The sequence below is a fragment of the Sarcophilus harrisii genome, chromosome 2, assembly GCF_902635505.1.
Source record: "Sarcophilus harrisii chromosome 2, mSarHar1.11, whole genome shotgun sequence".
NCBI classification, from domain to species: domain Eukaryota; kingdom Metazoa; phylum Chordata; class Mammalia; order Dasyuromorphia; family Dasyuridae; genus Sarcophilus; species Sarcophilus harrisii.
The window spans coordinates 475,570,541-475,714,719 of record NC_045427.1 but is presented as its reverse complement, the minus strand read 5'-3'; the positions used below and the strand labels follow the sequence as shown (position 1 = coordinate 475,714,719).

At 41.1% G+C, this 144,179-nt stretch overlaps 4 protein-coding genes across 9 annotated transcripts; 1 reads left to right on the top strand and 3 right to left on the bottom strand.

The window, feature by feature from the left end:
• Positions 1 to 2,588: 2,588 nt before the first annotated feature.
• CD40 (CD40 molecule) lies at positions 2,589 to 16,546 on the bottom strand. The gene is made up of 9 exons (XM_031954590.1): positions 16,017 to 16,546; positions 10,222 to 10,300; positions 9,765 to 9,890; positions 9,478 to 9,624; positions 8,089 to 8,182; positions 5,036 to 5,100; positions 4,512 to 4,598; positions 4,358 to 4,386; positions 2,589 to 3,547 (listed from the first exon to the last, which is right to left on the bottom strand). Exons 1-9 carry the CDS (start codon positions 16,056 to 16,058, stop codon positions 3,416 to 3,418), a joined length of 801 nt encoding a protein of 266 aa, XP_031810450.1. The 5' UTR covers positions 16,059 to 16,546; the 3' UTR covers positions 2,589 to 3,415.
• Positions 16,547 to 62,477: 45,931 nt separating this feature from the next.
• On the top strand, positions 62,478 to 95,529 carry NCOA5 (nuclear receptor coactivator 5). Of its 5 annotated transcripts, none has more exons than XM_031954589.1 (8): positions 62,478 to 63,104; positions 73,989 to 74,055; positions 83,566 to 83,997; positions 85,847 to 85,902; positions 86,468 to 86,594; positions 87,756 to 87,955; positions 90,485 to 90,814; positions 91,678 to 95,529. In XM_031954589.1, the coding sequence occupies exons 2-8, from the start codon at positions 74,018 to 74,020 to the stop codon at positions 92,295 to 92,297; spliced, it is 1,803 nt and encodes a 600-aa protein (XP_031810449.1). In that variant the 5' UTR covers positions 62,478 to 63,104; positions 73,989 to 74,017; the 3' UTR covers positions 92,298 to 95,529. The 5 variants fall into 5 exon arrangements, with proteins under 5 accessions (XP_031810449.1, XP_012409329.1, XP_023350015.1 ...); XM_012553875.3 differs by having other exon boundaries at positions 62,481 to 63,104; positions 85,766 to 85,902; positions 91,678 to 92,297; XM_023494246.2 differs by lacking the exon at positions 62,478 to 63,104 and adding an exon at positions 70,264 to 71,813 and having other exon boundaries at positions 85,766 to 85,902; positions 91,678 to 92,297.
• Positions 95,098 to 136,515, bottom strand: SLC12A5 (solute carrier family 12 member 5). 2 transcript variants are annotated; one of them, XM_031954585.1, is made up of 26 exons: positions 136,362 to 136,515; positions 119,886 to 119,980; positions 119,265 to 119,396; positions 118,826 to 118,972; positions 117,690 to 117,744; positions 117,062 to 117,192; positions 115,001 to 115,242; positions 113,515 to 113,726; positions 112,071 to 112,241; positions 111,839 to 111,937; positions 111,354 to 111,411; positions 110,405 to 110,579; positions 109,427 to 109,545; positions 108,188 to 108,286; positions 107,064 to 107,183; positions 106,451 to 106,555; positions 105,266 to 105,434; positions 104,378 to 104,573; positions 103,231 to 103,400; positions 102,402 to 102,533; positions 99,814 to 99,921; positions 99,083 to 99,205; positions 98,807 to 99,003; positions 98,341 to 98,355; positions 97,946 to 98,079; positions 95,098 to 97,619 (listed from the first exon to the last, which is right to left on the bottom strand). In XM_031954585.1, exons 1-26 carry the CDS (start codon positions 136,498 to 136,500, stop codon positions 97,528 to 97,530), a joined length of 3,435 nt encoding a protein of 1,144 aa, XP_031810445.1. In that variant the 5' UTR covers positions 136,501 to 136,515; the 3' UTR covers positions 95,098 to 97,527. The 2 variants fall into 2 exon arrangements, with proteins under 2 accessions (XP_031810445.1, XP_031810444.1); XM_031954584.1 differs by lacking the exon at positions 136,362 to 136,515 and adding an exon at positions 128,598 to 128,932.
• A 421-nt stretch (positions 136,516 to 136,936) lies between these two features.
• On the bottom strand, positions 136,937 to 143,201 carry MMP9 (matrix metallopeptidase 9). The gene is made up of 13 exons (XM_031954587.1): positions 143,037 to 143,201; positions 142,524 to 142,756; positions 142,029 to 142,177; positions 141,777 to 141,905; positions 141,466 to 141,639; positions 141,088 to 141,261; positions 140,806 to 140,979; positions 140,472 to 140,627; positions 139,974 to 140,259; positions 139,726 to 139,865; positions 138,882 to 139,032; positions 138,691 to 138,794; positions 136,937 to 137,256 (listed from the first exon to the last, which is right to left on the bottom strand). Exons 1-13 carry the CDS (start codon positions 143,184 to 143,186, stop codon positions 137,138 to 137,140), a joined length of 2,139 nt encoding a protein of 712 aa, XP_031810447.1. The 5' UTR covers positions 143,187 to 143,201; the 3' UTR covers positions 136,937 to 137,137.
• Between the last annotated feature and the right edge of the window lie 978 nt (positions 143,202 to 144,179).

Here is a 144,179-nt window from a genome sequence, read left to right as displayed (position 1 = left end):
GACAGAGGCAGAGAGACAAAGAGACAGAGACGGAGAGACAGACAGAAAGACAAAGAGACAGAGAGAGAGAGAGAGAGATACAGAGAGGAGAGAGAGAAAGAAGAGGGAGATAGATAAAAGAGGAAAGAAAGCGAGGGAAGAAAAAGGAGAGAGGAGAGAAATATAGAGTATAGTGAGGAAGGAACTAGCAAAAGAAAAGGAGAGGGAAGAAAGAGATAGTGACAGAAAGATAGAAAAAGAAACATAGAGAAATCTCTTAATATGTATATTTATCTGTGTGTATATCTTGAGCCAGGTAGGTGGTATAGTGGTTAGAGTGTCAAACTGTGTTTCAGACATTTACTTAGCTGTGTGACCCCTAGCAAGTAACTAAGCTTCAGTTTCCTCAACTGAAAAATATAAAGATAGAACCTCTATGAATTGTCATGAGAATAAAAAAAAAGATATACATAAAGCATTTTGCAAATTTAGGGATACTGACCTTTTTCATTTTTGAAGGCACAAGCAAGTTATTTTCCACCAGAGGCCCTTCCTGGTCTCCCTCAGTATTAGTACTTTCCCTCTGAGATTGTCTTGACTTTACCCTGTAATATATCTTCTGAATACATAGCTGTTTCCATGTTGTCTTCTCCAGTAGACTGTGAGCCCCTTGAGTCAAGGACTGTTTTTATCAGACTCTTTGTATCCACAGTGCTTAGCACAACGCCTTACACTTAGTAAGTACCTACTAAATGCTTGTAGACTTGACTTTTTCATTTACTATTTATTATGTACCTTCCATCTCAATAAATGGAGAGTACCGAGGGAGAGAAGGAAGACAGATGTCAATCAATGAAGAAAAAGATACTAACTGAAGGATGTAGGAAGATGAGCAGAGAGATAGGGGGACGAACAGGGAATCTGAGCAGGTCTAAAAGAGTAAAGAGACAACTGATAAAGAGGCCTGGAAGTTAGGTAGGATCATAGAAAGTGTTCTGGGGAAGTACTATAAAAAGAGAGTAGGAAACAGAGGAGAAGGATCAGGACAAGACTATTGTCCTCTCAAACACCCTTAATGGTCCAGTCCATCCCTGTTCTTTCTGAGGGGAGAGTGGAGTGATTTTATTCTGAACCTAGAATAGTAGAGCACTTTGGCTGAGGCCCTATGAGTATTGCCAGAACAGATGGTGGTATCTGACCTGAGCTAGCCTCTGTTTTGGTAAAGCTAACCAAGCAGAATGAGGGAAGCTGGAGGTCTGCCCTCTGGGTTTGAACCCCAGACTGGCTGTTATTCAGCTGCTTCTCCCTCTTGCCCCTCCCTCTTTCCTGCTTCCAGGTTTCTCCATTCCAGTTCCCAAGCTGCTAACCTCCCTCATATCACTCTCTTCTCCACATAGCTTTGCTTTTTTAGATTAAAATTGCATTTCTCTCCCCCATCCCTGCCCTCAGCAAGCAAATTCATAATTTTCTGTGTCTGGGCTGCTTGGGCAGACAGATTCCCTGGGGGCAGAGTCTTTAATAACAGAGGCTGCCCTAGGAAACCAGTTATAGTGCCAGAGGGCCCAGGTGTGACACATATTTTAGAAGGGAAAGATTCCTGAGATAGTGTAGGGAAATAATCAGAAGTTAGTTCCTGACCCTCCATGGACTCCAGTTCATCCAACCTCATACCCACTTGAGCAAACTTCTCCCATCAGTTTTTGTTGTTATTGTTGTTTATTTGTGGTTTGGGGGCCAGAGAGAGTAGAAGGTAGTGGGAAGGTAGAAAGAGAAAGTAGAAAATGAGTTGTAGGGGGAGGACCATGGGATGAGAATAACTAAGGGAAGAGGAGGATCAGTGGGACATAGGACAGAACTTTAAGACCCCAAAGAGATTATCTAATCAACTTCTTCATTTTACAGAGAAGGAAACTGAGGCCCAAGGCCCAAGGTCAGACTGATAGTAAGAAAGTTGAATTTGAACTTATATAATCTGATTCGGATAGAGATGAGCTCAAATGAACACAAATGATAGGCTACTTGAGATCAAAGAGGAATTAAATTATTGAATGGCAAGAGATGTACATATTTCCTATGTAGTCAAATAAGATTTAGAGTCAGAAGTCCTTGTCTTAAATATTGGTTCTGTCACCGATCCCTTTGTAACCTTAAGCAAGTCATTCTTCTCTGGGACAGTTTCCTCCACTGCTCAAAGAAGCGGAGCTAGGAGGTCTGCAAGGGCCCCGCCGGGTCTGAAGCTAAAATGCTAAGGAACATGGGGAGAATGAAAGGAGGCCATGGGAAGCACAATTGACATGGATGTGACCTCAGTGCCACCTTCTGGCTGCTGTTTGCTTTACAGCCACTGCCTCCAGGATATAGTCCAAGGCCCAGAGGCAGGGAAGAGACTTCTGGGGGGAGTCAGTGGCCCTCGTTTTACATCAAGGTCTTCACCAAGAGAAGGAGGAGCCCCGCTGTGAGCCGGCTCATCACCCCTCCCCACCCAGTGCCCACTGCACACCCCTCCCCTTTCACTTTCCTTCTCCAAACACAGCCTGTAATTTCAAATCTGTAAAAACATACCTTGAGCTACCTCCTTTATATATAAACCAAAAATTTCCAATTAGTAGACCAAGACTTCTGATTGGAGCCCAAAGTTTTATTTGATTGACCTCCAAAGCACTTACAGATGCCAACACTAATACCAATCCAGGCAACATGTACATACCCCAGCCTCAATCCCACCTTTTGGTGATCATGAATAACACGTAAGAGAGACAGCCTGGCTCTGGCCTGCCTATCACCTCTATGCCGTTCTTGCATCTGTACCCCAGCCAGGATGGGTCCTGGCAGTCTTCCCAGTGCTCTCCTCTGCTCCCTTCCCTCGCCTCTGGTTCCATCTTCACCTCCGTGAGCTCGCAGGAAGCCAATAGGATATTATGTCCCGATGTTCTCCATGAAGGTGGGGAGCAGGGGATACACAGCCAGCAGTGTCAGCCCCAGGCGCTCACACTGTGACGAAGGAGGGGAGGGAAGGTGGGAAGACCTGGGGCCTTGAGGTAGATGCTTCCCCTGCTCTACGTGGAAGGGGTCAGAAGGACCAGTTTTAGGAATAAGAGTGCTTTGTGGGCAATGTGTACTCATATGTCAGGAATTCCCTCTTGTGGCTTCTGGTGAGGGGTGGAGGTACTCTGACAATGGAAATTCCTTTTCTAATAACCCGACCATTTTTTCTGTTCTTCTCTGCGAAGGGCCAAGAGGGGAAGTCTGGGGCCTGGAAATGTCAAAGTCATTCCTGAGGGAGAAAACTCTCAGGACCCTCTGCAACAGGCGCTTCTAGGGTCGGCCAGGAAGCAGGCGGTCCCCCACTCCTTCCTGACCCCTCCCTCCGCCTCAGAACCAGCGGCTGCTGGTGACGCTGCTCGCAGCTTCTGGAGACGCCCCAGGCCCTCGGCCCTCACTGCCCCTCTTGCTCTGAAATGCGGCTCTCCTTGCCGTCCTCCTGCGTGACCGGCTGGCCCCGAAGTAAGGTCTCCTGCACAGGGAGGGGCTCCTCTTCCATCTCTATGGGCTCCATTTTCTGGAGAACCTGTTCAGGACAGAGTCATGTTGAGGGCAGCAGCCTTTGCAGGCAGAGTGCTCCCTCCGGTAAGGCGCAGCAAGGGGAGCTGTGAGGGCCGAGCCTTCCGAGGGAGGAAGGCGGAGAGGGGGGGACGGGCGTCCTCCCCTCTGGCTGTCCCCGGTCTGCTGTGGCAGCTGAAGCCTAGGCTCCTTTCCACGGGCACCTCCTGCCCCCTGCTGGCCACACCATGAAGCACGACAGCCTTTAACCCTCAGAGGAGGGGGATGGAGTCCTGGGTCAGTGCTTCGGGGGAGGGAGAGAGAAGGGAGGCCCCAGAGGGGACGTGGCCGAGTCACACAAGCGGGACCAGCAGAGCCGGGGCGGTGGCCGAGGTCTCTGCCTCCCGCTGCAGCCCCGGCCTCGGGCCTCTCTCCTCTCCTCCTCTCCCAGCTTCTGCCCTCGCTACCCCCCTAAGGCCTGGGAGAAAGCCACGGGCACCTGCTACCCCCACACCCGGCTGTGTGGGGAGCTCCGATGCGAGGCCCCGGAGGAAGACAAAGCTCAGGGTCACGGAGGAGGAAGGGCGGCCTCTCGGGTCACAGGGGGGCCCGGCTCCCCACTCCGTGGGGGCCGCTAACAGCCAGGGTCTGAGGCACAAGGACAAACAGCCTGGCCTCCATGGGTGGCCCCTGTCCAAGTCATGACTGGCCATGACGCCCGAGGGACGCCAGCTCTTGCTGCCCAAAGGAGGATGCCAGTGACTCACTGTCTCTTCTTCCAGGCTGCTGAACTCCGTCTAGATCTCAGGAAATAATATTAGTGCAGGAAATGACCTACCTTGTTCTTGGGCGCCTTGAAACACAGACCTGAATGGAAAATGGGGAGGAGAGAAGGATTAAGGTCAAGAAAAGGAGACTGAGCTCTGCAACTTTCCTGTCCTTCCCCTCTCCCCGGGAGAACTTCCCATCCCTCAGTCCAATCCCGGACTCACCTCTCCAGTGCAGCAAGCCCATGATAATGAAGAAAAGTCCTAGGACAATGGGGATCAGCACCAAGAGACCCACTCGAGATTTGTCACCTGGGGAAAACTGGGCTTTAGCAAAACTCCACCAAGTAGCTCCCATCCTCCTGGAAGCTTTGGTTCCTCCCTTCTGCCCTCCACAGTCCACTGCCCTCTCCCTCCCTGCCCCCTACTCAGAATCTTCTCTTTCAGAAAAAGTGCTAGAGCATCCAATCTGGGAAGACACTTAGAGAGCCTTTCATCCAGCTCCTCCTATTGCTGATGAAGAATCCATGATGGAGAGAGGTACAATGACTTTTCACAGTCCCACAGCCACAAATTGGCAGAGTACCTGCCAGTTAGGAGTAGCAGCAGTCTGTGACTTTTAAGTCAGATGTTCTTTCCACCATCTCCATCTTTCTGCTCTTTGCTGATGTATAACGTCAATATCTGTCTCGTCCCTTTCACTACGCCCCCATCCAACTAGTCTTCTGCCATTGCCCATCCATACTTACCTTGGCAGAGCACATCCGTTTTATCCGTCCCCTCCTGAATTTTCGACAATCCTGTGTCTTTGCAGCTGGGTAGACACACACACACACACACACACACACACACACACACACACACACAGAGAGATTAAGTTTTTCTAGCTCATAGAACTTCAAGGCCAGAATTGGGGGACTCATATCAATCAAGAAAACCTTGCCCCTCTAAGCAAGGGACTATGGGAGATGGAAAAAAGACAAGCTATAGTCCCTGTGCTCAAAGAGATTAAAACGAAGTAGAAAAAAGTAATCTTAATCAATGCATGATTCAATTCATAAACAATGATAATGCTACTTTTAAAGGTTGCTCAGCATTTCCCTCACAACAACCCTGTGAGGTAAGTGATACTGAAATTAGTGTCCCCATTTTGCAGGTGAGGAAGCAGAGTCACAGAGACTTTAAGTGACTTGCCCAGAGAGCAGGTAAGTGTGAGAGACAGAATTCATACACAAATTCCAGGTCTCTTGGCTGACTCCCAAGTTGAGTTCCTCCCACTATACTCAATATAATGCATGATCTAAGTGCTAATGTATGGACCACGAGCACCAGAAAGGAGAGAGGAAAAAGAAGGATATAATCAGGGAAGACTTCAGGAGGAAGGTGAGATCTGGCCTTCATCTGAAAGGATCGACAAAATGTGGTTAGGTTTAGGGGGAAAAGTATGTTCTGGGCCAGGATATTACATTATTTCATAGAATCGTACATTAAGAACCAGAAAGGATCTCAGAAGACATCTAGTCCAAACACCTTGTTCTACAAATAAAGGAACAGACCCAGAGAAGAAGTGAATAGCATAAATAGGACTTTTATCCTCCCTTTCAAATTGAGTGCTCCTCTCACTGCACCATAAACAATATTAATAAAAGCTGGCTCATGTCCACAGGACAATGCTGCAGCAGGCTTCAAGCAACTGTGTGGAGAAAAGACAGGAAAGAACGCCAGACTGGCATTGATATTTGTGATATTTTGACTCTCCTTTCATCCTCTGTGAAATGGGTAGAATCATATTTGCACACCATGTCTCCCAGATTTTGTGGAAGGAAAAATAAATTGCAGATCTTGCAGGAATGATAAAAATGTGAGCTAATGTCAGGAGACATTAGTTCAGGAGAGTTATGAGAAATAAAGTATTGGGCAGTATTATTTTAAAGGGCCACACAGAACAATGCAGACTTGATTCATTATACAACAAGGAGCCCCTGGCAGTGTTTGATTAGTTTCATGATAAAAATGAGTGTTTTTCGAAGATGAATCTGGGGCTTGTCCAGAACAGATGGGAAGAACTGAAGGCAGGAATACCAGTCAGGAAACTGCTCTGGTAGTCCATCTGTTGTTTGTCCTTCATTCTGAAGAGGATCATGATGTCAGAGAGGTGATGCTGTGACATACAAGTGAGCTGGCTTTCAGTGAGAGAGGGCTGTGCAAGGCTACCAGCCTCACTGTCTCCTCAAAGTCATCTGGGCCAGATATGGATCAGGATGACTGGAGATGGCCCTGGAGGCACCTTGGCCTTTTTAAGCTAAGGTCTTTATAGGTCTTAGTTGACTGAGGTATCACCTATTCAGTGATTCAGGTTACCCTGATGAGAACCTGATCATGAGAGGGAAGAGGAAGAGAGAAACATCTACAGGGAATAACCAGAAGCTTTGAGATTGACTGAGCTTGGGGGATGGAGGCGAAGGAGGAATAGGACAGAGAACTCTGATGCTGTAGAGCAAGTACTGCATTTAGTACATTTGAGTGAAGACCTGAGTTTGAATCCCAACTTTTCCACCACATGTGTAGCATATGGTGAGTTGTGTGGCCTCCTCAGAACTCAAACTTCTGCATCCATGAAATGAAAGAGTCGGATAAAACGGGACGGGCTCCGCGATTCTCCCCCAGGAAAGGTCATAGATAATCATAGAGTATGAAAGAGAGAACTGAGACCCAGTCAGGTTAAAGCAGGGTCCCCGACTCCAAAACCAGGGTTCTTTCCACTTAATGATTCTGCTCTGAGTGAGATGTTGGGAGGGAAGACAGTTGGACTGGACCAACAACTCCAGAAGACTTTGTAGGACTGGGGCCTGCTGCTGTTTTCTGGACCATCATTTCTTAGTCAGGGCACTAGAATATACAGGTGTGTCATGAAGATGTGCTGGGTATATCCTGAATGTCTGAGTTCCTCTCAAAATGAAAGGTAAGCAATAGGGTAATCATTGTGGGGAGAAGAGGGAAGGAAAGGAAAGGAGGAAAGAAAAGAAAGAAGAAAGAAGGGAGGAGGAGAGAGGGAGGAAAAGAAGGAAGAAAAGCAAGGAAGCAAAGGAGAAAAAGAGAAGGGAAGGAAAAGAAAGGAATGAAGGAAAGGAAGGATAGAAGAAAGAAGAAAAGGAGGAAAAAAGAAGGAAGAAAGTATGTAAAAAGGCAGAGTAGGAAGTTAGTATGAAAAAAAAGCAATATGGTATAACTGGACTTTGAGTAAAAAGACATGGGTCTGAGTCCCAACTCCAATGCTTACTAGATTGACCTTGAGCAATTAAGTCATTTAATTTCAGCATCCCCATCTATCATTCTCAGATAGATACTAACTGCAAGACACTGGGTAAGTCACTTAAGTTTTCCCTGCCTCTATTTTCCCATTTGTAAAAATAGAGATAATAATAACACCTTCATGATTATTGTGAGGATCAGATGAAAGAATATGTAAAATGTTTAGTAAACCTTAAAGTGCCACAGAAATTAGCTGTTATTCTTCATATTACCGTTACTATTATCCTTGTACTGCCTGCTTCACAAGGGAAAGTTCTTTATAAACCTTGAAAAATGAAGATGACCTGTTATTCTTTTTTTTCTAGTTCAATGCAAAGAACATGCCTGCACTAGTAGAAGGCTGGGAAGGACGGAAGAGCAAGTTTTTCACACATAGTAATGTGTCTTTTCATTTCTCAAGGATGCGTAGGAATATGGCCTAGGAAGCACAGCCCCAAGTGAACAAATACTCATGGGCCCAGGAAACCGGAGAGTCAGGAATCCCTAGTACCTGGTCCAGGGAAGGCATTTTTCGAAAGCAGAGGATACGTTGGAGAAAAAGCCTTCCTTGCAAGGTTCACAGATGGTGTCAGTGGAATTTGTGCCTGGGAGAAGAGAAAAGAGCAGACTGGCTGTCATAGACAACACTAACTTGGTTATATGAACACTTATTAAGTGTCTTCTATGTAGCAGGCACTGTACTAAGCATTAACCCTCAAAGGGCTTATAATCTAATAGAGATAAAACATAAAAAGGAAGCCGAAACATGGAGGAGAGAGCAGTTCTATACTGAGAACAGGTATAGTGTTCCTGGAGTCAAACTAAGTCTGAGTCCTTTATATAAGAAGGCCTTGGGAAGAGTTCATTTCTCTGCCCTTTTGCCCTTCAGAGGAGAAAGGCCCCTGAGACTGCCATCTTCAGGTAGGTCTGAAAGGTAATTAATTCATGCTCCCAGGGGCTATGGAAGCAATGGCAATCCAGGAGAAAAGGTCAGGAATAAAAATGACACCAGCTGATCTGCCCCTGTTCTCCAGCGGCATCCTGTAGCTTCTTAAACTTCTTAAACTGTGGGTCTCAACTCCATATAGGATTATGTAACTGAATATGAAGGTGGCAAAAAATTTGATAACAGTAAAAGGTATCAAATATTCTGCCAAGATCCAATTTTTTATGTAAAAATAAACAAGCATATCCATCTCATTAGCATGTAAATTTGCTTCATCTTTAATAAATGGTAAAATTATATATATCAAAGAATTATTTTAAAATAAAATATTATTTACTATAAATAAATAAAATTTATTGTAAATGTATTATAAATATATTATTTATTTATTCTAAAAATAAAAAATGATTTATCATCAATAAATGTTTAAGTTGTATAACTTATATACACAGGTTTGTGTAAAAATTTCTCTGCCAAAAAAGGGTTGAATGTGAAAAAAGTTTAAGAAACCCTGGTGTAAGAGAACCTCTAATCCCTCCTTCCTCCCACTTTCCCTTCTGGAGCTGGAGGGACTGGAACCTCTGCCAAGGTAGACAATGGAAGACATCTAGTCCCTGCTGAAAGGTGCCAATTTAAGGCCTGAGCCTTCCCTTCCCTGGTCCAATTCCTTTGCCTTCTTTGGAGATGGTGAGTGGGACTTGCCCAGCTAATGCAGATAGCAGAAATGAAGAATAACTTCTCTCCTCAGTTTTGGCTCTGTTCTCCCTCACTCCCTCCCATGCCTCTTAGACTAGAATCTTAAATATAAAAGAGGCCTTGGAACACAGACTGTCAGCTCTGGAAGAGACATTAGAACACAGAGGGCAGAACTGGAAGGGTTTAGAAACTACCTGGTCTGGACCCCCTTACTTCATGAAGGGGAAAACCGAGGCACTTCCTGTGCAGGCTACTCACCAGCATGTTTGACACCAAAGCCGGGCTGGCAGAGGCTGTGGCTGCTGCAGCTCTCACACTCCGGGCTGGTGCAGTGAAAACCATCTATACAAACACAGGCCGTGTCCTTTTCCAAGGAGCCCTCGTTTTGAATCTTGAGGTGCAAATCTGAGCAGAGAGGTCAGGGGGAAGGGTTGGACTTCCCGGCCCCACCTTCCCTGCTCCCAGCACAGGTAGAGCAGGGCCAGGCCCTCCCCTTTCCCTTCTCCCTAGCATCCCCACCAGCACCGGCCTTTCCGCAAACCTACTGGGATCACAGTACTTGTGCTGGTGGCAGTATTTATCGTGGTTCCAGGAAGACTGGAACTCTCCCTCCTGGCAAGGCTCGCACTGGGTTTCGCTGCCCTCGCTGCAGTCAGTAACCAGCTTTGTTCCTGGAAGATGCCAAGAGAAGAGAGGGCTCTAGCTGGGTCGGAACCTTGGGGTTTCTGCAGCACGCTAAGCTTGACGAAGCACTTTTCTCACAAGGAGCCAACTAGTGCAGGCCCTCAATGAGTCCCAAGCATTAGGCGCCTACTATGAGCCAAGCATGGCGCCAAACAATACCTCTTTGTGGATGAGGAATGGGGAGGGGTACAGGGGGGTGGGAGGCGGTTGTGGTCAGTACATGTTACTACACGCGCATACGTGTGCCCAAAGTCACATGGCTAGTAGGTTTCAGAGCCAGGATTCTCTGAATTCTAACCGGGGCAGCTTTTCACATACCTGGAGAGCACTTCTCACAGCAGAGCCCATTCACTAAATACTGGTTTTTCTCACAAGAAATAGCTGGTTTCATATGGACCTGAAGAAAAAAAAAGAAATCACAAGATTCCCAAATTTATCTCTTAAGAGATCAGCTGCCAGCCTCCAGTTTAAGTGAATAACAATTATCTCTGTCCTGGAGAGTTTAGATCAGAGGTGTCAGAAACACTGAGAGCCACCACAACCAGATTAAAATGCAATTGGGAAATATGTAACAAAATAAATTAAAAATACAGTAAAACAGATAATGTTACTGGGTGGTTTTCTAAATCAATAAATACCTGTGATGATCTTTATGTATTATTTATTGATCTTCACACCACTAGAACCATTCAAGAGACTTAAATGAGTCTAAACCATGAAGTTAAACATGAGAGTTACTCTCCTGATTCAGCCTCTGATGCATCCTGGCAAAGTGACCCTGGCCTAATCTCTAAACCCCAGAGTGGCGCAGTAGAAAGAGAGGAGTATTGCTGACAAAGTTAAATTTTCAGTGTAATCACTGATATATCCAAAATCAGTAAATTCTACAATTTGAGACTTGACCGATCGTTTTAATGTTTGTCTAGGCTTAACAAAATGACTCAGATGAAACTAAAAAGTACATCCTGGGTTTTTTGGAAAGCTGGTTGTTAAATATTTACAAGCATATACCCTAGAGTTTTGTTTTTTGAAGTTGTGTAAGCCAATGAAATCACTGATCCTGGCCTCAAAACACACACACACACACACACACACACACACACACACACACACACACTGAACCATATTGCAGCTTCAACCAACTATAATCGTAAGAGTTCAAGGACCTAGGTTCACATTCTGATTGGTCTATCCATGTGACCATACAAAGCCACTTAATATTTCTGGGCCTCAGTATTTTCATCTGCAAAGTGGGAGAGATTGGATTAGTTAATCTCTTAATCATCTAAGACATTTTGATCTCTTAATCCTAAATTGTATTGTCCTAAAAATGCCAAATGAATTGATCTAAATTGGAACTGACAACTAGAGTGGAAAAGCTGTGGGTATGGAGTTTGGGGACTTGAGATCCTGGCCCAGCTTTGCCACTTATTCAAAGTCTTGCTTGCCTATAGCTAAACCCAATTCTCCTGATTGCTGGTCTAGTAGCCTTTCTTTCCCCTGCACCACATGGAATGGTTTCCAGCATCTACTTAGATACTTCCAAGGACAGAAAAATCACAACTTTATGAGGCAATCTGTTCCTACTCTACCCCTACACTATATTGCCTCCCAAATGACCTTTCTCTTCTCTCCATTTATTATTTTCTTTAAGACATATCTTCCACATAAACTGTCATCCATTTTCATTAAATATGATTTTCCCCTATTGTCTCTCCATTTCTGTCTCTGTCTCTGTGTGTCTGTCCCTGTCTTTGTCTCTGTGCCTCTGACAGTGTCCCTGTCTCTGTTTCTCTGCTCTGTCTCTTTGTCTCTGTGTCTCTTATTCTGTCTCTGTGTGTCTGTCCCTGTCTTTGTCTCTGTGCCTCTGACAGTGTCCCTGTCTCTGTTTCTCTGTCTCTGTCTCTTTGTCTCTGATTCTGTCTCTGTGTGTCTGTCCCTGTCTTTGTCTTTGTGCCTCTGACAGTGTCCGTCTTTGTCTCTCTCTGTCTCGTTGTCTCTGTGTCTCTTATTCTGTCTCTGTGTGTCTGTCTGTCCCTGTCTTTCTGTCTTTGTCTCTGTGCCTCTGACAGTGTCTCTGTCTCTGTGTCTCTGTCTCTGTATCTCTTATTCTGTCTCTGTGTATCTCTGGATCTCTTATTCTGGGTCTGTCTTTGTGTGTCTCTGTCTCTGCCCCCTCCCCCCGCCATGCTACCACATTCTTTTATAGGATCTAAATAAAATGGGTCGAGTCTGTGGAAGAAGAGCTCTGGCCTTCAGAAAAGCTAGCAAGACAATACATATGTATGTCAATGAATTACATTTTCCAGTTGGTAGCAGAGCCCCCAGTGACTTACACAGAAAACTCGAGAGGCTCGCCTCAGTAACAGCTTACAAAGCAGATGAGTGCACAGCAGATGTTTGTCCCCCTAGCAACGTCAGCCATCTCACAGTGCAGACAGTCCTGAAGGGGGCTGGCTAAGAATGTGGGTGGCTAAGTACAGCCATCAGAGGCTCCCTGAGCTAGAAGGAAGCTCGGAGCTCATCTGGTTTAACTCTTTCACTGCACTCCGCCCTTTATTCTTCAGTCTAGCAGCCAAAGGTAGAGAGCCCCTCGGAAGCATCCCCACAAATACCAATCACTTTCTGCTTAAACACAGCCAGTGACAGGAGGCCATCCATTCCATTGTGGGACAGCTTTTATGCCAGGGAGTTTTTCCTTACATGGAACAAAAATATGATAAGAACAATAATACTAACTAGCATTTATAAAGAGCTTTAAGATTTATTAAACACTTTATAAATATTATCTTATTTTTATCCTCACACCAACCCTGCGAGGCAAATGCTATTATTATCCCCATTTTACAGATGAGAACAGAGTCTCATGCTGTAACCATTGTGCAATCTCTACGATCCTGATAAAATCCATCTTTCATCCAAGACTCTGTCACTAGTTCTTTCACCCTCAAGAGCCAGTTGGCAGCTCAGCAGGCCTGAATCAGGAAAACTTGAGTTCAAATTCAACCTTAGACAGTTACTAGCTTCGTGACCCTGGGTCACATGGCTTCTGTTTCCCTCAATGGTAAAATGGGGGGAATAGCAGGACCTACCCCTGCTGCCTGGCACATATAAATGCCAATTTCCCATTAGCACAGTTTTGAGTCTTTGTGTGTTGGTTGCCTTTCTCTAGACACACTCAAATTTGCCAACATTGCCCCTAAAATATGGCATAAGAGCCTTAGGGGTCAAAATGCAATGTTCCAAATGACGTCTGACCAGGCAAACAAGTGGGATTGATACTGCTTCCCTGTTTCAGAATTATATAATTGACTCATATTGAGCTTTCAGTTAATTAAAACCTGCAGATAACTTTATGAACAAGTGTCTGGCCCCTAAACACAGAAGTTTACATCTACCTCATGAAACTGAAAATAAAAATTAAAATAAATTCAAGATATATTATAATTAATATTATATAAACCTTCCAGCCTAACTAGATCCCCTAAAATACAACAGCCTGTGGATCTTACCATACAATAGTCATTTCAGCTACACACACACACACACACACACACACACACGTACATACACTGTTAAATTCAGTTAGGGGATGATTTAATTCAACTCCCTCATTCACAGAGGAGGAAACTGAGCCAAAATAAAGAAGCTGAGGTCCAAAGAAATTTAGTACACAGAAGCCAGGTACAAGGTCACACAGAAATTAAGTAGCAAAAGCAGAATGGGGACCCCTGTTTTCTAACTCTAAATCAAGTGTTCTTTATATTGTAAGTGAAAAGAATTACTGCTGGAATAATAGATCACAGTTTAGAGTTTTACAAAGCCCTTTAGCACCAGTATTAGCATTCCTATTTTACCGATGAACAAATTGAGGCCTAAAATGGAGACTTGAGGAACTGAAGGTAATATAGCTAACAAATTTTGGATCTGAGCCCAGAATCTGGAGCTTCTAACTCCAAGTCTAGTGCTCTTCAACCCAGCAATCGATATCATTAACTCCATCATAAAACAAATCAATCTATGATGAACTCATGACGAACTATGAGTTCTTAGCTCTGTTTCTCCAGTCACAAAATATTCTCAAAGGGAGTACAAGTAGCTAAAGAAGAATTCCTATTTTGGGGAGCTCAGCCCTTGCCCTATAACTGAACTTAGAATGAGGGGCTAGGGAGCCTGACCCTACAGTTCACCTCTTTTCTATTGGCCTCTTCCTCCCATGTGGTCCCTTCCATAAAAGTTCTTTCCTCCATATCCGGCTCCACCTTCCCTTCTCTCTGTCTCTGTTGGCCCTCTTAAATTTTGTTCTCAATGAAAATGAAAGCAGAGGAGCAGAAGTGGCTTTTTCCCTTCCCCTCCCACCAGAAACCCAATTCTTTCCCAGAAATCCTTTGAGGCTTGTTTATTCCTGTATGCTCACTACTCTAGAATTTTACAATTTCACTGAAATGGGGTGGAGAAAATGGGGGAAGTTAGTAGGGAGTGGACACAGAAAACCAGGTACAAGGGGAAATCCCAACCTCCAAAATGAGGAACTATCCAAAAACTGAAAGGGGTGTGGGTCCTTAATGAATTCCCCAACGAAATGCTTGGGCAATTCTGAGTCCGTGTGATCGATTCAGAGACACCATCATCCCTGGGGAGAACTCTAGCCCCCTCTGAGAGACAAAATGGTGGAGGGGAAAGCCTATGGGTATTTCATCTCACTGAGTCTCAGTTTCTTCTTATGTCAATTGAACCATCTCTATGTTCTCTTCCAACTCTAACATTTCACAACTTTTAGATCCCTTTCCTTTTGTCATGATGTAGTCTAAGAATTAGGAAGTTCTCATATTATAGGTCCTACCAGCTCTGATATTCTAAGTTCTTAAGATCATAGATATTTGACACAGATTTTAGAAATCTTTCTAGTCTAACTCTTTCATTCTTATTGATGAAGAAATTGGGGCTTAGAGAGGTGAAATGCTTTGTTCAAGGTTCCACGGTTTCTAAGTGACAAAGCAGGGAGCTGAATTTGGGTGTCTGATTCAAAATTTATATCCCTTCCACTGATTTTATATTTCCCTCTAAAATCCCATCCAGTTCTGATATTCTCTGATCTACTCTTTCTCCCCAATTTTGGCATTCTATACTGTCCCTGAAATTGTGTCCATTTCTTTGAGGTAGGGAGTCAGGGGGGTATTTCCCTGGGCATTTCCCTTGAGATCAGACCAGTGGTCCTATAAAAATGTGGTGGCCTTGCCTACTATGTCTCCCTCTCCCCCTTCTTTAAAGTGTTTCAACCCTTCACTTATCTTTCCCTCTATCCACAAAAAGGGAACAGAAGGGAAGCACTGATAAGACTCCCCCTGGTTGGCAAAAATCCCATGATCATATAAAGGGGTTGTTACCAGATGCAACAGCATCCTGTAATATAGGAAAAGAACAGGAAACTGGGCTTATCCACCTCTTCCTATTCCATTGCCTATTCTTTCTGGCCTAGAGACCAGCAACCTATCGGTAACCTAACCTCTTCAATTCTTTAGCCAGCCATTCTCAGGGGCTTAAGACTGAACACAGATTCCTGGGGCTTACCTCTTTGCCAAAAGAAGGCAGTCTCACCTCTTTCTTCTTTTGGACGGGAGTGGACATAAAAACGGAAGGAATGTGGGAGGAATTGAATCAGATCTACTAAGACACTTGTTGCCTCAGACCCTTAAAGTTGGCTGCAAGGAGCAGCCCATCAACGAATGACCTGGTCACCTGGCAGTTAGGGAGGTGATCCACAGCTCACTAACTTTAAACTGGCAATAAGTAGAGTTGTCCCCCAGGTTATTTTCCCCGCCCTACTCCATCTCCCTCTACTTTTTGTTCACCTTTTAGCATCTCCCCAACTTCCATTGCCTGGTTTCTTCAAGAAAGTCGGTCAAATGTTGCTGGGAAAGAAGGAAAGTAACTGAAACCTTAAAGAGGCCACCTTTTGGGTTTCCCTAGGAGCCAGACCACAACCAGGTGGGTAAAACCTTTCCAAAAAGCCGGCTTTTCTTTCCATGCCAAGTTTTAGACCCCAAGCTGGCCTCCCCAAGCTGGCCTCCCCGCAAGGAGAGAGAAAATGAAGGGATAGGAAGTCAACTCACAGCAGTGAAAACGCAGGCCCACAGCAGACAGAACGGGATCATGGCTGGTCTGGATGAGGCTCTGAGGGAGGTGAGAATGGCCCAGAGCCGGCGTCTAATAACCCCCTGCACACCGCAGGGAAGCCCCACCCACAACACGGGAGGGACGCGGCGGGCGAATCGCAGCTAACCGAGGCGGGAGACTAGAACAGGAGAGCTCTCAGGTCGCATCTCCGTCAGGCTTTCCACGGAAAGCTTTCCGTAGATATGCCAGTTGGGACAATTTTCCGAGATCCACCCGAGAGAACTCTTTTCCTAGCACTCCAAGCTTCTCTCCTCCTTAATTCCAACCATTGTAGTAGAATGCCAAAGCGCAGGAAAGGCAGGAAAGAGGCATCCACTCTGTCCTCTAGAATTATGGGAGCGGTGAAGTGGGTCGCGCTCCTGGGGCTGGAGACCCGTTATGGGGATAGGGGCGCAACCCTGCTCCACCTCCACCCCATCCACCATCCCGACAGAACCGAAAGTCTGTCCCCCGCCTTCTCTGGGCTCTCTGCCAGCTTGTTATAGGAAGTCCCCTGGGAGAACTGCAGCTGGGAGAGGAGAGCGGGGGTGTTTGCAAGGAAAGGAGTTTCCCAAGCTGCTGCTTTTTCATTCCTAAGGAAATTCCAGATTATGTGAGGGGCCTGGGAGGGGAGAGGCTCTTCTCCGTCTGGGCTCTAAGATCGAAAATGACAGGAAGAATAACCGTAGTTCACACGATTTCTGTAGCGCTTAACCATCCAAGTGTAAAGGACATTGCTTCCGTTTTACAAAGGGAGAAAAAAAAATTGTCACGTCTAAGGTCACAGGAGCAATCCTAAGGCAGAATTTGGATCCCAGATCCCGACAGCCAGTTGGGTCTTCTTGTAAGAATACCGAGTTCCTACACTATTTTGAAACCACAGATTTCGGGCGTCTGGGATTTGTGCAACTCCGTGTATAATTAAAAGATCACTGGATTTAAAATTAAATTTTCTGGCTTTGATTTATTGCCCTTAGGCAAAATCCCTTCCCTTTTGGGCTTCCTTTTTCTCCTTAAAATGAAGGTGGTAAATAAACTTTGCTTGTTCACTGCCATAGAAATATAAACTATGGTTATATTCTTGATTGTTAAAAGAAAGTCTGGAGATGAAACAGGGAAGGGAGTCACTAGATCAAGTCCTTTAAAACACTCATAATCCTAGGAAGAAGGAGTGGTTAAATCTATTCTTCATAGCCTCTGAATCTTTCAGTAAGTGTGTAGTAAGTAGGCATCATGTGGCAGACACAGTGCTAGTAGCTGAGAATACAAGGATAAAAATGAAACTGCCCTGGAGGAGTTTACATTATGGGGGAGACGGAAGTACATGTACACAAGCTTTAAAAAATTTAATTGAATCTATGATGCCATTGGTGTAGAGAGTTATCAATAACTTTATTAATTGGTATCTTTTTTGCTGATCATAGACTTACTTGTCTAGGAGTACAGAGAAATTAAGTGACTTACCTAGGGTCACCTATGTGAGAAGCAGAATTTGAACCCCAGCTTTCTGCCTAAGAAGTTAACTCTGTATTACATATTTATATTGCAAATCCTACACAGTATATTCCAAAAGTTTTACTGCAGTTTTCAGTTTGAATACTTTCAGATGTATAAATTCTACAAATTTACCACAAAATATCTGAAAATTTAATGTCAAAATTTGAAATAGTTTTTCTTATTAAAATTCAATGTACCCGCCATTTTCTGTTTTATATTGTGAAATGACAATGTCAGAATGAAGTCTGATTCTATCAGTGGGAATAAAGTTAAAAAAGCATCATCAGCTACTTTGCTCTCTAAGGATTACTAACTTTTCTTACCCAACTTGCTGCTGAAATCTCCTACATGTATTATTTCTCCCTATCCTTTCAGTCACTGAGCAGCAGATGATGAAACTTTGTACAAAGTTTGTCATATGTCAAGGATTTGGTGGTGAGAACTTTCTTAAGTTCTTTATTTCCTTTCTTACTTTTTAAAAAGCCTGGTCAAAGAGGAGATGAGGCAGAGACACCTGCAGAAGCCAGGTCCATCTTTAGAAGGCTTGATTTTCTAGACAACAGCTGCAGGAGCTGGACTGGAAGCAAAGCTGGCAGTGCTGCTATTCCCAGTAATCTTGGTCTGAGGTGCTAGGGGGAAATGGTAGTGGTAGCTTGATTCCACTCTCCTTTCTCTCCCTCAGAGGGTTTTATTACTTCAGCTGGGTAGCTTGCCTGACTAGTGGGTTGCATTTGGTCAGGATGGCTGGCCCCTTCACAAGAGTTACTCCCATGAATGATGTCTTCAGGAATTTGTTGGGAAGCAGTGTCAGTAGTCTGAGACTGGAAGTGATACTGCTCTTTCCAAAGCTTTTAGGATCAAGATTTGGGTTGTCTGGTACTGATGGTCTGACTTGTCTGAAAAGGGTCCTTCAAGAACTGCAAAATGTCACTGCTGAATATCAGTAATCTTTGAGTAACTATAGAGAAAGGAGAAATGCCAGAAAAGTAGAGAAAGATAAATGTTCCATTTTTTCACAGAAAAAAGTAAAAGGCTAGTAGTGTGTGAAGATCGTGTATTTTTAAATCAGCAGGAGTCAGGAATTCAGGTTAGGGGAAAATCGTCAGTCTTTATTCTCAGTGAAGAAGGATCGGAGGTGGAAGAGAATCGGCAATAGCAATGTGTCACTGAGTCAAAAGCTAGCTGACAGCAGCCACACAACCAGCAGCTTCGAGTCTCGAACCCAGGCCCAATCTCTCCGGCTTCTTTCCTGTCTCTCTCTGCCTCCACCCACCAAAATCGTCATTTCCTATACAAACATCAGGACTTGACGGAGGTGGGCAGAACCATTCTTTATCCAATCATGTAATTAATAGAGTTAGCCCAATTACTATTTAGCCTCCGATTACTTGGGACCCAGTGCATCAACTCAAACCTCAGCCCATTACATTTCCCGCTTTCTTTTATTTTAGAACACAGGTGGTCATGCCATCCCTGACTCCTCCAGGGAGGTCAGAGCCCCAAGGGGAGGTCATCAAGCCTTCCAACTTCCTCAGGAAGGAGGTGAAAGCACTAAAAAGGAGATGATCACGCCCCTACCTGACATCTCAGGAAGGAAGATGAAAAGCACCAAAGGGAAATGGGGTTGCTAGCGGGTTTCTGGGCTGAAGGGTCGTCTTATGCACAAACCCATCAGCATGGGAGGTATTACACAAGCAATAGCAATAAGCGAGGTTATTAGGGATGACCCTCCCCCAGTCAGTGCAGGCTCATGTGGTGTTAACAAATATGAATTGTAGCGCAAGTGGGAATAGCAAACAAATAAATCAACATGGTGTTGGAAAAAATCACCAGAAGTCCTAGAGGGAGGTATGTAAACAACAGTCACACATACACCTTCAGCAGCCAAGAGATAGTCCAAAACCAATTATTGTCCATTGTTCACATGTCAGGGAATCCAATGATCCCTGAGTTTTTGAAGTCCTGCAAAGTCTTTTTATGTGTTAGGGAACCAATGATTCCAGCAGATTTTGGAAGTCCTGTAAAAGTCTTATCATTTCAGAGAATCCAATGATTCCTGAGAGTTTTCAAATCCTATGTCTAGAAATCCAATGAATTCCTAAGGTTTTCGAAAGTCTATGTCTCAGAGAATCCAATGATTCCTGGAGGTTTTGAAGTCCTACAAAATCTTATGTCTCAGAGAATCCAATGATTCCTGGGGTTTTGAAGTCCAACAATCTTTGATGTCCATGAGTCAAACGCCATACTGCCACGTCTTTCAATGGTGAGCACAATCAGCAACAGAACCAATTTGATATTTCTTGGGTCTTCCTTTGTTTCAAGGGTCTGTCCGTCTCTCTGTGATGGACAAGGCGAATATGGCTCGTTGGCACCCATCTGATTCCTTTCCACCTGTAGATATACAAGCAAACCCTCTCCAAAGCAGTTAGCCTATCTGGTCCTTTCCATTCACCACTTTCTGGGTCTCTCCACATCACCTGGCAATTATCTAAAGATAGTGGAGCTGCTCACACTGGACACTGACCTTCTGGTGAGTTATAAAACCTGTCTGCTGGAGCCAGTGCATCTTTGTCAAAAATCAAGAAGTTAATAGTATAAAGAGCCAGATTTAGAAGTTCTCTAGGGTTACCTGTGGCTCCCCCTTTCTTTTGTTTTGGAGGAGCGTCTTAATATCTCTTGTTTCTCCTCTCCACTATTGCCTGTCCTTGAGGATTAAAAGGTATGCCCGTGGTGTTAAAATCTTATACTGTGCACAAAAGTGTGCAAAACGTTTTGAAGTATAAGCAGGACCATTGTCTGTTTTTATTGCTTGTGGACACCATAATGGAAATGCTTGTATGAGGGAATTCAGTGACCACTGCTGTCTCTTTGCTGCTGGTATGCAAAAGTGAATCCGAAAAGGTGTCTACCACAACATGGATGAAAGACAGACGACCAAAGATTTATAATGGGTCACATCCATTTTGCCAGATTTCACTGGGTCTCAAACCAGAGGGTTCTTCCTGGAGGCAGTGTAGGAGCGTGGAAAGGAAGGGCCGTACAGGCTTTACTATGCTCCTAGCTTCTCTCTGTTATTCCAAATTGTAACGTAAAGCTCGAAGCAGCCTGATGATATTTAGAATGAGATGCCTGAGCTCTTGGAATTAAAGGGTATTGACCAAATGTTAGAAGGCTATCTGCCTTTGATTATCAAATATGGGACCTGGAAGTCCACTATGAGAATGGACTGTAATATATAGATCTTACCTGGATGCTTTCTCACTTGCTCTTGGTTTCTTAAAGAGCTGATATATATTAGAGGCTGCAAATTTTATTTGGGCTGTGGCAATTCTTTGTACCACACCTATTGAAAAGCCAATCAGATATTATATTTATGTCTCCTGGATAATAAGTAAGAGCTAGAATGATTGCATCAATTCATTCTGCTGAGTGGACTGAAAAGGAGTTCTGACTACTCTCTTTATAGTTAGATCTGAAGTACACACCAAATATTATGTTTGATGCATCCGTGAAGATTGTTGGTCCTTGAAGAGGAACTTTAGAAACTTTTTCTTCAAGAGTCATTGCCAATTATGTAATAGTCTAATATCTTTATGGAGACCATGTAAAATTTGGGCATGGCCTTTTGCCACTCTGGGATGGTCTCACAACAACATTAATTTGTGTATTGGTATAAAAGGTGTATATCTTTATCAGGTCTTATCCCAGATAATTGCTGCTTGTTAATGGCCTTTAATAAATTTAGCCACAAGACTGAGTAAGGTGTAAGGCTTTGTTCTGGTTGTGCGGAGGTTCACCCACTTATCACATGTGTCCTTGATGAAGGACTGCTGTGGTGCCTCTTGTGTGGAAACTGATATCAAGGGTTTTGAGTGACTCTTTCAACACATTGGATAAAGCAGTTCAACTTCTCTCAAAGCCTCTTGACTTCGAAGCTTGGGTGGTGGAATTTAAAGCACTGTCTCCCCTTAAAATGTCTTATAACGGTTGTAACTGATAGGTAGTCAAACCTAAGACTGGTCATCCATTGGATATTCCTATCAATTTCTGAAAATCATTCAATTGTTTTAGCTTTTCTGTTCTTAAGAGAGTTTTGAACTTAAGCCTTAGGGTATACTTATATCCTAAAATTGAAAAGGAGCATGTCTTTGAATTTTCTGGTGCTATGTATAATTTGTAATTCCTTAGTGTTTCTATGGTCTTTTGTAGACATGCCTCTAACATTTGTTCCTCAGGTGCACATCCAAAATGTCATCCATGTAATGTAATAACATAACTTTTTGGGAATGCTTTCTTACTGGAGCACAGCAACATACATTTGACAATAGTAGGGTGTTTTTCATTCCTGTGGCAAAACTGTCCATTATATCTTTTATGGCTAGCTGTTAACGCTGGGCACTGAAAAGGCAAATCTTTTCATATCTCTTATCCAAAGGGATAGAATAGAAAAATCTTAATATCTATGACCCAAAAGGCCATTCTCTAGGCAATGAGTAGGAGATGGAAGTCAGGCTGAAGAGTTCCCATGTTTTCTGTTCATTCACTTTTCTTAAATCCTTAACATCCTCCACTTTCAGATTTTCTTTTCACAACAAAACTGGGGAATTCCAAGGACTTAGAGAAGGTTTTAAGTGTCCTTGGTCAAGTGCTCCTGTACTATATCTAATAAGGCCTGAATTTTATCTTTACTTAGGGCCACTGCTTTATCCACACTGGTGTATCGTTTTCCATTGATAGGAAAGGTGAAAGTGTTGGCAGGCCTTTTCAACAGCAGCCCTGCTTAAAAATGAAGTATCATTTTTAACCTAATTGTTGTAAAACATCTCTTCCCACAGATTGATGGGAATTTTTTCAATATAAAGAGTAAAACTCCTGTTTTTTCAAAAGTCCATTCATAGGGGCCTAACTTCAGCTGCTTTGATCCTCCTACACCAGACATGTAGGTGTCTGCTTCAATCTTTGGCCAGTGACTGGGCCAGCTGGCACTCTAATGGACGTCCGATCTGCACAATGTCACCAATCCTTCCAATGGAAGGCCATTTATATAGATTGTGAGCATAGGTCGTCAGTCGTTACAACTGCTGTCAGTAAATTGTTGGATTTTGTGATTGGAATGAATCTGGGTGATTGCCAGGCTGCTTATTAAGATTCTGTATGAGTAAACCTGATGCTACTATTTCTCCTGGTGATAAGTCACACATTGTCCTGTTGGTGATTGGGATATTTCTACATTCCCAGTTTCCCATGTATGTGGATGGACACTGTTTTGTACGTACTCTCAGGAGGTAAATGATCAAGCCTACTGTGCCTAGAGGCAAGGGATCCATAGGCTGGAGAGGAACAGATTTCACCTCTCCAGGGGGTATCTCTGGAGAGGAACAGATTTCACCTCTCCAGGGGGTATCTCAGTTGTCTCAGCTGTATACAACTCTATTCTCCCTAATTGTAATCCCTTTCTCCCATCAGGTTGCTTCCTGGCTGATTGATTGTGTAATCCTTTCTGCCATCATATGGTTTCTGGCTGATTGGTCATATTGGGGTATTGCGTCTAGGCTCTCTGGGTGCACCATGGGCTGCCATCATGCCCCAAGTGTTTTGCTGGGGCCCTGGGGCTGGGCCCTCATCCCGTTTCCTGAGCCTGTCTACATTCTGAGGCCCAATGGAAGCCTCTGTTGCATTTTGGACATGGGATATTAGGTCTTGTTCTCCCACCCTGTTTTCTCACTCTGCCTCTATACCAACATTGAGCTTTCAGATGCCCTACTTTACCACACTGAAAGCATTGACATGTCTCTCTAGAAGTCCCTTGCCGGAAGGGACCCTGTCTACCATGTTGGGATCTTGGAAGTCTGCATCATAGTCTGGCTATAAAGGCATTTGTGCCCACTGTGGCAGCATCTATGAACTCCTCTAAAGGAGCATCCTTGTGCAGTCCTAGTATAATCCTTTCTGACACCTCATTAGCATTTTCCTTAGAAGTTGCCTTATTAAAACATCTGTTGATGGATTTTCCCCATTAGTTCTTGTGATAGCAGTCTGCAAAGTCCCAAAAGTCAGCAAAGGGCTCATCTGGCCCTTGATTATTTTTTGAAGGCCTCACCTTTGTTATTTTATTGTGAATTGAAGCCCACGCTTGATAGCATTAGCAACAATTTGCTCATATGTGCTACTGAATAATAATCTGTGCTGTGACGTCTGCATTGGACCTATACCTTGTAGTAGGTCATAGGTGATCGCAATGAACAGCCTTTGACTATTTTGTTGGGCTTGTATCCTAAGAACTCACTATATTCAGAAAGCCACATGTAATTTTGTCCAGGTTCTAGGCATACTCTTGCTATAGATTTAGTCACCAGAGTCAAGATTTAAAAGCCAAATTTGGAACAGCATCTTAACATAAGCTGATGTGGCCATAAAGAGTGCAGGCCTTTTTAAGATCTTTAATGATTTCACGTTAAAAGGGTATCTTTACTTTGTTGACCTGAGGGATTAGACTGGGAAATTACAGGAAACATAATGGCTGGACCGGATGTCCCCCTTTCTTTTGGCCTTCATTAAGCCCTCTTGCAGTCTGCTCATGATTGGTACTGTCACTGCCCCCCGGAGGGTGGAGTTGGTGGAGGAGAGTCAATCACTTGCTCCTGGGGTGGGGATGAAGCTGCCTCTTGAGGTGGAAAGTCACCACACCCTTGCTCACTTAAGTCTCCATGCCCTGTGGGGATATGGTCATTAATCTCTTCATTGTCTTCCTCCTTAATATCATGGCTCCTTTGAGAAGGAGTAGAAGGAGCCAGGGTTTTTTCTTTCTTCTAGGGATAGGGTTTCTTAGTGCTAACTGAATTATATTGTATAAATAAAATGCCTCCATGGAAATTGAATGAGGACCATTTTCTCTGAAATACCTGGACATCTCTTGTCCAACCAGGGACCAGTTATCTCGAGAGATCTGTTCCTCCTCTACAAACCAAGGGGAGATGCAGTTTAATGTACCCAGAAGTCTAGCTACCTGTTCCCAAGTTATAAGTAGCCCTTGTCCTTCTATCAGCTTCAGCATGCTTTCTATAGCACCACTCTTGGGTGGGGTTGGGGCCGGATGGAGAGTCTTTAGCTAGCATTTGTCCCATTTTAGCCAAAAAAAGATTACTGGTTTAGTTTTTAAGAAAATAAGTTCCTGATGCTGAGCGAAATGAGCAGAACCAGGAAATCATTATATACCTCAACAGCGATACTGTATGAGGATGTATTCTGATGGAAATGGATTTCTTCAACAAAGACAAGATCCAACTGAGTTTCAATTGATCAAGGATGGACAGAAGCAGCTACACCCAAAGAAAGAACACTAGGAAATGAATGTAAACTGCTTGCATTTTTGTTCTTCTTCCCAGGTTATTTATACCTTCTAAATCCAATTCTCCTTGAGCAACAAGAAAACTGTTCAGTTCTGCACATATATATTATATCCAAGATCCACTGCAATCTATTTAACATGTATAGGACTGCTTGCCATCTTTGGGGAGAGGGTGGAGGGAGGGAGGGGAAAAATCGGAACAGAAGTGAGTGCAAGGGATAATGTTGTAAAAAACTACCCTGGCATGGGTTCTGTAATAAAAAGTTATTTAAAAAAAAAAAGAAAGAAAATAAGTTCCTTATTTGTCTATTAACAATACTCACCCAAGTTCCTGGTCACCAGAGACTTCTTCAGTCCTTGGTTCCCACCGTTGCCCAAATGTGAAGATCGTGTATTTTTAAATCAGCAGGAGTCAGGAATTCAGGTTAGGGGAAAATTGTCACTTTATTCTCAGTGAAGAAGAATCGGAGGTGGAAGAGAATTGGCGATAGCAATGTGTGCAGCTGAGTCAAGAAGCTAGCTCGACCAGCAGCCACACAACCAGCAGCTCGGAGTCTCGAACCCAGGCCCAATCTCTCCCGGCTTCTCTTCCTGTCTCTCTGTCTCACCCACCAAAATTGTCATTTCCTATACAACACATCAGGACTTGCACAGAGAGTGGGCAGGGACCATTCTTTATCCAATCATGTATATTAATAGAGTATAGCCCAATTACTATTTAGCCTCACTTATTTGGGACCTCAGTGCATCAACTCAAACCTCAGCCCATTACACTAGTGGATTTGGCTTTGGGTCCATTCCCTGATCACTTAACTATTTTGCTTATTTTTCCCAGGTTGGTAATTTAGAAGAACTGGCAGAGAAAGTCTCATGATCACTTTCCTTTTCCCCTCAATGAAATAAATAAAGTACTCAAAATGAGCATGGTGTTGCAAAATAGGACAAAAGAGATGAGATCTGGACACTAGCATCTGAGATTGGCTACTTTTCTCTTTTACCTGCTGCCCTTAAAATTCATACTTTTTTATCACTATTGGCTACTTTTCTCTTTTACCTGCTGCCCTTAAAATTCAGATTTTTTTTTATCACTATCTAGGCCATGAAGATCAGGGGGTTGTTGCCATTACACTGAGAAATATTAGGCCTCCATTAAATGATGGGAGGACCTTGGGCAGTTTTTGCTGTATTCAGAAGCTCAAGCTGCCCACTGAGGGTACTGAAAACTAGGGCTGTAGAGATTCAGATCAATCCCAAATCCCAAGATTGACACTTACTGTGGTTTCCACCAAGCTGGTGTGCTGGAGAAGACTTCCTGTTCCACTACTCTTACTTTGATTTTGCCTGGTATAGTCTCTGTTCTAGAGAAGAGAGCCTGGACATATCCTTTATTTCCTTCCCATTATTTCCAGGTAGGAGTGATTTGGGAATTTTCTTAGGCACATATGGTAGAGCTGAAGAACAATTGGAAGGAGATTTTGGTAAATGATTGGTAAATGATTTGATAAATGATTGGGCAGCTAGTTGGTACAGTGGATAGAACACTAGCCCTGACGTCAGGAGGACCTGAGTTCAAATCTGGCCTCAGACACTTAACACTTCCTAGCTGTGTGATCCTGGTCAAGTCACTTAATCCCAATTGCCTCAGCAAAAAAAAAAAAAATTTTATATATATATATATATATATATATATATATATATATATATATATATATATACATATAATAAAAACAAATAATTGGAGGCAGGCAGCTACATATTGGATGATTTAACATATTTCCTTTCATTTCTGCATTATTCATTAAACAGTCTGATCATATGTTGAGTGCTTTACTTCTATGACTGTGGGAAAGTCATAACCAGAGAAGGAAGGATCTAGATACAACCTGGGGCTCCAGAACTTTATATTTCATATTATTGAAATGTTAAGTAATGTATTCTTTCATTCCCAGAGTCAATTAAAAAACCAACCAGAGCTGCTGCTTGAAATTATAAACTGTGATAGTGGGATAGTGATCTAGGGTTCTGTTGGCCGATTATCCTCTGGTGGCCAGGCAAGGCACTGCTTTCTCTTGTAAGGCTGTACAGGATATATCAGAAAGAAACTGAGGAGAATTTGTGAGCTGGCTTCTCAAGAATACTGTTCAGATATTGTATTTTCATGCTAGATAATTTTTCTATAAGCTTTGGAAAAGTGACACATTCTTAATTACAATGCCATTATTGTCACACAGGTGTCACACATTAAAAGGAAGGTTTCTGAGGATTTAGAAAGAAAAATAATTATCACTAAAAGACAACAGATCAAAGAAAGATTTATATCAAACTAATCTCATTTCCTTTTTAATAGGGTTACTATAATGATACCATGGTATAGATATAGTATATCTAGATGGAGAAAGATCTCTTAAATTAGGTAGAATTAGAACAAACTAAGTGATTAGACCCAGATAAGATAAGATTAGATAAGATAATCATAAAATTGGTTGACATTCATTTGAAAGGTAATCTCTTGAAGAGATCAAGAGATCTCAAGAAGAACCTCAAGAAGAAAAGATTTAGAGGTGCTAAAGTAGCTATCTTCAAATATTTGAAAGACTGTCACACAAAAGAGGGATTAGCATCCCTGCTTGGCAGCAGGGGCTAGAACTCAGAGCCATGCTGTTGCATGATAAAGGTAGATTTTAGCCGATAATTAATGTCATCCCAAAGTATAATGGACTTACTTGGAAGGTAGAAGGATTTTATGGGGATTTGTATGACCACTGATTGGGAAAGGGAAGGGGATTCCCATTTAGGTAGGAGGTGAGCTGGACAATTGGAACATTCAGGTCCATTCAAACTCTAAGACTCTGAGATTCTGTGAAGATGGTCTTTATAACACCTCTCTAACTTGAGGATTTGAGGGTTCATTTTAAAGAGGAGAAAACTGTATGTAGCTCAGGAAAAACATATAATTTCCTCAAGGTCAAATAACTAGCAAGTGGCACAGCTAGGGCTAAAATTCAGGTCATTTGACTCCAGGTCCAATCTTTTTTTTTTTTTCCATTATATGATCCTTGACTGAACACATCATTTCTTCTTTCTTGACCTCATTTTTCTTGTCTTTAAAATGTGGAAGATATATTAGTCTCTGAAGGCTCTTTCAGAACTCATGTCCTATGTTCTGAGACTCCTTCCAGTTGGAATCAAGTTATGAATGCCAGAAGAATTTGTATTGTTTTGTGAGTAAGAAAGTGATATGATCAGACTTGTGCTTTAATTTTAAAAAATTAATTATTTAACATTCTCCCTAATTACATGTAAAAACAATTTTGACATTCATTTTTTTTTAAATTTTGAGTTTCAAATTCTCTTCCTCACACTCTCTCTTTCCCCCTCATTGAGAGGGCAAGCAATTTGGTATAGAAATTACATGTGCAGTCACCCAAAGCATATTTCCAAGTTAGTCATGTTGTGAAAGAAAGCACATACCCCCAAAAAAAACTTTCAAGAAAAATAAAGAAAAAGTTTTAAAGTATGTTTTGATCTTCATTCAGATACCATTCATTCTTTCTCTGAAGGTGGATAGCATTTTTTTTTTCATCTTAAATCCTCTGGAATTATCTTGAATCATTGTAATTCTGAGAATAGCTAAATCATTCACAGTTGATCATTATACAATATTGCTGTTACTGTATGCAATATTCTCTTGATTCTGCTAATTTTACTTGGCATCATTTCATTTAAGTCTTTCCATGTTTTTCTGAGATCATTCTGCTTATCATACAATTAAGAAAATTACTTGGAAAACTGTGGGGAGCATGAGAAAGGGAAAATACTTGAAGCAAGAAGACTAATTAGTAAGTTATAGCAACATTCCAAGAGAAAAGTGATAAAGGATCTGAAACAGGGTAGTGGCAATGTGATGTAATGTCAGAAACATTATGGAGATAAACTTAATTTTGATAACTGATTAAATATGAGAGGTGGGGGAAAATGAGAAGGCAAAAATACTTCAGAGTTAGAAAAAGGAGTGACTAGAAGGCTAGAGGCAGAAATGGGGAAATTGGGAAGAGAGAATGGATTTAACAGAAAAGATAAAGTTCTGTTTGGATGTATGAAGCTCGACATACTTATAATATATCCATTTTGAAATATCTAGTAGATAGTTAGTGATATGAGACTGAAGCTCAGAGAAGAGTTAAAGAGATAATTTTAGATCTGAGATGAGAAAAGACCTCATGTAGAAGGTGGAATCTGAACAGAGCCTTGAAAGAAGCTAAGAATTTTAAGAGGAAAAAGAAGAAAGTGTCCCAGACTTGATCAACCATCTCTATAAAAGCTGACTGATGGGATTTAATTTACTGGGCAAAGGTATTCGGGAAAGAGGAAAATGTAATTGCTGCATTGAGTCTGAGAGTATAGAGGCTTTTTAAATCCCCAGAAAGACTTCTTGGATTAGTTATACACTTCAGTTGTTCCTTAAGGCACCAGTGTAATTAACTGGGATTGCCCATTTTAATTCAAAGGAAGATGCATATGATGCATCTAAGATAATCCTGTTCTTGATTAATTCTTTATTAATCTGAACAACAAAATTTAAAAAATAAGACCTCTCTTCTGGCATTAAAGATGTCTCCTCAATGGGTGTGAATTCCCGTGGCCTTAAGTATTTGTTGATCTCCTGAGGCTACATTAAAAGTGATTGCTAACTAAAGACCAATTCATACATGTTGAACTCTGCTCTTAGATTTGGGCTTTAAAATGAGGGAACCCCCTGGAGAATCAACTAAAAAACTATTAGAAGCAATCCACAACTTCAGCAAAGTTGCAGGATATAAAATAAATCCATATAAATCTTCAGCATTCTAATATATCACTAACAAAATCCAACAGAAAGATCTACAAAGAGAAATTCCATTTAAAATAACTGTTGATAGTATAAAATATTTGGGAATCTATCGGCCAAGGGAAAGTCAGGAACTATATAAGCAAAACTATAAAACACTTTCCACAAAAATAAAGTCAGATCTTTGCAATTAGAAAAATATCAAGTGCTCATGGATAGGTTGAGCACATATAATAAATATGACAATAATCCCTAAACTAATCTATTTATTTAGTGCTATACCAATCAAACTCCCAAGAAATTATTTTACTGACCTAGAAAAAATAACAACAATATTCATCTGGAAGAACAAAAGGTCAAGAATGTCAAAGGAATTAATGAAGAGAAAAGCAAATGAAAATGGCCTAGCTGCACCAGATCTAAGACTATATATTATAAAGCAGTGGTCATCAAAACCATTTGGTACTGGCTAAGAAACAGAGAAGTTGATCAGTGGAATAGATTAGGTTCACAGAACAAAACAGCCAATGACTATAACAATCTAGTATTTGACAAACCCAAGGGCCCCAGCTTTGGGAATAAGAATTCACTATGTGACAAAAACTGCTGGGAAAATTGAAAATTAGTATGGCAGAAAGTAGGCATAGACCCACATCTAACAGCATATAACAAGATAAGGTCAATATAGGTTCATGATCTAAACATAAAGAATGATATTATAAACAAATTAAAAGAATATAGGATAGTTTACCTCTTGGGATTTGTGGAGAAGGAAGGAATTTGTGACCAAAAAAGAAGTAGAAATCATTATTGATCACAAAATTGATAAATTTGATTATATTAAGTTAAAAAGTTTTTGTACAAACAAAACTAATGCAGACAAGATTAGAAGGGAAACAAAATAAACTGGGAAAACATTTTTACATACAAAGGTTCTGATAAAGGCCTCATTTCTAAAATATATAGAGAATTGACTCAAATTTACAATAGTTCAAGCCATTCTCCAATTGATAAATGGTCAAATGATATAAACAGACAATTTTCAGATGAAGAAATTGAAACTATTTATAGTCACATGAAAAGATGCTCCAAATCACTACTGATCAGAGAAATGCAAATTAAGACAACTCTGAGATACCATTCACACCTGTCAGATTGGCTAAGATGACAGGAAAAGATAATGACAAATGTGGGAAGGGATGTGGGAAAACTGGGACATTGATGTATTGTTGGTGTAACTGTAAACGGATCCAACTATTCTGAAGAGCAATTTGGAACTATACTCAAAAAGTTATCAAATTGTACATACCCTTTGATCCAGCAGTGTTTCTGTTAGGGTTATATCCCAAAGAGAGATAAAAGAAGGAAAGGGACTCACGTGCAAAAATGTTTGTAGCAGTCCTTTTTGTAGCGGCAAGAAACTGGAAACTGAGTGAATGTCCATCAGTTGGAGAATGACTGAATAATTTATGGTATATGAATGTTATGTAATATTATTGTTCTGTAAGAAACAACCAGCAGGATGATTTCAGAGAGGCCTGGAGAGACTTAACATGAACTGATCCTAAGTGAAGTGAGTAGAACCAGAAGATAATTATACACAGCAACAATAAGATTATAGGACAATCAATTCTGATGGACGTGGCTCTCTTCAGCATTAAGATGATTTAAATCAGTTCCACTTGTTCAGTGATGAAGAGAGCCATCTACACCCAGAGAGAGAACCATGCTAACAGAGTGTGGAACACAACATAGCATTCTCACTCTCTCTGTTACTTGCTTGCATTTTGTTTTCTTTCTCAGTTTTTTCTTCCTTTTTGATCTGTTTTTTTTTATGCTACAAGATAACTGTATAAATATGTATACATATATTGGATTTAACATATATTTCAACATATTTAACATATATTGGACCTAACCTGCCAGTTAGGGGTGGGAGTAAGGGAAAAGAGGGGAAAATTTGGAACAAAAGGTTTGTAAGGGTCAATGTTGGAAAAATTATCCATGCATATGCTTTGTAAATAAAAAGCTTTAATCGAAAAATAAATAAATAAAATGAAGGAAACACTTCCAAGCTGTGTGACCCTGGGCAAGTCACTTAACCCCAATTGCCTCAGCAAAAAATAAATAAAATAAAACGAGGGAAACACATAGAAAGATTAGAGTTAAGAGAGAGTCAAAAAGTAGAAAGTTTCCAGAGACAACTCAGGTCCCTGTAAAGGAAGCTCCAATATCTACAAGGCCCCTCCAAGGAGCCAGATGACCACAGAGATGGCAATAAATAAACAGTGATTGAGTTCCTGGGCAGACAGAGAAATTCTAGGACCAAGCCTCCTCAAAAGAAGATATGAGTTCCTAGCTAATCCTGAATTTGTAATAATCAACTTGGAAAGAAAAGGATGTGTTCTTGGACAAAATGAATTTTTGAACCACATCAATAAGTTCCAGAATTGTAAACTCCCTTCTTTTATAAAGGAATAAGGAGAAAGTTTCTCATATCCCTTTTTTAGGACAAGGTTGTATTTTTGTGATTATTTTTGGGTTTTGTTTATCTTATTCTAATCATCATATATGTTGTTTTCCTGGCTCTTCTTACTTGATTTTGTATCAGTTTGTGTAAGTCTTTACATGCTTCTCCATATTCATCATATTTGTCAGTTGATAAACCCTGTCAGTTCTGTCCCCTTCTCTCTATTCATGTGTCCCACAATAAAGTAATATTCAGTATATTCATGTACCAGTTAGTTTAGCTATTTCTCAATTATTGGGCATCTATTGGTTTCCAATTCTTTGCTACTAAGAATACGTCTATAAATGTTTGTTATTTAGTAATTTCAGTTCTGTCCAGTTCGTTGTGACCCCATGTGGGGTTTTCTTGGCAAAGACATGGGAATGGCTTGCCATGGCAAACAGGGTTAAGTGACTTTCCCAGGGTCACACAGCTAGTGAGAGTCTGAAAGCCAGATTTGAATTCAGGAAGAGGAGTCTTCCTGACTCCAGGCCCCCACCTCTATGTACTATGATGCTGTCTAGCTGTTTTACTTCCAGATATATATATATGTAACCTTTCTTGTTATCAATGATGAGGAGCGTTACTTTGACTCTTTATGGGTTCGAGAATTGTTTTATGTTTTCTATCTTTTCTGTGATATTTGATATATTCACCAAAGTACTTGTTTGGATGCTGAGTGCTCTTTTACTTTTTCAGCCTACATCTAAAACAAGCCATGCTTCCTTTGGGGGAAGTCCCAATTGGGGGTCAAGAGCCAAAGAAAGAGATGGTAGACTAACATCTTCAAGACCCAACCAGATCTTTGTAAACCTAGAACTCTGGCTCTAAGCCATGGGTAACATTTCAGCTTTCTAAGATCCTTTCCACTTCAGACATTTTCTTTTTCTCCTAACTAAACTAACCTACCTCCTAACTACCTCTGGCCGCTTGAGTGTGCCACAATGTATATATGGGCAACTAGGTGGCAAAGTGCACCTGGAGTCAGGCTTCCTGACTTCCTGACTTCATATCTGGCCTCAGACACTTCCTAGCTGTGTGACTCTGGGGGGTCACTCACCCCCATTTGCCTCAGTTTTCTCATCTGTAAAGTGAGCTGGAGAAGGAACAGCAAACTACTCTGGTGTCTTTGCCCAAAACAACCACCACCACCATCACCAAATGGAGTTATAAAGAATTGTATTAAACAACTGAACAACAACAACACAGGAGCAGGCTGAGTTGATTCTTCAGTCGGCATTCTGTATTCTGGATACAGTTGGCATGCAACAATCTTAATTCACTTAGCTCATGCTTCAGAGTTCTCTGGCATCTCGTCAGCAGTATTGAGGGCAGCACTATTAAGACAAGAAAAAAATATCCTCTTTAAAGCAGAATTGAGAGCATACATCATAAATCATGGGTCATAAACTATTTCTACTCATATGAAAGAGTGCTCCAAATCACTATTGATCAGAGAAATGTAAATTAAGACAACTCTGAGATACCACTACACACCTGTCAGATTGGCTAAGATAACAGGAAAAAATAGTGATGAATGTTGGAGGGGAAGTGGGAAAACTGGGACACTGATGAATTGTTGCTGGAGTTGTGAAGTGATCCAACCATTCTGGAGAGCAATTTGGAACTATACTCAAAAGGTTATCAAACTGTGCATACCCTTTGACCTAGCAGTGCTACTACTGGGCTTATACCCCAAAGAGATACTAAAGAAGGGAAAGGGACCTGTATGTGCTAAAATGTTTGTGGCAGCCCTGTTTGTAGTGGCTAGAAACTGGAAACTGAGTGAATGCCCATTGATTTATGGTTGAATAAATTGTGGTATATGAATATTATGGAATATTATTGTTCTGTAAGAAATGACCAACAGGAGGATTTCAGAGAGACCTGGAGAGACTTACATGAACTAATGCTGAGTGAAAAGAGCAGGACCAGAAGATCATTATAGACTTCAACAACGATACTGCATGAGGATGTATTCTGATGGATGGGGATTTCTTCGACAAAGAGAAGATCTAATTCAGTTCCAATTGATCAAGGATGGACAGAATTGGCTACAGTCAGAGAAGGAACACTGGGAAATGATTGTGAACTGTTCACATTTTTGTTTTTCTTTCCGGGTTATTTCTACTTTCTGAATCCAATTCTCCCTGTGCAACAAGAGACATGTCTGGTTCTGCACACATATATTGTATCTAGGATATACTATAACATATTTAACATGTATAAGACTGCCTGACATCTGAGGGAGGGGGTAGAAGGAGGGAAGGGAAAAGTCGGAACAGAAGTGAGTGCAAGGGATAATGTAAAAAAAAATTACCCATGCATGTGTACTGTCGATAAAGTTATTTTAAAACAATTACTCATTCATATGTTCTGTCAATAAAAAGTTATAATAATAAAAAAATCATGGGTCATGGCATCATAGAGTTTACAAGGAATCTTTGGCATTTTTAATACAGTCTACCCATTTTGGAGATGAGAAGCCTAAGGCTCTGTGACAAAAGGTATTTGCCCAGGTAGTAAGGTAGTATTTCTTTAGGTAGTAAGCTTTCCATCATTAGGGGTCTTCAGCTTGAGGCTGGATGCTAACTTACTTAAGACCACTGACATCATAGATCACTGAAGATTTAGAACTAGAATTTTAGAGGTCCTAATCCAATCTCTTCCTTTTAACATGTGAGGAAACTGAGACCAAGAGAAATGAAATGCCTCTAGGTGAAACCAGTAGTTTGGTAGGTAGATTTGAACCCAAGGCTATATATTTCAAATATAAGCTCTTTCAACAATACCATAGTGGGATTCCTGCTCAGTGTGTGTTTGGGGATTGTGTAGATGACTCTGAGGTCCCTTCCAACTCAGAAATTTTATAATTAAGTTTAAAAATGGGAGTTTCCTGACTTCTTGTCCAATGCCCTTTGAACTACATTGTACTGACTTCTTAACAATTTTTTTGCATCAATTACAGCATGACCTAAATCAGAAAAATAATGGTACTTTTTTAAACTGCTGTGAAATATGCAATTTTAATTCTGCTGGGAGAGGGTGTAGTTATAATAACCTCAGCTATTATTTATTCTTTATTTGTTTGATTTCAAAATTGTGGGCTTTGCAAAATTGCCTTGGGAAGCTGGTGCACAGAATTAAAACACTAATTATATTATCTAAAACCTAGCATAGCAATTAAAGCAGCTTAAATTAACACATTATAAAATAAATAGTAGCCTTAGGGTTGCCCCATGGGGGAAAGACCAGATAAAAGAAATAAAAGTTATTTTTGTACACTTATACAGAGGGTACATATGCAGGGGAACACCCATCTCTGCCAGATGAAATCTTTTCCTACTCTGTGACTGTAGGACCAGAGTAGCAACCAGCTCAAGATGAATAGTGCTTACTCCAGAGCAGGGGTGGCAAACTCAACTAGAAATAATGTCATTAAACCATATATAAGCAAGCATAGCGACTTAGGAAACCATCCTAACATTGTTTTATAGTATTTTTATTTATTTTATTAAATATTTCTCAGCTTAGTTTTAATCTCATTTAGATCATACTTGGCTATGTTCCAGGTAAGTGTTTACACCTCTGCCCCAGAGCAGCTACATCCAGTAGGACACACTTGCCTCTCCCCGCTCACGTTTTACTACTTTCCTTCTGGTTTGCCTTATATTCCTCTGTTGGCCCCTGTTGTGCTGGGATATAAGTCCTCCTTAGGCCCCCATTTCTCTATGACCCCATTGCCATAATATCCTTTTTCTATAGCTTGCCATCTCCCTATCTCTTGTGAATAGGAAGATTGATTTTCCTAAAGGCTGCACCACTCTCTCTTATGATAGAGCTTCTGAGCTTCTGCCAGTGTATTTTCTCTCCTCTGCATTCTCCCCCCAATTTATTTTTGCCAAAGTGGGAAGAATTGGGAGAATGGCTAAACAAACTGCAGTATATAAATGTAATGGAATGTTATTATTCTATAAAAAATGGTGAGCAAGCAGATTTCAGAAAAACCTGGAAAGATTTACATGAACTGATACTGTTTTAAGTGAGCCATACTAGGAGAACATTGTACACAAAATGGCAATATTGTTTGATGACCAACTTTGATAGACTTAACTCTTCTTGGAAATATATTGATCTAAGATAATTCCAAAAGATTCATGATGGAAGTTGCTATCCACATCCAGAGAAAGAACTATAAAGTCTAAATGCATATTAAAGTATACCACTTTCACTTTACTTGCTTTTTTTCTTTCTCATGGTTATTCCTTTTGTTCTGATTTTTCTTTTACAATATGATTAATATGGAAATATGTTTAATATGATTGTACATGTACAACCTATATCAAATTGCTTGTTGTCTTGAGGAGGGGAAAGGTAAGAAAGAGAAGAAAAAATGGAAATCAAAATCTTATAAATGTTCAAAAATATCTTTAAATGTAATTGGAAAAAATAAAAATAATAAGGGGGCAAGAGAATTCCTGTCATGGCTCTGGTAAATACTGTATTTTATTTTTATCCTTGTAGGAAGAATTTAAATCGAATAGGCCTCAAAGGTCACCAAGTCCATCTTCCTCATTTTACAAAGGTAGAAACTGAAAGCTAAAGAGATTAAGTAAATTACCCAATGTCGTGTGGGTAGCAAATGACAGAGATGGAAATAAAGCACCCTGATGCCAAACAGAGGGAGAAGAAATGGAAGCAGGATCAGATCTTATATTCTTGGGCTCAACGATCTCTGTAGACAGCAACTGAAGCTATGAAATGAAAAGAGGCTGGCTCCTTGTAAGGAAAACAATGGCACATCTGGACAGCATGCTAAAAAGCAGACATCCCTTGCCAACAAAGGTCCATATAGTCAAAGCTATGGTCCCTCCAGTAGCAATGGATGGTTACAAGAGTTGGTACTATAAGGAGTACTGAGCGCCACAGAATCAACACATTCCATTTGTGATGCTTGAGAAGACATTTGAGAATCCCGTGGATAGCAAGGTGGTCAAATCAGTCAATATTTAAATTATTCAAAGATATGGTATAGGAATATAATGGAATATTATTGTTCTGTAAGAAACGATAAGCAGCATGATTTCAGAGAGGTCTGGAGTGACTTACATGAACTGATGCTGAGTGAAAGGAGCAGGACCAGGAGATCATTATACATGGCAACAACAAGATTATATGAAGATTAATTCTGATGGACATGGCTCTCTTCAACAATGAGGTGATTCAGACCAGCTCCAATGATCTTGTGAAGAAGAGAGCCTTCTCCTGGAGAGACTTACATGAACTGATGCTGAGTGAAATGAGCAGGACCAGGAGATCATTATATACTTCAACAAAATTACTATATGAGGATCAATTCTGATGGACGTGGCCCTCTTCAACAATGAGGTGATTCAGGCTGGTTTCAATGACCTTGTGATGAAAAGAGCCATCTGCACCCAGAGAGAGGATTTTGGGAACTGAGGGTAGATAGCAACATAGCATTTTCATTTTTGTTGTTGTTTGCTTGCATTTTATTTTATTTATATCATAAGGACTGAACAACATCAACAACAACACCTGATGCCAGATCTGTCTGGTGCTTTTTCTTCTGTACCATACTATTCCTCAACACTCACTTGTGTGTAGTAGGCATTTATTTGTATTAGCTTTTTTATTCTGAACTTAACAAGCATGAAATCAAAGTACGTATCCATATACAAAGTAGAACAGAAAAAGAGGATTGTATATGAAACCACAAATCTTTTCTATATACAGCTTGCTTTTCCTTTTAAGTATATAGTAAACTCATCTATAATTTTCAAAGATGTCCTACTTGTGTTTCTGTCTGTTCTTTTCTATACATTAGAAAATGCTTGAATGACCTTTTCTTCCTTTCTTTTTCTTTCTTGAAACCTTATCAATAGTCCTCTACTCCCATCCAACTCCCCATGTTTAATGTTTTGTTTTGTTTTTTTCTTTTTCTGCTGAGGCAATTGGGGTTAAGTGACTTGCCCAAAGTCACACACAGCTAGGAAGTGTTAAGTGTCTGAGGCCAGAATTGAACTGAGGTCCTCCTGACTTCAGGACTGGTGCTCTCTCCACTGTGCCACCTAGCTGCCCCCAACTCCTCATGTTTAAAAAAAGAAAATAGAAATAAAGTCTTTGTTAAAAAAAAAAATTAAAATCTTTATAGTTAAGCAAAATAAATTCATACCCTGCCCATTCCCCTGAAAAATCTCATTCTGTATCTTGAGTTCATTATCTTTTCAGGAGTGGAAAGCTTTCTTTTTTTTTTTATTAAAGCTTTTTATTTTCAAAACATATGCATGGATAATTTTTCAATATTGACCCTTGTAAAATCTTGTATTCCAAATTTTCCCCTTCTTCCCCCCACCCCTTTCCCTAGATGGCAAATAATCCAATATATGTTAAATCCAATATGTGTATACATATTTATACAATTATCTTTCTACACAAGAAAAATCAGACCAAAAAAAAAAAGAAAGAAGAAAACAAAATGCAAGCAAAAAAAATCAAATACAATGAGAATGTTATGTTGTGATCCACACTCAGTTCCCACAGTCCTCTTTCTGGATGTAGATGGCTCTCTTCATCACAAGATCACTGGAGCTGGCATCAATCATCTCCTTGTTAGGAGTCACATTCATCAGAAATGATCATCATATAATATTGCTGTGACCTTGTACAATAATCTCCTGGTTCTGCTCATTTCACTTTATATCAGTTCGTGTAAATCTCTCCAGACCTCTCTAAAATACATTTAAGGATTCTGGTAAAGGTTTCATTTCTAAAATATATAGAGAATTGTCTCAAATTTATATAAATATATTTTTATATAATATTTTATATAAAAATGTTTTCCCAATTTATTGCTTTCCTTCTGATCTCTGCATTAGTTTTGTTTGTACAAACCCTTTTTAATTTAATATAATCAAAATTATCTGTCTGGTGTTCAATTATGAGTTCCACTTCTTTGGACACAAATTCCTTCTTTCTCCACAAATCTAAGAGGTAAACTATCCTATGTTCTTCTAAATTTGCTTATAATATCACTCTTTATGTCTAAATCATGAACCCATTTTGACCTTATCTTGGCATATGGTGTTAGGTATGGGTCAATGCCTAGTTTCTTCCATACTAATTTCCAATTCTCCTAGTAGTTTCTGTCAAATAGTGAGTTCTTATCCCAAAAGTTGGTATCTTTGGGTTTGTTGAACATTAAATTACCATAATTATTGTACTGTTTTGTCCTGTGATCCTAACCTATTCCACTGATCAACTACTCTATTTCTTAAACAGTACCAAATGGTTTTGATGACCACTGCTTTATAATATAGTTTTAGGTTTGGCACAGCTAGGCTGACCACATAAATTTTTTAAAAATTAGAATCATATGATTATATCAATAGATGTAAAGAAAGTTGTTGTTGTTGTTGTTTGTTTGTTTACAAAATACAATGCCAACACTAGAAAGCATAACAATAAATGGAGATTTTTGTGAAATAATAAGTAATATTTCTCTAAAACCAAAAGCTAACATTATCTGTAATGGGAAAAAATTAGAAAACTATCCAGTAATATCAGGTGTGAAGCAAGAATGACTGTTATGACCATTATTCAATATTGTATTACAAATGCTAGCTATAGAAATAAAATAAGAAAGAAATTGAAGAATTTAGCATAGGTAACAAGGAAATGAAAACTATCACTATTTTTACAGATGATATGATGGTATATTCAGAAAAACCCAGAAAGCCAATTAAAAAGCAAGTCAACATAATTTACATCTTTAACAAAACTGTAGAATATAAAACAAAGCCAACAAATCATCAGCATTTCTATATATTACCAACAAAACTCAGCAAGAAGAAAAAGAGAAATTCCACTTAAAATAACTATAGACAGGATAAAATTCTTGGAAGTTAACTGCCAAGACCTTCATAGGAATTATATGAATACAAATATAAAATACTCTTTACACAAATAAAGACAAATCTAAATGATTAGAGAAATAACAATTACTTTGGGAAGGCTAAACCAATGTAATAATAATGACAATGTTACCTAAATTAATTTATTTATTCAGTGACATACTAATAAGTCTACCAAAGAATTACTTTATAAGGCTAGAAAAAATAATTTTAAAAATCACCTGCAGAAACAAAACAAGAAAATCAATGAAAAAATATGAAGGCAGGGCAATATCAGAAAATTATATTACAAAGTAGTAATATAAGAAATAGAGTGACTGAACAGTGAAATAGGTCAAGTACATAATATATAGAAGTAAAAGAGCACAGCAGTCTAGTGTTTGAGTAACCTAAAGATCCATGTTTGGGGGACAAAAACTCACTACTTGACAAAATCTGCAGTTTGGAAGAAACTAGATATAGATCAACATCTTATAATATATATCAAGGTAATAGTCAAAATACATGAAGGGTAATATCATAAACAAACTAGGGAGCATGGAATAGTTTACCCATCAGATCTATGTGTAAGGAAAGAAATTATAACCAAATAAGAGATAAAGAGTGTTATAGAATGTAAAATGGATAATTTTGCTTACATAAACAAAACTAAATTAGAAGGAAAGGAGAAAACTAGTGAAATTTTTATAGCAAGTTTCTCTGATAAAGACCTTATTTATCAAACATATTGAGAACGAAGTCAAATTTATATGAATACAAGTCATTCTCTAATTGATAAATGGTCAAGGATATAAATAGGCAGTTTTAAGATAAAGAAATCAAAATCATCTATAGTTATATGAAAAAATTCTCTTAGTCACTATTCATTAAAGAAATGCAAATTAAAACAACTTTGAGAAGGCTAATTCAATATAAGGAAAATATATGGTCAGCATAATTGACCATATCAACAACAAAATTAACAGATACATGATTATCTCAATAGAGGCAGAGGAAGCATTTGATAAAACACCTATTCTTAATTAAAAACACTAGAGAGCACAGTAATGGTGTTTTCCTTAAAATGGTAAGTAGCATCTATCTAAAGCCATTAGCAAGCATTATATGTAATGGGGATAACCTAGATGCATTCCAAGTAAGATCAGAAGTGAAACAAGGATGTCTGTTACAATAACTGTTATTCAATACTGTATTAGAAATGTTAGCTTTAGCAATAAGAGAATAAGACACTAAGATACCACTTCATACCACCTGTCAAATTGGCTAAATCAAAAAATGCAGTCTACCTCTAGAGAAAAAACCAATGTAGTCTGAATGAAAATCAAAATTATGCTTTGTGTTTTTTCATAACATGACTAATATAGAAGTATATTTTACATGACTATACATATATAACCTATTTCAAATTGCTTGCTTTTTCAATGAGGAAAGAGGAAGAGAATTTGGATTTTTAATTTTTAAAAAAAATTATTTTGTTATTTTTTTAAAAAGGAAATGTTAAAAAAATTTTATGTGATAATAAAAATAAAATATTTTTATAATAGCTTTTTATTTTTCAAAATACATGCAGACAGTTTTCCCTACTTTATTTTATAAAATGCTTTTTAAAAGGAGTAATTAAGAATGAAATGAACAGAGCTAAGAGAATGTTGTACACAGTAACAGCAATATTGTTCTAAGAACAACTTTTAATGACTAAGTCATTTTGAATGTTTTAAATACTCAAATCAATTACAAAGGTGCTCTACTTCCAGAGAGGGAATTAATATAAATAGATATAATATGGTTTTACATATATATATATATATATATATACATACATATACATATTTGTGTCCCATGGTGACCTTTAGGGCAAGGTGGGTAGGGAGGGAAGAAAAAAAGTGCACAGCAGAGAACAAAAGAAAACTTAAAAGGAAGCACAAAAAAGCAGGGTAGTTTTGAAATTATAGAGTACTTTTTAGTCGTGAATAGAAACTGTGAAATGGAAATTCATGGTTTTAAATTGAATCTTCGTTTTATTTTGTGTTGTGTACATGGAAATGTTCTCTTTTTGTCTTTTTGTATTTAATTTCAAAGTGAATTTTAAAAAGATAAAAGGTGGCGCAGTAAATAGAGCACTAGCCCTGAAGTTGGGAGGACCTGAGTTCAAATTGAGTCTCAGATACTTAACACTTCCTAACTGTGTGACCCTGGGCAAGTCACTTAATCCTAATTGCCTCAGGGGGAAAAAAAATAAAAGAAACAGCAACTAAAAAAACTGAGGTTTGTCATATACCAATCAGATAATAAGAAAGAGCTAACCTCTTATTTGATAAATTATTTTTGGCTTATCTCTTCTGAATTTTTCATATGCAATCAAATCATTCAAAGCCTCAGACTCCTAAACTTATGGAATGTTGCATTTATAACTCTTTTATTTTATCTGTCTTTGATTCTTATAAGCTTCTCTCATGAAATCTCTCATGAAATGGCACAAACACACATACACATATATATATGTTTTGCCACGTGTGTGTGTGTGTGTGTGTGTATAAAATAAAACAAAAGAGCACTAAAACTCTGGAGAACTAAAAGATTCATTTACAGCTAAGGAGATTGGAGCTCATTGTGGGGGAAAACTAAGCAAAATTATAGAGCATATAAATATTGGCTTTGGCTTCTCTCCCATGTTTTTGATTTCTTCCTTGTAAAATGTTAAGTTGATGAAAGCTAAATCTGTTATTCTTCCCAGAGAAACTTGAATTTTATTAGAGCATAAGATTTAGAACTAGAAGGTATCTCTGGACAGGCCTTGGTCTTAGCAGGAGAGTCACCACAAGGATGGTCAGGGATAGAGTCTGGAGTCTGGAGTCTGGGATCAAGCTCGAGCACACCCTCACTCAAGTCTGCTTATTTAAAGTCCTCTTGAATACCTTAAATACCTTAGTACAATTACATCACTACAGCATCCTGAGCATGTGCCAACTGTAGAACCATTACATCACATTAAGTACTAAGTATATGTGAACTAGAGAACCTCTGACTAGAGAGGTTAAAGATCTCATCAATCACATTGAGTAAACACCCTTTGTAAGTATTCTTTTTTCAAATATACTTTTCCAGAGTTTCCCAGTATCTGTGGTCCTCTACATTCAAAACCCTCACTTTACAAATAATTGATGAGGAAACAAGTTTAGAGAGGGTAAGGGATTTATCATAGAAGATTTCGAAGCTTTGATTTCCATCAAAGTCCTCTCATTCCAAATAATGATAAAGCTTGAGTGCTACATGATTTACAAAATCTTTACCACAATAATTCATGGGTTACTCTTCTACCTACTATGTGTGTGAGCTAAGCAAGTTATTTCATCCCTCTAGGTCAGGGGTGGGGAACATCCGGTATACAGGCCATATAAGGCCCACAAAATCATTTGCCACCACAGGTGGTGATGAGCTGAAAGTTAGGTACAGCCACTCCCACGGCTTAAGTCCTATAGGTTGATCATTTTGCATGGCCTGCAAATGATGTATTCAAATAGCGCTTGACCAAAAAAAATTGACCCAGCTCTAGTCATTGGGTTTCCATATCTCTAAAAATGACTTGATTGGGTTAAATGATTTCTAAGGTCCTTTCTCATTCATAATATATGTTACAAAAGCATTATTATCCCAAATTAAGGTTTACTTAGAAAGATGCAGTGATTTGCCCATGATCACAGAGCTAATAAGTGTCAGAAGTGACATTTGAACCTTGGTCTCCTGACAGTAAGAGGCAACCATGGGTAGAGTGCCAGACCTGGAATCAGGAACACTTGAGTTCAGATACTAGCTGTGTGACCTTGGGCATGTTACTTAACCTCTATTTGCCTCATCTGTAAAATGGGGATACACTGCAAAAAGAAAGGGCAAACTACTTCATAGGGTTATATAGTTGAACATGACTAAACAACTGAATCAAATCTAATATGCATTTTACTATATCATGTTGAACTCTGTCCAACTTTTCAAAAAAAGTTGCTAGTGATGGAATTTAAAGAACCATGACAGGGATTAGAGAAGATATGGGAGATTGGGGGGGGTCTATCTTCCTATGACTTGAAATCATAGCTTGAAGAATTCCCTTGCCATGAGTGGAGAGGAATACTGGGTTATATAAAAGGATTCTTTTTTTCTATTATTACTCTTTACACCATGACATTCATGTGGAGATCATTTTCAACTTCACAATTCTTCAGTGGTTATAAAACACATCATTACCTCATTCTCATTGTACTAAATTTACAGATCATAAGACTAGTTTGATATTTACCAAGTTCGTTAAGAGTTTCAAAGGAATCATTTTTTCAGAATCATCATCATGCCCTTACATAGTATTTTTATTTGTATATCTGTCTTTTAACTATTGCTTCAGACATATCTTTACTGTATAACTGCCAATGACTTTACAAATATTAATTCAAATTTTCAATTTGCAATTAGATCCAACAAATGTTAAATATGTACTGTATGCAGATAAATGTGGGAGCAATCCAAATCTAGTATCCACTCCCTGTGTGACTCAGGACAAGTTACTTAACATTGATGAATTTCCATCATTAAAAACTTAAAAAAAAAACCCTGGAAAACAGAAGAAAACACCTATAATGCCCATGGCTAAAGGGGAGTTTTTAAAGCAAATATAGATTAGAAATATTATAAAAGATAAAACAGACAATTTTGATTATATAAAAAATTAATAGATAAGTATCAATTAATGCTCTCTTCTAGACTCTCTTCTAGAACTAGACCAGCTACTTCTCTTTGGGGCAGCTGGGTGGCACAGTGGATAGAGCCTTGGGTTTGGAATCAGGAAGATTCATCTTCCTAAACTCAAATCTGGCCTCAGACACTTACTAGCTGTGAGACTCTAAACAAGTCTTTTAACCCTGTTTGCCTCAGTTTCCTCATCTGGAAAATGAGCTAGAAAAGGAATGGCAAACCCTTCCAGGATCTCTGCCAAAAAAAAAAACCCAACTGGGGTCATAGTTACACATGATTGAACATCAACTACAAAGGTTTTACATAGAGATAATTATCTTGAAGATACAGCAAGAATTAAAAATATAAATATCCACTCTCCACCTAGGAGGAAACTCCCATATGGCCCCTGGAGAGAATAGACTCAAACCTAAATTGTTCCCTACATTGTATTTGTCTTACAATATTCACACTCAAATGGGACATAGTCAATGGGTGATTCCCTGCCACTGCCAGAATGGAATAGAAAGGTCACTCAGGGTATTGTGCTGCATCATCTGGCTTTTGCAAATCTTAGCATTTCCGCCAGCTACCAGATTCTAGTGACTCACTCTTCTGACTTTTCAAAGTTTACAAAATCACAGTTATCTCCATTCTTCTTTACCTAGAAGCAAGACAGAACAGACAACAGAGAGAGAAGAGGAGGGCCATACACTTGTGGCTTCAAACAAAGTCCAGGAAGGAACAAAAGACATTCTAGACAAAAAGAATAGCAAAACTCCAAGGATGGAAGAGGAAAACCACAGGGTATGTTTGATGTAACTTCAACATAAGAGTTTATTGAGATGGAATGGTAGAGTGGAAAGAGTGTTAAATTAAAGGAAATAAATCTGAATACTACTCATTAGATTTTGGATTAAACACTTCGATCCCTGGGGCCTCAGTTTTCTTTTCTGTAAAAGGACAACGAATAACTGTAAAAATTCAATTTTAATATTATCAACAGTGTAATATGGCAGCCTAAAAATCTAATATTTTAGATTTAATTGAAGAAGTAGGGATTCCAGGGATAATACTATGTTCAGTTTTAAGGAAAGATATTGATAAAAGGGAGGATATCTAGAGAAAGGCAATCAAAATAAGTGAAGGGTCTCAAGACCATACCATTGGAGAACTGGTTGGTGTATTAAATACGTATAGATTAGAAAAGAAGCTGCTCTTTAGAGAGATGACAGTTGGCTTCAAGTACTTAAAATGTCACATAAAGGAGAGAGATGTGTTCTGTTTGATGCCAGAAAGCAGAGCTAAGAGCAGTGAGCAGAAATTGCAAAGAAGTAAATTTAGATTTGAGATAGGAAAAGACTTCCTAAAACTTAGATCTATTTCAAAGTCTGCCTTGTGAAGTGTTGGATTTATCCTCATTGGAGGTCTTCAGGAAAAGACTGGATGACCTCTTGTCTGGTAGATTATAGTGAATATTCCTATATTCTTTGTCAAAAATGGGTTGGATCAGTTAGCCCCCCTTCCAAATGAAGGTCTGTGTTTCTGTGATTAGGTAATCCCTAAAGTCCTAAAATCCTTGGAATACTATTGAGATTAGGCTAGAAAGAGGTAAAATGGTATCAAATCATGGAGAACTATTAATGCCAGGTAAAGAAGTTGGAGCTTTATCTAACATATATTTCAACACATTTAACATGTATTGGATTACCTGCCAACTAGGGGAGGGGTGGGGGGAAGGAGGGGAAAATTTGGAACAAAAGATTATGCAAGGGTCAATGTTGGGAAAATTACCTGTGCATATGCTTTGTAAATAAAAATTTTAATAAAAATTTTTTAAAAAGAAGTTGGAGCTTTACTTTTTAAAAAATATTAAAAATACAAAATAAGAAAAAACAAAATAGAAAAAGACAGAAAAGGAAAATAAAAATCACAAAACAAAACATCATTAATGACAGAACATCAGGGAGGATTCAAAATATGTAACAAATTTCCCTTTCAAGAAAGAACATATAGTAATAGAAGAGATTATATTCATGACTGTCCATCTTTTCTTTGCTTCCTTGTAAGCTATTCTTTTATTCTCTGCTATGCAGTTTTTACTTTATTCTTTTTTCTCAATAGGATTTTCTTTTTCCAAATACATGTAAAGATAGTTTTCAATTTTTTTGTAGGATTTTGTGCTCCAAATTTTTCTCTTTCCCTCCTCCCCAACACAGCAAACAATCTGATATAGGTTAAATATGTGCAATCATTTTAAATATATGTCCATACTTGTCATGTTATGCAAGAAAAGTCAAACGAAAAGGAAAAAAATAACAAAAAAGAAAAACAAAAAAAGGTAAAAGTGCTATGCTTCAACACTCAAATCTCCACAGTTCTCTCTAAGGATGCAGATGGCTTTCTCCATCCTAAATCCATTGGAATTGTCTTGAATAACCGCACTGTTGAAAAGAGCACATCCGTCACAATTGATCATCATATAATCTTGCTGTTACTGTGTGCAATGATATCCTGATCCAATTGAGCTTTAATTAAAAGAAAACAGGGAGGGAGCCCAATAGTTTTGAGAAGAGAAGTGACATGCCTAGATTTTTGCATATGGGAAAATCAGTCTGGTAGTGACATGCCAAATTAGCAGGGGTAGAAGACTGGAAGCAGGCCTGCTAGAAGTGTATTTATTGCAATAGCCCAGGTGAATAGTAATGAGGACCTACACTAGACTGGTAACAGTGATAATAGATTTTGTCACTGAAATATAGTTGATCTTTTTCTTTCCTTAATAATCTGACCCTGAAAGCTGATATAGGTCTGTTTGGTATATAATTATAAAATTATACACATACATGATGACATTTCTGCTATCCAATATTTCTATGGTCATTTTAAAATGATCAAGTCAGATTTTGCCTCCGAATTCTCAACTTAAAATTCAATCTCCTCTGATTGCTACCAGCTACTTGACTGAATACATTTGTACTTTTGAAAATATGGTGAGGTGAGGTAATACCTGTAACTGTGAATTAGTTGCCTCACCATGATGTCTCTGAGAATTAAATGAGATGATATATGTAAAATGTTTGCAAATTATAGAACATTGTATAAATTCCTATTATTATTAGGAAAAATCATTTACTACCAGCAAATATTATTTAGCTTACCCACCCCAATGTAGCCCCTTAAAGGGAGATGTTTTTCATCTTGCCTTTGTATCCCCAGTGCCTAGTTCCAATGTCTTGAACATAATAGGTACTTCATCCTTATCGAATTAATGAATACATTGAAACAGTGGTTGAAGATTCGCAAATATAAATATTTCCTATGAACGAACACAGAATGGTAAAAAAGCTAATAAAAGGATTCATCTTTCCAGGAACAACCTATAGTCAACATGGAAAAATAGGCAAAACAAAAATAAAAAACCTTCACAGAACATAATGCTATGTAGTTAATAATACATTTAATGCTTAAAGGGACTGTTATCTCATTAGTTCAAGTACTCCTTCTACTGATATATATCATGGACCCTGTACATGCTTGTGTGCTATTTTTATACACATGTTTCTATAAATACTTGTTAGAAAATCTTATTGACATACTGGCAGCTTTCCTCTATTTTAATATTTCATGGATGCCAATGTAGTACAGGAATTGATCATTTGTTGTCCCTCCTCCTAACTACATGACTGGCTCATTTTTTTGGTAATCATGCATTTCTTTGATGACTTCTTTTTTAAGAGTGCTTTTAGTAGAGGTTGAAATTTATTAATTTTTTTTATTACTAGTTTGATGATGTTTTATTATATCATGTTTCATGTTCAAATCATGATTCAATATGGCTGAAGATTGACCTAGATACTTGAAAAATATTATAGTAGTGAAGTATAAGTGCACAAAGAATAGTGTGCTGGACTTTGAGTCAGGAAAACTCATCTTCATGAGTTCAAATCTGGCCTTGACTGTAAGGACCTTGGACAACTCACTTAACCTGTTTGCCTCAGTTTTTCATTTGGAAAATGAACTGGAAAAGGAAATAGCAAAATTTTCCAAGAAAATCTCAAATGGGATCATGAAGAGTTGGACCCAACTGAAAAATGCTGAACAACAACAATGAAATACAAGGTCTGGCTGATTTTGTGTGTGTGCGTGTGTGCGTGTGTGTGTGTGTGTGTGTGTGCGCATGCATGTGTATATGTGCGCATGAATACCATCAGACTGGAAAAACTTTACTTATGGCTCCACTGGCAAACAAGTGCTTGTAATACTCTGACCAGTCTAAGTTCAGAAAGGCTCTGGTTGCTATGGTAATCCTTGAAAGAATAATAATTGATAACTAATAATAAAAGCTAGTAGTTATATAGTACTTTGAATTTTGTAAAATGCTTATATGCAATATACACATATACATATATATGTATTTCATTTTATCTTTCAAATAACCATAAAAAGTAGGTATCTCCATTTTACAGATGAGGAAACTGAGGCAGACAGAGATTATATGTTGTCCAGTCCCACAAGTATTAAGTGTCTGAAACAAGCCTTGAATTCAAGTCTAACTTCAGGTTCCCCTTTACTGTCCCAGAGTATTATATAATAATGGAGAAGAAAAGAGGGAGGGAATTCGGAACTGAAAATAAGAATTTTTTTAAAAAGATTTGGAAAGAATTGTTGGGCAGTGTCAAGCCAAAATAATATGAAAAAAATTTGGAAATCATACAAACTGGGTTTTTTAAGCATCAATCTCACAAGAGAGCACTATCAAAGAAGGTTACTGACAATTTGGGCAGCAGAGAAAGATGACAAGGAATGGGATCAAAACCATATTATATGAGGATAAGTCATAGGAATTTATGTTTAACTTAGGAAAAAGACAACTTGGGGTTGTAATTATTATATTTAAATATGTGAAGGACTATGCTTCTCTGAAGAGACATTAGATTTGCTCTGCTTAGCACCTGAAGGCAAAACCAGCACCAGTGGGGTGGAAGGGAGGGAAATTTCAGTACCATTACATAATTAGAACTCTGTGGAAGTAGAATGGACAACTTTGGGAAGTAACTCAGTCTCTAAAAATGCTCAGAGCATAAGTGATCACTTGAAAATACTGCAGAGAAGGGTCAAATTGGGTTCTAGGTTATTCAAAGAAATTAGGATTTGACTGGACTCTTAGAATCCAATCCTCTTATTTTACAAATAAAGAAACTGAGGTTCACAGAAGTTAATAATGTAATAAGAGAGTTTACCCTTTAACTATGAGCTTTTCAAGCAGTGGAATGGTTCAGTGTTGAAGGACTACAAATTTAAGATTTGAGTTGGTACCTAGCCCCTCCCTGAGAGGAGAGAAGTTCCTTTTTCTCTCTTCCCCCACCTCCACCCTAACATTGACCATGTCAATAGTAAGACTGGATGAACTGCAGAGAGCACATATATCTGGGATTTAAGAGGGACAGTCTACCTATTTGATGTGAAGGTCATCCAACTAAAAACAATTTCAGGGAATATGATCCTTCTTGGCAGAAAGAAGTGCTGGCTAAGGACACAGGGTTTCCAGAATGATTTTTTCCTGTCTAGGTTAAAAAAAGGCCATTCTCTTCCTTATTTCTTACCTAACCATAATCACTGAATGGGTATTGCCTTAGTTAGCTTAAAAAGGCCAAGGTCTCCCACTCTTGGGGCCATTTCCAGTCATCCTGGCTTGTATCTTCCCCAGGCTCCAGAGAAAAAAAAATGAGGCAGATGACCTTGCATATCCCTCCCTCACTTAAATCCAATTCACTTTCATGTCATGATATCATCTCTTCATGGTCCTCTTCAAGAATGCCAAACAACACCAAAAACAATCTGTACATGGGTACCTCTCTATTTTTGTACTTTGTGTGTGCCCCTATGGATGCTGTATTTGTTGGAAAACTGTGACTCAGAATTTGGGAGGAAGGTTTGACATCAATTGTTCTTATTATGCTTAGTAAATGCCTTTTTGAAAAGCTACTTAAACCTAACCATCAATGAGAAACAAACCCAAGTGGTAGCTTGTGAGCACCAGTACAAGAAATCCAAGTCCTCAGAAAGCCAAGAGGAGGATCTAAGCCCCAATGCAGCTCTAAGAGATCTAAGAGCTCTAAGAGGTCAAACACCCAGACTGGGACTCCCAACATGACCCTATCTAGCAAATGAGTAGATTCTAGTGCCAAGGACCTACCATGTCCCTCTGAATAGTGCCTGGCAAATGGGCAGATGCCAGCATCCAGAAACCTCACAGGCCTCAACTCAGCACCAATGGAATTGCTAGATCCCTGTAACACTAGCCATCTCCCAACCTCATTCCAACCTCTGTGCTGCAACAAGTGAGCAGCAATATCCCCATAAGTTTGGCATAGCACAGAGGTTCCCTATGTGCCCATATGCAGCATCAGGCCACATCCCTATAGCTTCTAGAAGCACCAGCCACTCCTCTAGCATAGCACCAGGTACAAGGGTCCCCCATGGGCCTCAGGGCAGCACCAATGTAGCCAGACAAACAAAAAGGGCCTGCAACTCTTGGCACAAAAAGCATGAAACAGTGCCCTTTCTACACCGAGCAGAGCTCAAATTTAAAAGGAAAAAGCTAGAAAAGATAAGCAAAAAACAAAAACAAAAAAAGAATCTAACCACAGAAAGTTATTACAGTGACAAGGAAGATCAAGACACAAAATCATTAGAGGATAACGTCAAAATGTCTACATGAAAAGCCCTGAAAAAAAATGGGAATTGGACTGAAGCCCAGAAAGAACTTTTATTCTTTAAAAGGTAGAACTGGCCAAATGTAGGTACAAAAACTAACTGAAGAAAATAATTTCTTAAAAATTATATTTGGGCAAAGGGAAGCTAATAACTCTATATAACATCAAGAATCAACTAAACAAAAAAAATTAAATTGACCTAGAAAATAGATCCAGGAGAGATAATTTAAGAATCAATGAAAAACCATAGTCAAAAGGAGGGCTTACACATTTTACTTCAAGAAATTGTCAGAGAAAACTGTCTTTATATCCTAGAACTAGAAAGTAAAACAGACATTGAAAGACTTCACCAATCAACTCTGGAAAGAGATTCCAAAAAAAAAAAAATAAAAATAAAAAAACTCTTAAGAACATCATTGCCAAATTCCAAAACTCCCAGGTCAAGGGGAAAATATTGCAAGCAGTCAGAAACAATTCATAAGTTGAGAAGCCACAGTTAGGATTACACAGGACTTAGCAGCTACAATATTAAAGGATTAGATGTCATGGAAGATGATATTTCAGAAGATAAAGGAGCTAGGACTACCACCAAAAATCACCTACCTGGCAAAATTGAGTAAAACCTTCAAAGGGGAAAATGGTAGTTCAATGAGATAGAAGGCTTTCAAGATTTTCTGAAGAAAAGACCAGAATTGAGAAAAAAGATTTTTTCAATATCAAGAATCTCTGGGGTTCTCTAAGTATACCACCATATCATCTGCAAAGAGTGATAATTTGGTTTCCTCATTACCTATTCTAATTCCTTTAATCTGTTTTTCATCTCTTATTTCCAAAGCTTACATGCAAATTCTTAAAGGAAAAAAATGCATTATAAGAGGAAATATATTACAAATCTGTACTAGGGGGAGGGAACCTCAACTATCCTCTTTCAAAACTGGATAAATCCAATCAAAAAGTAAGACAAAAAAGAAGTTGAGGTGGTGAATAAAGCAAGAGTGGTTATCCCAGAATCCAAGGTGACTAGCCTTTGGTATTATAGAAACTGAAGTAAACAAATGCATAATAATACATGCATATTAATACTATATGGCCTTTTACAGAGGGTCACATGGGAGAATACTAGTAACATATACATAGGGCATAATAACACACACATTTTGAAAGTATATTCACATCCATAGTACATAGTAATTAAACAAAAGTAAACAATAAAGCAAAACTAGCTAGCTGTAACATCATTATCAATAAGTCTACATATAAAATATAGCTCTTATAAGTCTCTATACAGTCTTCATGGATGGTTGAAGTGTACAAGTATTGGGTTCCCAACTTCCATTCCTGCTGGAATTTTGAAAAGACGAATTAGTTTTAATCAGTGCTGACACTCCTTAGGGACCAGATTATCCTTATTCCCTGGTTCTGCTCTGGTTCTCTGAAGCTAGGCCAGAAAATTTTAACTCTTTTGCTATCAAAGCTGCATTCTCTTTGCTAGTACATTCAACATAATTGTGATTAATCCACAATAATAAAATTAGGTTCTGCTACTCTGATAATTACCTTGTGAAAGTATTCTTATGTCAGGCCTTCATGCTTTCTATTCTATTGGTCTTCTAACTCTCCAAGGAGAGAATTGTGCACTGTTTCATGTCACCTGACTGTCTCAAGTTCTGTGATTGCAACTCAGTCCTGATGGTGCTTGTCTTTTGCTTCTGTGGCCACATTTGAGAAAGCTTGGAGTCTATTGAAGCTGAGACCTGTGGATTATATTGACTTCAAAAATACTTGTCTTTCCTCAGATACTTGGCAATGGTTTCTATGTCTCAGCTCTGCTGAGAGTCATGTATGAGCTCTGGCTCAGTCTCTGCACTATAATTTTTCTGCATTCTCAGGATCTATAGCACCTATCTAAATTGGTCTCTGCACTTATTGATTCACCATCAGGCTTTTCTTCTTTGAAGAAGTGGAGACAAAATGATCATAAGAGTTTTCCAATCTACCATCTTCAGTTAAAATTGATATTCATGATAAGTAACATCTGGCCTCAATTCTATGAAATTATTCACTAGGCTTTCAGTCTAATTTTGTTTGGTTCAGAGGAACTTCTGTCACAGGTAAAATCTTGCCTTATACAAGTCTCAGAATTGTTCTCCTAAGGGACATGGTTCACGTCCAGAGAAAATGCTAATTTGAGGCCTATCCCATCTCAGTACTAGAGGAAATATATCAGTCTGCTGATGAGGAAAGTGTGTTCTCCAGATCCAACCATTCTGAAGAGCAATTTGGAACTATGTTCAAAAATTTATCAAACTGTGCATACCCTTTGACCCAGCAGTGTTTCTACTGGACTTATATCCCAAAGAGATCTTAAAGGAAGGAAAAGGACCCATACGTGCAAAAGTATTTATGGCAGCCTTCTTTGTAGTGGCAAGAAACTAGAAATTGAGTGGATGCCCATTAACTGGAGAATGGCTAAATAAATTATGGTATATGAATGTTATAGAATATTATTTTTCTGTAAGAAATGATCAGGAAGATGAGTTTAGAAAGGCCTGGAGAGACTTACATGATGCTAAGTGAAATGAGTAGAATCAGGAGCTTATTGTACACGACAACATCAATATTACAATGATCAATTCTAATGAATGTAACTCTTTGCAACAATGAGATGATTGAGGGCAGTTCCAATGATCTTGTGATGAAGAGAGCCATCTACACCCAGAGAGGACTATAGAAACAATGTGGATCACAACATAACATTCTCACTCTTTTTGTTATTTGCTTACATTTTGTTTTCTTACTCATTTATCTGATTTCTCTTGTGCAGCAAGAGACTTGTATAAATATGTTTATACATATTGGATTTAGCATATATTTTTAACATGTTTAACATATATTGAATTACTTGCCATCTAGGGAAGGGGATGGAGGAAAGGAAGAGAAAATCTGAAACAAAAGGTTATGTAAGGGTCAATATTAAATTATCCATGCCTATGTTTTGAAAATAAAAACCTTCATTAAAAAAAGAGTGTTCTCTGGGACAAAGAGTGGTTATTACAATTAATATGAATTAGACTGCCATATTTTTGTAAATATGTTATTGTAAATCTTTTGTTCTCCTGCTTATACTTGCTTCATTATATGAGTTCATATTATTCTTTCCATGTTTTTCTGAATTGCTCACATTCCTTATTTTTTATAGTACAAAAATATTCAATTACATTTATATTTAATGTATTCATATACATTATATGAATGTTCCAAATCATGGAAATTCATTTTTCTAATGTTATGCTATTAAAGTGATTATTTTGGTACATATAAGATCCTTCTTTCCTCCTTCTTCCTCTCTTACTACTTTCCTCCTTTTCTTTTCTTTTTCCTCTTCTACTTAAAGAGGTATTTCCCCAGTACTGACATCTCTGGGTCAAAGGGTATGCATAGTTTAATGACATTTTTCACGTAATTTTGCAAGGAGACACTGAGTTTTTGAGTTGGCTAGAATACTGAATGAAATCCAGGTTTTGTGGCTATTTTATTGTAAGCAAATATAAATAAAAGAACACAGAACAGTAGGACAGGTAGGTTAACAGACACTGCAAGATTATCTTCTTTAACTTTGGTTCTTTCTCACCATTATTTGCAAAGATTTGGAGAACAGAATAAGCTTTGTAGCCCTAACCTCTGTATGTTTTTTTTGGCAGAGTTCATGAAATAGGTTTTTGGGGACACAGAATCTGGAAGTATCAACAGGGGAAGGCTCTGCTAGAAAGCCTTAAGGTGATTGGAAACCTATAACAGAGACCTTGGAAAGCATCAATGATTTCTCTAGCACTATGGCTAGTGAGAGTATAGCACCCAGATTAGGACAACTCCCACCCCCTACCCTAACTCTGAGGACCCAAGCACTCCTGTTTGAGATTCTACAGAGAGTCCTGAGGATTTATCTCTGTAAACTTCAAAGATCCAGTGGGGACCATGTTCAGGAGGTGAAGATCAGTATAGTAACCCAGGAGCAGAAGTCAGATCCTGGTTCTGACATAAAATCCTAGATCAGGAACTAAAGCTGGAGAGATGAATAAAATGAAAAAAAAAAATGTGGTAAGAAATAAAAGAGAAAGTTTCAGAGAAATATGAGGAAGATTCGTACAAACAGATTCAGAGCAAAGTGAACAGAACCTGGAAAACAATATAACAACTTTGTAATCACTTTAGGTTTCTTACCTGGTTTCTGGTCTCTTTCAGCAATAAAACACCATTCAAGCACCAGACTCCTTCCAAAAGGAGGAGAAAAGCCATTCAATCAAGTCTCCAAACTAATCCATTGTACAGGGGGATCTGGTATTTAATAGAATTCCTTCAGCTCCTAGCACTTGTCCTCTCACCTGAACTGCCTATGACCCCTAAGTGAACTCCAACCTGAAGCCAGATCCCTATAAACAATGTGAAACTATCTCAACTCATTCCTTAATTATTAAAAAACTCCTCTCTGGTCATAATCTTTCAATCCAATGATTCTGAATCAACAAACTGTCATCATTCAAATCTGATTTTCTGTCCTCCACTGCCCAACTCCCCTTTCAATACTGCCTAACTCATTGGTAGAGGTAAGAGAGCTGGAATACCCCTTGCTCCACATTTCCACTTCCAGGTTCTCCCTCTATCTCACCATTCAATAATCTCTCTTCTTTTGAGGTTCACATAATATTTATCACCCAATCAAAAGTCTAGTAGCTATTATCCACTGAACTACAAAACAATCTCCATCTTTTCTCAATGAGTTCAATGCCTGGCTCACAGTCTTTTCTTAATTCCTTCCCTCATATTTCAGGACTTTAACATACATATTGCTATTCCCTCAAATAACTTAATATCCCATTTCCTAAACTTACTCATTTTCCATTACCTAATTCTCCACCCCACTTCAGCCATATACAAAGATAGTCACACCCTTGGATCTTGCTATCCACAGATGTGCCACTTCCTTCTTCATGAACTCTTAAAATTCCCTTATCTGATCATAACCTATTGTCATTTCACCTATCCCTATGCCTTGTAACGCCAAACTCTGCTCTTCCTCCACACTACGATCTCCAGTACCTCTACCCCTCAGTTCTCTCTTGAGCTCTCACCTCTACATTATTCTTTCCTTTCTAATCTCATCCACTTGGTAAATGAGCTCAACTGGCCTCCTTATCATTGATCATTCCCAATCAAGACTCAGGTCTTTACTCTCACCATCCAGTGCCTTTGTTACTGAAAAAAATTTGAAGTCATCAGAATCTTTCATATTACCCAGATGCTTTCTGTCACTATCTTCTCCTTCATCCCTTCTCCTTGCCAATGAAAACTCCTTTACATATACATGTTATCACATCATATTTCATATTCTACCCCATCTTCTCCAACAGATTCCCCCCCAACCATAGCATCCCCACTCTTTATATAATTTTATATATATACTATATTTCCCTACTGCCCACAATCATGCCCATGGAAAACCCTCATTCAATCCATCCATCCCTATTTTACCATCTCTTTTTGTGACATAAATTCTTTGAGGTCATCTCCAATAGATGCCTCCATTTCCTTTCCTCTCAATCTCTTCATTCTCTATATAATCTGTTGCCTTCTGATCTCATCAGTCAATTGAAACTGCTCTCTCCAAAGTTATTAATGAGCTCAATTACCAACCAAAATCTGCAGCTTTTGACACTGTCAATCACCCTCCTCTCCTTGATATTCCCTTCCTAGGTTTTCAAAATAGTGTTCTCAAATGGTTTTTCTTCTGTCTGGCCTCTCAGTCTCCTTTACTGCATCTTCAGCTGACTTCACATGATAATCATGGGTATTTCCCAAGATTCTATCTACATTGGATCCTCTTCTCTTTAAATTATTTCACTTGATCTCTTCAGATCCTAGGGATTCAGTTATTTCTACGATAATAATTCTCAAATCTACATATCCAAATCTAACTCCTGTAGTTACATTGTAGTTGCATCTTTAACTGTTAATTGGAAATCTCAAAGTTGATCTTATACCTTAAACTCAACATATACAATTCTGAACTCATCTTCTCTTCTTCCTAACTTCCTATTGCTAGTGAAGATACCACCATCCTCCCAGTCACTCAGGCTTACTATTTGGGCATCATCACCTTCTCACTTTCACGGTGATAATTCTAATCCATAGTCAAAACCTGTCAATTTTTATCTTTGTAATGCCTCTCATATTTGCCTCCTTTCCCCCTCTGACCAACCTGGTTTAAGCATTCATTTTCTCATATTTGAACTATTGCAACAGCTTACTGGTTTGTCTCCCTACCATAAGTCTCCATTCTAATCCATCTGCCACTAGCTGGCAAACTATCCTATTCAATAAACTTCAGTCTCTTATCAAATCTAGGATCAAATCTAAAACTCTGGCATTCAAAGTCCTTTATAACCTGCTCTCTCCCACAGTTCTAGACTTCACACTTTACATACTTTCCCATACATTCTATGATCTAGTGACACTGTCTTCTTTACTGTTTCTTGAATAAGACATTCCATTTCATAATTTCAGGTATTTTTGCTGGCTATCCTTCTGATCTCCATCTCCTGACGTCACTTTCTTCAAATCCCACTTGATATCCTTTTACAGGAAGTCTTTTTCAATTCTCCCCTTAATTCTAGTACCTTCCACTTATTATCTCATATTTATCTTTATATATTGTTTGCATATAGTTGCATTCATGTCTCCCCATGAGAGTGTGAACTCAAAGGTAGGCTCTCTCTTTTGCCTTTCTTTGTAACCCCACTGTTTAGCATAGTGCCTGGCATATAATTGGTACTATACAGTGACATTGAAAAGGAAAACAATTTTGAAGGCCATGTGAACTCTAATTCCAGCAATGATCAACTACATCTTTAGAGGATCTTTAGAGGATCTATGATGCACATTACTCATGTCCTGAGAGAAAAGTGGACTCAAGGTACAGACATATATTTTTGGGTATAGCCACTATGTGAATTTATTTTGCTTGACTGTGCCCAGGGTTACACAGGTAAGTAAAATTTAAATCAACTCACTTTGAACCTAGCACTCTTGACATTAGACTTAGAGAAATAACCATGATACAAAGCAGAAATTTAAAGTATATTAGCAAGAGGTACCAAATGCTATGGGTTTTCAAAGATGTTTATAATATATAATGATGCTCTATACATAGGACATAATCTATTTTTAATTGTCTTATAAATTTATGCTCCAATTATCTCTCCTACTAGATTATAATTTAGGGTTGGTGACTATTTTAGTCATCATTATGCACAGAGAACTCTGGGCTGCTAGGTGACTTAGTGATAGAATACCAGACATGGAGTTGGGACAACCAGAATAAATTTGGCCCCAGATACTAGCTGGGTGATCCTGAAAAATCACTTAATCTGTTTGCCTCAGGTCTATCATCTGTAAAATACAGATAATAAATAGCACCTACCTCAAAAGGGTTGTTGCGAGAATCAGAAAAAATATTTGTAAAATGTTTAGCACAGACCCTCACAAATGCTATATGTTAGCTATTATTACCACTACTCTAATGTGTTGAATGATTCTTTTTAAAAGTCTTCACTATTTAAAGTCTACAGAATTTTCAATCCTCCCGCATTCAATAGTAGAATCATATGTCATATTTAGAAGTTCATCAGTGGCCATCTAATTCAACCTAAAACTACAAATAATATATCTGACAAATTGTTCTCTAACTTTTCTTTGAAGACTCAGTGAGGGAGTAACCTATTCCCTCCCCCAGGCAGCCCATTCAACTTGTTTCCCTCAAAGTTCAGTTGAAAAACCATAATGTCTATATCAGAGATGTCAAACATACAGTCCTTCTGGCACATGGGACCCATGACTGTTCTGAGTGTGTACCAGATTAAAATGTAGTTGGGAACTATTTTTTAAATTAAAATATAATACTTAACATTAATACGTGGTTTTCTAAGATAATATGCTGTCAACAAGGACCCTTATGTAGTTTAGTGGCTCCCGTGTCTATTTGAACTTGACACTACTGCTCAATGTGAAGAATCACATGAAGAAACTTTTCTTGATGTCCTCTGTTACTATTGCCTCCTACCTTTTTTCTTCAGATAGTACTTATTTTTCATGTGCTCTCCTGTATTCCCAGACCTCTGGAACAGCTTCATAGTCTGGATTTTCCTCTACTTGAACTTATCTGGCTTTTCTTGGCCCTTTTGCTCAATGTGGCACATTTTCAGTTTCCAAAGGAATCCTTCAAACTACATTTATCCAGGCTTCAAGATCAGACAGCCTTCTGCAAACACTTATCTCTAGCACTTTGATCTCTTCAATCCTTTATCATCAATGTATTAGATATGTCTCAAATGGCTTTTTAAAAATTTATTTTCTTTACTCCAGACCTTCAGGTCTATCTTTGGAGAAGCCAAAATGAGCATCAGGGGATCAGTAGAAAGCAATCTTAGATCTTTCATTCTGACCCCTCAGGCAAAGTCAGCTCTAGAGAGCAGCATTCTTCAACCTTATGCACTTTTTTTTTCTAAACAAAATTTCACAAGTCATCTTCTGCCGCAGGCAGGCTACAGTATTTCTTCAAGTCCCATCATTATGATTTTGTTGTTTTTGTTGTTGTTGTTGTTGTGACGACCTATAGTTATTGCATAGAATATTAGAGAACCTATCTCATCTTTAATTTGCTATTCAAAACACAAAGGCCAAAAACCTTTTAAGAAGGTTCACATTTAAAGCTGACACTACAGAGAAACTCATAATACAATAGCATGTATAAGGTTGCATGATCTTGTACAACTCACAGTAATCTTAAAGCACATCAATTTCATCATCTTCCAAAAGAGAGAATTCAGTTTAATTAAGTCCTACTATAGGCCAAAAGCAAAACAAACAAACAAAACCCCCAAAACCACCACCAAACCTCTGCTGGACATTGAGGAAACTAGGAATACAAAGTTAAACAATGTTTTTTCTCAAAGAACTTATATTTACTTTTCCTTGGCAATACAATATGTACCTATGTAAGCAAATACAGAGTACATACAGAATTTCAACACAAATAACACAAAATTTCAAGAGGCACAGAGAAATTTTTAAAGGCATCAAGAGATTCTGAGATCTACTTGGAGGAAGTGCATTACAGACACAATAGTTGGAGCAAAGCAAAGATTAAACGGCTTTGGACTAAATGACCTCTAAATTCTCCATCCAATTCCAACATTCCCTTCTAATTCTTGTGGTTCTGTGATTGTATGTTTTAATCTCTTACACTTTTGTGATAGAGGGGGATTGAGAATTTTTGATGGAGAGAGTTTCTTAGTTTCTTAGGATTATTTGTAGACCTCTATGGGTCTCAGCTTCATCATCTGTCAAATAAGGCAATTAAACTAGAAAATCTCTAAAGATTTTAAGTTCCAAAAGCATGTGTTTCTAAAGCCCTTCTTCCTAACTCATTCAAAGAACATGGACAAAGGATGTTTAGTAGATTGGAATTCACTTCCTTTGCATTCAGGATGTATCATGCAAATACATTTAAAGCTGACACTACAGACAAACTCATAATACAATAGCATATATAAGGTTGCATGATCTTGTACAACTCACAGTAAGTAATCTTAAAGCACATCAATTTCATCATCTTTGAAAGGAGATAATTCAGTTTAATTGAGTCCTACTACAGGCCAAAAGCAAAACAAACAAACAAAACCCCAAAAACCACCACCTATTTAGAGCTCACCTATTCTAACCTGACCCCTCTCCACTTAGGAGACGAAATTGAGGCTCAGAGAAAAGTTATACAATGTTATTGACAATTTCAAACCAAATAACAGATCTAATACACTTTCTTAGGAAAGAGCAAATAGTAAGACAGGAGAGCTGACTCAGAACTGAAAAGTATGTTTTGTGGAAAGGGTCATTATGTTATGGAGTAGATTCAGGAACAAGAACCTGAAATAGTTTAAACTAGATGATCTCTAACTCTAATGGAGCTAATGTTTGGGGAGAAGAGCTTAAATTTAGAGATTCAAAAGATTTTGGAGATCACTTAATCCAACCCTGCTTATTTTACATATAAATTGAATCTCAGCTAGAAAAAAAGTGACTTTTCTATATCACAGAGATTTAGCAAGGAATAAGGTGTTCTGACATTATAAGCAGACAGTACTGAAGCACTGTGTGCAGTAGAAAGAAACTAGATTTGTAACCTAATGTTCAGCTTCTTAAAACTGTCAGGTTCACAACCCCCTTATGGGTCTCCTAACTGAATGGGAGGCTGAGATTATTTTCAGTAAGTATTTGATTTATACCTATATACTGGGTAATGTAAAAATTTCTTAGAAAAGTTGTTTCAAGGAGAGCTTTTAAGAAGCCTTGGCCTAGTATTCCTTGGTTCTAATCCTGGTCCCATCACGATCTGTGTGACCTTGGGGTTAACTTCTATGGGCCTCAGTTTCTTCCACCTCTAAAAAATGAAACTAGATGAGATGTTTTCTAAGGTCCCTTCTAGCTCTAAAACTACTACCGCTATTCTATCTCCCCTCCACATCCCTCAGCTCTGAATCTCTGATCCTATCCCACTCTTCCACAAAAAACTTCCTTCCGACAGACAGTAAGATTGGAAACATTCCAGTAATTTCTTTTTTGCTGAGGCAATTGGGATTAAGTGGCTTGCTCAGGGTCACGCAGCTAGGAGGTGTTAAGTGTCTGAGGTTGGATTTGAACTCGCGTCCTCCTGACTTCAGGGCCGGTGCTCCATCCACTGCGCCCCCTAGCTGCCCCAAGATAGATAACATTCAACAGTTGCACTTTATAATTCAGAAAATTAAGTGCAAATGAGGGAAGTGATTTTTCACAAGAGCACCCGGGTGATGCATCAAAAAGTGAGACTCTGAACCCAGAATCAGACGCAAAAAAATAGAGGACTGACATCCTGATGCTTGGGAGGAGGGACCCGCTGGGAAACCCAGGGACAAGAAATAGTGTCTCTAGGGAAGCGAGAGGACAGTCTTAATTCAGTTCTCCGAAGGAACCGTCACTGGCCCAAGCTCGAGAACAAGTAACCGCCATTCTCAACCGCCCAACTGACAGATGTAAACCACCCTCCCACCCCTCCAACTTATAGACAGGGAGGGGGCGGGGCCGATAGCCCTCGGCGCTTTCTCCTCGACCTGCCGTAAACCGGCGTTCTCTCGCGACATTGCCGCGCATCCATTACGTGCGCGGTCCCCGGGTCTTCGTTCCCCTCCCCCCGCCCCTCCGCCTCCCACCCCACTTTCCGCCTGGGCCGCCATTCTCTCGTGCCCGCGCCGGTCGGTTGGTGGCGCCTTTGTCCTACGACGGACGGCTACGGAAAGGAAGGAGGCGGCCCCAGCGGCCTAGGCGCATATGACGGCAGCCGTGGAGGCGGTGGCTGCCCCTTGAGGAAAAGAACGGCTGGGGAAAGCCCACTACTCTGGTAGCGGTGAGTGACGGGGATGGGGCAGAAACGAGGTGCTTGTCAGCTGGGGTCTACGGGATACCGGCTACTCGGATGGCAAGGCTAGGATGGGAGGATGAGGTGAGGGGAGAAAGGAGCCCGTTCGGCGCGCGTCTCCCCTTCCCCGCCCCCGCTCGCTCGCTCCAAACCCGGGGCCCCCCTTTCGGTCTTCGCCTCGATCCTCGGTCCTCATTGGCCTCGTGCGCGCCCGCGCGCAGTCTGCTCCTTTCCTTCGCGCCGGCTCTTTTCCCTCCGCCCCCCGGCGGCGTGGCGCGCGCCGCACCGGGGCGAGACCCGCAGTGTCTGAAAGGTTGGAAGGAGCGCGTTCCCTCCGTCGTCTGCGCGCGTCTGTCCCCTCCCTCCTCCGCGAGCCGTCCCGCCTAAGGCCTTCTGGCCGTTCCCGAATCGTCCCGGTGCGGGACTGTGTACCGGAGAATGATGGGATGTCCCCAGCTTCGGAAGCGCCAAGCTTCCCGTGGAGTTCGAAGACTGACTAACCCTTCCCCCGCCGCCCTGCTTCTGGCTCCTGCTTTGCCCGGAGCGGTTGCCTTGGGCCTCTTCTAGTGCGGTGGGCCGTAGTTTACCCCGGAGCGCCTCGGTGTTGTGCTCGCAGCGCCCAGAGATGTGAGGTGCCCGGTAATTAGCACCTCACGCTTTCATCTGCGTTCAACATTGTCGTTACTGGCTTGTTAGCGACCACTCTGGCTCCCAAAGGACAGCAGAGACTAGGTCGCAAGCGTGTACCTTGTTAGGGTGGCTTACTGTTTACTCAAAGAGCAGCCTGGTGGTTTCTAAAAAAGACCCTTCTACGAAAGCTGACGGAAAGAGCTTTTGCTTTTTGAACTTGGGAAACAAATGATGACACTTGCTGCTTAAGTCAATCTGTGGCGTGAAAACATGACGTTCAGAAACACTGAAACTCAATCCTTGTTTACTCGGATGAAGTATCTCATTTGTCTCTTTGTTGGTATATAAACAGGATGGCTTCCTTAAATCTGGTTTCTGCATCATCCCTTTCCCCATTCTCTCATCCTTGGGATTTTCTTTAAAGTTTACCACCTTCTTAAAACATGAAGTCCAAAACCAAGTTTGTAACTTCTGATGGAAATGACCCTCCTAGAAGCAATGTTCAATGTTGCATGCTTATAAAAACCTATTTGTTGAAGCCATTTAATGTGTCTGGTTTTTTCATATTGTTTTTCTAGTTTTTCAGACTGTTGGTAGAGGTTGAGGGAATGTCAGAGGTCATCGAAAAATCTCTTTATTTTCACGTATATTTTCTAACAGGCACTGTTTAAGTTATTTAAAGGGTTGTTGATATAGTCAATTCTTGGGCTGTTCTAGGGATCTTTTATTTCTTCCGTATTTTTTTGAGGTAATATATGGTTTTAATATAAAACTATATAAGAACAAAGTCAACAACATGTTTCTAAACATTTCTTTTGTGAAGGGAAATATAACTTTGATTTCATTCAAGCAGTTTCAGAATTTTGGGGAAGGAGTCATCTTTGGACAGGGATTTGGGAATTACTGATGTATCCTTCCCACCGGAAAAAAAAAAAAAAAAAAAAAAAAAAAAAAAGATGTGGATGTTTGAGTCTTCCTTTTAAAAAAAAAAATCATTACCTTATTGGCCTGGAGATGGCAGTGCATTTCTGAGACCCCGTTAGTAAATAATAAATAAAATTTTACTTTAAGAAAAGCAAGTGGTGAGAGGATATTTAATATTTGTTTTCCTTTTATTTAATGTTGCTCACTTACATTTGCCTCTTATTTCGAAAAAATAAAATAACTGTCCCCAAATAGAAAACTCACTTGATTCACTAATGAAGAGGATTTTAACCTTCTCGCTGGTTTCAAATGTCAGTGTCACATAAGTGTGAGCAAAAGGTTTGACTTGTGAAATAGGTTTACCAGAACCTAAAATCTCTGGAATGAAATTAAGTGAATTATTGACTTTTAAAAGAATAATTACCACCTCCCCCAAAAAATAAAGATTCTACATTCATTATGAATGGTATTAATGAAGGGACGGAGGCACTTTCTTAAAAAGAAACAAATAGGGGAACACAAAACAGAATGACAGTAGGATATTTAATGACAGCGTGCCTGCTACTTTTCAGATAATTTGATTACTACCATAAATAAATGCTCTCAGACATTATCATTTTTTTCCCTTCTTTGCTAAGTAGATAAATTGAATAGGTCAACCATATTCTTTTTACATTGAAGAAATAATTGTCCCCAGAGAGTTGGAATTCTACTAAAATTTAAGGATGTTTTTCTTTCCCTGCCTTTTAAAAGCATTGTCTTTTGACCTGCACTAATGTGACACCTGATTTTTTTCCCTGAGGCAATTGGGTTAAGTTACTTGCCCAGGGTCACACAGCTAAGAGGTTTTAAGTGTGTGAGATCAGATTTGAACTCGGGTCCTCCTGACTTCAGGGCTAGTGCTTTATCTGCTACGCCATGGAGCTGCCTCATTTCCCCAGTACCTGTTTTTAAAAATATGTCTTAGCAAGGAAAAAGTAAAGTTAATTTAAATGTGAAATTAATTGTATTTCTTAAAACTAGTTTGAACCTATAAATCAAGAGTAATGTTTTGAGAACTGTACAAAAGTTTGCCTTTTGAGGAAGATAATTTTTGTGCCCAAGTAGTTCGGTCATTTATATGTTAAAAATAGAATTGACATTAGAAAATTTATTCTTTAAAATCACTTGTGTTCAGAAAATTGTGTTGCTTTAACCAAAAAAGAGGGAGGGAGCTGTTTTAAGAGAGAATGTAGGTTTTGTAAGAGAAATTTATAATTTATTATTAAACAGCTACAGTAACTTTTGTTGCTAAAACTCATGGTTTGTTTAATCCAAATAAGGATGTAATTTATTTTTTCTCCTGATCTAAATCCCATTTGTGTTTCCCTATAACAAATAAGGATAGACACCCAGACTCCTAAAATGGTATGAGTTACATTGCCTTGATGCCATATTAATGTGCTGTTTTATGGTTTCTTGTGTGTACTCAGGGAAAGTTCACACTGAGTTCAAGATGCAAGTCTACACAAGAAAATAATTGAAATATAGGCAGTAAATTGTTGTAATTGTAACAGTAGAAGTAGATGTATAGTGGATTGTAATTATAATTGTAACAATACTTAATCTTTGTGTGCCAGATTTCTGATTTATAATTGCAGTTTTATTCATGCATGAATTTGTGTTACTGGGTTTTGAGAAGAAAAAAAAAAGGAATCTTGTTTGTTTAATAATTTTATGGAAGTTAGAAGTCTTGAAATCTCTGTATCTTCAAAAAGGAAGGGGCAATAAAAGAAGCTATACAGTTAGAAGTAGTTTCTCCAGCATAATCAAAATCTCCTTTTGGGCATTTCACTCCATCTTTAAATTCAACGGTCTCATCTTCTAGCTTTAGCTTTTGACTGCTTTCACTTTCTTAGATTAAAAAGAAAGAAAGTCTCCAGGCTCCTTAACTTTAGATTTACTCCTATTTTCCTTCTATTGGTATGAATATGAGGTGATACACATATCCATATTTTTGCAAAGAGTTGCATTTGGATCTGAAAGAAAAAATGTCTCAAAGGAGAAAAAAGGGTGCCAATCTCAGCAACCAAACCCTATTGACAATTCTGATTTGTGGAATTTAGAAAAGGTTAGTTGTCAATTTGTCCCCGAAGTGTCACAAAAACTTGGAAGACAAACTATCAAATGTGGCTAGATCAGTAATTATTTTACTTTGTGACTGGAAGGTCAGAAAAGGAAACTTAAAATTTTAATGCATATCCAAAGAATACTTTGAAAATCCATCAGATGGTATTGAATAGAATTAGTAATCACAAACCTTTTTAGAACACTACCATGATTAGAACTCTATAGCTTGAATTCACTTCTTTCACCCTGTATAGTATGTGTTTCCACTGTCTTTGTAGATAACAGTATGGCCTCTGTTGTCTATATTATTCTAAGAAGTTTGATTTTTATTGAAATTTAATTTAATGATTTCTGTAATTACTATTACAGACAGAGGGGAGGGAAATAATTTTCCTAAAATAGAGTTTGACAGAATTAAAGAATAAAAGCTGTTGTATCATTTTTCAGTTGGGTTTGACTCCTCATGATTCCATTTGTGGTTTTCCTGGCAAAGATACTGGAGTGGTTTGCTATCTCCTTCTCTAGCTCATTTTACTGATGAGGAAACTGAGGCAGACTGGGTTCAGTGACTTGTTCAGGATCACAGAGCTAAGTAAGTTGTCTGAGGCCCAATTTGAATTCAGGAAACTGGGTCTTCGACTTCTGGCCCAGCACTCTCTCCATTGCATCATCTAGCTGCCCATAGAATGAAAGCTAAGTAACAATAACATTTTATCTTTTTTTTTTTCTGGAATAGTCTGATATGATAGATGAATAACTGAACTTCTTTAATATCTTTGAGAGAAAACCTCTGAACTCCATTATTAAAGGTAGAGAACTCTTTTATGCCCCATACCCACCAGACCTGTCTTTCTTTCCCCTTCTTTGAACTTATTTTCTATGAAGGACACTAATAACAATTCTTTCATTGAAAGTATTCTTACTTCTTAACGCATACAGTAATACATATTACAAAATCTCATTAATTTGGACTCATTAATTCTGGATGTATGTTTATATGGAGGTTTTGTGAAACTGAAAAAAGTTTACTGAGAAAATAGAATAAAAGATTGTGTGTGGCATATAGTTTGCTTATTAAAAAAATAAGCTATCCCACCATTTGGAGGCATGTGTGTGTATACTAAAGGATTATAAATTTAGAACTAGAAGGAATTTTAGAGGTTCTGTCATCTAGCTTCCTTATAAATGAGAAAGCTGAGTCCCAAAATGCTGAAATGACATGCCTAAGGCCACTCAAATTCTCTTACTGCAAATTTAGTATTCTTCTGTAACACTTTTTTACAGACTACTGATATGTTAATTATAAATTATTCTACATAGTTCCCCTAAGAACCTCTATTTAACCCAAACATAATTTTGTTTTCCCACTTGAGCTACTGAATGTTTTAATAAAATTATATATATATTTAATATTAGGTATTTTTCCTCATTTAGATTGGCCTTCTTTATTTTTCCAAAGTAGTGAAGACTTACAATATCATTGTTTTTATCTAATTATTTATGCTATAAGGTGGAATAGATCATGCTATCTACTTTTTTCTGATTAAAAAAAACAAGGTAAAAAGACATAAAATACCTTGAAGACTAAGTTATTTACCTTATATGTTAAAGGTGAAGAGTTTTGGATTAAATATGTATCTGTTTCCAAGTGATCTTTTGAAAATTGAAGTAAAAAATTTTTTTAAAGAAAAAACATACCAATTGAAGGAGTGTCACATAGAAATAAAATGCAAAATAATTTGAAAGATCAATTGAAATATTAAGTTAAATAACTTAACCAATTGAAGAAGTAAGGTAAATAACTTAAAATCATGGATACTAGGTGTACTCATTCTCTGTTCAACACTGTTTTCATTTGGAAGACAGGACAGTCTAATAATAGCTAATAAATTTTTTGTTTAGATTAATTGCTTAGATCAATAAAATATCAATAACAAAGAAAAGGACAGAGGGATTGTATAATGGGACAATAGAGATTGTATGTAGACTTAACTAAATTATATGGCTTCTACTCTGTTTTGATAGTGGAGTCCCTATGAATCTAGATATTGGAACTGGTTATCACTGTACAATCCAGACAGATCATTATTCCCCTAAGCCCTCTTAGAATTTGTAAAGAATACTTTTTTTTCATTCCTTTTTCCAAGAATGATGTTACTTTTTTCCATTTGCAAATAGGTATATTCTTTTGTATAAGAAAAGCAAATAAAATGATTGAATCCTTTTTGCTGGAGTTTTTCAAATATAAAGAAATCCATACAGGTGGTGATTGATGGTGATGGTGGTAGTGGTGGTGGTAGCAGCAACAATAACAACAGTAGTAGTGGTAGTTAACAATTAACATTTATATGATATTTAGTATGCCAGGTACTATGCTGAGCGTAAAGAACTGGTTTAAAAAGGGAAGGAAGATTTGCTTGATGAAATTATACAGTACATTGAACAGAGATATCTAGTTATAGAATGAACCAGGTCTATTTTCTAGAAAAAGAAACAGAAGGAAAGTGGTAGTGTTTGGTTGTCATTTCTTGCTCTCTCCCCCCCCCCCCTCCTTTATTTGGGAGCTCAAAAGCTATGACAGTCACTTTCATGACAATATATTTTTCTTAAGTGCCATATAGTGACATCTTTCTCATCACCTTATCTGTATTGAATAATTTCTGATGACTAAGATTTCATTCTTTTCTCATGAGTCTTTTGAAGGTAGTTCTATAATTGTACTATATCATCCCTCGGAATGTTATAATGGGTAGATGGTGGTACTGTCCCTGGGTATTGATTCCTAGGCTCACAGTGCTACTAATAATTCCAGTCCTCAGTGTGTTCCATTGCTTAGGGTTTCATGCCGTGTGAAGAGGTCCAAATTTTGGAGGGGAAGAAGGGTTGCCTTTGTTAAAGGCAACTGAGATAGGTAAGGTAAGCAGCTCTTGTACTTACTACTTCATGTGATATACATTTTTCACATACAAATTTATCTAGAGACAAGTTTGATATTTATCTAAAATATTAGTCAAAAATAAAACTATAGTAATAATGAATCTCTTTTGTGGAGTGTAAACATTCAATTTGTTCCTGTTCAATTGAACTTTCAAATTATTTTATATTTTGTATTTTTATGCAACATTCCTTAAATTGGTATATTTTCTCTTTTAAAAAACATTTTACTTCAATTTTCAAAAGGTCATCTGGAAACAAATATGTTTTTAATCTAAGACTGCGCCTTCAAATATCATGATTTTGAGTGGTAGTAGGTGGCACAGTGCATAGAGTGCCAGGCCTGAGGTGAGGAAGACTTATCTTCTTGACTTCCTATCTGACCTCAAACTCTTAGCTGTGTGATCCTGGACAAATCACTTAATCCAGTTTGCCTCAGTTTCCTCCTCTGTAAAATGAGCTGGAGAAGGAGATGACAAACCATTCCAATATCTTTGCCAAGAAAAATCTCAAATGGAATCACAAAGGCAGGCATGATTGGAAATGACTGAACAACAATATTGTCGGACTTCTTAATAAAATGTAGAAATAAAAATTTGAGTTTGTTAGGAAGAAAAAGGTAGCCTGCATATTCTGGAGACAGTGACAGGATTAAAGTAGAGGGGAAAAGATAGAATTCTCCCTCTTCTTTCTAGGCATAGTTTGTCCAATCTCTTTATGCTAATCTTTGACATACTCCACTGTGGTTTGCTCTTTCTCTAAGTACTTCAAAATAAATAACTTCCTTCTTCCCTTATTTCTCCCTCCTCCCTTATATTAAACTTCCTCAGTATAGAGCATCCTGGCCTAGAGAGATGTTGAAATTGAAGATATTTGATTAAATTAATTCATATCAAAACCCTTTAATTAATCCCAGAAGTATTTACATTTTGAAAGGAAATCTTTTTAGTGAACCTTTGGAATTACAGTCAGTATAAGAGAGACATTTTAGGAATGGAATCAAATCATTTTGGAGTCTCTTGAACTGAATTTTGCTTTTAATAGCTTATTCATTCTTCTTCCACTTAAAAATCTTAGATTATCTAAAAACTCAGTGAATTTTTTTTATTCCTAACTCTGTAGATCACTGCTCTTAATATCACCTTTTAAAAAAAAAATATGCCAATCCAACTGGGTAGAAATAAGATCTTTTTTTATTTAAGTCTTGTCCTTTCTAGATAAAAAAATTAGTATAGTTTCCTGCTCTTGGTAAAATTTCCTATTCTGTCAAGATTTGAATGAAAAATAGACTATTCAAAGAACAGAAAATCTTAAATTGGAGTACCTAACTTTAACGACTTAGTATGCTGCTCTTTTAAAAGGCTATGATTCCGATAATGAATTATGAAAAGTTATTTTAAAGATTTGGTAAGAGAAACAAATATTATTAAATCATATCAGCCAAATTGATTTGAGGCTAAGTCATAGTACTCTAAAGTGGAAAGGAAACTTTAAATCATCTAGTCTAATCCCTTTGTTTTGCAGATGAAGAAACTGAGGCCCAGGGAAGGAAAGTGGGTTGGCACTTGTTTACTACCTAGGATATTTCCTTTTCATGTAAAAAAAAATGTTTAAAAATTCACACTCATACTCAAAGGTAAATTATTGTTCACGTGATTTAAAGGTATAAAACATTGTAGAAACACTCAAAATATTTGACTTTAGAAATATATTTTTTTTTAATTTTAGCATCCTTCAAAAAATTATTTCATTCTCACTAGAGATACTTTTGCATTTAGGTCATATAACACACTTCTTTCCATTTTTTCCCCCTACCCGACAACAGTGGGCAGTGGGCAATGTTCCATACATCTGGTTGGTAGAAATTCCAGCCAGAATACAGGTCTCCTGACTCCCAGACTTGAGCTCTGTTGACTCCTTCTGAACTTCTATGTGTCTGCCTATAAAACAGCAGTTCTCATCCCTGTCCCTTGGCCCTACCTTTCAACAATGGTGTTGCACCCTGTAGGTGCTCTGTGCACAAACAAGTCTACTGGTACAGAAGATCCTAGGAAGTCCCAGGAGCCACTCAGGAAAGGAAAATTGCTTTCCGAATATAAGGTAGGGATAGGTGAGTGGTGGGCAACTGTCCTAATGGGCCAGAAATGGAGGGTGGAGGGATTTAACAAGTTGGAGCCACTGGAAATGTTCAGAGGCTAGATAGCTATTCATCGAGGATTTCTATACTGGATATGTTTTCTCAATAGTTAGGTGACAGGTAAGGGTTTGGATCAGATATCCCTAAAGATATCTTCCAGCTCAGATTTTATGAACCTATATTGTTCTGAAATTAGTATCTTTATTACTCTAAAATTGGCAAATAAATAGCATTTCTAGAATGACTAGAAGTACCTATAAACCAATGGAAAGCAAATATTAGCATTATGTTTATCATCTCATCACCTAAATATTCATCTAATCCAAAATTTTTAGGTGCCTACAGCAAAGTATACCCTGATTTTATAGTTTTTATACATGCTTTCACAATTGCCAAAATACTTTTAAAATTGGTGAAATGATGAGGGAAATGATTAGATTTCTATCTGAATCAGATACTATGCTATGCTATACAAAATGATTGAACAGACAAACCTCCCCATCTTTTAGACCATTTTTCCTGACAGCTAAATGAGTCTGGTGGCACATTTTCCCTGAAGAATATAAGAATATTCAAATCTAGAAATAAAAGAGCTTCAGATTGCAGTTTGTAGAGGCATGGTCCAGAGGTTCATTGCCTCAGAACTATTGAGAAAATGTATCCTGTATTTAAAAAAAAAAAAAGTAATAATTACAACCAGGCCATGTTAAATAAAAAACCTACCTTCTATTTTGGTGAAATGTGTTTTTGTTCAGTTTTTCTATTGTCCTCAATTTTTTTTCTTAATCAAAGGGCTATTGATCTTTTTCCTAGACTTTGTGGAGAAAGCTTCCTCATTTAAAATTGTAAATAAAGTATTCTTACTTGAAACTTAAATTAGAATAATGTATATTGAATTGACTTAGAGAGCATAAGACAAAATTAATTACTTTATGGGATAGTAGTTTCAATTCAAGAATTTGAATAGAAATTTTTTTTTCTAAATAGAATAGTCTATTCTATTTCTAAAAATTCTATTTTTTTCTAAATCTAAACTACTAAATAGAAATTTTTTTCTAAATCATCTTTAAGCATCGTAGCTTTGTGAATGCTTAAAAATATTTGATAATATACTTTTAATTGCCCCCATTTGGATTAAGGAAAACAATTTTCTCACATGATTGACATTTTTAAGCCAGCTAGTTATCCTGGATATAAGTAAACTGTGAGTTTCACGATGGCTTTATCAGATACAGGTCTTCTGATACATCATCAGTTCTCAGCTTCCTCCACTATTGCATTATCCATATGTTGCCAAGCAGTTTTTGGCTAACCGTGATAGTGTGTCTTTAACTTCATGATTCCATGTTAGTCTATCTTTTGTACTTTATGTACTGTGTGTGCAAAGTTCTTCTGATGGAAACTTATTTAAAGGAACACATAATTTCACTATTATAATTGATAGTATTAATTACAATACTTGAGTCTGATAAAGCAAATGTACTTGAATTGGAAGCAAGTCCTGCATCTGGGCCCTTGAAAGTTCATTTTTGACTGTAAAGGGTGTTGAATTTTAGAAGGTTAAAGTAGTATTCCATTTGGCAATTAGACCAATCAACTACAATTCTACCATTTCATTATGGGAATTTCTATTCAATGGTAAGGCAGCATTAAAAATGTGAGAATTGCCTGGGAAAGCTGGGCTTGCTTGCCTTCTAAAACATAAGTTTTGACCTGATTCTGGTTAACCATCATTTCTTGGTAACCAAAAAAATATTGCCTAGCCCTTTGTTCTTTTTTACCCTATTAAAAACTTCAAAGGCCCCTAAAGCCAGTCCACACAAGGGCTGGTGAAGGGGGTTAAATTCTACCCTTCAGGAATTGTGATTTCAAGACTTACCAGGGTATTAGTCATTAAAGAATCCGTTTTGCCCAATATTTGTATTCATTGTAAACTGAGGGCTATTCCTTAACAAGTCATGACATTGTACTGCCTTAATAAAAATTGCCCAAGTGACAATGTGTCTTTGCTGAATGGATTTTTCTTGCACCATCTGTTTGGCAATTGTATTTTTTTGTTGTTGCTCTCATTTGAAATGTGCTGATGATCTTGTTTTTATTCCATAGCATTGAACAGATGGGTTGATTATTCCTTTCAGATATTAATAAGGCAGCGGAAAGAAGAAATATGAATACGGCTCCAGCAAGACCCAGCCCAGCACGAAGGTAAAGTACCCTGAAGCAGCGAATTACCCTGGGAGAGTCGGGCTTTGGGGAGTTAAGCCAAACTTCATCCACCAAGTGTCTCTTCTTCCCTTTCCCCCCAACAAATCAGAGGCGCTCAAGTGAACGATAAGAACATGAACCATGTGTGAAGGGTCTTGCTGCTTTTTTTAAACATCAGGAGATGCAGAGGAAGCTTTGTGTGTCCGGTGCCAAACCCAGCAGCGAAGTTCATCGTGCAACCAATGTTGCGCGGGATTTGAAGAGGACAAACTCCTGTTTGTCCCTGGCTCATGTATCACTGGCAAGCCTCTGCATTTGTAAGGATTGCTTGAGGTCTTCAGTGTGTCCCATGCTGCCTTGCTGCACAGTTATCACTGTTTCATCTCTTCATTCTTAAAGGCTGCCAGTACAGACTGGTTTTATGAAAAGCATGTCTTAAGAGGGTGTTGTCCTTGTGTCACGCATCTTTTTTTCATGCACATTTGGGTTATCGACTTGGAAATGAAAACCACCAGTCCTGTCAAACCTTCTTTTGGAAATGCAGGGCATATTCCCTACTCTTTCTCCACTAAGTACATACAAAAGATATGGTCTTCATGTGACTCTTCAGGAAATAAGCATATGTTCTGTCTTTGTCAAAAGGAGAATCTTTAATTTTGTTATCCTTCCACCAGAGAAGGATATATTGTAACCTCTCTGCCTCTACAGCTCACAAGTGTAGGCTGTATTTTCAGTTTTGTTGTGCATTGCAGATATATTTGTGCCTGGTGGCTCCAAAGATACTGGATACGGATTTTTGGCTTTGGATCTAAGCTAAAATACAAGTTTATTATAGTAAACTGAATAGTATTAGGATTTCAGTATAGGAAAGGATACAGTGTATCCTTGTCTGGGTCCAGTTAACATGCTACTTTGTGGACCTTAACTTAACTGAACACTTAAATTGAACATACCATTTCGGGGTAGAAAGTTCTATGTTCAGTTACTCTGGTTTTATATGTGCTTATGCTTGTCATGCCAGTGTCAGATGTGGAGTACTTTGATAGATTTTTGTATGTCCCCCTGCCGCACATTTCAGACAAGCTCTGAGTGTATGATTATGCTTCAGTGTTCAAATATTTTTCAAATTTGATGGTGCTGCAAAATAAAGTGACATTGTAAGTACAACCATATTGCTGTCAAATACTTTTGTATACCCTTGTGAGTTGATTGTAGAGTGTTAGCAAGTACTCTTGATTATACTACACATCTGGGTAGATATATTGGTATGGTTAATCTCACTTCTTCAAATACCTTCACTCCATTATGGCCACACAAAGAGTGGTCTTACCCTTGATATTGTCACCACTCAAAAGTATTTCAATGCTTCTATCATTATCACTGATTTTCTTTTGTCTGGTCAGAATTACCTATCCTTCCATCTCTCCCTGTGTCTTAAACCTATTCTCCATCAGCTAGAACCACTGCACCCCTTTTTTCCTAGACTCTTTAACTAGCCTTGTTGACCTTCCCTTGTTTAAAACTCTTGATTCTATAGTTAACCAGTTCATTTTGATACAGCCCTTTACTCTTTCTCTTTATCCTTCTACTACTAATCCCTTTTTTAATCCAACTCAAGATTATCCCCATCATCTACCTTCTCTCCCAAATACTTACTGCTGAATAATGATGAAATCATAAAACTGTGCTGGATGGTTCTACTACAAATTTATATTATCTAGTCTCAACTGGACCCTTGCAATGTACATCAGTCTTCTTACTCTTTTCTACTCCTCACATAGTCAGTTTCATACTTATCTTAGTCTCCTCAGACGACCAACAAAATTCCCTGCCTCTCCCAAAAAAAGCCTTCTCATCAACAGAGGACCTTGACAAATACTTCAAAAAAGTTAGTACGTCTGTTGCAAGCTTTTACCTCAATTCAGCTCTACACTCCAAGTCATCTCAGTATCTTTTCCTACTCTCTTCTTTTGTTCTTCCATTTTTTTTTCCTAACAAATGCTAACCCCTCTATTTCTAGTCTTGATCTCATCCTTTTCTTCCCCATGCAGCTTGCTTCTATCATCCTGTCTTCCTGAACTTCAATTTCTCCTTGTCTGTTTATGTCCCTTTAAAAAGACCTTTGTTTAATCCCTACCATCTCCTCAAACTATCATCCTATATCTCTTCTTTTTATAGTCAGACTTCTATTTTAAAAAAACAAAATCTGACTATATTCTTTGTGTTTATTTTCTTAGCTCATACCTCTCAACTTATTGTAATGGAACTTCTCATCCCATCAATTAAAGAAAATTTGTCCCTTAAAGTTAACAATTATCTTTTAATTGGCAATATCCAATAGTTTTTAGTTCTCAACCTTTTTTTAAACTACATACACACTCTTACTTGGCCATGGATTTTGTGACAATGCCCTCTCCTAGTTCTCCTCCTTGTAAACTGCTTATTCTCAGTCTCTTTGATGAATCTTTGTGTCCTATGTCCTGTGTTTCTCTGTACCCCAGGGCACTTTGCTGAGTCTACTTCATTATCTTGGTAATCTCTTGAGCTCTCATGGGTTCATGGGAGCAATATATATATATATATATATATATATATATATATATATATATATATCATATCATATCATATCATATCATATCTGTATATCCAGTCTCTTCTGAACTTTGGTCCTACACCACCAATTCCTTTTTTTTTTTTGAAATCTCCAGCTAGATATCCCAAAGGTATCTCTAACTCCAGGTCTAAAACAACACATTACTTTTTTCCCCACATATCCTTCCCTCTTCTTAGCTACTTTATATCTATTGATAGTGTCATTATCTATTTAGTCAGATTCCTCAAACTCATTGTCTTCTTATTTACTTTACTCACAGTCATGCTGTTGCCATTACTGGTAAATTCTTTATCCTTCACCTTACTTGCATTTCTCCTGTTCTCTCCCATTTCTCTTCAAACATGGAAATACCAAACTAGTTCAGCTCCCTGTCCCCTCTCTCCTGAACTATTACAGTAGTCTCTTAATTGATCTCCCAACTTTTATTCTCTCCTCTTTCCAATCTACCCTCTGCTACCAAAGTGATGTTCCTAAACACAAGTTAAGCCATGTCAGTATCCTATTCAAGAAGCTCCAATGACTCCAACTCCCTTCTAGGCTGAAAAAAAAAATTGTATTACTTAACATTAAAATCCTTCATAGCATAGCTTCAGCCTTCATACACTCCTATCTTCTGGTCAATCTAACCTGCTTGGTTACCCTTGTATAGCATGGACCTGTTCCTATGCCTTTGCAAAGATAGTTCTCTTTGTCAAGAATGAATACATTCCTTTCTCAACTCTATTTTGTTGAATTTCTAGCTTCCTTCAAAACTCAACTAAGATTCCTCTTCTTTAAGAAGCTTACCCTTATCCCAAATTGCTAGTGTTTTCCCTTAGGAATTACTTTGTATGTATTTTTATTGTTCTGTCTTAGTTACTTACATTCACTGTAAGTTCCTTGAAAACAGAAACTTTTTTATTCTTGTCTTTATATCACCAGTGCATTAACATGGCATCTAGTACATAAAGGCACTTAGCAAACGCTTGTGAATGAATGAATCAAAGGCTTATACTATATAGCCTTTCTGTGTATTTTAGGGAGCACAAGTAAACTTTTAGGCATTCTGAGACCCTGCAAAACCTCAGCTGAACATCAATAAATTCAGTTTATATCTATTCTCTTTACTTCATACCTCTCTGCAGTTGTACTGCACATGTTAGGTGGGTACATCTATACTTTCTGCTGTGTTTCATAGCACAACTAAACATGGGAAATAGGCCTGTGTTTTTTTGTTTCTCTCTGGCATACTAGTGGATGTACAATATATCCTATCTGTATATGGTAAAACTAAAGAGTTCACAGGGAAGCTGAGTATATGGTTGTTAGACATTGAAAGTGGATATGATATTTATCCATTTTTTAAGATATGCTAATTGGTACAACTTAAGTTCTTTGACCTGAGTGGCTTATGGAGGAAATGCGCTTTCCTCCTTTTAATATCACTGATTACACTGCAAAGAGTATTCACCTTGTGTCACAGGGAGATATAACTCCCTACCTACAGATGTTTTGTCCTAGTTTTAAATGTACCAAAGTAGAGAGGAAATAGTTTTATATCTTATCTACATTTTATCTAACCAAAAACATAAGCAATGTTATTTAGAAACTGCCTTTTAAAATGAACCCTAGTGCTCTTACCAAATATGAGAGTTCATCCATGCAGATAGATCACCACTATATTTTTCCTAATGTCACCTTCCTAAGAAATGAGTTTTAGATGAATTTTGGAGGATGACATAACAGTAGGAATTAGCCTGCTGTTTTATTACAGTAAACAGTAGGGACAACTGGGCTAATTCGGATTCCATTAAGAATCAGTCTTCCTCTTGGTAATATGTTGCTCACTGGGTTTCCCAGCAGGCTGTCATAACATGATGCATTTTTAAACAGTCATGCTGATTTGCTGAAAAAAAAGAAAAAGGAATATGTTTATTCACCAAAATCCTTTCTGAACATATCTAAAAAGAAAAAGTGAATGCTAGTATGAAAGAATAAAGCTTCTCTTATAATTAATAATATGGTCCCTAAAGCTAAACAGATAAAAGAATATATTCAAAACAGAACTTCTGAATAATTGAGTCAGTATTTTTGTGATTATTTCTAAGATCAAAATTCTGGACAGAACTTTATAGTAATATTTCTAGTGTGTAGTTAGTCTTGCAAAGGATTTTATCACTTCTCTTGGAGGTGAGTATCAGGTACCATCCCTGCTTCAAATGTCTTCTTCCAACCAAAGCCAAGTCACTACTGAAGACATTGAAATATTAATGGGTAGAATTAATGCTTACATAGATTTTATGTGCCTCAGAATTCTTTCTCCTTGTTTACTAATTTCTACCATAATAAAAATGGTGTGCCATTTGCTTCTTCTGCTGAACAAGAGTACTTATTTAGGTTGGGCCTTCATTCTTTTTCATTTTTAATAAGAAAATTATATTTAAGTGTCAAAGCATCTTTTTTTGTAATGTTATCTTGTTTTCTTGAAAATGATAAAAAGTGACTTCAGTAATTACAAAAGTTTTCGCAGGATTGTCGCCGCTTAAAATGTCTAAGGTGGGCTGGACATCTGTTAGTTTGTCTTTTTATTAATATTTCCTGAGTGAGTCATAGGTACATATTGCCCTCTGTCGAGGTGTGTTCTAATCATCTGGACTGGGAAGGTACAACTTCAGATAATTCCACTCTATATGAGGGATTCTGCTTTGGAATAAATTAAAGTCAGAGCCCAGTCATCACTGAATCATTGGGCTCTTACAGATCTAGGCCATTTGGTTCCCGTTTGGGATTTAGCACATCTTATCATGAATGATAAGGTGTCAAAAAGTGATGCTAAACTCCAAGGATTAAGCTCTAACTCCCTGAAAATGCAAAGCAAAAGCAAGGACTTTAATAATACCAGGAACCCTCCATATTTCTCAAGCATTTTTATATGATCTGAAGAAAGTTATCCTTAATATTATATTTTTTTTCCTTTCTACCACTTCATCTCACTTCACTTTTGGAAAACATGTTGAATCCATCCATCATCAAGAATCGTGGAGCTCTTGAAGTTATTTTTCACAGAGCACTAGCTGATGAAGCTCTTGCTGTGTTTTATTACCACCAGCTCCTTGATGTGAGGCAGCCACATCTATAGGTAGTCTTCATGTTTCTTTACTTCTGGTGTGTCGTCCTCTGTCCTGTAATACTTTGATAAAGCAATCAATCTTCAGTGAATGCCATGTATATCCGAAATGATGAATCCAGCTGAGAGAACAAAATATTTTAAATTACTGCCTGGAGGAAGACATAGTTTTCTCCCCAGAGAGAAAGCCAGCATATTTGTGACTTGATCTGCAACATGGGAAGAAACTTAGGAAAAAAACAAACCATGTTCCCTTTCCTCGAATGATGTACATATCTGTCTTCTAATAGAGCTATGCAACATTGTGGCAAATAACCAAGCTTTTACACAGAAGACAACCATTCTGGCAATTGCATTTATATGTGACAGAGCAGAAACTTGAATAACAGATGGAGAATTCTCTCGGGAGTAGGACAGGGAAGGAAAAACTAGTTTCCCAAAGCAAAGGAACATATGATATAAGATGGTAAGCAGTAAAAAGTAATAAAGAAGACATTGGCTCCGGCCTTTCTCCCTCCTTTCAAAAGAATGAAGAACCAGAAACCAACTCTTTTGGATATGATACACAAGGCCTTTTTGCATCAATTCATGTCTCAACAACAACAACAAAAGATTCATATAGTATTCCCAAATTCATCACTCAATGCTATTCTGAGCCTTTAGGCACCTGAATGGAAAATGCAAAATGGAATGGAAAATACCTACCACTTCAAAAAGGGACAGCTTAGACTGGCAGCTTGGATTTCTTATATCCATCTCAGTCTTCCGTGATGGATATAACAGCTCCCCTTGGGTAAAAAGTGTTTGTTTTCTTTTGAGTAGTAGGGAATTTGGGGCATTATTTTGAAAGTGCTTTTTTTTTTTAGCCTGCCTATATCTGGTCTGTAGGTTTCAACTGTAATCACTGGTCTCTCTTTAGCCTCTAATAACCTGGTATCTGAAGAGGTGATGCATTTATTTCTTTTACTGAAACACCTCTAGTGTCATGGGATGATGTTGTGAACCTTATTATGCTTAAGAAACCTGTTTTTGAACCACTTGTTATCTAAAGTCAAGTCTCTCACACAGAAGATTTTATTCTGGTGGCATTTTGAATCTTTCACATTGTAGTTTTCTTATTGTTACCAATATTCTTATTTTGAGTAAGATGTAGGGGGTTGGCAGCAGGGGCCATTTTGTTCTGGATTGGGTTTTTTTGTTTGGGTTTTAAAGTGAACCTAAAGCTTTTTTGTCTCCATACAAAGAGCAATCTTAATACGCCATTCATCTTCCAAAGGGAAGAAAATGACTTGCCTTTTCATTTTAGAATAATATCTTCCCTTCCATTACCCCCTACTATTCCTTTTCCTTTTTCCTATCTTTCTGCTATGACTATTAACTTTTCTACCTTTTTACTCAGCAAATAATTGAGGCAAGCATTAGAGGGTTGTTTCAGATGGACTTTAAAAAGCTCTTGTGCTAAGGGGAGGTCTTATCTGTCATAAACTGGAAGCCTGAACCCATTATTTGGGAATCTAGGCTAAAAGTCAGCCTCCAGAGAAGGAGACCTAACAGGTAAGTGAGGCATTTCCTTGGAATCAAGATAAAGAAATTTTAACATGAAATTTTTTCTTCTTTCTAAAGTTATTTGCAATTGTACTGTGAAAACATGAAAATCTTTCCCTTCCCTCAGGTCTTTTTCAGCCTTAAACCTGATTCTTTGGCTGGCTGGCTGGCTGGCTCTGTATGTGTTGGGTATGTGTATCTGTGGTCTGTGGTCTGTCAGGTTAGTGATCTCTCTGAGTCCTGAGAGCCAGCTAGGAATACTTAGAGCTGTTGCCAACTCTAATGACTGCTTTCAAACACTCCCCAGGGTAGGGTGGGCTTATCCTCCAATCCATAATGGCTTCAAAACACTCTGCAATTGCTTCTTCCCACTGGACCATGAGTGTTTGCCCACATTTTGTTCTTCATCAGTACCACACAGCACAATGTGAGAGCTGCCTGATAAAACATGCCTGATTGAGAGTTGTCATGGGGCAAGAAACTTTGGGTGGATGGATGGATGGATGAATGGATGTTTACTCTTTCTCATTTAAATATCCTAATATTCCATTATTATTTTTGCATTAACAGGTAATATAGAAATACTAGCACATCTCAAAATATATGGATGACCGGTGGTTATCTTAGAATCTCATTTGGTATTTTAAGCTACTTTTGCCCTGTAGTCCATGTCATTGGAATGAAATTCCAAGTTACTTGCCAAACTATTAAGTTATCAGAAAACATTTTTAAGTAACTGCCAAATTATGTGCTAGAGATAGAAAGAAATGTGACATTCTTGCCTTTGAGAGGCTTACCACTGCATAAGATAGTACTCATATATAAAAAGATGAAAACATAAACATTCATATTAGGGCATCCATAAGTGGTATGAAGATTAAGTACCATCATCTTACTATACAAATTCAGAAGAGGAAGACATTAGTGGGTTGTAGAAGAAGGTAAGTTTTGAGGTGGGCCTTGAAAGGAAAAACAGCAATTAAACAAATAGAGTGTATCATTGAAGGGAAAGGGGGTAGAGATAACCCCAGACAAGGGAAACAGCCTGAGCAAAAAGGCACAGGGGGAATGCATTATGTTTGAACAGTGAGCAGAATTGTTTGGTTATATCTAAGCTTTCTAGTAGTTCATAAAATTAGAAAGAGACCAGAATGTAGAGAACCTTACATATCAGGGCAAGAAATTTGGGCATTTTAAAATAAAAGGTATGTATGGAGGTATAATCTTTCAAGAATATTAATCTGATCTCATGTCTGGAACCAAATGGAGAACGAAAACTAATTCAAGTAATTAAGAAGTTGTTTTAGTAGTGCAGCCATGAAAAATAATCTTAACTAGATTGATGGCAGTGGAGAGGCAAAGGGAAGATGGATAAGAAAGAGATCATAAAGGAAAGAGTCATCAGACTAGGTAACAATGTGAAATGGGAAGGACAAACATAATACAGAAATTTATACCTTGGTGAATGAGAGACTAATGACAATGAAATGGAAAAATCTAAAAGGGAGTAGATTTGAGGTGATGAATTAAGTTTTAGATGTGTTACATTTAAGACAGTGATGGCATATCTAAGGGAAAATATCTTCTTTTAAAAACCCTTTGGAGTTGCCTAATGATCTCTGTGATGTGATAAATATTATTAGTCAGTGCATAGAGATTAGTGCTCCATATAAATCTTTACCTGAAAGCTGCATAAATTATAAATAAATCAGTACATATATTTATGTTTGTCACCTTAGAATAATCTGGAAAATCTATTTGTAGATCTATTAATACTTTGCTGTCCATTTTCGTTTAATTTAAGCTTGATTGTGCTGGCAGACATTTAACCATAATTTTCTAAAAACTGAAGACAGTCATCATTCACGAAAATGGTTTTTCATGATCTGCCTGTTAGGCCTAATATTATTTAATAAAAACTCATTATTTGGTCATTGTGAGTTTTTTAAATATCATTTTGACCCTTTCCTAGTTCCTTGGTGAGGCTCTTACTGGATAGCCATATAATCCTTCCTATGGACATTTTTTTTCCTTTGCTTTATCAGAACTGTTTGGACTATATATGATCAAATGGGGAGACTGTCTTTAAAAATCCAGCAGTGTCCTAGCTACTCTTGTCTGTTTGCTCTGATTTGGAGAGTAGACTTTATTGGGTGGTGTCAGTTTGGTTATACTAGGTATATAAGAGTTGAAGGGTCATTGCTGTCTTTTTCATCACAGTACTTTCCTGCTCCCTTCCCCACAGGGATCCATATGGTTTTGGAGATGGTCGGGATGCAAGACGGGATCGGTCCCCAGTTCGAGGCAGCCCAAGGAGAGAACCCAGGGATGGCAGGAATGGCCGAGATGCCCGAGACTCCAGAGACATGCGGGACCCCAGGGATGCCAGAGACATGCGGGACCCCAGGGATTCTAGAGACATGCGGGACCCCAGAGACATGAGGGACCCTAGAGATCCCAGAGACATGCGGGATCCCAGAGATATGAGGGATCCCAGAGATGCCAGAGACATGCGGGATCCTCGGGATATAAGAGATCTCAGGGACCTTGGAGATCCTCGAGAGCTGAGAGATCCCAGGGATATGAGAGATCTGCGTAATATTCGAGATGCCCCACGAGACCCTATGTATGACAGATATCAAGATGTGAGGGATTCACGAGATCCTGTCTTTAATAGGTATGTGGCAATTTTGTATGATACTGGTAAGATCTACTCTTATATATAAATCCTAAAGAAAGCAATATACACATGCCTTTGTGCACTCTTCAAACCAGAAATAAGATGAGGATAAAGATACTTCTTCTTACATAATGTACTTATTGTAAGGAACTGTCCCTTATAGTTGTGGGCATTCAGTGAATATTCATTGTGACTGAAATAAAACGTTTGTTTTTATGTGTGAAAATTATTATTTTCATTGAAGGAATTTGTTATTGTAGAAAGTAAGTAGTTTAAAGAATAACATCTATATTGCTGCTTTTTATTGAAGAAGACTATGGCACAGATAATAATAGTGCTTTAAGGTTTACCAGAAGCATTGCAAACATCTCATTCAATTGTCACAGCAAACTGGGAGGTAGATTATTATTATCCCCATTTTGCAGATGAGGAAAATGAGACAGATAGATTAAATGACTTGCCCAAGATTACATAGCTAGTGTGTATGAATCCAGATTTGAACTCGGATCTTCCTGACTTCCAAGTCCAATGTTCTCTGCCTTTGCACCTTCTAAATAGCTCTCTTACTAGAGAGCTACACAGTTCTGATGGGCATTGCATTCTTTATTTGCTTTGTCAGAGAACTGTGAGCTATGTATGATCAAATAAGACTGCTTTTTTTTTTTTTTTTTTTTTAATGTGTTAAGCACTTTTATTTTTTTTATTTTTTTTTTCATTAAATATTCTTTTTTTTTTTTTTTTTTTTTTTTATTTAATAGCCTTTAATTTACAGGATATATATACATGGTAACTTTACAGCATTAACAATTGCCAAACCTCTTGTTCCAATTTTTCACCTCTTACCCCACCCCCACCCCTCCCTAAATGGCAGGATGACCAGTAGATGTTAAATATATTAAAATATAACTTAGATACACAATAAGTATACATGACCACAACATTATTTTGCTGTACAAAAGAATCAGACTCTGAATTATTGTACAATTAGCTTGTGAAGGAAATCAAAGATGCAGGTGTGCATAAATATAGGGACTGGGAATTCAATGTAGTGGTTTTTAGTCATCTCCCAGAGTTCTTTTTCTGGGTATAGCTAGTTCAGTTCATTACTGCTCCATTAGAAATGATTTGGTTGATCTCGTTGCTGAGGATGGCCTGATCCATCAGGACTGGTCATCATCTAGTATTGTTGTTGAAGTATATAATGATCTCCTGGTCCTGCTCATTTCACTTAGCATCAGTTCGTGTAAGTCTCTCCAGGCCTTTCTGAAATCATCCTGTTGGTCATTTCTTACAGAACAGTAATATTCCATAATTTTCATATACCACAATTTATTCAGCCATTCTCCAACTGATGGACATCCATTCAGTTTCCAGTTTCTAGCCACTACAAAAGGGCTGCCACAAACATTCGTGCACATACAGGTCCCTTTCCTTCTTTATAATCTCTTTGGGATATAATCCCAGTAGTAACACTGCTGGATCAAAGGGTATGCACAGTTTGATAACTTTTTGAGCATAGTTCCAAACTACTCTCCAAAATGGTTGGATTCGTTCACAACTCCACCAACAATGAATCAATGTCCCAGTTTTCCCACATCCCCTCCAACAATCATCATTATTTTTTCCTGTCATCTTAGCCAATCTGACAGGTGTGTAGTGGTATCTTAGAGTTGTCTAAATAAGACTGCTTTTAAAAAATCCAGCAGTGTCCCAGCTACTCCTCTTTGTTTACTTAACTTTCAGTGAATATTTATTTACTTTGTAGGAGAGAAGAAGTATATGACCGTTATCTGCGCATGGAAGAGTATTACAGAAGGAAGGATGACACTTATTTTGATCGTTACAGAGACCACTTTGATGGGCGAACTCCTCCAGGCCCAGAAAGTCAGTCCCGTTCTAAAGGTTGAGTATCAGTTTTATTTTATAAAATTTGTTCCTATCCCATTTTAGGTTGATGTAGTAGCATGAAATGATGATAGTAGTTCAGCAGCAATTTATTGGGGATATGAGAGAGAAGAGGAGCGGGACATCAATGTATTTCTAGGTGTTTGGACCACATTGTACAAAGATGTCTACATCTGGCTACAAGTAACTTAAGAGTCTGTTTTTAGACCTATGTGAAGTTGAGAAAGGAGGTGGTAGAATGGTTTTTAAAAATTTAAGCATATAATTGTACACTATTTCAAAGTCTGATTCTTTTTGTATAGCAAAATAACTGGACATGTATACAAATGTTATATTTAACTTATACTTCAACATATTTAACATGTATTGGTCAGCCTGCTATCTGAGGGAAGGGGTGAGGAGAAGGAGGAGAAAAGTTGGAACAAAAGGTCTTGCAAGTGTCAGTGCTGAAAAATTACCCATGTATATATCTTGTAAATAAAAAGTTATAATAAAAAAAAATTTAAGTATAACTGGCTCTTAGTGATCATTCTTCAGCTTTTCTTTGACTCTGTCTTTACAGAGCGTCTGAAGCGTGAAGAGCGGCGTAGAGAAGAACTGTATCGGCAGTATTTTGAAGAAATCCAAAGGCGCTTTGATGCTGAAAGGCCTGTAGATTGCTCTGTGATCGTGGTCAACAAGCAGACAAAGTAAGAGGCCCTATGGAGATGTCTTTTACATATAAATCAGTTAGCTTAATGTTAGGAGAAATTCTAAACTCCTTCAATATAGGGCTATAAGGCACAGGGATTATATAGGTACTGGTGATGGTGTGCCAATCCTGAGCTCCCTAACACATTCTACCACACTGCTGAGACAGTACATCCTGTGCACACTGGGCATCCATCATGGAGCTTGGCAGAAAACAAAGACTATTTGTAAAGGGCTACAACCTTGCAAAGCTGCTAGTCTTCAGCAAGAGGGTTCACTGCTGTGCTGTGCTCACCTCTTTTTAACATTCTGCTCATCAAAAGGCTGAATATCTGCTGCAGGGCTGAAAGAAAAGAGCATGGTGGGTTATAGATTTGCTCATTGCCATGTTGTTTTTCATGAAGTACCTAGAGAATGACTTCATATATTGCCTTATAGTTTGAGATTAAAGAACTTCTTCCAAAACAGTGACAAAGAGAAGGAGGTGTAGAGACAGTGAGCAGCAGGCAGATTCAATGTTGCACTATTAAAAGATGTTCACTTTTTAAAGTGTAAACAGTTCTCTTTTGATGAAAGAAAACTGTGTATGGCACCTGCATTTTTGATTTCCTTCACAAGCTAATTGTACAATAATTCAGAGTATGATTCTTTTTGTACAGCAAAATAATGTTTTGGTCATGTATACTTATTGTGTATCTAAGTTATATTTTAATATATTTAACATCTACTGGTCATCCTGACATTTAGGGGAGGGGATGGGGGGGGGTAAGAGGTGAAAAATTGGAACAAGAGGTTTGGCAATTGTTAATGCTGTAAAGTTACCCATGTATATATCCTGTAAATAAAAGGCTATTAAATTTAAAAAAAAAAAAAAAGAAAAAGAAAAAACTGTGCATGGAAGGTAGAGTAGGAGCTGAGAGCCTTGGGTCTCAGCTCTGCCTCTAATTCATTTTGTGACAATATCCATTTCCCTTTTTGTAAAGTAAAAAGGTCCAACTAGATGGGCCCTTAAAGCTCTTTTCCACTAAAAAATTCACATGGTTTGCATAGAGGGTAAAGTAGAAATAATTCAGCGCCAATTTAGCGCCAATTCAAGAGCAAAGTCTTTATAAATTTGTAGACCAGGAGTATATACTAACTAAGGCCATGGTTATTTCCAGAGATTATGCCGAGTCCGTGGGGAGGAAAGTTCGAGACCTAGGCATGGTGGTAGACCTAATTTTCCTCAACACAGAGATGTCACTGACACAGGCCCTGGAGGATGTTGGCAGGGGGGGATCTCCTTTTGCCATTGTCATCACCCAGCAGCACCAAGTTCATCGCTCCTGTACAGTCAATATCATGTTTGGTACTCCACAAGGTATGGCTATTAGTTAGAAATTAGAGGTCAGTCACAGTCATAATGACTTATTTTATCCCTCTGTTCCTTATCCTGCATTCCTCCCTAGACACAGACAGTCCCAATCAGAAAAGGGAAAGGAACTTAAGAGACAATGATAATTAAAGTTTCCAGTTCTGAAATATGACCAGCAAGGCCCTGGATTTAGTGGTTTGCTACGCAATTTCATGATATATTTGGGATGAGAGCAACCATAGGTTCTCTAGTCATTTAGATGATATAAATAGGAAAGTAAAGGAATAATATCTTGAATAATATCTATCTCAGCTATCTTGATAAACTGGGCCTTACTTCTTCAGTGTGGACTCGTCATACCCAGCCTCCATGATCTTTAGTAGTAATTCAAAGAGCCCTGGACTAGGAAACGAGATCTGGAGCCCAGCTCTAATTTCAGCTCTGCCACTTAATTTTGTAACTGTGGACAAATCACATCCTTCTCTCGCCTACTTTTTTTCCTTCTCTAATGAAAGAATTTCATTAGAAGGGCCCATCTAGCTTTGATATTTTATGTATGCTAATATTCTTTCTTTTAAATCTGCATTTTATGGTTTTGATTAGTGCATCATAAAATGTCAGATTTGAAACAATCAAAATTCTTCTCCTTCCCTTCAGAATATCTTCATTTTTGCCAATAATTCACAGGATTCCATCCCCAGGAAGGAATTCAGCTGATTGGATATTTTATTCCTTGCTTGAAGAGTCACCATAATGTACTGGATTATATTTAAGAGATAGCATGGGCAGCTGAATAGTACAGTAGATAGATTACTGGACCTAGAATCAAGAAGACCTAAGTTCAAATATGGCATCAGTCAGTTACTAATTTATGTGATCCTGGGCAACTCACTTGACCCTATTTGTTTCAGTTTTCTGTTCTATAAAATGAGCTGGAGAAGGAAATGGCAAACGACTTCAGTGTTTTTGCCAAAAAAAAAACAACAACAACAAAAAAAAAAAACAAACAGGGTCACAAAGAATCAGAAATGCTGGAAACAATTGAATGATAACATGTAGTAAGAAGAGGCCTAGATTTTAATCCTAGCCCCAATATTAGCTATGTGATTATTAGTCAAGACATTTAACCTCTTTGGCCATAGCCTTCTTTGAGTCTTCCAGGGACTAATAACTTTAATTCCTTGGATTATATAATATTATATAGTATCTGTTTTGCTATCTTCTACCAAACTAAGTTCAATGAGGGCAGGGACCATTTAAACTCTACTTCCTCATTCCCCATCCCACCCTAACATAGTACTTTAGTACTGCTATTATTTAGACAATAGGTTTTATTGGAGTTCAGGAAAAAAGAGACATTGATGTTGGCTGGAATCGCAAGAGAAGGCCTAGTAGGAACTTAACCTGGGGCTTAAGGAGAGATGAAATCTAAATAAATGGACAAGAAAGAAAGAGGATAGATATTTCGAGGAAAGTGAATAACAACATGATAGTGAGGGGGACAGGATTTATATGTCTTTCCCCCACCATGACATTGTCTGAACTTCTCCTTTGTATTTAGTTATTTTTGTACATGTCCTCCAGTAGATCAGAAGCCTCTTGAGAGCAGAATATGTTTCTTTTAGTGAAATTATTTTCCTTCAATTATCAAGCATTTTTTTCTCTCCCCCCCCCCACTCATTGAAAAAAAGATAAAATTCTTTTAATAAATATGCATAATTATGTAAATCAAATTCCCATATTTACCATGTCCAAAAATGTGTCTCTTTGGAAGCAAGAGTTTTTATTGCATTCTTTTTATCTCTTAATACTTGGGCCCTCACATAAATTTACTTTAAATCCCTGCCAGCTTATCTTATAGGCTTGAAGAAAACAATTTATAAATTGATATGTTAAAGAAACATTAACTATTTTTATTTTTGTTGCATTTGAGTAGTACAGTCTTTCTGTTTAGCATACCAGTTTAGGTCCCACAAAGCCACATAAAGGGGAATGACTTAGTTAAGCTGACATTTTAATCTTAAGAGTACAGTTAGTTCTAATGGAAGGAGTCAAACATTTGACTCAACTCATGGGTTATAGTGGCAGGAGGGGGCTGACATCTGAGTTGGAAGAAAGAAAAGATTTTTCAGAGTATGAGGACAGAACATTCTTCTGATTCCCTACAATTGCATTGGTTCCTGAAAAGGCAGCATGCCTTCTTTCTACTTGTTCTCATTGATAGTGCAGCTGCATATCTATTTGAAATTAGTGGGAGATTAAAAAAAAGGAAATTTTTTATATAACTTTGACTTTTACCATTAATCCTTGACCTAAGATATATTGAAACCCAGTTTCTTACAAAGTTTCTTATTCTCAACCAAAGCTATCATTCATCATTTCCTGGTCTCTCTCTGCTCTTTGTCTTTCCCATCACTATAATGATTTTCTTGTTGGTTTAGGGTCAGGAAAGACAAGGTGGAAACCAGCCTGAAACTACTCAGAACTGTCAGTAGGAGGAAATAGCTCAAGTGCGTGTGTCGTTCTTTCTCGCAGAACATCGTAACATGCCCCAAGCAGATGCCATGGTGCTGGTAGCAAGGAACTATGAACGCTACAAGACTGAATCTCGGGAGAAGGAACGAGAGGAAATCGCCAGGCAGGCAGCCAAGATGGCAGATGAGGCCATTATGCAGGAAAGGGAGCGAGCAGCAGCAGCCCCCATGGAAGAAGGGGTACGAGGTGGCCATCCACCTGCCATCCAGAGCCTCCTCAATTTATTGGCTGATAACAGGTACCTCACTGCTGAAGAAACAGATAAGATTATTAACTATTTACGTGAGCGGAAGGAACGGCTTATGAGGAGCAGCACAGACCTTCTGCCAGGTGAGCTGTGCGGCAGGGCCAAGGTGACGTTCTGACTCTGCTTTGCTAATCTCCAGACTCAGATGGGAAGGGTGGCACTGACCCATATTTTAGGGGTAATGGATCATCCTGTATAGTTAAGCAAAACAAAACACATTGGCTATGTCTGAAAATGTATGCCTCATTTCACACCTCTAATCCACTGTCTTTGCCAAGAAGTGGAAACTTCACCATTGTTCTGAAATCATGATTGGTCACTGCATTTATCAGAATTCTGAAGTCTTTCAAGGTTACTTTCCTTTCCATTATTGTGGTTGTAGTATAAATAGTTCTCCTGCCAACCCCATTCTCCTTACAATCGTCCTTCCTTTTCTAATGTCCTTATGTCCTAATACATGTATTCCTGATGAAAAAGAGAGGTTTGCTTTAGTATATAACCACCATTTCTGATCCTTCAGTTAATGTTTTGGAAGACACAATGTGGTGTAGTGGAAAGAGTACTAGATTTGGAATCTCTATTATTTACTCCCTTTGTGACCTCCTACAAGTCACTTAACTTCTCTGGACCTCAGTTTTCTTCATCTGCAAAATGAGCAGGTTGAATTTAGAGGATTTCTAAGGTCCCTGCCAACTCTAAATCCTTTGATCCTGTGATAGAGGCTGTCAAATTCTTGGACCCAGTCCAGTAATTTTCTGTAGGAACTGGGGTGTTTTCTGAAAGCAACAAAGTGGGCCAATCCTTCGGGGAAGCTTGAGCCATATAACCTTTTTAGATGAATAATATAAACGCTAAGTATACTCCACACTTTACCCTCCCTCTGCCTCTTGGCATCCCGCCTTTGCCTGGGACTTGAGCTAGAGCCCTTTGTTTTCTGTCTTTTCAGCTACTATTTCCTGCCAACCCCTTGGGGCGACTTCGGGCACTTCACTGAAATCCCAGTCCAGCCTGCCTAGCCCCCAGCCTCTCCAGAGCAGTCAGGCACTCCCTCCGGCTACACCAGCTCCAGCATCAGCCCCCACCCCACAGCAGGAGCTTCAGGCCAAAATCCTCAGCCTCTTTAATAGTGGTGCTGCCACTGCTGCAGCAGCAGCTGTTGTGGCCAACAGCAGTCCAACCCCTGCCACAGCTCCCCCAGCAGGCACACAGAACCAGAATTTTGCCACCATGGCTAACAACCAGTCTCAGCAGAGATCACAGGCCTCAGGCAACCAGCCTCCAAGTATCTTGGGACAAGGAGGCTCTGCCTGCAACGTAGGCCCCAGGCCCGGGGCTCCATCTCAAGGGCTCTTCGGCCAGTCCTCCAGTCGCCTGGTACCTGCAAGCAATGTTGCTGGCCAAAGGCCAGTGTCCTCCACATATATCAACTTTGATAATCCAAGTGTACAGAAAGCCCTGGACACCCTGATCCAGAGTGGCCCTGCCCTCTCTCACCTGGTGAGTCAAACCACAGCACAGGTGGGACGATCCCAAGCCCCTCTGGGATCCTACCAAAGGCATTATTGATGCTAATCTATCAATACTACCTTCCCTTCATCCCCACTCCTTCCTCTTTTACCCATTTGCCACATTCATAGAGTTTTTCCAAGAAGGTTCCGTCCACATACATATTGAGTGTCATGAGCCTGTATTACACCTTTCCTTCCCACCCCCAGCTTTGTTAGTCATCTTCCCCATGGGCAGAGTTTGAGAGGCTCCGAGATTTAGGGAGCAGAAGTGTAGGTGTCTGAGCTGAGTTGGCAATTGGGTATTCCTTGAGCTTAGGAGTTAAAGAAACCTAGACCTGGGTTTAGCCTTTCCTTAGGGCAGCTGAAATAAGTTTCTGCTCCACTTAGTTTGGAATGTCATTTGTTTATTCATGGTCCAGAGCCATTGCCTCTGCTCATTTAAACAGCCACTAGCCCCCTTAGGAGGAAGCAATATTTAAAGGAAAGCTTGCCAATTTAACACAGTACAAACCTATATTCTGCAAAACCTACTCAGGAGGGAATCAAGAAAGCAGTTGGCAAACTGGGTTTGAGTAGACACAGTGTCACCGACAAAAGCTAGAGGGAGAGACCAATTTGAGGTTTAATAAAATCTTCCCTCAGGATTTGGGAAAGGAATTGGCCACATTGTAGCCATGAAAGCTTATTAGCCAGGGCATTTCAGCCTGTTCAGAGTTTTTGCATTTAACTTAGCCATCCCCACAGACCAAATAGCTCCACTCGCTAACAATTTAGCCCAGATTATATGCCTATCTCCAGGTCCCCCTCCTGTGACTGGCCTATTAGTTTCTCTCATGGATGGTTATCAGGTGGAGGATGGTAAGGAGTCTATAATATAAGCAAATGCAACTCTAGAACCTGGCCCTAGAATTCCATTTTCTCAAAGATTATTATTATTTTTCTTTTTTTTTTTTTTTTGAGCAATTAGCTTGGAGAAACAGACTGTTCATCTCAACCCACTTGTTTGCTTTTTGGAGGAGAGGAGTTGTGGGCAAGGGATAATTTGAGGGCAGATGTTCTAGCAGCTGCAATGCATCTTGTTATGGACACCAACTTTCCATTCCTAAGTTTTAGCCTGAATGAAATTGTTGATAGGAGAGCATCTGGCTTCTGTTCTCTGTTGACACCAAAGGAAGCTGCTCTATCCTTGGGGATATGCTCATTCTACCCCTCTGAGCCAAAGCCTCTGGGGCTTGGGAGGGCCAGGAGGTTGGGCCTATAGCTGTGCCAGGGCCTGCAGCTGTTTGAACTTGGTTTAGAAAACTCAAGGTCCCTTAGGTGGCAGCTTTTTATGTTCCAACTTGTTTGTGTTATATAGTGTTTTTTCTCTTTGAAACTTTTGTGTTGTTAATAAGAATATTACTTTTTAATTAAAGAAGAAAAATGCAAAAACTGTGTCTGTCCTATTGGATGGTTTTCAGTCTGAAAATTTGAAATGGACCTCTGGGACATCACATCATGGAGTCAAATAATGGTATCACTGATTAAATGGCTTCAAATGTTGCATTTTATAATATCCTTATTATGCCGTCTTTCAGCTTCCCAACCAACAAGTCTACCCCATCCATCCAGAGTCAGCTGCTTTCTTTGGCAAAGTACTACAACCAGAATTTTTTTTTTAACCTTTTCTGAAGCTGCTTACTTAGTAATAAGCTCTTTAATAACTATTGATAGCAAACAACTTCTAGATAGTTAAATTTTACACTTAAAACACTTGTTTTACCGATAGTTTCTTCCACATGGTTCCATACAGATTCTGCTTAGGTCCTTGTGTGCTAGGAAAATTTTGGACTTTGATTTTTTTTTTGGTAATGATTAAGGGAAGGAGTTTCCAGTACCCAATCTCTCACTTGCCTGAACAACGTCACCATTTTATCCTGACCACTCAAAAAACAGTTAATATTATCTTGAGTTAAGATGATGTTGTCCAGCCCCTTCATTGTATGAAGGAGGAAAACTGAGGCTCAAATTGGGGGAAGGGACTTGCTTAGGTCTGCACAACTAGAGTGAAAATTCCAACCCAGATCTCCCAACTTCCAGTCAAGTGCTCTTTCCATTATATCACATTCATTTCTTTACTGCTTTTGTTCTTTGTCCAACTGAATCTAGACTGGAAAGATAGTCAAGTATCCTGAAAAAAAAAAAGCTCAACTCTGGGCAGGAGAACTAGGCCTGGGAGTTTTAGATTTTATAAAGCTCATGTCAGTATGAAAGTCTTCACTCAAAGAAAACAATGTTTCCCTGAATACTTCTGCCCTGTTCCTTTTTCTTTCCAATATCGACTTGAGACACTGCAAGCCATGAAGGGTGTAATAAAATTCTTTTTATTGCATTTTGTGCAGACAAGAGTCTAAAAAATTAATACAGTAAAAGCTATAAAGCATTAAACAGGAGCATTCAACAATTAAAGAGAGAACCAACCCCTCCCTTTTAATATTGGCACAAAAAACACAAAGATACTGAGAAGAAATGCTGAATACCTAAACACTTGCACAGAAAATTAAAGGCAAGCCCAAGAATAAGAATAATAAATACTCTGATTTTGGTTTGCAACCTGTCCTATTTACAAGATCTTTAAACTTCTTTGCATTGCCCTGCACAGAGATCTCTAAACACAAAAGCATACTAGTCACTACAAGGCTATTGAAATATTGCACTCAGAATAAAAGTCACTTGGATGGACATAAAACATCAAAACTACAGTGATTATAAAGGTAATTTAATGAATGACTTGTGGGAACATTCATAACAAATATATTGCACATGTAGCACAGAAAAGGGAGGGGATTTTTAGGGGTCTGAGTTTTTTGTCATCCACAGAAACTCAACCCATGGGGCTGCTGCTTACTGCTGGGATCTTAGGTCTTGCCAGCTGGGAAATCTGGGACTAGACAGTGCAGCTTGGTGCTCTGATAGATGTTGGCATTGCCTTTTCCCCAACTATCCATGGGGCAAAAGGTCAAGCAGTTTCTAGGACTGGTCTGTACTAACTAGGGCTGCCTTTGGCCAGGGTGACCTGGACTTCATATTTTTTAAGCTGTCTGGGGCTTGGTCATTTTGTAGAATCTGACCCAAGAACCAAAATCCATCTTCATTCCTGATCAAATCGCCTCCCCCAGCCTCCATTTCTCATATCCCACTAAATTCTGTCTGCCTCAGGCTGGCAAGGGGAGAAGAGAGGAGAGAGTAAAGTCAAAGATAGTGTTCGCTGGTCTTAACTAGGTTCCAAGACCCTGCTGGCTCCCACACAAGCAAAGGAGAAAAGTACTCTCACAAAGGAGTTGGGATAGCTTGGGAATTCTCCTGGGATAGGGAGGCACTGCAATCACAGAATTCGGTGTACAGGTGCAGAATCAGACAGATGCAGTGCCTTCAACTGGCCCTCTCTGGGGTGGAGGTATGAGGAAGGGTGGCTAGCAGGGTCAAGTCTCATAGAACCACAGCTCCATCTCTGGTAACAGGTGAGAACAGACAGGGCTGGTGCAATGGTTAGGGATGTGGATGAGGCACAAGCGCCAAGAGAACAATTTTGGGTGTCTGGGCAAGAAATAAATCCAATTCCAGAGGCAAAAGCATATTCAAGCCTCCTACCTTCCTCCTCCCTCAGAAAGTGGAAGTCATGCAGGAGGAGAGAGCACTTGGCCCTGAGGCTCGCTACCCAAACTATAGCAGGCATCAAACAGGTTTCGGATGCCTCCAACGAGAACTTAATGATTAAGAGTCCGGCCAGATCTGGCAGCTAAGGAGAGGTTGGATGCATGGCTCTCCCAACACCACGCTCCTACCCCTTCAGTTTCCCAAGAAGCAATCCCACACTCCTGAATCTGCTTCGGGCAGGTCCACTGGCATTTATTCTGAAAACCTGGCCAGTAAGGAATTGGAGGGTGAAGGAAAGAGTTGCTGTGTCTGAAGATGGGAGTAGGGTTAGAAGGAGTACAGGGGGAACACCTAGGAGGTGGTGCTGGTCAGGCGGGGGGCAAGTCTTTGGCGAAGAGCCAAGGAAATGGAGGAGGGAGTTGAGGCAGGGGACAAGCAAAGAACCAGCGGCACTGCCTGGGCTACTGCTCCCTAGGTGGAAGGCACCAGGGCGGGAACGGGGGAACTAAGGTCTTGCCCAAGTACAGAGCCCTCCATTAGGAGGGAAGCTCTCTAACCCTTAACAGGCCCCAGTCCCAGGGCACAGGAAGGTGAGAAGGATGATAGGAGGAGGATAGTAAGCGCACATCCCAGCAACTGCAGCCGTAGTGGAAGCTCAAATCCGCAGTGAGATGAATCCAAAAAAAGTTGGAGACTTCTCTTCCCTGATAACATTTTAAAAGCTGAGTGGCGCAGAGAGATGGGAGAAAAGAGTGAAAGGGAAAAGGAGAGAAGGAACGCGTTGCCACTAATACCTAATAGCTAAGAAGCCAGAGCTACTTCCTCGATCATTAGGGCTTAAGCACTTGAAGATCTATATAAACCCAACCTCCCGGTCCCAGGTTACTGCCTGTCTTCTGCCTCCTCGCCTTGCCCCCGAGTTGGAGCGAGTAGACAAACTCGGTGCTGGCGCGGAGGAGTTGAGTTCATTGCGCTTCTGTTCACATAAATATGGTCACGTTAAAAATACACGGACTGTCTCCTGTACACTATGTACAGGGGCCCGACTCGGCCCCAGCCCTGCTCCAGACCCCCGGCACTGTCTGTCCTATGGGTTCCGGAGATTCTCTAGAAGGCCGTGAGGGGCTCGGAGAGGCCGCAGCTCTGGCTGGCTATTGGCTCACGCCAGTGATTTCTCGGGAGAAGGAGGAAGGGCAAAGCTGAGGCTCGGAGACGGGGACTCCTGGCCCAGGGACTGGCTTGCGCCGTCGAGGGCGTGCCCTCGTTTCCGGCTCCCAGCTCGAGGGGAGGAGTAGCTTTTCACCCAGTCCAGGCAGCACAGCCGATTCTTTCTTGTCCCCGGTGATTCTGTGTCTCCTTAGTCTGGGCAGGGGTAGAGATATATAAAAATGGGGAGAGGGGCCGGCTCAATCTGTCTCTCGGGGCCCAGCCCCAGATAAGGGGAAGCTGGAAGCAAGTGGAGTCCTTCAGGGAGAGCCGAGGCTCCTGGATTCAGAGTCCTGCGTCCTAGGGCTGGGCAGCGAGAGGGAGCGGGGGGCGCGGGCAGGGAGAGGGAATCTATGTAAACGGCGGTGGCGGCAGGGACGGCGCAGACGGAGATCCAGTGGTCCAGGGCAGTTGGGCCCAAGAGCCCGGGAGGGCGTTCCCTTCTCTCAGGAGTAGATGGTGATGACCTCACGGCCCCCACCGCGCACTAGCATCACCCGGTCCAGGTGCTCCGTGAGGACCTCGAGGAACTCCATGTCTGTGGGCAGGTTCGTCAAGGAGAAAGGCCTACGGGGGTCAGACTTGGTCCCCTCCCACCCTGCGATCTCCCCCGGCTCTCCTCCAGTTGTGGGAGAGAACAGGTGTCGCTCCTGCCCGCCAGGGGTCGCCGGGGCTTACTGCGAGCGGCCCCGGCTCTGTCCGTGGTGCTGAAACCCTTTGCCCCGGCGGCGGGGAACTGAAGGCAACTGCGATGAGCATCCCTGAGGACAGACCCCGCAAGAACCAACCAATCCCTTGTCGATCCCCGAGGCCCCGGCCCAGCCTCCCAAACCAGCACCCTGGCCCTCTTTGGTCACAGGATACAGTTCTCGTCGCCCTTGCGGTTACGCGGAGGTCCCGGCATATTGAGAAGCACCAGCTTCGCATCTTGTGATTTCTTAACGATGGCCTCATTCAGCCTCACTGCTGTGTGCATTCGTCTCACGTTGGACTGGTTCCTGAGGATACCGGGCATCGGTGTATGATACAGACGGAAAGAGGAAGGGATCTTCCCACCCAACCCCCAGAGTCAGGGGAGTTAGGATCCCTCACAGTTAGGGTAAGAGGGTCTAGGGCACAGGCACTCAGGTTGGGTGCCCTAGAGAGAGGGGGTCTCCAGGAGAGGCGCAGTCGGGCACTTTGGGCGTTAGAATGGTTGGGGGGGGGCAAGGACCCTGACCAGTCAAAAAAAGAAAGAGGAAAGGGCTCTCAGAACTTACAGATTCTCCCACTCACTTCAGGCAGCACACAAAAAAAGGAGGAAGAGAAAGAAGGGAAGAAGGAAAGAAGTCAGAACAGAGTCAGGGAGAAAATAAGCCACCAGCCCCAGCCTTGAGAAGAATGTAGGCTTGGCTTCTTCAGTTGAAAAAAATGAATCCCCAAACACTAGATTTTCTGTCTTCAGCAGCTCTTTGCCTTAACTGACTCCTTAGCAACTCACATCTTTATAGCACTTTAAATTGTACAGAGCGTTTGCCTCGCAACAACGCCTTTTTAAAAGTGAGGAAATTGAATCTCAGAAAGATTGTGACTTTTCCATGGTCACACAGCCAGTCTTTGAACTCAGTGCTCCTGACTCCAAAACCAGCACTCTTTCTTAAGAGTGAAACTTAAGAAGAGTGAGGCAACCCTCCCCTAAGTCCCTGAAACTTGTTCCCCCTCCCAGATTCCCAGACTTGTCCATACGGCTTCATGCTGAAGAAATCCTTGATTCCCTCGGTGGAGACTGGGCTGGGTCCTTTGTTTTTCTCAGCCACAACCTTGTCTTTAGTCCAAGTGAGATGCACCTTCTCAGGAGCAGCCTCTCCTCCTTCAGGCTCCTCCCCAGGAGATGGAGAGCTGCTAGGGAAGCTAGGTGCACTTTGGTCATGGATCAGCTGCACCTAGTTGGAGATGGGGGGATAGGTGACCCTCCTACCACACTTTATAAGGTCTGCCTCCTGCTACCTCTCCTCTCCTTACCTCCTCTTCTGGCTTCTCTTCACTGTCTCCTGCAGACTCCTCAGGGACATTGAGCCGAAGGCGAGTATTAGCAGGGTTCTTTCTCCGGATGGAGCCGCGGGACTCATCTGTGATGCTCTGGATCTGGTGATTAACCAAAGATATGTTTATATACTAAGGGCTCAGTCCTCAAACTCAAAAAAAAAACTAGCACCAATATCCTTAAATTCCTCATTCAACCCATTACTCACATTCAAGAATTATTCTAAATACATTGGGAAACAAATTACACAAAAATCACTAGCAGCCCAGAGAGACCCAATGCCCATAAACATTGGGCACTCCCATCAGCCACTCCAGTAGGACCCTACATTCATACTCCAAAATGATCCAGTTATTGAGTCAAATACTAGCACTTCATAACTCACACCTTGAGAACCTGCTGTCCAACATCCCATATGCCAAGGCTACCTAGAATCCAAACCAGTCTTGACACCTTCTGTGACTGTTCAATTGTTCAGGTCAACTTTGCTTACTGTACATGCCCAATGTCAAAACCAGCAAGTATTGGGAATATTTAAATGTGAGTAGTAGTAGAGAAACCTAGAGAAATTTGGGAGTCTAGAATTTTTAGAACTATACAAAAGGTTGATGACATCAAAGGGCAACAAGGAGAAAAAGGCACAATAGTGGTCCTAGTGCCTCTCAGAATGGTTCTGGCCATATTAATGGGCCCAGCTCCACCTCCTCACCTCTCGCTCTCTCTCATTCTTGGTCAGATGCATTTGCTTGAGTATCTGTGATCGTTGTTCCATCACCAATGTCTTCTCATAGGTATAGGCAGAGATGTCACTCTCATGCTGCCGAACAATACAAAAGGAAAGACAAAGATGGAGATGAAGATGAGAACTAGGTTCTTGGGCAGAGCATATGGAGGGATCAAGTCCCTGCTGCTCTTCTCCTCATAAAAAATACACACACACACACTTATAGTACACTAGAAGAATCTTTCATTGGTTTTGGTGAGGATGGGAGAGACCTTGGTGGAAGCAACTGTGTCTTTGCTGCTCTTTTAATAGAACACCTGTTCCTGGGCAAAAGAGCCACTTGTAAGGCATGATTTCAAGACACAAGGGAACCCTGTTTTCATTTTACCTTAAAACATGTCTTCAACATATGACTAAAGTTACCCCCATTAGAATTTCATTCTTTTGGATTCAGCATCACCTTCCCTCCCTGGATTTCCCTCTTTTCTGGATTAAGGATTACCCCCTCATGAATCTTCAGATACAGGTATCTGTAGTGGAGGCTCCTGAATAATAAGTATCCCTGTTAGTCCCAGAAGAGGCTCTTTCAGCCAGATAAAGAATGAGTCTGTACCTGTACTCTGACTGATTTCATTAATGAATCTCAGTAAAAGGAACAATAGATCATTATTAACATTTGAGGAGAGGGGGAAAGTCCTAAAGCTCTCATGATTCACCCTACCTCTCCACCCGCCCCACCACCACCAGCATAAGCATACTTGGTTCCCAAAGCACAAAGACAACTCCCACTGGGAAATCCTCTCCTGAAATGTTGACTAAATTAGGCACTCCCACCCTCTATACAGCTTCCTGCTACCCATCTTCCCTCCACCTCCCATCCTCTATATCACCATCATGCATGATCCATATTCTAAACTGCATTTCTAAACTGCCAAGCTTTTCTAACCTTCCAAGGTGAAAATTAGCTAATCTAATAAACTCATTGTACTAATATCCTTGTGGAAAGGGCTAGAGAAGCTCCCCAGAGCACCCTCTCCAGCTCCTAAGCCACACTCAAAGCCATTCTAATGAGATACTTTCTGGAGACAAATTATTATCTAATCTTTCTATCATACTATATTATATAAATTAAATAAAAATAAGAAAAACGGATGAGCAAAATACAGATGGCATAAACATTATATATGAAATATATATTGATTGTTTATACAAGATAGCTTTATAGTCCTTATCACCTTTCATCTGGAATGTTGCAAGCAATGGTCTTCTAATTGGACTCATGCCTCTAATGGACCTTAAAGCTGCCAAAGTAATTTTTACTAAAGCACAGATCTAGCAAGCATGCTCTCTCTCTGTCTCTATCTCTGTCTCTCTTTCTCTCTCTCTCTCTTTTGTATATGTCTCTCTGTCTCTCTCTGCCTCTGTGTGTGTGTGTCTCTCTCTATTTCTCTCTCTGTCTCTGTCTCTCTGTGTGTGTCTCTATTTCTTTCTCTTTCTCTCTGTCTCTGTCTCTCTCTACCTGTCTCTCTCTCTCTCTCTCTCTCTGTTACACACACACAGAGCATTCAATAAACTCCAAGGGTTCACTCTAGATCTAAGATCAAATGTAAACTCTTCTGTTTGACATTTAAAGCTTTTCATAATCTACTCCTTTCCTATCTTTATAATATTTTAAAACACTACTTCTCTCATGCACTATGCACTTCAGCTATGTTTACTTACTTGCTCTTCACACACAACTTTCCATCTTCTATTTCTGCTTTTGTCCTAGCTATCCTCAGTCCCTGGAATGATCTCCTTCCTCACCTCAGATTTTTATAACATCTCACTTTCCTTAGAACTCAGCTCAAGAACCATCTCTTCTGGGAGGTCCCACAGTTGCTAATGTCTTTCTTTCTAAGGCTACTTTTCATTTATTCTTTATTTATCTTGTGTGTATTAACTTATATGTTTTCTTCTCCATTAGAATATAAGTTCCTTGAGAGTAAGGAATGTTTTTGCTTGTTCTTGATAATCCTTAGTACTTATCACAATACCCATCACATAGTAAATACCTAATACCTACTTATTGATTGATTATACAAACACACATATATCCTCAAAATTCTCCCAAAAGTTATATTCTAAGAATAACAAAAATATCTTCACTCCCTTAAAAGGCTGCTGATTCTTGCCCTAGACAAAATGCAAATCCTTCTTATTCTCAGAACCTATAAAAAATGTTAGGCACATAGTAGGCACTTGTTAAATGAATATATAAATAAACACAAGTTTGATTGAAGAAATGGCTATGAATGAAAAAATGAATGAATGAATAGGCAATTGAATGAGTAGGTGGATAGATGAGTGGATGAATGAATGGGTAAATGAATGAAATGAAATGAATGAACTGAAATGAAATGAATAAACAGATGAATGAATGAACAGATCGAAGAATGAATGAATCAGGAAGGAAGAAAGGTGTATGGGTTAGATAATATATAGGGGAAAGGTCAGAAGCCACAGGCTAATGGAAGAAGGGACTACCCGAGGAATCATCTGGGTGAGAGGGTCAACAAGGGGGACTGTCTCACCATCTCTACCACCTCCACCTCTGCCGTAATTCGAAGGTGGTAAAGGAAAGTTGTCAGGTCCTTCTTCATCTGAATGCTGTTGTCATCCATCTGGGCCACAGTGAAGATGCGCATCTTGCACTTGCGCCAGACCTGGAGGTGGGGGATGGGGATTGAGGAGACATGATTCAGAGACAATGAGAGACATTGGAAGAAATGCCCAAGCCCCCACATCACTTGATCCCACCTAACCAAAACGATTTCTCTGATTTATGCCTAAAATTCCTCCATTGTAGCTCCATTACTCTCGGTTAAACATTCTCTCTGGGATTCTTTGGATGGGCACTTTGGATTAGTAGAAAGAACAAAGAACTAGAGTTAAAAGACTCTAGTCCTGGCTCTGCCACACACTTTAATTAGACACACCCTGTTACAGTTATCTGGATAAATCACTTTAATTTGAGCGTTACTGAACCTCAGCTTTCTTGTCTGTAAAAAGAGGTATTTGGACTACACTAGAGGTTGCCTTTCAGCATGGACATTCTATCGATGGTCTCTTCTAGTTTGGAAATTTTATACTCTGAGGCCCTTTCCAGTTCCAAATTTCTATGACTAGCTATATGTTTATGAGCTACTTTTCAAGGAGGAGTCCTCAGGAGATCTCTGGACACCTGGAAGCAGAGTGGAGCTATGACTGAAGGAAGGAGAGCCTCAGCTTCCCCTCCTTTGAAATGTTTTTGTTTCACTTTCCAAATTCTCTGCCTCACTGCCTAACCCAGTTTCCAGCCCCCACATATCACTCCTTCTTCTGTACCCCAGCACTCCCCACCTTTCTGTCATAAACACACACCTTGTGATGCTTCAACAGGAAAGGCAGTAGCATGAGCATTCCACCATCATGCACAATCCACCAGACATCGATGCTGCCCTCAGAAAAGCGCTCAGGATTCCCAGGGAACATGGATACATTCTTGGTGACAAGCAAGGCCAGGTGTCCGGCTGTGGTCTCCCGAACCAGCTCTGAGATGACAATATCAAGGTGGACCTCAGACCTGGGGCTCTGAGGCTGAACATCTCTGAATCCCATGGATGGCTACCTGCCCCTCCACATGGGACAATACTGACTACTGTTTCCTTGGAGCCTGCTTAACCTGAGCACAAACTCAGGGTCAGAAACCTGGAGTTCCACTTCCAAGTCCATCATTTATTCTATGGCCTTGAGCAAAACAGTTAACCCAGTACCTCAATTTCTTCTTATAATAAATGGAAATAATAATCCCTGCCCTAAAAGATTGTTGTAAGGCTAAAATGAGAGATAAAAGCCCTTTGCAAAGAATGATAAACAGGATCATTGTGATCATCTGTGAACTATTTTTGCCTTCAGCCTAGTATATCCCATATCCACTGTGCCTTGTAAATCATTCTTTGAGGCACAGAGACAAAGATAGAAAGGCAAGAGAAAGAAGAATAACAGACATTTATATTGCACTTTAAGGTTTGAGAAGCATGCCTTATCCAGTTAAAACCTCACAATTGTCCTGTGAGATTAGTACTACAGTCATCGTTCTCATTTTACATATAAAGAAACTGAAGGTTGCCTTGATGGAGTGTTAGTGGTAAGATCTGAACTCAGTTCTCCTAGCCCTCAAATCCAGCACCTTATCTTCTATGCCATACTGTCTTAAAGAGACACAGCAGTAGAAGCAGGAAGACAGGAGGAGGCAAGCAGAGAAAAACAGGAGCAGAGATAGACATGGAGACAGAGGACATACAAAGGAAGTCAGAGACAGAGTCAGGAAATTGGGGATAGAGACAGAGATAGAAATAAGCAGAGAGAGAAGACATAGACAGGAACCAAAAGACAGTCTTAAAGAGAGAAACAGATAACAACAGACAGAAATAGAGCTGGTCCCCCAAAAAACAGGCTTTGTGTTCCTCCCTGACACAGGTCCCTGCAGCAAACCCCACTCCTAGTGTCCTCCAACAGGCCTCCTTACCAATGAAGTTCCTCCAGGTCTGGTGGTCCTCCTTCTGGCGCCAGTTCCGGGGCCAGCCAACTAGCACAGTGTTATGCTGTAGGCCCCCAAGTCCCCCCGACTGGATGAGGTGTGACACCCCATCCCGAAGGTTGGAAGATATCACCACCTGGCAGAACCCTTTCACTTTTTCAGCCTCCATCAGCCGACGAATAGACTTGGGTAGATCAGAAGAGACACAGTGAACAAAAAGTAGAATCAGAAGCAGTTGAAGCCTTTAGCTCTAGCTTCCTTAGTCTTGCTGACAGATGAATGCCACAGGTCAGAGGAGCAATAGTCAAAGCTTTCAGGCTACATAAGGAACCAGAGTCCCTATAGATTCCATCCTTCCTTATGTAATTTGTCTTCTCCACTTCAAGCCTCATCCCTGAGAATGGTGGGGGCTCTCATTCCTAGTGGACTTCTAAACTTGTGAGCTCACTGGTTTGATGGGAAAAGTCCCAGACCTGCAGCAATCAGTAGGTCTAACTTTGTGACCTTGAACAAATCATTCTAGTTTCTAGTATCTTCACTTGCAAAAATGAAGAAATTGGACTGGATTATCTCTAAGGTCCCTTCTGACGTTAACATCCCATGATGCTATTCTGGAGAAAGTGGAGTAAGGAAAGTGGAAAGAGGACTGGATTTTTAGTCAGAGGACCTAGATTCAATTTCTGGTTCTAATTTGCCTTCTCAGGCTGGTCTCTTCCCTCAATCTAGGCTTTGGTTTTCTCCTATACAAAATTCAAGAAATTAGATCATTTCTCTAAGGTTTCTTCTAGTTTTTACATTACAATAATCTCTTGGTGGGAATATAACAAGCTAATCTTTAGAGACCTTTCAACTTTCAATCCAATGATACTTTAATACCTCTTCTGCCCTCTGCGCCTGGGGATGATTATCCAAGAAGGTGCCCTCCAGCACAGAGCCCACAATGGTCAGACCTTTCCCAGCCTTGAGTTGTGAAGTCAATGAGAGGAGCTGTGGGTGCACCACATTCTGGTCCTGGTCCACTCGAACAAGCACAAGCAATTGGGGCCTAGATTGAGAGGCAGTGTTGAGTTTAATGTTATAGTCCCACTCTCTGTGGAGGTTATGGGTAGCCCCATCTTGCTATATCTGGTCAGAAATCCGAATTATGTCAAATCCCTAAGGTAAAACTTCCCCTACATATGCGTGGCTCATGCCATCTTTGCTGAATGTCTTTTGGGTCAGTCTTTCTGACTGAAACTTTCTGCCTCATTGTGTCTTTCCCCTCACCCTTCCCCCATGCCTCATGGTATCTTTCTCCTTCTTATAGTTAACTACCTCTTTTAGGGTGCTAAATTCCTTTTAGGATTTAGTCTGCCAGGTAAGGGCATACTCCACCCTCATAGGGTACTCCCTTTCTCCTGGTTAATTGTGAGTTCCACTAGGAAACTTGTCTTTTCCACTGTTAATTATTAAAAACTCCTTTCCTTATTATGTGTTCTCCCATATCCATTTCATATTTGCCATTCCTGGTGTCTATTGTACCTCTTCATTTGTCTGTAACCTCTTCTCCTAAATAAACCTACTTTTTGCCAAAGAGAACAGCCATTTTGAATTATTCACATGACCAAACTTCAACATTTGGTGCCTACATCAATTTATCTCAACATTTGGTGCTTACTTCAAACATATCATTTGGCTCCTAAGACACATCAGTAAATCCTTAATTAATGCTAGTTACCTCAATGACTGACTTCTTACCTCAACTTCATTTTTCTCAGGAGTAACATAAAAGGATAATAAAATATTCTGTTCTTAGATTCCTTGCATCTCTAACATTCAGTGAGTCACTGATAATCCTGTCATATCTATCCGGTTGGAAGTGGGGAAGAAAGCCTTGGGAACATGTGAAAAAGTAAAAATCTACTTAGCTTCAGGGTTAGTCAGTTCTCCAAGCATGGAAAATTCTTTGAAAAGGACTTATTGAATAGGAATGGAGTAGGATAGATGTCAGAATAAGTAGAACAGGTCTGAAGGGTCAGGTTCAAGGAGCTTTCTCCCTCACCCCGCATCCCTCCTACTCACCTCCAATTTTTGGTGTGGGGAGGCCCTTCTTCCAATCGCAACAGGGCATATCGAGCAGCACTGAGGGATAGTCCTCTAATTCCATCACCCCACTCTTTCTCTGCCCTAAGGTTAATGGAGGTACAGAAAGACAGGAATCAAGGGGACCTGGTAGACCTATAATTCTCGGAATTCAGGGTATAGAGGTTTGGGGACTGAGATCTTTAACCTCAAATTATCCGAATAGCACTAAAAGAGGAAGGGAGGGAAAGAAGGAAGATAGGGAGGAAGGAAGCAAGGAAAAGATGGAGGGGGAAAGGGGGGGGAAATTGGGAGGGAGGAAGCAAGGGAGGGATGGAGGGGGAAAGAGGGCTTGGAAGGGGAAAGAGGGAGGAATAGAGGGAGGGAGGGATCATCTCATTATTCCTCTTTTCCAATCCAAACCTATCCATTTCTTCTACCATTTCCCCTCACCAAATACCCTCTTCCCCAACATTCCTCATTTCCCATACTTCCAATTTCATCCATTTTCTTCTTTTGCTCCAAAGCCATCCCAATTCCCTCTATCACCCCCAAATCTTCTAATTCCTTTTCCTTCTCCCTTCCCTCATCCCAAACTCCAGCTATTACTCACCCTCGGTATTCAATGTATTTGTAGATAAGACCGGCAATGAGCATGGCAACCAGAGCATAATACCAGGAGCATATGAACATGAGGGCCAAGCAGAGGCTCATGCCCAGGAAGGAGAGTGTCCTGAAAGAACAGGGTAAGGGAGTAAATTTTGCCCTCACTAACCTACTGATTCCCTGAGCAGGGGCTATACCTAAGGACAATGAAGGGCTGAAATGTCCCACCTCATAAAATATGATGGTCAAGATTCCATGGCCATTTCTGGATGCTATGGGACAGGTAGGGAGAATTTAGAACTCTGGGACACAAATCCTAAACCTTTTCTAGTGAATAAGAGGGACCTTAGGGAAGTCCAAGGTTTTTATCTCTGGGGGGAAATTTATATGTCCCTTCGCCATATGTATATCTTGGTGAAATAATGTTATAGTTCAGGTTAATTGACAGAATTTTGAAGAACAGTAGAACTCAGCCTATTTTATCACTTTAAGAGCTAGTTTCATTTGAACATTTTCATCATGGGAAAGAGGGATAGAAACAGAATTGTCTCCTCCAAAGATCTCTTTCCTAACTCTCTTTCCCAGTGATTAAAATGTCAAAATGAAACTAGCTCTTAAAGTGGTAAAAACAAATAGGCAGAATTCTTTTCTTCCACATATCTATTCTACTAATCTATTGCCTGGTTTCAGGTCTGCTGCTGAGATTTCTTGTGTATCTTAGGAACAATTTTTCCCAGACAGACCTCCCCCTCAGCCAATAACAGCTTTGCTTGAGTTGAGGCAGGAGCCAGCTGCCCCTCCAGTTCTGCCAATCAAGAAGGCAGGTAGTGTGGAGGAAGCACAAAGACAAGAGAAAATAAGAAAGAATTAAGGAATGGTGTCTCCCAGATATCCCAGCTGGTAAGAGGCACTGAGGCAATTTTTTAAAAACTGACCAGAAGATTTACAAGAAAGAAATCAGGCTACAGAAGAGTCAATAGGTAAAAACAATAAGAAAAACCCTGTCCTTGGAGCATCGAGTCCTTCAGAAACTTTCTCTTCTTGTTGGAGAATTCTAGAGCTAGCAGACAAGGAGGGGGCTCTATGTGGAGCATAGGGATTTGCGAGCCCAGGCAGGCCCAGAGTGCACACCAGTGATAGTAGCGGAATCGGGGCCTCCAGTTAGGTGTCCTCAGAAGTGTCTGCACTGCGCAGGCCAAGTTCACAAACATGTAGCACATCAGAAAGAACCTGGAACAGAGAAAGAGCATGAAGACAAAAAGACAGAGAACGGCTTGTTTTTAGAGATCAGAGCTGGGGGGGAATTGCAGATTTCAACTCATTTAAGAGAAAATTTTCTAACAATTAAGAGTCATCCCAAAGTGGGATGGGCCCACTGGAAAAAGAGTGGTGTTCCCCCCTTATTGATGGATTCTAGAAAACACTGGATTTGTAGAATGGATTCTTGTCCAGGTATGGATCAGACTCTTCCGGTATGGAACAGGCTCTAATATCCCTTGTACCTCTTAATGACAGGCACAGAGACAGAAACTGCACCACTGAGGCATTTTGATTCAAAGGAGATAGTCTTGACCTGGGAACCAGGAGACCTGGATTTTAGCCTAGGCATGCCACAAAGCCCTCTGTGTGATCTTGGACAAGTCATTTTTTCTTCAGTTTTCTCCTTTGTAAAAGGAAGAGGGTTGGATTAGGTGAGTTTTAAAAATCATTCCTAGATTTAACATTCTGTAATTCTATGGAGAAATTAATGAAGAAGACAAAACACAAAAGCAATGGGACAAAGATTTGGAAACTTAAGAAAAACATGGAAACTGAAACTCAAAAAATGGGTAGGGAGTTGTCAAGAGAGTGGGGGGCAGGAGCCAAAAAGGGATTATGGACTTAAGTTCTAACTTCTTTTGAGCAATGCAATAAAATTCTAGTAAAATGGAATAATATGGTTGCCCTCTTAGAATTTGTGGTAAAGGGGAGCAATCTTTAGGTGTATTGAAAAGGCAATGAGGTCATGCTGATTATCGCATCAGGATTCACAGAGAAAGATGAATGGGAAACTCCACATGGAGGAAACAGAAGGGGAAAAGATCAACATGGAAATAATAGGGAGAAGGGAGTCCACGTGGAAAGTGTGGAGGAGGGAGCAATATCCTTTACTTGATTGTGTTTATTTGTTATAAAGTAAGGTTCTGTTCAGGAAAGGGGCAATTGGGAAATGACAACAATATTTTTAAAATAGCATCAAAAGCATTTACATGAAAAATGGAAAGGAAAGTGAACCTGCTTCAACAGTAAGGGGGAAAAGAGAGTTACACGGAGATAAATGAAAGGGCACCCAAAGTGAGATAATGAGGGAGAAGAAGAAGAGAGACCCACATGGAGAGAATAGGGGCGACCTCATCTAGGGAGGCAATAAGAATGCCAATCTCGCAGATGCAGGCAGTCAGGAGCAGAGCCCATGTTGGCTCCCCATTGGCTTTGCCGTGGCCAAAGACCTGAGGGCAGAATAACAATCATGTTAATACTGGCACAGAGAAAATAGGATCTTCCATCTCTTTCCCTTAATCCTAAAATCTAGGAAAGCAGAGACTCTGGGGTGGGAATGGATTGGAGAAACAAATTAGATACTATCCCAATCCATCTCCTCCCTGAGAGTCCCCTGGGCAGCAATCCTTCCTAGCTACAGGACCATCCCTAAGGTGTGCAGATGAGAGACGTGGGTCATCTCCAGCAAGAATAATTGACCCAGTACATGCTGCTAGGCGTTTGGGATGTGTTTGATTTGAAGTCTTTAGTGGGTATGAGAAGGCCCGAGGCCACCTCTAGGAGCATGAGATATCCAAGCTATGGGGAGGGGAACCCTAGGATTATTTCCAGGAAATAGGAAGGCACTAAAATTATGGAATACAGAGAAATACCTAGGGAAAATAGGACTTGGGGAGGCGGGGATTTAGAAGAGTGTAGCCTGGAGCAACCTGTAAGGGCTAAATTACACAGTCACTACTATCTAGGGACTACAGGGTCTCTACAGACCCACAGAGAACAAGGTCTGTAGAGGCAAGGTCTATATTTATAAACCTCAGGTCTTACACACCAACAATAGCTGGGGAGCCACTTCCTTTTCCCGCCACCCCAGTCCCTGTTTAGCTGTCCAGCTGCATCCAGCAGATATGAGCAGGCTTCAATGCAGATAAGTCTGAAGCTCAGAATCACCTTGATTTGCCCTAGAGATGATATTACCCCCAAAGGTGATACTGCCCATGAGTTCTGCGTACCCAGATGTAACACATCCCTCCTTTACTTTCTACACCACACACACCCCTCCACATCCCTCCCAAATCACTTGCCACTGACCCTCAAGAAGGGCACAATGCCGTCCCGGGAGATGGCCTGCAGGAGGCGAGGGGCTCCTGTGAGACTCTGCAGCCCAGCACCACAAGTGGAGAAGAAGGAGCCGATGACGATGACCCATGGGGAGGGCCAAGCCAGGGTACCCACCACCAGGTTCCCATTCACTGCTTCACCAAACCTGGGAAAAGACATCTCTTGGGCAAGGGCTCCACCAACATGAATGGTACCCACTTGGCCCTGCTCAGGCCCTCCCACAGTCTAAGATAACAGGTGTTTATCTTTCAAGGATCTTTTGTGTCTCTACAGATGTAAGTTCTATGATCTCTTACTCCTAGGAGGGCATCCTATGTGCCCAGCCTAAAGTCAGTGTGATAGGGAATCCAGAGAATCCTAACCCATGGTCCCTGCCCTTCAGGAGTTCAGTCTATCTGTGGAGCAAAGTGGCATACATGTGTAACACCTGGAGAATTACCCATGACAGGCGGGGATTAAGAGCTGAGTGATTGAGTGAATGTGTGTTATGGGCCCAGATGAGAAAAATAGCACTGTCAGCAGTCAAGGGAGACTTCTTTAAGGGGGAGAGAATTTCACTTGGGGTAAATTTTGGGTAATTGAGGGGGAGGGACTAGAAAGAAGCAAAGCTATGGGTAGCAATGTCTAAGGCAGGCAACTGTGAGGCAGTGAGCCTGGTTGTATAGAAGGTTCATGTTGAAGAGGCAAGGGAGAGAAGGTTGGAGCAGATCGTGAAAGGGCTTAGAATACCAGGGGAAGAGTTTGGATTTTGTTGTAAAGACGGTAGTCATTGTAGGTTCCTGATCAGGAAAGTGGCATTTTAGTCTGGGGCCTGTGATGGTCTGATGACAGGTGCACATAGAGCAATACCAGGCTCTCCCTTCGGTCCCTCCTCCCCCCTCCTTTCTGAGGCTTCCCAGAAACTCCGTCCCCTGCTTACTTGTCCCTCAAGACGACTCCCTCGATGCAGGCCCCGAACAGGACTACAGAGCTGATGTCTTTGGGTTGCAGAATGAAGGAGAATGAATCAGGGATAACAAAAAGGTACCGTTCTGTCCATAGAAATGGGAGGTCCTGCTTCTGGTCTAGCACACACACACACACACACACACACACACACACACAAACAAACAACCACACACACATCTTCTACTCCACCAATTCTGCTTGGGATTTTGGAGTACTGGACAAAGCAGGGCTGCCCCTAACCAGGCTAGGGCTTGCAGTCAGAAATAGGTTTTAGTTCTAGAACTACCAACAAAGTGTCTGATACTAAACAAGCTTTTTTTTTTTCTTTTATGGGTCTCATTTTCTTCTTCCAATGTCAAATGAAAAGATTAGACCAGATAGCCTCTAAGACCTTGATCTAGCATTCTGTGGTCTAAAGTCCCTTTCAGCTCCGGTGTTTTGTGAATCTAAGGATACAGACAGCAGAAGTGGTAGCAATAGCCAAGATGGTCCCAGTAGGGATGGACTTCTGGGCATCTCGAAGATCCCCGGAACGGTTGGAACCAGCCATTATTCCTGTGGGCAGAACAATATAGCTGGAACCAGGGCCAGGACCAAGAGAGTAAGGGACAATCCAGAGAATAGAACATGTATGCAAGCACACCATCTCCCTCCCCCCAAGTTCCTGCTTCTCCCTCCTACCCCTCACCTGTGACTGAAGGGAAATAGATGCCGACCAGTAGGGTGAAATAGGAGGTCATGTCACTGAAGACATAGGGCTGATCCAGGTTAAGAGGAATTGCCTCAGGCAGTGGTATGGAAGGCATCCCATGTTTCTCAACGATCACACCTTTGGTCAGGTAAGAGCTCCAAAGGTTTTCTGTGAAGAGAAAGGTATTCTGATGGGGATTAGGGTCAGGACACTCCAGATAAAAAATCAAAGCCATGTGTGAGGAGAGGGGAGATCCATAGTTTTCTAGTCTAGAATCTTTTTCTTTCAAGGAATCCATTCTTATGGGTTCAAAGAGTTCTTTGATCACAACCCCATCAAGGAGAAGAAATCATTCTCTTCTTTACCTGTCTCATAGCCATGTTATTTACATGCTTATATGTCTTACATTCTTACTTATATTGTAATTCTAATTCAGTTATCTGTATGCAATAAGCTTTATCCTTTCTACTATATTATAAATTCTTTTAGGCCAGAGACCATTTCTTATTTATCTTTACTTCTTTCCCAACAGGAAACACTGCACTTTGCACACAGTAGGTGTTTGTTTAACAAATGTTTGATGATTAATGGGGGAGATAACCATTTATATAGCATCTACTATGTGCCAGGCACTGTGCTAAATATTTTACAATTATCTCATTTGATCTTTACAGCAATCCTTGATAGTAGGTGCTATTGCTATCTCCCATTTTACAGATGATGAAACTGAGGCAGTCATGGTTTAAGTGACTTGCCTAGGGTCACAGGACAGCTATTATTAGAAGCCAGATTTGAGTTCAGGTCTTCCTGACTCAAGACCCAGTACTCTATCCATCTTTCAACTGATCCCTTTTATATTCTCCTAAGGTTTCAAATGAAACAGAAAGACTGAATCTTGATTCTATAATAATATACTCATAATAATATCTCCCATTTCTAAACCACTAATAGATTCATAAAACTCTATCTTAACAATCTTGTGAAATATCCATATTTTATAGCTAAGGAAACAGCATTTGTGGTCCTCATCTTACAAATGAAAAAACTAAGCCTCATGGAGTGGATATAAGTGGCCCAAAATTTTAGAATCATTGTCACATTAGAACACTTCTGTTCTGATCTGATCTTTCCATTGCACCTAGATGATTCTAAACATTTGTGTAAATAATGTTATGACATTTCACAGGTGAGAAAATGAGGTTCCCACAACTTGCCTTCTCTTTTCTCCTCTTCTCCCCTCACTAATCCCCAAGAGAACAAGCAGTATAGTGAGGAGTGAATTCAGGCAGAAAGCCGCAGGGGCTTTTTGCTCTGTTCCACATCTGCCTTAAAACCTCTTGGCTCCCGATATTCCCCACTCTCTCCTGTCCCTTGTCCCCTGGGATAATTTGCTCCAGCTCATCGATCTCCCCCTTGATTCTGACCCCTTTTGTTTTCATACCTTTGATCAGGCCGCTGGCAGCGCCAGGGATGCCTTGGATCTCGGTAACATTGTTACGGGTAAAGTATTCATCACAGGTGGCGTTGAGGAATCGGGAGGAGCAGAACAGCCCCCACAGCTTGGTGGTCACCGTCTCATTGCCCTCCCAGGCTAACTTGGCACAGATGTCAAAGCCATGTCGTGAGAGCGTGCGGTTTCCCAAAAGGCAGATTCTAAGGAGAAGGGGGAGAGACTTAATAGGGCAGGAAGAGAGGGACCCTAACCTGGAAACTGGGGGAAAAGGACATTTTCCCGTGGGCCCTTTTACAACTAGGGCTTGAGTCTCCTGTATTCTCTACTTAGTGAGCAATTTTCCCAGGATAATAGCAACTCACATTTCTTTATAATTTTAATATTTTTTCTTTTTTTAAAATAGCTTTTTATTTACAAGTTATATGCATGGGTAATTTTACAGCACTGACAATTGCAAAACCTTTTGTTTCAATTTTTCCCCTCCTTCTCCCCACTCCCTCCCCTAGATGGCAGGATGACCAATACATGTTAAATATATTAAGTATAAATTAAGTTTTAATATTTTTCAAAGCACTTTCCTCATAGCTCCATGAGATAGTTAGAGTAAATATTTTCTCCATTTTATGTATAATGACACTGAGGGCCAAAGAAAAGAAACATCTTCCCCAGCATCATTAGATCTTCTAAAGTGAAATCTTTTGACTCCAAATCTAGGGATATTTCCACTATCCCATCCTGCCTTTGCCATAATAGCTCACATTTTTCTTATTGGTCTTAATAGGGTCTGTGCCAAAATATAGGCCATGCCCATATAAGAATATCTCTTTGAAAGGAAAAAATCTAAACCTATAATGAAAATAATACTGATAATCGGACATAGAGTAGGCACATTTGGGGAAAAGTGCAAACTATATTCATATCTATACAACATAAAACACATTGTCACCATAAAATAATTTATGTAATTATCTCATTTGATTCCTCACAACCTTTTCACAAGGCAGATAGCATATGTATTATTAACCTCATTTTATAGATGAGAAAACTATGAAATAGAGAAGAAGCTTGTCTAGATTCACACAACTAATAAATCACAGAATCAGGGTTGTTCTTCTAGCTCCTAGACTAACAATCCTCTGTGACACTCACACTGCCTCTAGACTTGTTCTTTTCCTAGAGGAGGTTAATTAATTCATCCTGCACCAATACCACAGAAGGGTTAAGGCAGAAAAGTAGGAAACAGGGAAGACTGGCCAGGGAATACAAACCAGAACGTGTGGGGGAGGAGGGTCCTGGTATCTATAGCTTAGAAATCCAGGACTGGGGTTGGAGAGCTGGCAGAGTTCCTAGCTGAGACCCAAAAAGCCCAAGTGACTTGTCCCAGATGACACAATCAGGAAGTGCCACAATGACTTCCCAACACCCAATCTTTGGCTTTTTCTTGCAACCCATAGTCTATGCTGCAACAACTCACGGGAAGTTGGGTGGGTCAAAGGCAGACTTGATGACCCCCGCATAGATGGCAAGGATTGAGAGGATGACACAGCCCAGGAAGACAAGTGCAAACTTGTTGACATATTTGACCCCAACGAAGACAACTGTGGCCATACATGTGAGCACACAGGTGCCATACACACGCATGTTGTTCAGCAGAGCAGCTGCCTCTCCACTCGCATCCTCCGCCTTGAAGATGGCCATGGCTGGAAATATGTATGCCTGAAGGAGCAGAAGAGAAGTGAAGGAGATACCCTTCCTTCTTTAGCCTCTACCTGTCATAGGATTTTAAATCCCCAAACCATCCACACCCACTTTTTGGCTCCAATTATCACCTCAACTGCCCTAATCCCTGGGCACTTCTTTCAGCCTCCATCCTGTTCAGTCATGGCTGGACTACTTCCACAAGGCCATGAGACCCCACCCCACTGACCTGAAATATGGTTTTTGCTTTGCTCTTTTTTTCTCAGTTTTGCTTATAAGGGAGTGATCTGGTCTATTTGAGGGAAAGGACCATTCTGTCCTCAGTTCTTTTTTCTTCTCATTGCCTTCTCAGTCATCAAGTAACTTTTGGCAAATCTCTTAATTCCTTCTTCCCAGATTCAGTCACCAAGTGTCACCAATTTTATCTCCTCAGTCCCTCTTGTATCTTGCTCTTTCTCTCTATTCCCATTGCCAGCACCCAGGGACCATCCTAGTGGTCTCCTAATCACTCTCTCAACCTTCAGTTTCTTTCGCTGCAACCTACACTTTACACCATATCCAGAATAATTTTTTCCTAATTCTAATTCACAAATCTCTCACTCTGCAGCTCAAAAACCTTCAGTTGCTTATTGGGGCCTATAGCATAAAATCCAAGTTCCTTAGCCTGGCATTTAACACCTTCCAAAATCTTGCACCAGGCTTACCTCCCTCCACATTCCCATCTAAATCCTTTGCTCCAGCTGGAGTGGTCCTCAATCTCCCTGGAAAACTTGATCCACATTTTTCTTCCCCTTGCAATATTCTATTCAGTTCCCCCTATATCTGATCTTACCTGGTCTTCAAGGCCCAACTTAAACCATATCTTTTCAATGAACCTTTTCCTTATCCCCTTTGTGAGAGTGTTTTTTCCCTCTCTTGACTACTCACAGCACTGATTGTCAAGAGCTAAAGGGACCTGAAAGATCCTTGGAGAAGATTTTTGAAAGATCTTAGAATACCAGGTTAAGAGTTTGGATTTTGTCCTGAAGACAAGTCATTGTGACATCCTGATCATGAAAGTGGCATTTTAGTCTGGTGGTATTTTAATGATATTTTAGCCTTGGCCTGGCGACAGGAGCACATATAGCAAGACCATACTCCCCCTTCCGTCTCTTCTTCCCCAGGTTTATCTTTCCATCTCTTGTCTCCTTAATTAGACTGCAAGCTCTTTGAAGATAGGCAGAGATCTTGCAGAGATCTTTATAGCTTTGTTACTGCCCAATAGTAATACCTCACATTTGTATAGTGCTTTACATTTGGCATTTTACTCGGAGTCTATGAAGTAGGTAGTACAATTATTAATTCCATTTGACAGATAAGAAGACTGAGGGGTAGGACTGGGATTAAAACCCACAATCCCAGGATTGGACAGAACCTGAAATGAAATAATCCAAGTCCTGTTTGAAAAGGAATTTTCTCAACATCTCAGACAAGTGAGAATTTGCTTGAAGACCTCTAGAGAGGGAGTACTCATTCTGCTTTGGGTCAGCTCTAAATGTGAGAGAATGTGATGCTGAGAACACATCCTAAATCTGCTTCTCTAGTTTCCTTCCACTGCATCACCCAATTTTCTACATGGGCGATCTTTCGAATAGAGGGGTTATAATGGCCCTCCCTCAGACTTCTCTTCTCTACCCTAAACACCTTCAGTCCCTCATATGACATGGGTGCTTTCCCTGTGCTGGCCACCCAGACCCTGACTTTCCACTACCCACAGTGCTCCCCTTTATGGGCTCTCAGTACAGGTTTGTTGATTATCAGACTGATGGCAGCCCCCAAAACTCCAGCCCCCACTCACCAACAGGATCTCAATGGTGCCCAGAATGTACATTGCTCCTGCAAAGGTGGTACCAAGGTAGAAGCAAAGGCCTACAGCGCCCCCGAACTCAGGGCCCAGTGACCGGGAGATCATGTAGTAGGAACCACCAGCTGTGGGGAGAGAAGGCCATCATGGGATGGAGGAGGGATAGGAGGGGAAGGGCTTAGAGCCATACCTCCCTGCAGATGCCTAGGAGAAAGGCCCCAGGCTGCCTTAAGGAGACAGTTGGTCCCTAGATTAGCAGGTTTCTAATCACCCCAAGAATGAGCCAGTGGCTCCAAAGGCACAAATGAGAGAGGAGAGCTCCCAGCCAGTGCCTGAAGCCACGAAGACCTGGATTCAAATCTGGCCCCAGACAAGTGCAGAAAGAGTCCTGCCCATTCACCAACAATACCAACCAAAACATAGTGACCATTACTCTTTCCAAGGGCCTCATAACTACCCCCATCTACCCCAAAGGTACATGCCTTTCAAAGCCCCAGGACCCCCATTATTTCACTGCCCAGAAAGAACCAAAGATAACCAATGAGCTCCCTCTGTAATTACCCACCCCAACCCCTGCAGAAACCCTGCCGCCCACCCACAGAAAAGGGCCCCATTCCCACACCTGGCACAACACCATTGGTAGCAATGGCACTCATGGAGATGGCGGTCAGCATAGTCTGTGTGGACACAAAGAACATCAGAATTGGGGAAACGCTATAGGGCAAGGAAAGGTGGACAGAGAAAGAAAAGCAGTAGTTTATATTCTTCATATTGCCATTATCAGCTCTCCCTTATTTCTGTCTTAATGGCTCGATTCTTCCTTAGCCCCTCGCCCCTACATGAGATCCCTTCTACTGAGAAATCATCCTTTTATCCAGCTAACAAGCCCCATTCCTCAACAGATAATAATAATAATAATATTAACAATGTAATACTTCACTGTTTAAAAGCATCCTGAATGCATTATAAATTTCATAACAAACCTGTAATGAAAATAGTGCCAGTACTGTTGCTTCCACTTTGCTGGTAAGAAAACTTAATCATAGAAAACAGAACTGACTTGGGTAAGGTAACACGGTTAATCATCAGCAGAGTGGGATTTGCACTTTGGTCTCTGAAGTGGAATACAGTGATCTTTCACCACATGATAGCTGTCTCAATTCTCCCAGGTGCCTTCCAGAGTCCCATAAATGCCTTCACTATGCCCATCTCTTAGTAGGAAAAGGGGACTGTTTAGGAGCAATTGGCATCTGTTCTCCTACAATTCCCTTCTTAGCCCCCCTCGTGTATCCCAATGCAAACAGATTATGGTGAACATCCAGGAAGTCTGAGTAGGGAGAAGTTCCATCAGGGCAACCTAAGTAAGGGGACAGGGAAGGGGGCGGGATGGGGAGGGGCAGGCCCACTCAATTTGCCTTGGTAACTATGGGGGAGTTCACAGGCTGATGGCATATATATATATATATATATATATATATATATATATATCTGAGTCTTATATATATATGTATATATATACATATATATATAAGACTCAGATATTTTTTAGTACCAGCTGGGAAAGGGCTTTCTTCTCCCCCACCTAATACCTCCCAGGCATCAGTCACTACAGGAGCAGGTGGCAAATTGTACGGCTCTGGTTCCAGCTCTGAATTCCTTCTTCAGACCCTCTCCTTGGTTCCCTTTGTCCTCACACTGACCTCTCTGAGTGAGAATGGGGGGTCAGGGGTATGGGGAGGTCTGGGAAGGGGTACTCACACAGGAGCAGCAGATAAAAACCATGCAGAAAGATTCCATGATTCCTGCAATGCCCACTACCCAAGTAAGCCTCAGAAAAAGGATGACACCAAAGATATTTTGCAGACAGGGCAGGTACACACCCATGAAGGTGCCCATCCGAGGTGCCTGCAGAGAGATATTGGTCAACTTGACTTCTTACCACAGCTTTCCAGCTTTAACCTCTGGTTTTCCTAGCCAGCCCTTTGTTCTAAGCCACGTTTTAGTACTCCGTTACAGACACCACCACCCCCATTGTATACCATTGTAATTCCTCCTCCCTCCAAATCAGACCCAAATTGAATTTGAGCCTCCCTCCCATTTCCCATCTGTCAGCCCTCTTTCCATCTCCCATCCCTTCCTCCATTTCCAGTCCCTTGCCTCTCCTCCCCTGACCCCAGTCTACTATATCTGCTCCCACCTGCACAGGTTTCTTTTTGCCACCTTCATTGTTCTCAGCCTCCTCATGTTCCCGGCTGCCTTGTGGCAAATTGGTATAATTGGCCAGGCCACTAAGCAGGGATGACACCATGGGACTGGTGTCCATCTCCTCCTGTGGGAGAAATAAGGATTATAAAAGCAACTTCAGAGAAGTAGAAAGGGTAAAAGAAAATGAAAGCTAGGATATGAACCAGGAAAATGGAAGGGAGGTATTGGAAAAGAAACCTGGGAAAGGGCAGCAGAGAGAGGAAGAACTGGAGAAATGAGGATGGAATAGGGAAGAATGGAAAGATGGACCAGAAAGGGGGATAGGATATGGGGAAAAGACCATTGGGGAGGATTCCAAGGGAGGAGAATCAAAGAAATCATAGAGATGAAGATAACAAAGCACAAAAAGCATGTTATAAAGGGAAATGGCCATAAATGGACCAAAAAGAGAGTGACAAAGACAGAGATAGAAGCACAGTCCTCCAGGAAAAGGTAGAAGGTGGGTGAACAGTGAAATGACAGCTTTTCCTTAGCCAGTGCCAATGGCAGGCAATCCCGCCTACTCCAGGACCAGCCAGAAATGCTACCCTTACCCTAGTTGCCCCCTGCCTACCTCAAACAGAGCCATGTTCTTGCCATCATATTCCTTGCCCTTTTCAGAGTCAGTGCTGTTGATGAAGGGACTGCTTTCCTTGGGGTTGCCATCACCTGAGGTAAAGACATAGAGAAGTCATAACCTGACAGGACATGGTACCCAGAACTCCACTTGCTGCTATTTCTGAACCCTTTCAGAGCTCTTCTGAACCTTGTCCTAAAGCAGGAGTTCTTAACCTGTTGTTCATGAACTTCTAAAAAATGTATTATGATTACCTCATTTTAATATAATTGGTTCCATTTCTAATTCTAAGTGTTGCATGCACTTAGAAATATTATTCTAAGGAGTCAATAGATTTTACCAGACTGTCAAAAGTGATTCAGGATACATAAAAGGTTCAGAACTCCTGTCTTAGAGGATCCCAGTAGCTCCCAGTGGGCAGTGACATTGTCTAAATCATAGGCCTCTGTGCTTCCTAATAGTCACAATACATTTACATCTCTTTAATTTTATAATTAATTTTCCTCATAGAAACAATTCTGTGAAGGGCAAAGGTACTGGATTATTATACCTACGTTGCAAATGAGGTAAATGGGGAAAAAGAAATTTTATCAATACTAAGTAGAAAGACCTCTATCCCACAGGGAGAACTTTTTCTAGTCATCTGTACTGTATGATGGTGAAGAGGGTGATGTGGGGAAACCAGCAGATATAAACAACAACGACGAAAGTTGTATAGTTCTTTGAAGTTCATAGCATGTCTCAGTTGATGCTCGCAACTCTATGAGGTATGTGTCATTATCCATTTCAGATGAGGGAACTAATGTTAAGTGCTTCATCCAAGTCCACACAGCTAGAAAGTGTGTAAGGCAGAATCCAAACAGAAACTTTTCTGACTCCAAGTCCAAAGTGCTAGCCTCTATGCCACTTAACAGCAACTAATTCCCACTGGAGCTCTCCTCCATTTACTCCCTGCTTCTACCTTCTCCAAATCTCCTAGTCAGCCCACAAATCTAGTGGAATGCCACCCCTTCTGTATCTTTCTCCCATCGGGGCTAGATTGTGTCTAGCTATCTCCATCCCCTTTATAGAATCTTGGATTCCCAAAACTTCAAAGTTAGAAGAGACCTCTGAGATTTTCTAGTCCAACATAAATCTTTAACAAGGAGTCATTAGGCTGCAGCTTGAACATTTATTTTATTGCTAGATATTTAATAGTTATGTAACCCTGGACAAGTCATTTAACTTTGTCTGCCTTAGTTTCCTCATCTACAAAATGAGAATAATAATAGCATTTACCTTCCAGGGTTGTTGTGTGGATAAAAGAAAATGATATTTATAAGGTACTTTGCAATTTTAAAAGAGCTAATATTTATTATTACTGCTATTATTATTATTATTTCCCCTCAGTTCACTAAAGAAGTAGAAAAATCATAAAGGACTTAGGGCTTTTTAGATTTGTCTTGATTTTATGGATTGCTATGAATTCATCACAGAGAGACCAGTCGACTAGCACTGTACTTAGCCCTCAGAAAGCCAAATATGAGACCAAACTCTTTCCAACATGGTAGAATCTGCCAGGTCTTATGCTCTACTGGCAAAGCCTTCAAGAACCCAGGGTCACCTTTACACCATGATGAGGCATCACAGTAGGATTATGGGATCAAAGAATTGGATCTGGAAGAGATCTTAAATGCCATCAAGTCCAATCCCTTCATTTTGCAGATTAGATTACTGGGTCCCAGACATTTTCAATGCCTTTTTAGAGTTAAATATGTAACAAGTATTTTAGGTAGGATTTGGACCCAGATTTTCCTAGCAAGGGTAGCCAGCTGGCTCTGTGGCTCTATTGATAGAACACTGAGCCTAGAATCAGGAAATCCTGAATTCAAATTCAACCTCAGACACATATTAGTATGTGACTGTGGACAAGTTATTTAATCCTGTTTGCCTCAGTTTTCTCATCTGGAAAATGAGATGGAAAAGGAAATAGCAAATCCTAAATAGGGTCATGAAGAGTTGAACATGACTTAAACAACTTCCTAGCTCCAAAGTGTAGCCAGAACTTTATTATCTATACCATGAAACCTCTAGGACTTTGTAGAAGCATTAAGAAAGAAAAGAACTCTAGGTGATGTTGGTTCTGACTGGTCCCCTCATATTCCAATTCCCCATAAATATGGACTGGGAGAACATATATTCTTGTCTAAATTATAGAGGGTAAGGAACCAGTTATAACCTGGACATTCTACTGTATTACTTGGTCCCTTAGAGACTTTATTTGGTAGGTCATTCTATCTTATCCCCCTCCTTTTCCAAGTAAGTACTTTGGTACAAATCAGTTTGATGTCTGGGACTCTTCTCAGTAAGAGGGAACCCATCCCTAAAAAACTTTGGCTCTCTTCCAATTTTCCAGTTCTCTTAAATTTTTCATCTGGGACTTAAGGATCCAAGATCTCTGGGGTTAAATCTCAATGAGAGAGAGAGAGAGACATCTTTAATTTCTTTCATTCTTGAGATGTCTGTTTATCTGGTCAAAGTCAACAACATCTTCCCTTCCCGCCCCATTTCTTGACATCCCAGAAATCTTCTTTGTAAGGAGAGGGCATAGAACATAGAATGTTAGAGCCAAAAGGAACTCTTTAACATATGTTAGGCAGAATCTAAGAGGATTTAAGAAGTTAGAAAATAAGTTGTTAGGGGTGGAATGAATCATCTAACCCAATCCCCTTCATTTTACAGGTGGGAACACTGAAACCTTGAGAGGGGAAGTGACTTACCCAATGTCAAATAGTTAATTAATCTCAGAGCCATGACTAACACTAAGGTCTTCTGGCTCCTGAAATTAAATGGTTTTCGAACTTTAGCTAATATGCAAATCCTGCACCACAGGAAAGTGAGGTGATGAGAGAGTCCATTGCTGTGGGTGTGAGGTTGAAACAAGATTTTTTTTTCCTTTTTCCCTCACCCTTGGAGTTTGGAGTGAATGGAGTTTCAGAGATCATTCATTCATTCCTTAACTTCTGGACGTGTGATATGATTTGCCTAAGTGTACAACTGGTTGGTAGGAGAACTGCTAGATTACAACTAAGATGACCAGATTCTCAATCAGATGCTCTTTCCACTATGCAAAGCCCCTGACGTTCTCCCAATAAAACGAGTGGAAGATGAAGAGGGAGCAGAGAATGTCAGAGAGCAGCTTCTGGAAGTCTTAACATGATTTCAATTCCCACTTTCTCCTTCATCACCCCATCTTAGCCCAAATGGAGCTTCCTCTTGGCACTTTACAAGGTTTCCAAATTCTGGGCCTTCACAGTCCTATGCTTCATAACTCTGTCTCTGAGGAGGTTCTGGAGCATCCTCATTCCCATGTGGTCTACCTTCCCTCCAGTGACTAACCACTGACTCAGGTGGGCTGAAGTTCCAGGAGAGAGGGGCACTCTGACCCCTCAAGGAAAGCAGTTATGCATGGAACAGAGCCAACATATTTTATTCCTTCATATCTCTTCTCCCTCTCAGACCAAGAACAATGGAAAGAGGAAGGAGGGTGTCTCTCGATCACTCCTCTCTTCCAAGGACAGGACAACTGGCCCGATTTTTATTGGGGAGGGGAGAGGGGGTAGCAAAATGTCTCATTCTCTCATATTTCCTTAGCACCTGGTCAGCCGAATGTGAGGAAATGCTGTTCATTCCCATTAAGTCTTCCTTTCCCTTCAGGACAGGGCCAAATGACGTATGGGATAGGGTCTTTTTTCCTTCAAGTCCTATAAGGATGGGACCAAAGGGCCAAAAAGAAGTGGGAGGTGTCCACTCCCTCCACTTCCTCCCTTCTTTAGAATAAGGCTGGTGGCTCGTGAGGGTGGGTGTATTGAGTGACGCAGTCCGAACTCCCCGCCCAACCCCCCGCTATGGGGGTCTCAGCCGCAGAGACCTCCGAGCTGCGTCTCCATGGCAACCGCGCGGGGCTGAAGCGCAGGGGCCGCGCGCCCGCAGTCACTTATGTAACGCGGCACGCGGCGCGGAGAAAGGTGGGAGGGGTGGAGGAGAGGGGGAGAAGAGGGAGAAAAAGAAAGAGAGAGAAGAGGACGGGAGTGGGCACCTGTATTGCCTCCTCCGCACCCTCCCCCAAGTTCATTGGCCCTCATAGTCCATACTCTCCCTCCAGATGAGATTCAATACCCGCTCTATATAACGCCGAACCCAAAAACTTCCCGATATGAGAGGGAGGGAGAGAATCATCCACTGGGGACCCCAGACGGCTTGGGCAACGTTGGGGTTCTAAGGCCCCGCCCACTTTCTAGTCCAGGCACCCAGAGGGAGGGGTGGGTTGAAGCGGACGTGTTAAATGGAGCAGTGGAGGCTGGGGGCGGGTGGGGGAGGGATGGGGAAAAAGAGAAGGGGGGGGGGAGAAGAAGAGAAGGGGCGTGGCCGGAATGGGGGCGGGGCAGAGGAGGGACCGGGATCGGAACTCTCCTCCCTTCCCCCTCCGCCTTTCTGGGGCCCTAGGGAGCACTCAGCTCGAATCGGCTTTCAATTAGCTGCAGCGGCCAGAGCTCCCGGGGCGAAAACAACATCTCAGCACGGACAGTGGATCCTCCCCCCGGGGCCTGGGGACTGGAATCCCTGTTCTAGGCTCCTCGGTGTTCCCCCATTCTCCAAGGCCCGTAGGGGGCAAAAGCCCAGGTAAAGCCCCCTCATTTCTCACCCCAGAGCGGGAATGTTAGAGATGGAAGCACTCTTAGAGGATACAGTTCAGCCCCCGTATTTTTCAAATGGGGAAACTGAGCCCCAAAGAAGGGAAGTAAGTTACCCAAGGTCATAAAATGAGTCAGTGGTAGGACCAGAAGCCAGTCTTTTGACTCCATTTCAGCATTCTTTCCACTACAACATGCTACTCTCGATTTCAGGAGTCCATAAATTTCTCGGGGCCCTGTGCTGACTGGCTCCTTCCCAGTTTTCATTCCTGTCTCTCAACAGATTCTGTTTCTGACTCCCTTTGCCTACTCTGGTCTCCTCACCTAGGCACTGGCCTCTCCTTTTCTTGGTGAGAGGAAAGACTAGAGACAAAGAGAGACACACACATACAGAGAGAGAGAGAGACAGACAGAGACAGAGAGACAGACAGAGACAGAAAGACGCAGACAGACAGACTGAGAGACAAAGACAGAGAGAGACAGAGAGAGGGTAGAGAGACAGAGACAAAGAGAGGAAAAAAAAAAAGAGAAGAAAAAGAAAGGCAAGACAGATTGAGAGAAAAGAAAAGAGAGAGACAGAGAGGGGGGAAGACAAAGAGGGGGGGGGGAGAAAGGAAGAGAGAGAGAGAGACAGAGACAGAGACAGAAAGACGCAGACAGACAGACTGAGAGACAAAGACAGAGAGAGACAGAGAGAGGGTAGAGAGACAGAGACAAAGAGAGGGGAGAGAGAGAGAGAGACAGAGAGAGAGAGAGAGAGACAGAGACAGAAAGACGCAGACAGACAGACTGAGAGACAAAGACAGAGAGAGAGAGAGAGAGGGTAGAGAGACAAAGAGGAGGGGGAGACAGAGACAAAGAGAGGAGAGAGAGAGAGAGACAGAGACAGAGACAGAAAGACGAGAAGACAGATGAGAGACAAAAGCAAGAGAGACAGAGGGGTAGAGAGACAAAGAGGAGGGGGAGACAGAGACAAAGAGAGGAGAGAGAGAGAGAAGAGAAGAGAAGAAAGACAGACAGACGAAGGAGACAAAGACAGAGAGAGACAGAGAGAGGGTAGAGAGACAGAGAGGAGGGGGAGACAGAGACAAAGAGAGGGGAGAGAGAGAGAGAGACAGAGAGAGAGAGAGAGAGAGACAGAAAGACGCAGACAGACAGATGGAGAGACAAAGAAGAGGAGAAAGAGAGGGTAGAGAGACAAAGAGGAGGGGAAAGAGACAAAGAGAGGAGAGAGAGAGACAGAGAAGAGACAGAAAGACGCAGACAGACAGACTGAGAGACAAAGACAGAGAGACAAGAGAGGGGAGAGAGACAGAGACAAAGAGAGGGGAGAGAGAGAGAGAGACAGAGAGAGAGAGAGACAGAGACAGAAAGACGCAGACAGACAGACTGAGAGACAAAGACAGAGAGAGAGAGAGAGAGGGTAGAGAGACAAAGAGGAGGGGGAGACAGAGACAAAGAGAGAGAGAGAGAGACAGAGACAGAGACAGAAAGACGCAGACAGACAGACTGAGAGACAAAGACAGAGAGAGAGACAGAGAGAGGGTAGAGAGACAAAGAGGAGGGGGAGACAGAGACAAAGAGAGGAGAGAGAGAGAGACAGAGACAGAGACAGAAAGACACAGACAGACAGACTGAGAGACAAAGACAGAGAGAGAGAGAGAGGGTAGAGAGACAAAGAGGAGGGGGAGACAGAGACAAAGAGAGGGAGAGAGAGAGAGAGAGAGAGAGAGAGAGAGAGAGAGAGAGAGAGAGAGTGTTCTCTATACTGGGAACCAAACTCCAGGAGTTCAAAGCTTCAGGGAGGAGGAGACTTCCAATCTTCCCCTTTTAAGAAATCTTTTGGGGAAGGGAGAGATTAGGGGGTCGGGGGTGTGGTGTCCCACTGTAAATTTCTAATACACCTGAGTCAAATTGGAAGAAACAATGGTGCTGGGGTCAAAAAGCTCCTTCCAGGAGCTTCTGATCCTAGTGGAGAGGCTTTCTCCAGATTTAAGATTACTCCCTCCAGCAAATTGGAAGGTAGGGAAAGAAGACCCTATAGCAAAGGTACCAGTTCACTTTCTCTCCTCACATCTCCCCTCCTTTCACTCCTCCTCTTCCCCCACCCTCAACAGGGATGCCCTGGGTGCTGCAGCAAGTGAAACATTGCTAGGCTTCCAAAGCTCGTCCCCTTTTTTTCTCCCCCCTCCAACCCAGCACTGAAGCCTGAGCCCAGTGTTGGAGTGGAGGTAGGGAGGTATGAGAACTGAGACCCAGGGGACTTCAGGGTCATTGAGGGGGGGGGGGAGGCTCTGATGAAGCCTCTTAATTTTAGCCCTTGAAGGGTCCTCCCTTAGACTCCTGAGGTTAGGAACTGAGAGGGTTTGATTCTTTGTAGAACAGAACTGGACGGTGGAAATAGACATACAAAGACTCACCTTCTGCCTTCTCATCTCCATGTCCATATGGATCACACACACGAGCACGCACATACACACACATACACACACACACACACACACACACACACACACACACACACCCCTGACTCTTTGCTTGGCCTTAATTTACTAAGATTTCCAGAAACAGTGAAGAGAAAAGCCTCGGCTAGGTTATAATGCCCTGGCTTTTTCACAGTCTGCAATCCCTTCTCCTCAGCTATCTCAGCTCCATAGGCCACGGTCTCAGGTTCTGCTCCGGCCATCTCTTAGAACCAGCTGCCAGTAGCTCGGGCCCTGTCCATCAATGAGGCCCAGGGGAATGTTTTACAGCCGCTGAGCTCAGACAGCCCGATTGGGAACCGAGTCAGTGCGCAGGGGGCGCTGTGTCTCCAGGGGGCCGCCAAAGGGAGGGGGTCTTGACAGTTTTAATAGATTGACTGACCGATTAGGGGCGACCAGGAACTGAAGGGGGTGGGTGTTCCTAGAGGCTCTTAGATAAGGCCAGGGTAGGGGTACATAGAGCGGATGTCCAACGGATAGAGAGGACTCAGCCTGAACGTCGAGCCATTGGCAAGGCTTCTCAATCTCCGCAGAGCAGTCTGCAGTGCAATGATCACTGCTGCGAAGACCCCAGAGATCAGATAGATGCCCAGGAGCCCCGCAATTGGACAACTGCGGAGCCTACAGAACTGGAAGGTTCACTACCGAACACTAGAGCAAAGGGGGATACTATGGTCCCAAAGAATGGGGAAGATGACCTGGCTTCATCTCTGAATGTATTCAAGTAGATAGGGAGAAAGGGGAATCGGACCCTATTTCTGACTAAATACCAAAGGGAAGGATAAGCCTGAAGTTTGACCTAATCACGTCCTCCGGGGTAGCCTAGGGTAAAAGGGCTCCAATCGTACAAACCCTCTCCTCGCCCCCTCCCCACTTTTCCTTATCTCCCAAAGGCACAATAACAGGACTCTGCAGCCCGGGCCAGGAGGTCGTCACATGACTCCCACCCCTTATTCCCCCACCCTCCACTCCCACCTCCAGCATTCCCTCTCCGCTGGTGAGCTCCGTGCGGCGGAGTGGGGGGAGGAACTGCAGTGTCTTTTGCCCGGAGTGCAGCCAGGCAGCAACACACACTGCGCTAGGGAAGGAGGGCACCGACTCCGGGGTCTCCTCTGTGGGAGCAGGAGAGCCCAAATCTGGTCCTAGAAACCCAATCCTAACCCCCTTCTCCAATTCACTACTCCTGACCAGCCCTTTGAACTATTCAGACCCCTGCAGGAACTGTACCACTTCAACTGTTTAGCCCCTAGAGTCCCAAAGCCACTGCCCCAAGCAACCCCCAGGCGCTGCGTCGGGTGCATTCCAGAACCTCGGACAGCGCAGAGAGCGCATTCCGACAGAGCAAGCGCCCACGCCTCCAAGCAGCAGCAGCTGCCCCAGGGGGTAACTCGGAGCCTCCCTCCAGTCCCCCAGGGTTGTCTATTTCTCCTCCCCAGCACCTTCTCCCTGCTCTGCAGCACTTGACCGCCCCCGAGCCTGTAACCCCGGCCCCCAAAGGGGCAGCCTCCATTTCGATCTTCTTGCCTCCCCCACCCCGTAGGCCCCCGGCTTACCCGGGTTAGCTCCCCCGTCGCCATCCTCGCAGTCCGTCAGGTTGTTGAGCATGGTGGCCGCGGCGCTGCGCCCCGGGGACTGAGCCTGCAGCTGCGAGGCGTCTGCCCGGCCTGAGCTGGAGAGCCTCCTTCCCCCTCTCCTCCCGACTCCCGTGGAGCACTCTCTTGTCGCTCCTTTTCGTCCAGATCTCCCCTCCGCGCAGGGGGAGGCTGCAGTGCAGAGCCGCCGGGCTCCCACACACACTCCCTCTCCCGCGCACACACCCGGACACAGACCCAGACACACACACACACATACACACACGCTCTCACACCCGCGCGCGCCCCCTCGCAGCGGCCAAGCTGCTCAGCTCATCTCGTATGCAGGAGGCGTGAGCCGCTGGCGGGGTTTTAGAAAGGGGGGAGGAGGAAAGCAGGGGATGGAGGGTGCGGGGTGGGGGGAGATGGAAGCCAGCGGAGACCCGCGGCTTGCGTGGTGCGGGGCACGGAGGACGGGGAAAGGAGGAGGGGTGCAGCTCCCCTGAGCAGACGCAGCGCGCCCCTCTCTCTGTGCGGGCGGGGCTGTGGCACGTGGACAGGTGCCATCCAGCGCCCTAAAAATAACACGGGGAACTGGGTCGTGGCCGTCGGGAGCCGGCCCCGCAGCGTCTGCTTCGGCCCAGACCGGGATGAGGGTGTCGGGGGGCAGTGAGATAGTCCGGTAGGAACTCCAAGCCCACGCCAGCCTCTCTGTCAGGGGAAGACTCCCCCTTCTCCCCACCGCCCCTCCCCCATATTCTAGTGAAGAAGAGAAGGGGGAGGGAGGCCCTAGTTGAGTGGCGGAGCAAATACCCCCCAGGAACTCAGTCCTTCTGGGAAGGAGACATGGTGAGCTTTCTCATCCTCACAATTACAAAACCACCTGAATCCAGGCTCCAGAGACAAGCCCCCTAGAAAGAGCACCATTAGATACCAGCACAATCTTGCTCCCTGGGAAGCGCTGGGGGTTTGGGACAAGGAGAGAACACTAAGGTTTCTGTGCTAGCTACTGCCTGATCCGATCTGGGTATCTGAAATTGTGGAAAACTGAGGCTTGGGCCTGGACCGAGATGTGAGAGGTAAGGCGCTTGGTCTTTGGGGGGGGGGGGGGGGGGGGGGGGGGGGGGGGGGGGGGGGGGGGGGGGGGGGGGGGGGGGGGGGGAAGGGGGGAAGGGGGAAGAGAAGGTGGCCACCTGCTGGTTAGGGACAGGCTTTTCTGCCTTAGAATCCTAGTCCTCCAGCCACTAATCCATTAATCCGAGGATTTTGATCAGGAGCTGCCAGTACCAACATTCTCCCTACATTCCTCCCTCCCTTCTTTTCTCCTTTCTCTTCCACCATTTTGCTACTCAGAGCCCCTCTCTGCTTCTGACATCTAGCCTTGGGCCAACAGTCACAAGCAGGAAAGTGTAGGCGGGGTGAAGATCTAGGCAGCAACTTGTGATAGGAAAGAAGAAAGGAAAAGAAAGGGAGGTAATGAAAGGAGAAAGGAACAGATGAAGCTCTAGAAAGGCCTAATATCAGAAAAGGGAGGTTCTGCAGAAGGAGATCACATTAAAAATGACCCTAGTCACAGTGACCTGAGCCTCAGTCATTCTCTCTCCCTTCAAGGCTATGACGTCTCCCTCCCCTTCCATTTATTATGGGACCATTACATTGCCAGAGTGAAGGGAGTGAGAGAGACTCAGCTATATCGTTCAGCTTCTCTTAAATTACAAGATTTGACAGATAATTGAAATCTAGCTCAAACTCAGCTATTCTCCTTCTTCCCATTCCCATTAAACTGAATGTTCTCATCTTCTCCCAAAGTAGTTACCAATGTCCACAAGACAAAGCCACTATCCAGTTCCTGGTCTACAAAGTAGACTCGTGGGCTCTGGAGTGGAAAGTCCAAAGTTCCAGAGTTCTTTTCTGGAATGTCTATGGAAGACCACAGGAAGACCTGTGGAAGAAAGGAGAGCTAGATGAAGAAGACCCAATCTTAGCACTTGGTTTTAGTGTGCTGGACCTCACATGAAAAGACCTAGCTCGAGATCCTATTTCTGATATTTATTATTCTGACATTTATGGCCCCATACAAGTCACTTAGCTTTTCTGAACCTCAGTTTACTCATATTTAAAATGTGAGGTTTGCACTGAATGATCCTCTAATGTTCCTTTCAGCTTTAAATCCTATTATCTTCCTTCCTTCCCTAATCATTCCAGGGTAGGACTAGAAACAATAGAGCTCTCCTAAAGTGCTTTAGATATATGAACTAATATCACTACTGGACTGTGAGTTTCATGAGGGCAAGAGCTGTGTTGTATGTACATTTTTTTCATCTTCCCTCATTTCTATTCATATAGAATAAGTTTAATAAATGATCATTGGATTAACTAATAAATAGACATTGTTATGGGCCACTGACTCCTTCAGTACCATGGACAAAGGCCAAATGTCCAGATTGGTTTTCTTGAATCTGTCATAGACCTCAAACTTGGTCAAGCATGTGGAGTCCTTAGGAACTGGCCCATCTTTTATGGATTGATCACATACTACTGACCACAGTGATCAATTGATTTCAGTTTTCAGGAGACCCTTCAGAGGCTGAAACTCATTGTGGAAGATGAGGATGAAGATGAGAGGAAGTATTTTTCAGCCTCCTAATTAGATTCCCAGAAAGGTATGAGAGGAAAGGTCAGCCATAACTACAAAGGCTTGACAGTAAATTATGCTTGTCACTTCTCAGCAAAGTGTTAGTAAACTGTAGTTGTAGGGAAAGACATATTTTCATAAATGGCTAATATTTTATTTGTTTTGCTGAACTCTAATTATTTGTTATAAGGGAGGGTTCTATGGGAGTGGAGGAAAGTAAGAAGTTCTATTGAGAAGTTACATCAATGTGAAGAATAACATCAACATAATATTTTTTTCTAAAAATAAAGTATAGCAAATATGAACTTGACTATGGGCTAGATCCCCAGGTTTATTTGGTGGCTGAGTCTGCAGAGGCAGTTAATAGATTGGCTATGGAAAATTTTCATTACATAAATTAGCATAAGAATTCCTAGGCATCTCCTGCACTTTTGGGATTCTCTTGACTTTGTCATAGCCATCTTTACCTTGAAAATTATAGTATGGTTCACAAGTGGACACCGCCTTTCTTTATGATCCATGAAGAAAAATCTCATATTTTAGCAGAGATTCTATGACCACTTGTGGGGAATATAACATTCCTGCTTTAGGTAGAGGTTGAACTAGGTAATTTCAGAGTTCTCTTCCATGTATGATACTCATGATTCTGAATTCCTCTAATTCAAGGGACAATTTCCTACCTTGGTCCAACCACAAGGTGTATCTTGAAAACAAAAGGGAGGCTGAGATCAGGAATCTGAAATGGGCATCAGAAAGCCACTAAGGGGGAAGTATTCAGCAAGAACTGTAGGAATGACCATGATTCTGGACACACAGCCACCTCCAGAGCACCATCTTCTGGCCAGAAAAGCCACCTTTCCCTCCAGAAAGAGAGCTTAGCTCTATACTGCTTAGAATCCCTGTTTGTTATGAAATAAAGGTAGTTAAATCATGAAAAACTAGCCTCATGATAAACATTCCTCAATTCTCTCAGGAAGAGGCCAATTCAGAGCTCCAACTTGGATCCTGAAACCTAGTGCTTCTAAAAATTGGATATTGGAAATCAATATTTGGTTATTTTACAATTCTCTAGGCCATTCTTGCAATCATATTTTTAATCCAGTTCAGAGTCCCATGTGGTGAGAGCTGGGACAATTTAGCTTAAGGGTGGAGGAGGGGAAAATCTCTTCTTTCCCAAGAATCCCCAAGACTTCAGATTTGTCTGTCCATACAAATTGAACTTGAGTTCAGTATTTAGCTCCCTAGGAAGGCTAATCCGTTCTGGATATCAGATTCCCATCTCCCAAGTGTTACCTTTGGACCAGAGATTTGGGCAGGGATAGCTTGCTGGTCTGTGAGACCTCTCAATAAACATGTATACACCCCTATCCTATCAGGTTCCCCTGTTCAATACACAGAATGTTAAAGATTGAAGGGAAACTTAGAACAAAAATAAAAACACAGAATATCAGAGTTGAAAGACCTTAGAATATAGAATATCAGATTTTGATGAGACGAGCAATAACCTGGTCCAACTTCATTATCTGGAAGGTGAAAGAAATCTGTGCTCCCACCTTGATGTTATTTTTAAAATATTTTTGACTCAAGGCAAATTAATACCATCTCTGCCTTCAGAGAGGCAGAATCTATTGATTAGTAGTACCTACCAGCTTGGGATGGAGGAAGAATCAGGCCCTCCAATCCCAGAACCCCATAAGAGACAATATTCCTCTCACTCTGGATCTTATTTCACCTATCAGCCTCCATATCCTGCCACCCTCACTCCCACTCCAATCTCCATAACAAAGATGCCTCTAGACCCACTGATAGCCTCCTCCATCTCCCTCCTGAGCCCTAGACTGTAAAAGATGAGTCCAGCAGAGTCCCCCGCCCCCTCACTGCAGAGCAAGTCAACCACCACCACTATCTCCGTGGCAACCAATGACTTAATTAACAGGCTGCAGTTCCATCTCCAAGACAACAGGACCCCAACAGCCACTGAGTCCCTAAGATTTGGTCTTGTCCCCTCTCCCCTGCTCCCACATTGAGGTCCAGGTCTAAAGTTTGAGAGGCATGAGCCTCCACCCTCAGTCTCAGACTCCTAGGAATCGGATATCTCTGGTTCATTGAGAGGGAGGAAAAGAGGGAGGAAATCTGTTGCCGTGGTAACAGCAGCCTTCTTCGTAACCAGTTTGTTGCCATGGAGATTTCCAGGCAACTCACCTTGTATGTGAGGTATGACTGAATGCCCTGACCTGTCTTGGATCCTATATATTGGGATAGGAGGTGGATATGTACAGAATGGAGTTGTGAGCATAGGCCATCTGCTCAGGGACATTCCTATCTTCTGGATTGATAACATTCTTTCTATGGTACAAATGGGGAAACTGAGGTGGAAGTAGTTCATTGGTTCCCTTTTTACTACATCACTGTCATTCTCTCCATGAAGAAACAGAAGCAGAATAGTATCTGCTCCTTCATTGCATATCCCAATCATTCTTCCCATGGTACTGATGGAGAAGACAGGTAGCATGGCTTAGTAATAATCTTTCTTGAGTGAAGATCTGTTTTCAACTTCTTTTCATACATATTGATGTTGTGACCCTGGGCAAGTCACTTAACCTTTCAATGCCCATTGCAAAGCAGATATTAGTTGCATCTGTAGATAATTTTCTCACTGGGAGTTCCTTCATTGATAAAGCATAAGTCCAATCCAAAATAAAATATTTGAGGAAAACAAGCTATAAAGAACTTCACTAGTTCAAAGGAAATTGTTAATAAAAGAACTGAGGACTAGGATAGAGCCTAAGGTTCATACACTACTGCCTACCAAATTCTCCTATGCATAGTACAGATTTTCCCTTAGAATCCAAGCTATATTTAGGGCAGAATTCTGCAGTCTGCAGGATTAACTCTTATCCCAGCATGAAATCTCCAAAAGAGTACCTATTTCCTCTTCTTTCTACAAATGCTTTAACTTCAGTCCTCCAAAAGAGCCCCTTCTCTTTTTCAAATGGAAGGAATAGAGAGTTTCTTTCCACTTAGGATAGAGATGGATCAGAAACAGCCAGAGCAAAGTGTCAGGCAGATGTTCCAGGAGCAATCACTTCTATACTTCCCATATAAGTAATATATGAGAAGGTGGATAGTTAAATCTGTTTTAAGTTTTTTGAGGATTAAATGGTTGTTTGAGTCATCTCAAAAGAGTGAATCTCAGATATGAGACATGGCAACAGATAGAGACATAGATAGGTACACACCTAAACATAATTACATACAAACAAATATTGACTCACCATGCCTTGCTCAATTAGCTTTCATTTGTTCTCCTGGGGCTCATAGTCAGGGAATGGGATCAAGAGGGAGGGATCTATCTGAAGTGGTGGTGGGGATTATGTTCTAAGATTTCATAGAACATTGAAAATATCCCTTTGATCCCTAAGTGTGGGATGAAAATACTACCCCACTCTTCTAACATAACTTGCATATATGGACACTCATCCCATACCATTCCCACCTCCAGGAAGTCACCATCATTAGCTACACCTACTTTCCAGAAATCACAGAGACAAGTTTGTATATGCACATGCCACACAAACTAGACAGAAATGCCACATCTTTTACATGTACAAGGATATACTTAAGGCAGTTTTCTCAATCATACTAGTCCATACGCAATCTATATAATACTAAGGCCCAAATATTTGTATTTTTATACCTCCCTACCCCCAAATATCCATAGGCTATACACACACACACACACACACACACACACACCAGGTCATGAGCAGAAACAATCAGAACACATCTGGGATGAATATATTCTCAGTCCTTGTACCCACATAATAGCATACAAACTTACACATCATTCCACATACACACTGGGGTTTATATGGGCATTTGTATAGTGCTCACAGAATGAATCAAATTTCCAGAGGGAAGGGACACTAGGACAGGAAAGAAGAAGAAATGTTTGATTGTAAGTGTGTGCTGCATCATAGAAACATTAGGTTCAGCCTCAAGTATATCAGACCACCAATTCAGTCCAATTCAAAGAGGAGGAAGGAAAAAGAGGAAATGAAGATGAGGATTAAGATGTAGCTAGTGAGCAAAACTAGAACAAAACCAAAAGATGAAAAGAGAACTGGCCCATCCTAGGTGGAAAGTAGACATGCTGAGTAACTAGGTAAGGTGTTGTTAGGGCATAGTAGAGTAAGGTCCTTTTGGATAGCTAGTTAGAGAGCCAAAAAGAGAATCACATCCAAGGAAAAGTGGCCCTACCACTTCGAAACAGCTGGCCAGGGGCAGGTGTTTTCTCTAGTGAGTGTACTAGTGAATGTAAGTGGTCTAGGATCCTATTACCCTATTCCAGAGTGTCAACCTAGTGCCTAGTCAAGACCTTAGGCATTACTGAGTTCACACCCCTTCTGTTTTGCAGGTGGATATATGAGGCCTGGAGAAGAAAAGAATTTGTCCCAGGTCATGTAGCCAGTTAATATAACTTAAGGGAGAGGCAAGAAAGAGGAGAAGGATGCGGTTTTCTTGAAAGAAGGGAAATTGAGGGACGTTCCTCCTCTCCCACAGGGAGAAACTGAAGCACAGGACGATTTGCAAGCAAAGGCCAGGAGAGAAAATAGGATCCTAAGGCCCAAGCCTAAGGTCCAGATTCTTTCTGGCTCTCCGGGAAAGCTGAATGGTGGCGAGGAGGGCAAGGGTTCCTCGAGTCCCTCAACCGCTTGTCAGGTGTCTTGATGGCTCCAAAAAAAACCTGGAGTCCTTCGTCTAGCCTGGAATGCGAATTTTTTCCCTAAAAGATCCATCCCATTCTAAAACCAGGCTCATGTCCATCCTAAACCCCAGCTAGTTCCCGCCCCTTCCCCATTTAAATCCTCCCCTTTTAGACTTCCTTCTTTCAGCCTAATCCACCCTATCTATCCCCTCTGGGCCAATTCACCGAACCAAATTCCCAGAGCGCTCAACCCCGCCCTTTCTAAAGGCCCTGCCCACTTCGAGTTAGCCCCGCCCCTTCTTCCCAAGGCCATTCATCAGGTTAGTCCCCACCCCTTGGCTCTGGCCCCGCCCTTTCTCCCCAGGTCAGCCGAGCCCCGCCTCTTTTCCTTTCGGTCCCTGACAGCTGTCCTCCGAGCCTCGGCTACCTTTGGCGTCTTCTCCCCGGCAACCCTGCGGGTCGGGGTCCAAGTAGGGGCCCGGGCTGGAGGACCCCTGATGAACCATAGGGGACAGAGAAGTGACTGTGAACCTCCGACTCATGGTGCGTGTGGCGTGGAGGTCAGCAGTGGGGAGTTCAGGTACTAGGTGCTCAGGTCTGGACCGAGAGCTTTTAAGGCGCTGCAGCCGGGTCTCCTGGAGGGAGACTGAGCCGCTCCCCCACCCCCAGCCCAGCTACCGCTACTCGCCTCGCAGGGTCCTAGCGCCCTGTACTCTCTTGCTCGGTCTTTTCGAAAAGACAGCCCCAAGCATAGGAAAACGTGCGGGTATATTTGACTGGGGTAGGATGGAGGAGCGCAGAGAGGTGGTTGACTCTGATTCAACACAGGTCAGGCTCCTCTTTCCAGTCAAAAGGAATCTTCTCTCTGTTCCGTTAAATCTTAAAACACCTCCCCCCACCACTACTACACACAGACCCCTCCCCCTCAGTCCTTTCCCCGATCATGGCCCCAAGAGGACAAACGAAATCCGATTGAGCAAGGCTTTGAAAATCCGAGTTTATTAGCAACATTCCCGACTGGGAGGAAGGAACTGGACCTGCCCTGCCCTGCCTCCCGCTGCGGGCCGGCCCGCACCTCCCGCTCCTTTCAGATCCCCATTTGCACAGCAAAACTTCGTCTTCTCCTTCCTCAGCTCTTATACCCACTTTCTCTGAGAGCATCCATGGAGAGCTGAAAGGTTACTCCTCTGGGCAGTTCAGGAGGTCGTAGGTCACGTAGCCCACCTGATCCACCTTATTCACCTGGTCCCGAAGGTTCACTCGCCAGAAGTAGCGGTCCTGGCAGAAGTACGCATTTTCTAATGGGGGAAGTGAATAGGAAATGTGAAGATAGTATCTCAGATATAAAAAGGGATCTCAGAAGTCACCTATTTTAATCTCCCCACCCAGTGACAGAATGTCCTCTACAATCCAGTCTTCCACCGATTGGGACGAATCTCCTTATTGCAATCTTAACAAGGGTTATCTAGACTCTATTTGAATATCTCAGAAGGTGGGGAGCTCACTACTAAGAAAAAAAAAAGGCAGCTAGATCTATTGTTTGAAATTTTTGGAAGGGCTCCCTTTTTACTGAGCTGAAATTTGTCTTCCTGTAAATTTCCCTTCATTGCCCAAGTGTGAGACTTTTTTCTTATGATAATTCTTCAGATACTCTAAATCTCTTCTCCAGGCTAAACATCCTCCAATTTCTTCAACCTATTCCTCTATAACATGAGTTCTCATCCTGGTCATTCTCTGGAAAGGCTACAGTTTTTCAATGTTCTTCCTAAAATAAAGTTCTCAGTACTCCTAATAGCATTTGATCAAGTCAGAGAACAATGGGAATAATTACCTCTTTGATTCTGGACATTAGACTTTGAATCATGGAGACTGAGATTTGTTTAGCTGCCACATGACAGAAATGACTCATATGGAACTTGCTATAAACCCTACCACTGTTATCACCCTGTGTTGGCTAGCCACATTTTCCCCCCAATATAGATATACTAAAGATTTTTAGAATCCAAGTGCAGAACTTTATATTTATCCTCATTAGAGTTAAATTTATTAGAGTAAATCCAACAGTCCTATAGACTTTTCCCTTGGCTATCCAACACGTTAACATCTCTTCCCAGTTTTTGTATCATCTCCAAATTTGATAAGCATTAACTCTATCTGTAGGTCAAAAAAAGGAAATTAGCTTAGTCTAATAGAGCTTGTTTTGAGTGAACCTTGATTGGCTCCTGATGATCACTGCTTCTCTTTGCTCTAAATTGCTTACACACTATTTTTTAATAATGCCTTCTAGAAAATGAATTCTTCACCTTCTTTATATCATGACTGCCTTTGGCAATCTAGTGAAGTCTATGGATCTCTTCAGAATCATGTTTTTAAACTAATCAAATAAAATACATAGATTACAAAGGAAGCCAATTCTATTGGAATAAAGATGTATTTTCCCCCATCTGGATTCATGACCCCCTGAATTCTATCTTACAGACCACTTGGAGTCTGTGGATCCAAGATTAAAAACTCCTGTTCTAGAAGGTTTTCAATAATTATAAACTGATTGATCTATACTTTATTTTTATTTTTATTGCCCCCAATTATAAATATTCCCAAGTCAATTCTACCCTTTCCTTCTCAAATGACAAATCCTGTTTGACCTCATGAGGATCATAGGGAAAGGGGGCAGAGAATGTAGAGAAAGTCTTGGAGTAACAGGACATAGAGAAGAGACCTTGATTCCTTACCTTGATACAGGAAAACATCATGAGAGTTCTCTGGTACTCCAGGAAACATATCCTCCACAGGGTAAGGTTCACTTTGGTCTACCTTTTGCTTCTTCAGATCCAACCTTGAAATAAAATATTGGATTTCTGTCCCAACCTACCCTAAGCATTCCACTGCCCAATCACCTTGCTCTGTTCAAACTCTCTTTTACCTCCAAAATTTATTCTCGTTGAACAATAGCACCTTGCCCCCATTACGTTGAATGGCACCAGTTATACTTTGCACTCTGGAATTCAAACCCAGTTTCTGCAGTCGTCGGGGACCCAGAACTGACTGACCTGTGTATATCCACACCTGCTGGCCTGCAGAAAGTAAGAGAGAAACTAAGGACCTACATCCAAAAGAAATTTTGGAAGATTAGGATAATATAATAGAAAGAGTGCTGGATTTGGAATCAAGAGACCTGGATTTGAATCTGTTCTAACACTTATTTAGCTGTATGATCATGAGAAAGTCATAAAATCTTTCTGAGCTTCCTTATCTGTAAAATGAAGGGGAGGGAAGGAAGGAGAGTCATATTTTGCCTACTTCACAAAACTATAATGAAGAAAAAAACTTTATAAACTTTAAAGTATTATAAGAAAGTGAGTTATTTATTATTGTTAGGTGTAAAAGAAATTCTATTCCCATGGTACTTTGTACTTTTGAATTTTCCAAGGGAAAGGGAGAGACAGTGAGGTATGATGAAAAGAGGGCTTCCTTGGAGATCAATTCTTATTCTAATTCTGCTATTAGCTATTTTAATGTAACCAGGGACAAATCACAATCTGCAAAATGAGAAGTTTGACCTAGATGGTTTCTGAACTCCCGTCCATTTTCATAGGTCATGAACCTACATTTTATCTGGGTTACAGAGTTATTATCCCAGTCCAGAGTGGATAGGGTAATGACTTTGTATGGCATGTATAAATCATACAGGCGCTCATCCATTAAGGACCTGTCTGATGGGGAGGGCTCCTGGAAGCTTGTTGGGGGAGGAGTTCCCTAGTCTTTACCTGCGAAGAAGAAGAGTTTCTTAGTCAGTGGATCTTCGAAAGCTGTGTCCAGTTTTGGGGGCAATGCAGGCCAGGTCTTGGCGATGAAGAAAGGTCCTTGAGCCCGTCTCCTGGAGCCCTGCTGGATTCGCCAATACCGCCTGGGGAAGAAAAGAGGACAGCAGGGGGCGCTCAGTCACAACTCAGGGTATTTCCTCCCAGAACTGCATCCAAGTCCCCTCTCAATGGTCCCAGACCCCTTTGCTCACCCGTCTTTAAAGAAGTGAAGTTGGCCCCCGATCTCAGCGATGGCGTCGAATATCTGGACGCCACAAACGTCATCAGCTGGATCAAAAGGCCCAGTGGGAGGCACAGTGGGGTTGGCTGTGGGAGGACCGGTGGGACCAGCAGTGGGGGGTGCTGAGGGTCGAGCGGTAGGAGGACCAGTGGGTCTGACAGTGGGGGGCAGGGTGGGGCAGGCATTGGCCTGGGTGGTAGAATCTGGCTCTAAAGGATTGGAGGTCGGAGGTTTGGGTTCCGGCTCAATCCTAGAACCTGAAGATAGGAACACAAGAATGGAATAAGACTCTTCTTCTCAATCATTATCCCTCTCTCAATGCTCATTACCCAATTCCACAGGTAATGTGGTGCCTTTCCTATCACCATCTTTCAATATGTAGATATTGAAATCAGGATGCTTTCTCACCATTTGGATGTTGGTTCCCTGCCCCCTTTCACAACATAACCAGATAGGGTATCACCCTCACCGTACAGATATTGAATTCCCTCTATGTCATCCGGATGCAATGGGGGTTCCTCGGTAAAAGAGTACATTGGGAACATCAACGCTTCCCGCACAGCTGAGTGATCCAAGCCCAGTGCATGCCCAAACTCGTGTGCTGCCACAAGGAATAAACTGTACCCTGAACGAGGAACGGAGAAGGAAGAAAGGGTTCAGCCTCTCGCACCCTGTTCCCTCCCCCTCCCATCCTCACTTCATCCCTTCCTAGCCTCTGAAACTTTTTACTATTCACCCTTCATGTGAGGCTGTTTTAGCTGGAGTTATTCCTATGAGATACTTATCCTATACATCCTACACACCTCTATCGGAGCAGAATCCCCACTTGCGGTCACGGTCGAAGTCATCGGTTGTCGCACACCAGAGGCGACCGTCAGTGCGGCCCTCACTGGTGCAGGCGGAGTATTCTCGATTCAGGAAAGTGAAGGGAAAGACGCAGGGTTCCCCTTGGGAGTTGCCTCCAATTACCGCAGTATCTGTGGAAGTAGAGTCTGGAGGTGAGGGGGACAAGGGCGGGGAGGAAGACATTCTCCTTCGGGAAGATTAGGTGGGGAGAAGTGCACTGGAAGGCAGAATCAGCGTACCTCGGTTGGGACAGAAGCCATAACGCTTGTCCTGATCGTAACTGGAGGTGGTAGCGCACCAGCGATAGCCGTCAGAGCGTCCTTCGGTGGTACAGGCAGTGTAGGAACGACCCTCAAAGGTGAAGGGGAACACGCAGGGCTCTCCATTGGCGTTACCATCCAGGGTGTAGAGCACTAGAGTCAAGAAGCAATACTGAGATTCGGTTCCCTCTCACTTTCGTTCACTAGCTAGAACTTGAGAGTTAGAACCTCAGCACCTAGATCTGAGGAAGCCCAAGGAGGAGCCACTATCTCCCCACCCCCTTCTTCTCATGTTTTCCTCACTTTCTTTTCACCTCCCCCCTCCCCCCAAGCAAAGCATCTAGACCCGCAGCTCACATTCACTGGGGCAGAAGCCCCAGAGCCGGTCAGTGTCGTAGTCAGCAGTAGTGCTGCACCAGAGTAGCCCATCAGAGCGGCCTTCGGTGGTGCAGGAAGAGAAAGAACGGCCCTCGAAGATAAAGGGAAAGTGGCAGGGGGAGCCATCTGCGTTCCCGAACCGCGTTTGGACCACTGAAAGGAAAGGAGGAACAGAAATTAGGTCGTACTGGGCCTTTCCAAGGAAGAGACTTACCCGGGAAAAGAAGAGATGCAAAATTCAGTGAGGAAGGATGGGGAAGAGAGGGAGGGGAGCGCATACGAAGTCTCACCGACGCCTTTGCCCAGGGTCCAGAACTCGTCGTCGTCAAAATGGGCATCTCCTTGGATTCCTGGGCCGGGGGGGAAAGCATGAGCCAAGAGCCCATCTTTCCCGTCGAAAGGATATCCATCACCATGTTCTGACAAAGAAAAAAGGAAAGGACCGGGTCAATCTGAGGCTGCAGGAAGGGAGTATAGATGCCCATTTTTACTTTCCGCTCACCCTTTGCCCCACCACAACGTTCAGTTGATTGTTCCCTCACCTTTGGTCCCAAACCTAATAAGGATGTCCGCGTCCCCACTACTGAGACGAGTGAAGGTGAGTGGGGTCACGCTACTCCACAGAGCAAAGGCTCGTTTGAAAGCGTCATCCGTCACCTCAGGAGGCAGGTCTGGGGAGTAATTCTGGACCCTGCAGGGAGGTGAGAGAATCAAGAAAGAGCGCAGGAGTGCTAGTACACACACACACACACACACACACACACACACACACACACCACCGGAACTGTTAGACCGGGAAGAAACCTTAGAAATCCTCTCGCCGTTCTGACTATTTTCAAAAGAGGAGCCAAGCCCAAAGCGGGGGACTGTATAAGGTCATATAACAAGTTAGTGCCAGAGCTGGGACTGAAGGCCAGATCTCCTAATTTCTCGTCTTGTGCTCTTTCCACCACACCAGATTGCCTCTCTGGCCCCAAGAGTTCCTGCTATCGGACTGCTCCCTCACTCCCCACCCCCTGACTCCTCTTCCCGCTAACCGATAGGTGATGTTCTGATGTTTCCACTTGAGCTCGTTCTGGAAGGTTTGGAATCCGCCCACGTCGGGTACACCGCAGCGTGGAGCGCGCATTGCTGCTATAGTGGCGCTGTCCAGCTCTCCTGTCTCGGGTAGGGCCAGCTGACGCTGGAGTTTACTTAGCGCATTCTTCAAAATAGACTCGGTGCCATTCAGCATCCCTAGGGGGATGTAGCCGTAACGATACAGGTATTCCTGGTGGAAAATGATTGACAGTTGACCGTCCTAATCCTCTCCCATAAGCGGGCCCCAATTTCTGCCCTTTATAGTCCCTGGGCACATATTCCCTAATGCCAGTCAGCCCTCCTACATGCCAAAACCTATCTTCTGGCACACCCCACACTCCTCGTTTAGGTCCTAGTTCATTCCCCAGTATCCTGGGCATACTCCTGACCTACTTATTCCCTGTCCATTTTTTCTTTCCTCTTTCCTCCTGTCCTATCTCTCAAGTCCGTTGGGCGGGCCAGTTGCCTACCTCAGCGAATTGCTCATTTGTAAGATGGTTGGTTTTCTCTCCTGGGAAGTGAATCAGGACAGGCCCCGCCGAGGGGTGCTTTCGAGGGGCAGCTGAGCAGCAGCCCAGCACTAAGAGCATCAGATTAAGGAAAGGCCAAAGCAGTTTCATGGTGAGTTGTCTAGGAGCCTGGGCCCAAAGGGGCAGAAGGGGCTTTATAGAACAGAGGATGAGTCAGGGGGCAGGCAGAAAGGAAGGAGGGGCAGGAACTCCGCCCCTTTCACTCTCCTCTTCAAGTCTGCCAATAGTGAGTCAGGAGATTCAAAAGTCTCTATCTGTCTGGGGGGCTTTTCTTCCACTGAGGTTCACATTTGACCCTCTTTGCCTAGTTTCAGCCCTCATAACTATGCCTTTTCTCTCACCACTCTCTTTTAACTGGGGTTTGATTTGTTGAGTCAGGACTGCACATGCAGGAAATCACAGCCAAGCTGAAGGAGTTTGGGCACAACAGGATAAATCTGAGGTTTTCCAAATTGCAGAGTCTGTGAGAACAGCATAAGGTGGATGAAGTCAGTGGGTTCAGGGTCCCACTGGAAACAGAGAGTTCAGCATATTTTGGGGTCTTCTGGGGATGGTCTCTATTCAAGGGAGGGAGATTGATGAAGAAGAAAATGTTCTGTATTAAGAATTTAAAATATCTGGGTTAGAAGCCTCCTCTACTATTTGCTACCTGAGTGAAATAAATAAAATAATTCTCTTGTCTAGGTTTCAGTTTCCTAATTGCTAAACCTACCTCACTAAGTTCTTGCCTTCATTAAGTGAGATAATAGATGTTAAGCAACTCTTACATTGACAAGAAATGTATGGTTTACTCTTAATTTATTTGAGATAATAAGCTCCATGAGGGATTGTCTTTTGCCCAGCATTTAGTGCAATGCCTGGCACATAGTAAGTGCTTAATGAACATTTGTTAAATTTAATTGAATTGCTGCTCTCTTTTGTCTCTCTCTCATATATATATCACATAACATATTCCTTCTCCTTCTGGAGGAGCAATTGGGTACAACAGAAAGGGCCTTGGGTTGAGATTCAGAAAAAAGATCCAGACTCTAGTGACTACTATGACATAAACTTGCGGTGTCACCTTGGGTAAGTCATCTCTAA

Coding starts and splice junctions, on each gene's coding strand:
- SLC12A5 (XM_031954585.1), bottom strand. CDS start 136,500: ATGAGTCGGAGGTTCACAGTCACTTCTCTGTCCCCTATGGTTCATCAG. Junction 118,973..119,264: donor GCAAAAAGAAACCTGTGCAG/GTGGGAGCAGAT, acceptor ATCTCTCTGCAG/GCACCTCGGATGGGCACCTT. Junction 111,412..111,838: donor TGCTACCACTTCTGCTGTCT/GTATCCTTAGAT, acceptor TGCAACCCAAAG/ACATCAGCTCTGTAGTCCTG.
- NCOA5 (XM_031954588.1), top strand. CDS start 74,018: ATGAATACGGCTCCAGCAAGACCCAGCCCAGCACGAAG. Junction 86,595..87,755: donor GTGGTCAACAAGCAGACAAA/GTAAGAGGCCCT, acceptor GGTTATTTCCAG/AGATTATGCCGAGTCCGTGG. Junction 90,815..91,677: donor CAGCACAGACCTTCTGCCAG/GTGAGCTGTGCG, acceptor CTGTCTTTTCAG/CTACTATTTCCTGCCAACCC.
- MMP9 (XM_031954587.1), bottom strand. CDS start 143,186: ATGAAACTGCTTTGGCCTTTCCTTAATCTGATGCTCTTAGTGCTGGGC. Junction 141,262..141,465: donor GGGCTTCTGCCCCAGTGAAT/GTGAGCTGCGGG, acceptor TCTTGACTCTAG/TGCTCTACACCCTGGATGGT. Junction 140,628..140,805: donor GGGATTCTGCTCCGATAGAG/GTGTGTAGGATG, acceptor TTCCTCGTTCAG/GGTACAGTTTATTCCTTGTG.
- CD40 (XM_031954590.1), bottom strand. CDS start 16,058: ATGATCCCGTTCTGTCTGCTGTGGGCCTGCGTTTTCACTGCT. Junction 9,891..10,221: donor CTGTGAGAAGTGCTCTCCAG/GTATGTGAAAAG, acceptor GGCATCTTCCAG/GAACAAAGCTGGTTACTGAC. Junction 9,625..9,764: donor GCACAAGTACTGTGATCCCA/GTAGGTTTGCGG, acceptor CTCTCTGCTCAG/ATTTGCACCTCAAGATTCAA.